Raw genomic sequence first — 107,989 nt, 5'->3', positions numbered from 1 at the left:
CCCCCCCCCCCCCCCCCCCCCCCGCCCCGCCACTGTGTCTGTTTCTGCTACATTGTGGCTGATACAGGCTTTGATGGCCGAATCCTGGAACCTAATCCTCATGGGGGGGGGGTGTGTGGGGGGGTGTGTGTGTGTGTGTGTTTGTGAGTTTCAAGAAACTTGCTGCCAAACAGACCTTTTGGAACACAGTTGCTTTTAAGTTGAGGACAGGATAGCATTCATTTTTCATTTTGCACTTTCAGAAGTGACCTTCTTTCATTGACTGCGCTAATACTTTTTTTTTCCTTCATAGTAACAAATGAATATAATGAATCGCTGCTCTACAGTCCAGAAGAACCAAAAATACTTTTCAGTATTCGAGAACCAATAGCAAACAGAGTTTTCTCCAGCAGCCGTCAGCGTTGCTTCACCTCAAAGTAAGCTTTCAAAGGCTGACTTCTGACTGTGCTTTCATTGCTTGTAATTATAAAGGAGTCTTGGTTTTAAAGTATTCAGTTTGATGAAATTCACTCATTCAAACTAATCTGGTAGGAAAAGTATAGAACTCGTGGAACTAATGAGGTGTCATGCTGTACCCTGGTGAGAATGGTATTTTCCTTCCTAACATACTGTACCATTTTAGAGAAACTGTAAGTGAATAGAAGGGGCATAATTATTTAATTGGGTGATGTGGATTTGTTGTTTTAACATATTAAGACACAATAAGATCAAACTATCACTTTTAAAAAAACTGGAAAGCAACTTTTTCATATGCTATGGGATAAAAGCAGGATAAACATTCTATAAAACCTCAGTTGTATAGCAATAAACTTTGAGAGTAGGACTCATTTCTGTCACCTTTTCCTTAAAAGTAACCCCCCCCTTCCCACATCTACCAGATTAGAGTTTTTTTGAAGGGTGGATATAAAAAAATATATAATTTATTTTGTAAAGGTTGTCCAATTTTCTGAACAAAAACACTGAAAAAATGTCGTCTGTCTCATGGCAGGCAAAGTATGGTTTAATTTTGAATTGCTGCTTATACAGTGTACATATTCTTTTTTTGAAAATACTGTTGATTTTTTTCTAGGAAAAACACTCAAGGAAACTCGTTTTACTCATTTGAGAGTTAATTTTGATTACTCAATAAATCTATACTCCGTTTAGGTGAGACTACAAAGACATTTAAATTTTTGCTCATATAAACAGAATAGGCTTCATGACTTTGGCAGTTGGACAGTATTTCTTAAACTTGTCATAAAAAGCACTTATCAACAAAAGATTGACAAATTGAACTATATTAGAATTAAGAACTTCTGTTAATTAAGACAACATTAAGGAAATAAAAGGCAAGCCTGTGAGATATTTGCAGTACCTATATCCAACAATGGACTTATATCCAGAATATTGTAAAAATTCCTACAACTCGATAAGAAAAGGCAGCTCAAAAATTGCCAAAGTTTTGGACCGTCATTTCACAGAAGAAGGTATCCAAATGGTTAAGTGTATGAAAAACATCCTTGACCTTATTATTCATGTGGGAAATGCAAATTAAAACTACATATTCTGATACCATATACTTACCAGAAGAGCTAAGATGCTAGTTGTTGTAAGGTGGGAGTAACTGCAACTTATATATTGTTAGGAATAGTTTGGAAAGTTGTTTGGCAGTTACCTACCAAAGCTGAATATAGCACATGCATTGACCCAGCAGTTCCACTCTTAGGTGTATATCCAACAGAAACGTATATACACAAATGTCTGCAACAAAAGATGCTCAAGAATATACATAGCAGCACTACTTCCAGTAGTAAAAACTCGGGTGTCAGTGAATAGAAGAGATCCATAAATTTTGGTATTTTTATACAATGGAAGTGTTTTCATACAGCAGTGAAAATGAACACACTACTACTAACGGTAATAACCATGGATAAATTTCAAAAGCATACTGTTAAGCAAAAGAAAGCTAGATACAAGCAAATCTATTCTTCCATTTATATAAAATTTAAGAACAAACAGAGCTATTATTACTATGGTGACTGACATTAGGATAGTGCATGTGTAGGAAGGAGCAGGGCCAGGGGCAGTGAAGGGGCTTCTGGGGAACATTTGATTCCTGATTTGGGTGAGGAATGACTACACAAATGTGTTTGCTGAGCTGTACACTACAAATTTGTGCCTCTTCATGTGTTATACTTAAGTAAAAACTATCCATGAAAATAGTTACATTCTTGTTCAATATTAGTACTTGTAATAATAATAACTCAACATTTTCTCATACGAAAAAAGCCTGTGAGTTCCATCAAGTCTGAACTTGTTCCCTCATAACTGTTTGGGTGAAGGGAGCTATCTTGAATACTAGATTTTGGTAATGTACCCATATATACATAGTTACTCTCTCAAACCAAAGAACTTGATTTTAAAAATCAAGGCCAAATGATCTGCCAATTTCAATAAAAATAAGGGTTTTAAAGAAACCATAATTCAAGGTTAAGAAAACTTAATATTTAATGAGATGTTTCTTTCTGCTCAGGGTGTGTGTTCGTTCTCGTTGTTGGGATGCCTGCATGGTTGTGGATGGAGGTACTTCTTTTGAGTTTAATGATGGAGCAATTGCTTCGATGATGATCAATAAAGAAGATGAGCTTCGAACTGTGCTTCTAGAACAATGAAAGATTTCCTCAGATGACAAATTTTGATTACTGGGAAATGCTTTCATTTCACTGCAGAAACAGACTACCACTCATAAAGCTACGTATTTTGGTTATTATTGAGACTGGTTGGCCCTGGGCTTCAAAGGTGACCAAGAAAGTGAGATTTGCATTATTCTTCTTTTGGATTTGGATAGAAAAGATTGTTCGCTGTGTTAGAAAATGGATGGACTAAACTGATTAGAATTGATACCAGTGAAAGTTCTATATTGCTTATAGTTGGTATCCAAGAGTACTGATATCTTTTTAGAGAGGTAGGCTCAAATAAAGGATTAAATGTTTAGGATTTGAAATTTCACTGTACAAGTTTTTTTTTTTTCTTCCCTTTCCTAACTGTGGAATTGGTCAGACCAAACACATATCATATGATTAGTGTATATTTTTTATAGTACCTAAAAAATCAAGATTTTTAAAAAATTTTGATGGAGAGTTTTGATAAATCCTGACATTGACCTAATTGAAGTAGGTAAATGTGTTTTTTATATGTGCTTATTAGAATTTTCTAATTTCAGAGTACAATATTGTTATGGCTCTTTATTAAGAAGTTCAATCATTTTTGAAATTATCGATGTTTTCATTTAATAATTGACTTTCAGGTTAATTTTGACAGTGCTGGGTGAAATGAAGTATATCTGAAAAAAATCATGATACTGTTACAAATGTATTAATTATCCAGTAGCTTTTTTTAGGTCATAGACCGTTTTTTTTTGAATGCTTTTGAGTCTTAATAGATTTCTTCCATATTTAAAACTCTAACATGGAATCAAAGACTAAAAGGATGAGCTGATTAGACATATTAGGAGTTTGGTGAAACCTTTAAAAAATATTTTCATCTAGTATTAGGAGTATTGTCAGAAAATGGATTCTTTAATAAATATGCAAAACATTAGTTTTGGAACTGCCTTACTTTTAGTATCATGGTAGTTTTCACCTAGCTCATATTCCATGTTTCACACATTAGCTTTGAAAGATAAAATGTTACAGCTTCCTTCACCTCACCCCACCCCCATGAGAGCTCCTTTAGTTTGAGAGGAAATTATCTAATTCTTGATCTACTTATAAGTAATCCTAGAATTTTTACAAAAAGCACCTATTGCTGCATCATGAGACAACTGGTATTCTCATGCCATTTATTCAGAGTTGTATCTTTTTTTCATTTGCTGTTAAAGAGTTATATTCAACATTCAGATATTTATTGAACACGTACCTTGTGCCATGTACTGTGTCAGATGCTGGGTATACATTGATGAATGAAAGACTCTATCCTAATAGAACTTGAGTCTTGTGAGCTCAGAAATTCTGTGAAAGCTAGGAGATGTATAATCAAATTGAGTGCTATTAGTTTTGCCAACGTTTAACATGTTCTTGTCAAATTTTTAAATAAATGTTATATAAAGGTAATCTAGGTTTTGATGTATATCCAGAACAAGAATCTATTTTTCTTTTCTAAGTATCTGCATAGACACTCGGAGCAGTGTTTATATGATGCATACAAAAAAAAAAAGTTTTCCCAGAGCTGGATCTAGTTTCTGGCTTGATTTAAGATTATTAACTGAAGATAACACTTTATGGTATGGGATTTCAGTTCTTTATAAAAACTCTAAGAGGTTTAACTACCTTCTTAGCAAAAATTCCAGCTCCATCTTTACATCAAGCAAATCTGATTGTCCAAAATGGTACCATAGATCTGTTAATATGTACCGTATTAATAGGTAACCTGCTCTGTAAAATTGTTCATAAGCTGTATTTTAAAGGTGAAAAAGTTAATCTGCTCCCTTTGCAGTATAACTTCTAACATTTCTGCTATGTGGTGGGGATTGATTTAGAAGAGAGAAGAGGCAAAGGATATTACAATAGAAGAAATGTTTTTATGAGTTAACCTTTTAATGGCAACTATATGTGAATAAACATAATTAAATTAATGTTTTGTTTTTTTTTTAAAAACTACACTTGTTTCCTTAACTCTTAACAGCAGCATTATTAGAAAACCAGATTGACCCAAAATGTTGTTTCAGGTCTTTTCCACTGCTGTGCCCCGCTGACTTCAGTCATTGCTAATATTTCACACAGAACGAGGACTTATTATATAAGCAAAGGGTAAAGTACTTACTATTTTTGATGCTTCACATGTGTTTGTTTATATTCATAGCCCCAGTAAATCAAATCATATTAAATGTTTTACTAGCCTTCAGTATAATTTCCATTCATTTTACTTTTAAGTATCAAAATAAACAATATGTATAAAATCATTAGAACCAGTTAACACAGTTTTGTATCAAAGAGTCACTTGATGCACATGGAACATTCTCAACAAATTCAAAAAGATCGAAATCCTACCATGCATCTTTTCTAACCACAATTCAGTGAAATTAGCAATCAATCAACCACAAGAAAAAAATCTGGAAAGACCATAAATAAATACATGGAGGTTAAATGACATGCTACTAAACAATGAATGGGTCAACCAAGAAATCTTTGGGATGCAGCAAAAGTAATTCTAAGGGAAGTTTATAGCAATACAGGCCTACTTCAAGAAGCAGGAAAAAGCTCAAACACCCTAACCTTACACTTAAAGGAGCTAGGAAAAGAACAAACAAAACCCAAAACCAGCAGAAGGAAGGAAATAATAAAAATCAGAGCAGAAATAAATGATACAGAAACTCTTAAAGAAGAAAAAAAATCAATGAAACCAGGAGCTAGTTCTTTGAAAAGATCAACAAAATTGATAAATCTCTAGCCAGACTCCTCAAAAAAACACAAATGAGAAAGGAGAAATAACCAACACCACAGAAATACAATTATAAGAGATTATGAAAAATTATATAACACATTGGAAAACCTAGAAGAAATGGATAAATTCCTAGAAACATATAACCTACCAAAACTGAAGCAGAATTGAATAGACCAATTACCAGAAATGAAATTGAATCAGGAATCAAAAACTCCCAACAAACAAAAGTCCAGGACCAGATGGCCTCATAGGTGAATTATACCAAACAAACATTTAAAGGAGTTAATACCTATTCTCAAACTATTCAAAAAATAGGAAGGAAAACTTATAAATTCATACTATGATACCAAAACTAGATACAGCACAAAAAACTACAGGACAGGGGCACCTGGGTGGCTCAGTCAGTTAAGCGTCTGCCTTCAGCTCAGGTCATGATCCCGGGGTCCTGGGATCGAGCCCCGCATCGGGCTCCCTGCTCAGCGGGAAGCCTGCGTCTCCCTCTCCCACTCCCCCTGCTTGTGTTCCTGCTCTCGCTGTGTGTCTCTGTCAAATAAATAAAATCTTTAAAAAAAAAAAAAAAAAACTACAGGACAATAGCTGATGAATATAGATGCAAAATCCTCAACAAAATAACAGTAAACTGACAATACATTAAAAAAAATCACAATCAAGTGGGAAATCCTAGCCATAGCCATCACGTAAGAAAAAGAAATAGAAGGCATTCATATCGACAAGGAAGAAGTAGAACTTTTACTATTTGCAGATGACAGGATACTATATATAGAAAATCCTAAAGACTCCACCAAAAAACTACTAGAACTGATAAATGAATTCAGTAAAGTCATGGGATATAAAATCAATATGCAGAAATCTGTTGCATTTCTGTACCAAATAAGTAGCAGAAAGAGAAATTAAGGCCATTCCAATTGCACCAAAAATAATAAAACACCTAGGAATAAACTTAACTAAGGAGGTAAAAGACCTGTGCTTTGAAAACTATAAAATGCTGATAACAGATGACATAAAGAAATGGAAATGCATTCCATGCTCATGGATTGGAAGCACAAATGTTGGTAAAATGTCTATACTATCCAAAGCAATCTGCAGATTTAATGCAATCTCTATCCAAATACAAACAGCATTTTTCATAGAAGTAGACAAACTGTCCTAAAATTTGTAATGGAGCCACAAAAGACCCTGAATAGCCAAGGCAATCTTGAAAAGGAGAAACAAAACTGGAAGTATCACAATTAGGGACTTCAAGTTATATTACAAAGCATAGTAATCAAAACAGTATAGTACTGGCACAAAAACAGACACCTAGATCAATGGAACAGAACAGAAAACCGAGAAACATAATTATTTATTGTATTGTATTGTATATTATATACAATTAATCTTTGACAAAGGACCTAGCTGGTCTAGTGGTGGTAGGCACCATTTCTGGCTCTACCTAGCTAGCTAGTACTGCTTGCCTTGTCCTCCCTGGCATTCCCCTGCAGACCTGATCCATCTAACCAGCCTGCTCCAGCATGTACCCCTCCAAAACAGCTCCTATGCCACTACACTCAGTAGGCCGCCTTGGTCTGATCCAATGCTCCTCTCACCCCAAAGTGGCTCCTCCTCTGGGGTAGCAGCCCAGCCTACCAGTGCATCTACAGCAACTGTACCTGGGTGCTGCAACCAGCTAAGCTGGGGGTCAGTTCTACCCAGCAGCATGTTCACAGCAGTTGTGCCCTAGCCACAACAGGAGAGTGCACACTCCCAACATGTGACAACCCTGGAGTGCCTGGTTCTGGTGATAAGCAGACTGGATTGTACTTCTGAGTCCCACAGGACACCTTCTACATAAGGCCACTCCAAGACTGGGAGACATTGCTGATCTACTGAATATGCAGAAACACAGAGAGGCAAAATGAGGAGACAGGAGTATATTTCAAACTAAAGAACAAGACAAAACCTCAAAAAGAATTAAATGAAACCGAGATAAGCAATCTACTGATAAAGAGTTCAAAGTAATGGTCATAAAGATACCAAACTTGGAAGAAACACAAAACTTCAACAAATATATAGAAAATATAAAAACCAATCAGACCCGAAGAATAACAAAAATACACTAGAGGGAATCAACAGCAGATTAGATTATGCACAAGTACTACCAGCATCTAGAAGACATGGTTGTGGAAATCACCCAAGCTGAACAAAAAGAAAAAAAAAAAAGGATAATTGCAGGGACCTCTTAGACGACATCAAGTGTACTAACATTAGTATTATAGGGGTCCCAGAGGAGAAGAGAGAGGGGGACAGAAAATTTATATGAAGAAACAATAATAACTGAAAATTTCCCAAACCTGGGGAAGGAAATAGACATCCAGGTCCAGGATGCAAAGAGAGCCCCAAACAAGATGAACCCAAAGAGGTCTATACCAAGATACAATAATTATAATGTTAAAAAACTAAAAGAGAATCTTAAGAGAAAAAAAAAAAACTAGTTATGTACCCCCATAAGATTATCAGCTGACTCTTTAGCAAAAATTTTGTAGGCCAGAAGGAAGTGGTAAGAAAACCTACAACCAAGGGCACTCTACCTGGCAAGATTATCATTCAGAATTGAAGAGAAAGTTTTTCAGACAGAAGTTAAAGGAATTCTTCATCCGTAAATCAGCCTTATGAGATATATTAAAGGAACTTATTTAAGTGGAAAAGAAAAGACCATAACTAGAAGAAAATTATGAAAGACTCACTGGTAAAAGCAAACATACAGTAAAGGTAATGGATCAACAACTTTAAAGCTAGTTGGAAGGTTAAAAGAAAAAAGTGTAAAATCAACTACAGCAATTAGGGATACATAAAATACGTCAAAAACAAAACATGGGGAGGTAAAAATGTGTTTCCAGAATGCTTTCAAATGTAAACAACTATCAACTTAAAACAGACTGCTATATACATAGGTTGTTATATATGAGCCTCATGGTAACCACAAACCAAAAACCTCTAACAGATACACCATAAATAGAGAGAGAAGAATCCAAACATAACACTAAAAATAGTTCTCAAACCACAAGGGAAGACAACAGAAGAGAAATGCAAATTAACCAGAAAACAACAAAATGGCAACAATTACCTATCAATAATTACTTTAAATGTAAATGGACTAAATACAATCAACAGAGAGTGGCTGAATATATAAAAATTAAAAAAAGAAAAGACCTGCTGCCTACAAGAGACTTCAGACCAAAAGACACACAAACTGAGAGTGAAGGGATGGAAAAAGATACTCCATGTAAATGGAAATGAAAAGAAAGCTGGGGGTGAGCAATACTGTCAGACAAAATAGACTTTAAAACAACTAACAAGAGACAAGGGCCTGACATAATGGTAAAGGAATCAACCTAACAGGACGATATAACACTTATAAATATGCATCTAACATAGGAGCACCTAAATATATAAAGCAAATATTAACAGACATAAAAGGAGAAATTGACAGTAATATGGTAATAGTAGGGGCCTTTTACACTGCACTTATATCAATGGATACATCATCCAGACAGAAAATCAATAAGGAAACAGTAGCTTTCAATGGCACATTAGATAAGATGGATTTAGGAGATATATACAGAACACTCCATCCCCAAACAGGACAATACACATTCTTTTCAAGTGCACATGGAACATTTTCCAGAACAGATCACATGTTAGGCTACAAAACAAGTTTCAATAAATTTAAGAGTGAAATCCCAGCAAGAACCGTCTTCTCTGACCACAACAGTATGAACATAGGTATTAATTACAGGGAAAAAAATGGAAAATATACAAGCATGTGGAGGCTAAACAACAGCAAATGGGCCAATGAAGAAATCAAAGAGGAAATCAGAAAATACCTAAAGATAAATGAAACTGGAAGCACAATACTCCAAAATCTGTGGGATGCAGCAAAAGCACTTCTAAGAAAAGTTTGTAGAGTGATAAGGCCTACCTCAAGAAACAAGAAGAATCTCAATCTACCCTTATAACTAAAGGAGCTAGAAAAAGAAGAATAAACAGAACCCAAAATTAGCAGAAGGAAGACAATAATAAAGATCAGAGCAGAAATAAATGAAATAAAGACAAAAAGAAAGAAAACACTGAATTAGTTCTTTGAAATGATAAACAAAATTGATAAACCTTTAGCTGACTCAAGAAAAAGGGCCCAAATAAATAAAATCAGAATTCAAAGAGAAGTTATAACTGATACCACGAATTATAAGGGACTACTATTAGTAGTTTTACACCAATAAACTGGACATCCTTGAAAAAATGATAAATTCCTACAAGAATATAATCTTCCAAAACTGAATCAGGAAGAAAGAGAAAACCTTAATGGACCAATTACTAGTAAAGAAATTGAATCCGTAATTTAAAAAACTGCCAGCAAATGAAAGTCCAGGACCAGATGGCTTCACGGGTAAATTTTAGCGAATATTTTTTTTTTTTTAAAGTTAATACCTATCCTTTTCAATAAATTGAAGTGGAGGGAACACTTACTTCCAAACTCATTCTACAAGGCCGGCATTAACCTGATAACAAAACTAGACAAAGACACTACCAAACAAACAAAAATTACAGGCTGATATCCCTGACAAACATAGATGCAAAAACCCTCAACAAAATATTAGCAAACAATATTTTAAAAAGATCATATAGTATGATGGGTTTATTCCAGAAATGCAAGGGTGCTTCAATATCCACAAATCAATCAACATGATACACCACATTAACAAAGATAAAAATAGGTGCACCTGGGTGGCTCAGTTGGTTAAATGTCTGCCTTCGGCTCAGGTCATGATCTCAGGGTCTTGGGATTGAGTCCCACATCAGGCTCCTTGCTCAGCAGGGAGCCTGCTTCTCCCTCTCCCTCCCGCTTCCCCTGCTTGTGTGTTCTCTCTCTTTCTGTCAAATAAATAAAATCTTTAAAAAAAAGATAAAAATCACATGATCACTTTAATAGATGACAAAATTCAATATCCATTTATGATAAAACCTCTCAACAGAGTTTGTATAGAGGAAAGAAACCTCAACATAATAAAGGCCATATATGACAAACCCACAACTAACATCATAATCAACAGTGAAAAACTGAAAGCTTTTCTTTTACGATCAGGAACAAGACAAGGATGCCCACTCTCACCACTTTTACTCAGTGTATATTGGAAATCCTAGTCATAGAATCAAATGAGAAAAAAAATAAAAGCACCCATACTGAAAAGGAAGAAGTAAAACAGTCACTATTTGCCTTTTACATGATACTATATATAGAAAACCCTAAAGACTCCACCAAAAAACTATTAGAATAAGTGAATTTGGGAAAGTTGCATAATACACAATATACAGAAATCTGTTGTGTTTTCTATACACTAATAAACTATGCAAAAGAGAAATTAAGAAAACAATCCCACTTAAAATTCTATCAAAAAGAATAAAACACCTAGAAATATATATAACCAAGGAGATGAAAGAAAAACTATGAAGACTATAAGACACCAATGAAAGAAATTAAAGATGACACAAACTGAAAGATATTCTGTGCTCCTGGATTAGAAGACTTAATATTGTTAAAAAGTACATACTTCCCAAAGCAGCCTACAGATTCAGTGCAATCCCTATACCAGTGACATTTTTCATGGAACTAGGATAAATAATCCTAAAATTTGTATGGAACCACGGAAGATCTGAACACAAGCTGAGAGAAGAACAAAGCTGGAGGGATCACTCTGATTTCAAGCTATACTACAAAGCTACCGTAATCAAAGCTATATGGTACCGGCACAGATAGACACACAGATCAGTGGGTAAGAGCCCAGAAATAAACCCATACTTGGAAGGTCAGTTACAGTTGACCCTTGAACAATGTGGGGGTTAGGGGCACTGGTGCCCCAACCAGCACAGTTAATCCTCCAAAGGATTCTGACTCCTCCAAAACTTAACTACTAATAGCCTACTGTTGACCGAAAGCCTCAGTGATAACATAAACGGTTGGTTAACACATTTTGTGTATGTATTATATATTGTATTCTCACAATAAAGTAAGCTACAGAAAAGAAAATATTAAGAAAATCATAAGGAAAATACATTTATAGTACTATACTTACTGTATTAATCAATCCCACAAATTTACGTCATCTGTTTATATGAGTAATCATGTGTCATTACTAATATCAATATTGTCTTATACAAAACACTATTAATGTTACACATATTAACACTAAACATCAAAAATGAAAAGACAGTGTGAAAAACAAATTCATATTTATTTACAGGTATAACGATTCATGCATCGATTACAAAGCAGCAGTAATATCATTGCTTTATAGTAGCCTAGTGTAAATAATATGATGGTTTCACAGTGCCCTAGCCTGTGCACCAGTGAATGAATCATTATAAAATACGGCATATGGGGCACCTGGGTGGCTCAGCTGGTTAAGCGTCTGCCTTCGGCTCAGGTCATATCCCAGGGTCCTGGGGATCGGGCCCCACGTTGGGCTCTCTGCTCGGCGGGGAGCCTGCTTCTCCCTCTGCCTCTGCCTGTCTCTCTCTGACTCTCATGAATAAATAAATAAAACCTTAAAAAAAATACTTATGGCATAGAGTATTACAGTCATTGATAACACAGTATTGGAAACACTGTTACGTTTTTTTTGAAAAACCATGTACCTTGATAATAGGCTGATACAGTTTCTCCAACTACAAGAAAGAGGCATACTGTAATTCTTCCAAAGCAGTTATAGAATAGTAAGAATGTTATTAGTTTTATATTAAATATCACTCACCTTATGCCTATGTAAGGATAGGCTATCTACTTCCATACATGTTTTGCACATGACGTTCTGCCCTATGAATACTTAGGTGATGATGATGATGACACAAAAACGTTATCAGATGGTTCTCGCCATACAGTTAGATTTTCACATGAAGACATACATATGTACAACAGCTAAGTTTATTAACTGTACAGCAGGATTATTTATTTTTCATTAAATGGATCATCATAAAGGTCTTCATCCTCATTGTCTTCATGTTGAGTAGGCTGAGGAGGAGGAAGAGGAGGGGCCGTTCTTGCACAGAGACACAGGGATGGCAGAAGCAGAGGTGGAGGAGGTGGAGGAGGTGGAGGGGAGGCAGGCACACTCAGGGTAACTTCACGGAAATACATCATAATTTCTGTCCTTTTTGCTTTTTCAGTGTTCTAAAAATGTTTCTATACAGTACCAGCTTTCTCCCACCATTTGCTTTAGTTTCAGTGCCCATATCATAGAAGGGTCCAGGTAGTAAAAGAAATCAAAAGCAGTCTTAAAGAATCAGAATCCTTTTGCCTGACTGTCTAATGTCAGTTTGTTTTCTGGCACTGCTTCTATGTCCTCTTCTTCATCACCTGGCATTGGTTCAGAAGCACTCACCTCCATCAAGTTATCTTTAGTTAATTCCTCTGGTGTGGTGTCTATTAGCTCTTGAATTTCTCCAAAAACCTTATCTTGAAAGTCTTCATCCCCCACGTTTTTTTTTTTTTGCCATATCCACAATCTCTTTCTTGATATCCTTGATTGGCTCTGTCGTAAATCCTGTGAAGTCATGAACAACATCTGGACATGATTCTCTCCAGCCAGAATTTGTTTAGGGCTTGATAGCTTTCATGGCTTTTTCTATAACCATGCCATCTTGAATGGTAAAATTCTACCAGACTTTCATAATGTTCTGTCAGGGTTCTCTTGCATGGCACTGACAATTCTTTCCATAGAGTACTGTGTGTAATAAGCCTGGAAAGTCATTATGACCTCCTGATCAAGAGGTTGAATTAGAGATACTGTGTTGGGCGGGGTGGGGGGGTGGGGGATGGGTGGGTGGCAAGTAGACCACTGTGATAAACTCACAAGGTTTTGGATGGCCAGGGGCCTTGTTCAATATCAAAAGAATGTTAAACAGCAGTCCCCCAATAGCAAGGTACTTCCTGACTTCAGGGACAATGCACTGATGGAACCAATTTAGAAAGAGTTCTTATTGTCTGGGCCTTCTCAATGAAAAAGACTGGCAGTTGGTGTTTATCTTTTCCCTTCAAGGCTTGGGGGTTTGCAATGGGCAGTGCTGGTCATAAACCCAGTTGCATTTGGACAAAAAAGTAGCCAGTCCTTTCCTGCCTTACATACTGGTACATGCTTCTCTTCCTTACTAATAAATGTCTTTTGTCGCATTTTTTTTTTTTTTTTTTCCTCCAGGATAGGCCACTTTCATCTGCATTAAAACCTGTTCAGGCAGATATTCTTTCTCCTCAATGATTTTCTTAATGGGGTCTGGGAACTTGTTTGCTGCTGCTTTGTTGGCAGAAGCTGCTTCTCCTGTTACCTTGGCATTTTTTAAGCCAAACCTCTTTATAAAATTATCAAACCATCCTTTGCTGGCATTAAATTCTCCAGCTTAAAATGCTTCACCTTCCTTTTCTTTAAGTTGTCATATAATGAACTTGCTTTTTCTCAAATCGTATTCATCTATAGGTATACCTTTCTTATAGCAATCCCAAACCCATATAAAAGCTGCATTTTCAATACAAGATTAAAAAAAAAATAGTATTTTGTAAAAAGTGCATGGTGTTCCTGCCTCCTAGTGTAGTGGCACCAACAGCTTCATAAATTTCCTTTTTTTTTTTTACAATAGTCCTTAGGCTGGATTCATTTACCTTGAAATGGTGGGCAACTGCAACCGCAGACCCCAAGCTACGATACATATCAAGCAATTCAAGTTTTCTTGTAACATCATGACTTTTCTCTGCTTCCTGGGACCACTTTCAGTATCACTAATGGCACTTCATATGGGTCCTAAGGTATTATTCAAGGTTTACATTATGGTAGTAAGCACGATGAAAAATATGTGAGAACTGTTGAGAAATTACTTTTTCAAAGCAATATGCAACTTACTGAAGATGAACTGCTCATGAGGACCTTATTAGCATCACACGGTCATTGAAGTGAATACTCACAATCCTTGAGTTCACTGCAATAGCAGCAGAAGGTGGCTATAAATTTACCACAATAGCACAGTATGTACTACAGTTAATTTTATACAATTACGGTTTAATACTGCATCTTTACATTGTTTACATTTCTCTCAACTGCAAATGGCGCCATGTACAGTCTGTGTGCTTATGTAAGCTTTGATAAATTTTAACATTTTGTAATAGGTTTGTGTTTATTTTATGGTAGTAACTGATGAAATAGACTGGTGTCTACATATTTTTATGCACTCATGACATACTTACCTTTTTAAAATTTTGTTCAATATTTCTAGGCTACATGGTTCGTCTGAGAATTTTTTCAAATTGTCACGTCTCCAAAAAATTTTCCAATATATTTTTTTTTTTTTTTTTTAAGATTTTTTTTATTTATTTGTGAGAGAGAGAATGAGAGACAGAGAGCATGAGAGGGAGGAGGGTGAGAGGGAGAAGCAGACTCCCTGCTGAGCAGGGAGCCTGATGCGGGACTTGATCCCGGGACTCCAGGATCATGACCTGAGCCGAAGGCAGTCGCTTAACCAACTGAGCCACCCAGGCGCCCCTCCAATATATTTATTAAAAAAAATATGCATATAAGAGGTCCCATAAAGTTCAAAGCCATTTTGTTCAAGGGTCAACTATAATCTATGACAAAGGCAGGAATATGCAATGGGGAAAAGACAGCCTCTTCAATAAGTGGTGCAGGAAAAGCTGGACAGCCACATGCAGAAGAATAAAACTACAGCACTTTCTTGCACCTGAGACGAAAATAAACTTGAAAACGGATTAAACACTAAAATGTAAGAAAGATCTGAAACCATAAAACTCCTAAAAGAAAACATAGGCAGTAAACTCTTTTGTCATCGGTTTTAGCAGTATTGGTTTGGATGTGTTTCCTCAGGCAACTGCAACAAAAGCAAAAATAAACAAATGGAACTACATCACAATGAAAAGCTTTTGTACAACAAAGGAAACTGTCAAAAAAAAAAAAATAGTAAATGGGAGGAGATAATTTGTAAATGACATATCCGATAAGGGGCTAATATCCAAAATATATAAAGAACTCACACAACTCAATACCAAAAATAATCTGATTAAAATGGGCAGAGGACCCAAACTGACATTTTTCCAAAGACGACATACAGATGGTCAAAAGACGCATGAAAAGATGCTCAACATCACTCATCATCAGGGAACTGCAAATTAAAATCACAATGATATATCACCTCACACCTGTCAGAGTGGCTATTTTCAAAAAGACAAGTGTTGGCAAGGATGTGGAGAAAAGGGAACCCTTGTACACTGTTGGTGGGAATGTAAATTGATGCAGCCACTATGGAAAAGAATGTGAAGGCTCATTAAAAATAAAACTGCCATATGATGCAGCAGTTCCACTTCTGAATATTTATTGAAGAAAACAAAAACACTAATTCAAAAATATATATGCAACCTTATGTTCACTGCGGCATTATTTACAATAGCCAAAATATGGAAGCAACCTAAGTGTCCATCAATAGATGAATGGGCAAAGATGTGGTATACAGTGAAATATTATTTACCTATAAAAATGAAATCTTGCCGTTTGTGACATGGACAGACCTAAAGGGTATTATGCCAAGTAAAAGAAGTCAGACAGAGAATGACAAGTACCATATGATTTCACTTAAATGTGTAATCTAAAAAAGAAAACGACCAAACAAAACAGAGACTCACAAATACAGAGAACAAACTGGTAGACTGCTACAGGGGAGGAGGGATAGGTGGTTGGGCGAAATAGGTGAAGGGGATTAAGAGGTATGAACTTTGTTATCAATTAAGTCATAGAGATGAAAAGTACGGCATAGGGATATTATTGACTATTCAATAATACTGTAATAATGTTCTATGGTGACCCATGGGGACTACACTTACCATGGTGATCACTTGTAATGTGTAATTGTTGAATCAGCCTGCTATACATCTGAAACTTATGTCAACTGTACTTCAATTTAAAAAAGGACTTAAAAACAAAAAGAGGTAATTCAGGATTTAAATCACTAAAAAATTCACTCCATTGTGCCAATGTACCGTAATACGTGCATCATTATACTTAGGGATAGTGTCTACCAAGACAATTGTGCAAAAAAAATCCAGGGATAACGTGACATATGATATAATGAAAAGAATTCTATGTATGAGAGGGAAGAGATAAGAGTAAATATACTGATGAATTGCTGAGCTACAAGGAGGAATTGTTTATTTCAAATGCAGTGCATTCTTTAACATTAAAAATAAGCATCAGGGGATTAGGGCATAAGTCAACAAGAAGGATTATTAAGTATTCTACATTAAGGAAAATAGAAGAGTATTTTTTTAAGTGTCATGGGTTTTAAGATACATTTTCAAGAAAATTACTGACTAAATAAGGAGGAACTAAAGAGAAAATTAGAGAAGAATATTTTAATTTGATTATTTTATAGGATAGTAAAGGCATGGGTTAGAATTTCATTCATTTCTCTTTTTCAAAAAAGATTTATTTATTTATGAGAGACAGAGAGAGAGAGAGAACGGCGGGGAAGGGCAGAGGGAGAGGGAGTCACAAGCAGACTCCACACTGAGCACAGAGCCCAATGCAGTGCTTGATCTCACCTCCGTGAGATCATGACCTGAGCCAAAACCAAGAGTTGGACGCTTAACCACCCAGGCGCCCCCATTTCTCCTTTTAAAAATCAAATATCAATAGCTAAAAAAATAAAATCAAAATTTGAGATCCTGAAAAAACTGTTGAAGAGATCTGAGTAAGCTTTTGACACCAGTTGATTGCGAGTTCCTCAGGAGTGGGGACAATGAGTTCTCATCTGTACCTTTGCACAATGAGTAAAGACTGACAGAGCTAGGGAAGAAACTGCTAATTACAATAATAAACAATAGTTTTAACATACTGAAATTTAACATTCTTTCCTTATGGTGTGTGTGTGGTGGGGGGGGATATGATAGATGGATATTTGAAATAAGTAGGAAAGTATCTGAGAACCAGGTTTTTACAAACTCTTCTTCTAAATAGACATTTCCCCCAACTACAAATGCTGTTTATTTCCCCACACTTACTTTCTTCGAATGGATGAAGAGGGCTTAAATGACACTGTCATACTAGGCTGGTTCTTCTTGGCTTTCACCAGAAAATAATCTATTTAAAATATCTTTGGTAATTACACTTTATTATATAGCTATTTCCTCCTGCCTCACATCTTCTCTTCACAACATCTTTTCTCTTCGTGGAATGATTCCTCCGAAAATCATTGTATTAATCTTTTAAATGATTCTGTGAGGATTTTAAATGGGTTATTGTAGATTATCCGCTTTAAATGCAGTGTCAGAGTAAAATATCGCCCATCTAGAGCTTCAACCCGTATCACAAAGAGTTGGCCTCATGATGAAGAGTCTTTTTTTGACTTCCTTGGATACTTGGCTAGTTTGGGAAAGGGAGAGGAGTGTTAACAAGAGGAGGCTGCCTTTTTGCTTGTTCCAGGCAGGGTTAGGGTATCCAGTGGAAAGGGGTTTCTTTCTAGTTTTCCTAGTCTCTGGGTTACTTCGTGCCCTTCCTCAGATGCTCTGCACTGTCCCAGGTGCTGCCGCTCAAACACAGTATCTTCCACATTGTAGATCTTCAGTAAACGTTGGACTGAAATCAAGTGCACCAGAACGGAAGGGATACAAGTTATTTTATCCAGAAATTCAGATCTCCGGAACTTGTGGGTGTAGGAGAGGGAGGAATCAAGGGCCACAGACAGGTGTTAGAAACATAAAAAGAATGACAACCAGATGTTATGTGCCTCCTGACGGAAGAACATGATACCACCTAGCAAGAATCGATTCGCTAAAAACAGAACTTGTAAGATCAGCCTTGGGATCAGGGTTTCATAACCCCGGCACTGCTGACGTTTTGAACTAGATACTACTTTGGGGTGGGGAGCTGTCCTATATATTGTAAGATGGTTAGTTAGTAGCACCCGTAGCCTCTGCCAGCTAGATGCCAACAGCACCTCTCTGCTTGTGACAACCAAAAATGTTTTCAGATATTACCAAATGTCTCCTGGGTGGCAAAAATCACCCTTGGTCTAGGGCTTTTTGCTGCTGAATCTGGAAGTAGGGGACAGATTAACCTGTTACATGTCACTCCAGGGATCACATCAACAAAAGTCAGAATGTAGAACACAGGACAACCTAGTTTTTTTCAATAAATAAACTGTAAGGCAAAAAGCCGGGGGGCGGGGGGGGGGGGTTGCAGAACTCAAAGATTAAGAGACTTATGAGAGTGCCAATCAAATGCAGGTGTGGATCACGCCGGACGTCTGGAGCCTCATCAAACAAAGCCGTGTAAGGAAAGCACTGGAGACCAACTAAGGAATTTCCAACAGCATCTTGATATTTATGCTTCAGAATTAATTCAGGAGAATCTCTTTCAGATGTATATACTAAAATACTTATAAATTCTGCTTCAAAGTAATTTGTGTGGGTGGGGGTGTGAGTGGGGGGTTGCGATGATGGATAAAATGAGATAGGGTCATAAGTTAATGACAAAAGTGAATGATGAGGTTCATGATAGTCTTTAATTTTTGCACGTATTTGACATTTTTCATAATTAAAGAAGGAAGCGTAGTAGTGATAAGGAGCATAACAAAAAGCAGCAAAAAGAAAAAAAAAAAGGGTGATGTTCAGCAAGAATCACTATTCTACCATTTGAATGGATGGTTCAAAGGGAATTGAATTCTCAAGACCTCTCAGGTCCAGAGTGATCTAGTCAAATAGCTTCCTAACGGGAGTAAAATTTACAGTGTAAGTTGGTCCAGTCTGTATTTAAAAAGTGCTACCAGCTGCCTTTTATTAGTATCACCCTCATTTCAAATGTTTTATAAATATTACTATTTTAGAAGCACTTTAAAGATAAGAGTAAGTCTGTACTCAGCACCTTCTCAGAAAGCATTACACACTATCATTTTAATTTGACTTTTTGTGTCAAATTAAATCCATATGAAGTGGATGGAACAAAGAAGACCATTTTAGGGCTAGTTTTGTAGGTCTTTAACTAGAGGGCTGGGACCAAGGGCACACCATACATACCAAAGGCACACCATACCAAGTGCTTTCTAATTTTAACCACAGTACTTAAGAAAAAAAGAACAAAGGAATACAACTTAGCGGAAGTACTCATTTTTATAAAAATGTGTTTTATTTTAAAACAGGTCTATAAAAGTAGAAATCACATACAAAAATACAGATTACTCTGACATGTTAGCAAAATAGCTTATGGCTAGACTTGAGTTTGGAAGTACTGTATGTTTGAGGGCATCTGGAAATCATAGTCCAAATGGATCCTACTGTCAGCCCCGTCACTAATCTGTAAACAATAATTTCATGTATTATATTTAGCACTTTTTAACTAGCACAAAATTGAAACATAATCATTTCCCGTATAGCGGCACTTTAAAATGTTCTTCCTTAGGTCTGAGCAGATCAGGGCACTTCATAGCGTTGTTTCTAACATTTGAAAAGTCTGATTTAAAAACAATGTTAATAGAAATAACAGGTTTTAGCTCTTTTTGTTCCATTTTGAACCTATGGGAAGGTCATCAATTTAAAGAAATTAGTGTTTTTTTTTTTTAAGTAGAATTTAATCCGTTTTCTTCTAGACACCATTAAAAAAAAAAAATCACTGTTGCTATCCAAAGACTCCACACCTGAGTCTTAACTTTTATGTAGTTTCAAGTTGTCTTTTACTGCTTTGGAACTCACACCTACTTCGAGGGTGTATTTCTGAGTGAACGAACACGTAGTTCTCAGGGAACTCTAGGTCCAGGAACTTTAGACAACAATGACTTTCAAACAATTATTGTGGGAGACAATTTTTTTTTTTTAAGAAGGCAATTTAAAATACTTGATTCCAGAGTAACATAAAAATAACTTGAAGAACCTTGGCAATAAAGGAAAATGGCAGGCACCTTCAGTTTGGCATTCCAGCCAACATTTCAAGAATAAAGACTGGCTACTACCACCTTTCTAAAACACAGCGAGTCATCTTAAAAGCTAAAGAACCCACGTTAACATCATTTGATCATAAAGTCAGAAGACCACAGTTCTATTTCCTCAGCTAATTCGGAATTCTGGGAGCACAGGACATGAAGGAAACTTCGATACTTCAGATTAACCCGTCATAGAAAATTGCCTCTTGAGCCTTCAAAAGCTGTACCAATTCTTTACCGCTGATTGGTTAGTTGTTTTTCATTTAGGTTTTTTGTTTCCATGAACCTAACTTCAAACCTAAAGGCAAAGTTGAAAGGCCTATTTTTCGCTCTCCAGAAGAGATTGCCAAAATGCTACTATCCTAGATTCTCCTTTTGTTCCGTTCACAATACAAATACTTCTACCAATCTACGTCTCATAAAGCAATACTGAGAAATTAAATAGAAGAAAGTTACCATATAGATCATGAAAATGATTTGCTGGTCGTGATTCTTACGCTTGATTCTAAATAGATTGAATAAGAAGGGCACTTGAAAGGTGGCTCAAATCTTGCTGTTTAAGGTATCCTGAAATTAATAGGCTCTCCTAAAATTCCAAAAGGCCTTAAACTTAGGCTCTTAAGTGCACTAGAAGCAGTGACCAGAGCTTTTCTGGTTATTTAGAAAAAGCAAAACTTCATAGTTTTCGCTCTCAAATGGTCATCTAATATACTTGCAGAAGGAAGGCAAAGGGAAAACCAAGAATAAAAATAGCCGAGTGCTCCAGCAGGCGGGCTTCCTGCCTATTTTCCCTGTTCCAAAGAAAAGAGGGGACACCATCCCGCAATAAATACTTCATAGACAACTGGGCTTCTGCAGCGTCAGCCGGCATCTGATGCCCCATATCTCCTGGTTCTTTTTGTTGCCCGTGGTTGGCCTGGCGATGCTGGTGAAATGGGAGCTATTAATCTGTAGATGAGGAAGGGCTTCTTTTAACAGTTGAAGGGTACCGTCTGGCACGATTCCAAAAACTTGTAGTGTTTTTAGTGTGGGAATTTCTCCAAGTTCACTGGAAAGGAGAGAGACCTTTCAGAGTAGCAGTATCTATGGTGACTGATCCACTAGAGTTATATGACCCAATTTTGACCATTTGTATCCTAGTCTATAGAATGCAAACTGAAAACAGAATTTACAATCACTGATCTGAGAAAATAGCAAAGGTGAGTCAAACCAGAAAGCACGGACCACAGCTTGGACAACATGGCCTTAGGACCCACGCAGGCGCATTTTGTTAAATGTTTTCTCACCACCTAAACACGCTGAGGTTTATTTAAAATCCAACCATAGTTGTTTCCCTTCTCCATTCTTGATTTAAATTGAGAGGAGTTACTGTGTGGTGAGAAGCTAGAAGCTAGTGATGGTAAAGAATCATCACAGGTTACATGTAATTTCAAAGCATGGACTTGACCTTTATTTGAACTAGTCTCCTCCTCTCAAAAGATGAGCAGCAGAAGTTAAGGTAACTTCTTAATAAGTCCATTACCTGTGATAAAACCTAACAGCAACTTTGCTAAGGTACTTTAGATAGGGCTATGTAGTTGGGTGCAGATGGAGAAAAGGAGTAATTGGTCACACCTTTTATACGAGAGGCAAAAGCCTTCTGACTTCTCTACATATTACTTTTTTTGGGGGGGGGGTCACGTATATGCCAATCCTCTTCTCAACTATTTCCCATTAAGTGAAATACGACTCTGTCAACAGTGACATTCTGGTCCACAGAAAAGGGAGCCTGTTTCCCCAAAGTAAATACTTTTGGTAATGATTCTTTCTTCTTTTACTCAGATCTATGTGCTTAGAAATTCATCTCTCTGATCTGTATTTGCTCCAGGTTGGGACACACAGTACAAAGTCTTAGGAAAGGGAATATTTAGTTTGGAATATCAACAAAATCCCACTGCAGATCAATGAACACATCAATGACCTAGCGTTAGAAGCATCCTTTATATTTTCATATTGCCAATAATTACTAAAAAAAACCCCCAAACTTTCCTCATAGTAACTGTTATCTGGCCTCCAATCTTTCTTCCTTCCAGCCTATTCTATATACCAATGTCCAAGGCATCTTCCTAAAGCCTAGCTCAGCTGATGTCACCCCTCCCCCCCTCCCCCCCAAGCCTTTGATGCTGCCCTCGTGTTTACGGAACTCAAACTGTTCTGTGGCCTTAGGACTTTCCACGTTCAACCCACTCTCCCAGTCACCCCACTACCCCCTAAATGTATTTATTCCACATTCAACAAGTGTATTAAACACCACAAATGTTTAATACATGTTAGCTGAATAAAGATGAAGGGTAATTTAAAAAATAAAAGTGCTATCTAAGTAAAATAAATATGCTTGGTGTTCATAAAAGGACAATAAGATCTGGAGGTTACAACAGACAAAAAAAGAAAATCAGGAAAAACAAAGTACTATTCTTCTTAAAGTAAACTAACCTCTGGAATACAGAAACAGGAGTGCAAAGAAAGGTCGCAGCACATAGATGTTTATATTCAACATCACTTAAGATGACAGCAATTCTGCCCCAACCTTAAATCCCTCTTATGTGAAATCTGAGTATTTGAGAGCTTTGTAATGACAATCTGGGTGCTGGGATATCTGAGTCAGCCAAACTGTAAGTCATTCTACGGTGGAGAGTACCAGACAGTAATAAAGCAGACACTGCAGGTGGGAGTGAGGAAAGGACATGTAGCAGATAGAGCAGAAGAAATGTTCTCACAACAGCGTTGGGAAGGAGCCTTGGTGGGCATAAGGAAATGACAGCAACACTCTCAGAAGACACTGAGGTGTCCCAGGTGAGAAAGGAGCGAGCTGCATGCCATGGGATGGTGGGCGATCTGAATCAAAAAGCCAGAAAGTCCTTTAAAAGTTTAAGGAGACAAAACAAAAAAACACTGAAAGCCCCTTAGTACATGTGTCATCTACAACACAACAGAACAAATTTATAAGCATCTCTTTAGACTGAAGAGCAACCAAAGGACAGTAAATAGCAATGAATAGTTGAAGAGCCACTATTTCCAATTTAAGCAGTATAAAAGGACACTAATAATGTCTTGTGTATCTTTGTTTCATCTGAGTAAACAAAAAATATTTATAGACCCTTTCACAGGTTCACACCTTACCTCAACTACACAATCCTGTTTTCCTTATAAAATCTTATAAATGCTTAACTACAAATTCTCCTACCACAGACTTTTTATTTAGTCTCTCCTAATCTCAGATCAGTTTATTATCTCCAGTGTGGCTTTCTTACTTGAACGAGAGATATGGAATAATCAGAAGAAAGTTTGGACATAGGGAATAAGATCAATTCAGGCTGAAGGAAACAGATACAATGCGGACATATTCTGTAGAAGAAAAACCTGGAGTTTCCCAAGTATTCTAAAGCACTAGTATTACAGAAGAAAGTCGCTCAAATTTTATTTTCCCACTTCTGAGAAATAAAAATTCTTTAGCATAAATGGCTTTCTCAAAATTACTACTGAGGATCTTAGAATTCTTACTATGAATTTCGAGTACATCAGCTGCCAGAATGGAATTAGAGAAAATAACACTTTATCTTACGAAACTTCTAAGGATAGGGTGTAGGCAAACTCATCTTCATGGATTCATGAGGGTAACTAGTGTACTACTTACATAATGCCTGAAGAAACATACTCTTTTACATTAAAGTACAAGGAGAGCATCTTTTTTCCCCTCTGTTTGCATTCTTTTTTGGTGGTTTGATTTGTAACTAAACTCCTGATGCCCGTTTCTCTTATTTCAAGATAAGGTTTAGACAAGTCTCAACAAGGCAGTAGGGGTTCAAACGCAGGTGACTTGAGGGCCACCACCAACTCACACTGCCTGCAGGTAGGACTCCACAGGTGTTATTATCCCACTGCATAAAGATATTAAACCTGTGAGAGCTCACAGCCTTCCCTAAGCCTCTGCTCAAGAAAAAACATTTGGGGATTACCCGCTTAGCTTCTTTATCTGGAGAGAAAGAAGTGAGACATGGGGACAGATTCTCTTGAGAAAAGCAACCAAAAAAGACTGAAAATGGCTGATCACTGTAGTCCCCAGGGGCTGCACAGGCAATGAAGCCCAGATGGCAAGGACAGGAAAGACGGATGACAGAGATGCCTTTCTTGGTGGACGCTAGAGGCTCCCAGGAGTTCTGGATACTAGAGGGCACGAGATTTTAATAAGGGTTCCATGTATATGCGTTCACACCCTACTGTCTAAGAGCCATGGAAGCAAAAACTGGCGTCCCTTTTAGGCAGTGCTTTTTCAAACGAGAGACTGGCTGAGCCCCTGAGCCCCAAGATTAATTAAAGTGATTCATTAAAAATGTTATTACTGGATTCTCTATCTCTAATTCTACTAGTTAACCCTGTATAGCTTAAGTATCTGATTTATTAGTTCTTGAAACTAACTTAGAAGATCCAAACCAATCATTCGAGGACTACATAAATTCTTTGTTCAAATTCACCACCCTTCTTTGGTAGGAACCAGAAGCTAAATCCCCTTCATTTGGGGAGTGGGCTACAAGAAGACAGCAGCCTCAGTCAGGGCATACTGGCTGGAATAAGAAGGGCACCTGGCCAAATTCAAGATACTGACTTCTTGTGGTTTTCAATAAAACTGCTATACATTTACATCCTACACGAGGAAGGATTTTCTAGCCCGTTGGGGATAAAAGAAAGGAAAATAAATAGACAACGTTATTCCTAGGATGACTTGGGAATAGCACCTTCTAAAAGAAAGACCAGACTCCTTTTTTGCACTCCCCTGATTTGGTGAAAGTTGCTGAGCAGGTACAAAATTAACCCTCATAAGAGCTACTGGATTAGCTACAGACTATTTTCATCTGTCCAGAAAACCTAGGATGCAGACCTAGCTCAGCCATTAACTTACTTTATAGCTTCAGATTAAGTCACTTCACTCTTTTGGACTTCAGTCTCCCCCATTCCAAGACAGCACTGGACTCATGACATTTACCATTTACATGATGCCATTCTTCCCATTTTTTGACCACCGTCCAGGATAGACATCTCTAGAAGATTACAGAACTTTCCTCTCAGCCCAGAGGGAGCCCTTCAGAATCAACTGGAGTTGATTTGAAAAATGTGGGGTGGGGGGGAAGCCCCCACTGGGTCTGCCTCCCCAGTTATACTCTGAGCTCCCTGGAGGTAAAAGTGGTCTTCTCCTTTTGCAAGTCTTCCAAATACTAGAGTATGGTATTCTAATATTTAAACCTGCTTCTAGCTAAATAATAAATGTTTAGTAAACTATCCCAGTCAACTTTCCAAGATATTTTTAAGCAAAGAATTTTTACCTTGGTTTTTCTGTTTTGCTGGACTTCCCTAACCTATTTGTGGTACACCAATATTGATGTTCAAGTTTTATTTATTTTTTAATTTAAATTCAATTAGCCAACATATAGTACATCATTAGTTTCAACGTGGAGTTCAGTGATTCATCAGTTGCATACAACGCCCAGCGCTCATCACAGCACGTGCCCCCCTTAATGCCCGTCACCCAGTGACCCCAGTCCCCCACCCACCTCCCCTCCAGATGTTCCAGTTTTAAGCATCTGCTATTAATAATAACAGATATTAACACCAACTGACATCTCTTTTGTTCCCTGTCTTCTCCTACTTTTAGAAAATGAAATACTTACAGTAAAGTTTCAGGTATTATATCATAGCACCGACTGAGTGAGAGATGTTGGAGGTAGTTGAGCTGGTAAAATTCTGGAAAGCAGTCGTTCTTCAGCATGACACTATCGCTGGAACAGAGCAGAAGAGAAGATTCAAAACCTATGCATCAGTTCAGATGGAGAAAACAGAAATAACCAACCGCTTGGTTCCTTCAATTCAACATGTTAAGATGCTTTCCTCCTTCAATGAGCAGTCATGATTTTTCAATTTTTGTTTTAAAATAAATAAATGAAAAAAAAAATACCTTAAGTCTAGGTGGACAAGATTGGGGCATCTTCCAACTAAAGTAGAGACATCTAGGGAAAAAAATGATGGTCACTATTAAATGAAGAACAAGACAAGGATATCTGCTATCAATGCCATCATTTAACTTTGTGCTAGAAGCTTGGAACAATGAATGCAATTAGAGTCACCCTATTAGAAATAAAATACAAAATCACCATCTTGGCATATAAAATTTTGAACCCAGAAAATCCAAGAGAATCAACCGGGAACCGTAAGAGAACTATGTAATATGGTAAGTTAATAACAATCCATAGTTTATCTGTGTATCTGCAATACCTAGCTGGGGAAAAAAGAAAAAAAAAATCCTACTCACACTAGCAAAATGCAAAACCAAACACCATCATCTATAAACAAATATTGTATTATAAAGGTAGCACTTAAAATCAATGGGGAAAATCATGGATTATTTTAAAAAATGACATTGCTACTACAAGCAGAAAGAAACTTGTTTCTCCAACTCAAATAATGTCTCCAAATAAATTCCACGTATATTATAAAGTCCTAAAATGCAAAAAATATAGGGTAATTATTCATTGGATCTTGGGATAAGTAAGGATTTTCTAAACACAAAGGAAAACACAAAAGAAACACTGATAATTGGGCGCCTGGGTGGCTCAGTTGGTTAAGCGACTGCCTTCGGCTCAGGTCATGATCCTGGAGTCCCGGGATCGAGTCCCGCATCGGGCTCCCTGCTCGGCAGGGAGTCTGCTTCTCCTTCTGACCCTCCTCCCTCTCATGCTCTCTGTCTCTCATTCTCTCTCTCTCAAATAAATAAATAAAATCTGTAAAAAAAAAAAAAAAAAAAAAAAAAAAGAAACACTGATAATTTACTACATAAAAATTTTAAGTCCTACCATGCTAAAGCAAAAACAAAACATAAAATTAAAGAAGTATCAGAAAACTGGGAATGTTTCCAACATACGTTAAACAGAGAGTTAATGGTCTTATATGAAGAGTAAAGAAAGATAAACATAGAAAATGGGCAAAGAATATGAAGCGATACTTGGCCAAACAGAAATATGGAGCAAGGAAGGCAAAATAAAATTAAAATATTGCTTTTCAGCTATCAAATGAAAAAAAATTCTATCATAATATCCAGAATTGATGAAATAAAATAAAGCATGTCCCACATATACTACAAATGCATATTTAATTTTATGTAGCCTTTCAGGGGAGCAAACTGATTTTTTGGGGGGGGTGAACTGATTTTTTGATGTGTTCTGAGCATTTTACACTTGACTCTTTGACTCAGTAATTCCACTTTTAGAAAAACAATGAGGTGTGCATGAAGATACTCATTTTAGCAATAGTTATAATAGCCCCTTCCCCAATTATTTCAATTCGTTAACCTCCATCCATTCTGTGGAACACAATACCAATGGCAGTTACTCTAAAGCTTTTAAATAACATTTCATGACATGAAAAAGTACTCAAGATATACTGTATAGTGAAAACAAAATATATACAACGCACTATAATCTCAATTTAATAAAAATACACTCAAAAACTCATATTTATATACAAACTCACAGAGAGAAAAAAGGTTCATAGGGTTGGGGGTAGGAGGAGAAGGCTGGACGGAAATACATCCAAGGGTGGTAGGATTACAAGGTAACTTTTCAGAATTTGAAGAGAGTCACATATGCTACTTTGTATTCAGAAAATGAATCAATAGGGGCGCCTGGGTGGCTCAGTTGGTTAAGTGTCCGACTCTTGATTTTGGCTCAGGTCATGACCTCAGGGTCGTGAGGTCAAGGACGCCCCCCCCTCCGCCCCCGCTCTCTCTTAAAAAAAAAAAAAGAAAATCAGTCAATAAATGTTATTTATTTTTAAAAATAAACAAGCTTCATTCACGGTTGGGGTTTTTTCTTCCCACAGTTCTGTCTTCAGCCCCATTCCCTCCCCTGGATCCTAGACTTGCATTTTAAACTGGCTCCTCAACACATCCACTGCGATGTGGGACAGGCATCTCAAATTCATGCCTAAAAACAAGTATTTCATTTCTCCTCTAAATCTGGTCCTTCCCTGTCTCTGAGAAAGTGCTAATGTCACCGATCCAGCTGCTCAGGCCGAAACCCTGGGAGGCACACTCAGCTGTTCTCTCACATCCCACATCCAGTCTGTTGGCTTGTAATGTCCGATCATTTCTTACCATGTCCCGTGTCACCCCCCCGAGTCTCTTACAGCCTTTTCTCAACACAGCACTCGAAGACGACTTTTAAAGGGGAGTCAGATCCTATCATTTCCTGCTCAAAATGCTACCGTGGCTTCTCATCTCACTCAGAGAAAATCCGACGAAAGCTTCTGCCTTGGCTTAGAGAATCCTGGGCTATCTTACCTCCTGTTACTGTGCTCCTTGTTCCCTCTCTCACTGGCTCCCATGTCAAGGCCTTTGCACTTGCTGGTCCCAGTTTCAGAACGTTCTTTCCTCACTTATCTACACAGCTCACACCTTCACTCAGTCAGGCCTCTGCTCAGGTGTCACTTCCGGGGAGAGGCCCTCTCTTTGGCCATTCCATCTGAAAACAGTCCCCCTCTGGCCAATACTCTGCCTGGTCTCTCTGCTCCATTTTTCCTCCCTGCATTTCACCTCCTTTCATCACATTTAGTTACTTGTGGGTTGCCTGGATCCCTGCCCGCTGTGTGTTACCCTGTGTGTAAGCTGCACAGCGGTGACTTCACTGGTTTTGTTCAAGGCCACAGCTCCCAAGTCGGGAACAGGGCTTTGTGCATCGTAGGTGCTCAATAAACATTGGTTTAATGAGTGACTAAAAAATGAAAAAGTGCACAGTACAATTTTGAGTGACCCATCACCTAGCCAGCCCACCAGCCATCTCCCAAATCCCCAATCAGATCCAATCTCATTCTGATGCCACCTAGGAAAGAACAAAACCTTGGGGGGTAGAACTGGTCAGTCTCCAGCCCTCATTTGAGCCCTGGCATCCCTCAGTGGAAAGGGTTAGTAAACAGTAGTCACTGCTAAGAGTCCCTCTACACACTGTCCCCTTCATTTTGCCACAAGCTGGAGATCTACCTGAGACACAAGGCATCTTACAAACCCCCAAATCTAACCTGTCATTTTAAGGAGGGAGGCGATGTCGAATCCAAGACCAAGAGCTGGTCCTCCAGGACCCCGACTGTGCTTCCCGACTGCCCCATGGGGCTGGCAAAAATAACAGGGACGATCCCTGCACACTCACTAGGGTTAACGCGCTCCATGGGATTCACCCACTTCCTCCTTACTACCACTCTAAGAGATGGCTTCCACTCCTATCTCCGTTTTACTGATGGGAAACTGAGGAACAGGGAAGTATAGCAACTTGCTCAAAACTACCGAGTAAACGGCAGAACAGGAACTTGAACTGGGTGGACTGGCACCAGTCTAAGAGCTAAAAGGACATTCGTATTATCTTCTAAATAGTGAAGAAGTGGGTGCCACTGTTAAAGACATTAAAAAAAATCTCCGATTTCCACTGTATAACTAAGAATACACACACTCCAACTTAACCTCCAGATCTTAGCCCTTGCCCTGAATGTGTCCAGCAAGCAGGATTTGATTACCTGTTATTCTTGCTAGAGCTTGGTAAACAGGCTCTCTATTCTTTTCTGGAGGAACAAAGAGAAGAGTTTTAAGCCAAACTTGGACAGATTAACAGCAGTCTGCCTACAGCAGAGTTTCTCAACCTTGCTCCTAGAGCCCTGTTTCATTCAGAAAAACTCTCAATAAAGAAATGGGAAATTCAGATATGGGAAGGAAATGTCCATGAGGCACTGCCTTTTCTCGGCTTGGGGATGAACAGGGAAGAACCAGTGGTGGGATTTGATGTGAAGAGGCTGCTCTGCTCGCTGGTGGGAGCTGAAAATCCTTGGAAGGCAATTTGGCAAGAACGACCCAAAGCTTAAGAACAGAGCCTAATCCTTGACTTGGCAATTCCACTTTTAAGAATCCACCCTGAGAAATGCACTCCAAGATTTGTCTCTGTCCGTGACAAGGTCGTTTACAAAAGGAAAAAAACTGGAAAGACTCTAAAAGTCCATTACAAGGAGATCAAGTGAAAAAAATTATTATTGAATCGATACAAATTATTCCATATCTATTTCATGGAATACCACATAGCCACTGAAAATGATGTGGTGTAACTACTAAAAATGGGATTATTGGGGCGGGGAGGGGGGGAAGCATACTACAAAGTATTTCATGCACTATGTCCCACTTTAAAAAACACTTTTATGCAGGAAAAAGACCAGCAAGAGGTTAGTGAGATTACTGATGTTTTGTTTTTCTTGGTATTTTTCCATATTTTATGTATTTTTGAGAATGACTATATAATACTGTCATCAGATTTCAAACAATGTTTAAAGGGGAAAAAAATGCAGAACACAAATATTGTGTGTATAGGAGAGCGGGAAGAGAGACACACTGCTGCTGTCACGGCTGTTGAAAAAAAAAATTCTCGCCTGAAGATGCAGGCATCCGGACTCGAGCACAGCCCAAGGCCCCAACCGCCTGGACGCCCCCAAGAACCCCGCTCCTCTTCTCAACAGCCTGATACACCTTACTTGTAAGGCAGGGAGAAGCAGTTTTCAACTACTACTTAAATTCTAATTAGACACACTCTGCAAATGTTTGATTCAAATCTTTTAAAGTATCATAAAAACTATAAAAACAAAGCACTTTCATGAGCCAACATCAAGTCGTGAAGATACGGCTGAGGTGTGCTAGCTCAGCAAGGCTCTGTGTAGCCCACGGCCTGGGATCGAGAGGGGAAGCCATCAAAAAGAATCCCTGCCATTTGCAAACACTTCTCTCTGCCGATCAGGATTCCGCCAATATTAGACAATTAAATCAAAGCATGAATGAACGTCGAGGCTCATAAAGACTGTTAACGTTCACACATTACTCCTCACTTCAAATGCCCGTGTTCAACTAGACAACCTCATCGTCCTCTTACGTTGAATTAAAAAGAGCTCTAAATATAAACCTATAAACAGAGTTTATAACAGGGTTTCAACCTGGGCACTACTGACATTTTGGATCAGATTATCTTTTTGTGTTATGCGGCTGTCCTGGGCACTCTGCTCACCAGCATTCCCGGCTTCTGCCCACTAGCTGCCAGGAACACCCCTGCGGCTACGGCAATCAGAAATGTCTCCAGACCTCCCCAGATGTCCCCTGGTGGGCAAATTGCCCCTCGTTGAGAACCACTGCTTAATACTGACCAACACGGCATTCATCTATTTTCTGTTGCAGGTCTTACCTACTAGTTTAGCGGATTAAAAGAAGTTCTGCTTAGAAATAAACTGGTTTCAAGTATAAAGGTTTCCACTTGGAGATTCTGGATCCCGATCTTGATGCTACCCCACCAGCTGTTTGCCTTACCTACCCTTTCCGATCAGCTGCGACCTCCCCTGAAAAATGGGACTAAGAACAGGTGCGCTGGATTACATGCGACAAATGATGCTCTTTAAGAGTTCTTAGGAGCTCTTCAAGAAATCAAACCTACTAATGCCATGGTTGCCGGGAAGGGTCCAGGGCCCGGAGGGGCTTACCGGATCTCTGCAGATTCTTTCGATAGCCGCTGAGATTGAGCTGGGTGATGGTCTCGGACACATGCGCGACAGCCACCTGCACGTGCTTTTCGGTGAAGTCGTAACACCAGGACAGGTTCAGCTCATCCAATCTGCACACCAGAGGAGAAATAAGGAAAGCATGAAACCAGGACACAGGAACGAGCTCTAGGAAGCACGGTCTCAAAGCTGCAAAGAAAACACAAAGCCACAGATTCCTTACCATTTCACGCGTAGAACCTCTGCTTCTCTAAGCAGCTACCTCTGCTCACCTGAAACTGCCTTCTCCCCTCCTGACACAAATCCCCTGCCCTGGTGTGCCCTAGAAAGTTGCCAGGGGATCCGAGCCCAAGTCTTAGTGAGTGATGCCCCCTTCTGGAAATGGAGGGAACACTCTCCTCTCCTCATGGCTCAAACCTCATTACGGGACTAGATGGAACAGTTCTAGCCTCTTGTTTTCTTTCTCAACCACCCAGGTTGTCAGCAAACAACCACAGAGACTGAACAATCACTCGAGAGGCTTTAGAAATTCAATGGGTTATACTGGGGATTCTCAATAAAGAGACGCTGACGTTGCAAAAGGCCACTTCATCTTATCTGGCTTCTGCTGACTGAGCAAATGAATTGAAAGACAATATCCAACGATTAAGCCACACACCCCATTCCTGACATTGCTGAATACATGTAGGGTTATACATTTTTACCTCACGGATAACACCCTTATCCAAAGGCAATCTACTTTGAGCAGATCATTAGCGACACAGGTAGAATGCTAGAGCAGAAAGATCAAGGGATATTAAAAAGGACGCACACACACACAGAGTATTCTGTGAGCCACGTCCTCTTACTTAGTAATATCTGTAACTGTAACCTTTATTTATATGCTGACATTATTACATGATATAAAGATGTTTTTCATGGAGTCACCCAAATTTATGGTATCTGCATAAGTTAGGTCTATAGATACTACAGGAAAAAAGCCTTATAGTCAGGTATAAACAGATGAATTTCGATAAACACATTACCAAATTTTTCTTACTTTCATAGTAAAAAAAAAAAAAGGGGGAGGATTACTACACAAGTCTTCTGCAAACCTAACTGATCTGGCTCCTCAGTTTGAACAGAAAGTTTAGAGGGTAAAGGATACCGCGTATCATCAAGAGCTCAGAGTTAGGAAGAGCTCAAGAAATAGATCCAATTCCTCGCTCGTGTGGGGGATAATTGTATATTTGCAAAAACAGTTCTATAATCAAGTCTCAAATCCTTCCTACCTGGAACAGCTGCTCAGCAAGGTCTTCAGGGCAGATTCGGAGAACCCAGAACACCCAGAAAGATTCAGTCGCACTAAATTTGAGTTTTGTGCAAGATTACTGGAAAAAGAGGAAAATGTCAGAGGAATACCAATAAGACACTGTTACTCAGTTAATAAGCATTCCGAGGAAAGCGGGCTAGAGAAGTCAGTAGATAAGCACGCAGGCCTTCGAGCCAGAAGTGAGTTTCAGTTCATGTCTCACTCTCTGTATGACACCAAGCAGGATGCTTTGCCTCAGTTTACTCATCTGTGAAATTGCAGAGTCAGTACCTTCTCGGTACGGGTGTCACGATTAAATTACATAATGTGATAAAGGGCTCAGCACAGTGCCTGGCCCAAAGTAAGCACACAAGAAACACCAAGAATGTAGGTTTTAAATTGAAAAGAGAGTGCCTGAATAAACATTATTTCTATTTCACCCATAATTAGAATTAGCTTGTGGGCCTACTTCTACTTGTTGAGTCTCCAGGTTCCTCCAATTAAACATCTCTCAAATTTGACCTCTCTACCTTCCCAAATGCCTGTGTTAGTGGAACTCCATGATTAAGAGCGAGAGTTCTGGAATCATATTCTATTGCCAAGTTCCTATCTTGGTTCTGCCACCTACGAGCTGTGTGACCTTGGACAAGTTATTCAGCCTCTCTGTGCCTCAGTTTCCATATCTGTAAAAAGGGGAACAATCAGAACTTATGTCATGGGTGACCTTTGAAGAACTGAGTATCTGGCACATAGGAAGTGCTCAATAAATGCTGGTACTTATTATAATTATGATGATGCTGGTTTTTTTTACATCAGGTTTTATCATTTCTCACCTGAATGAACACAACAGTATCTTAACTAGTCCAGTTTTTTCCACATCTGGTTAACAGTCCAAGGTGACCAGCAGATTTTATTTCTAAATTTCAACTCTGCACGTTCCCTCCATTCTCAGGACCACTCTCTTTAGCACGCTTCCCTCTTCCAAGCCCACTGTGGAGTCCGGACTTCCTACAGCGTGGCAGGGGCCCATTACGAGCCGCTCCTCCCCTCCTGGCATCTCAGCGCACCCTGTGCCCTAACAGTTCTCACCTGCTACGGCGTTTAGAACCACACAGGCAGCTTTACCTCGTCGGCTTCTTTACCTCACCACGTGGAGCTCTCCAACCTGAATACCTTCAATACTCCGCATGAGAGTCACTTCCTCTAAGAAGGCTGCCCTCCCTCAATTTAATTAGGTCTCTCTGGGTGACGCCACATATAACAAACACAGTGCACTGTAATTATCTGTCTCTCCCACGAATGAGGCAGGGCCCATGCCCTTCTTCATCATCCTTGTATGTCTAGAACCTGGCATATGCATATAGGCAGCATGCAAACGTGGGTTGCCTGAATGAGTCCTGCAAAGTACTGGAGAAGCTGGGGCACCCCATGGATATTTTCTGAGTCCATCTGGATATGGACAGAAGGGCACCCCAATTATATTCAGGAAACAAAGTTAACACACACAAAAACAACGGCGTTTGTCACATGCTCCTGACTGCCACTCACTTGACAATGGGATCCGACAGCTGCAGGCCTTCCAGGCTTAGGTTCTGCAACTTGGAGCACTGCGACAGAATGCCATGGAGGGTAGACACCTCGATAACAGAGTTGGACAGATCCATGTGCTGCACACGGAAAGGGCTGAACACAGAGGAGGGGAAAGAGGCGCCGTTAAGGTGGCTCACATGTGTACCTCCAGATCAAATCCAACCCCATCTCCTCCCCAGATGAGCAGCCAATCACAAACATGACCCTAAATATACATTTCAAGTAGTATAGTTTCCGTCTTAAAATAAATTGCTACTAGATAACTCCCTCCCCTCGTTCATTTTAAAATTTAGGATTTTAGGGGGCGCCCGGGTGGCTCAGTCGGTTGAGTCTGCCTTTGGCTCAGGTCATGATCCCAGAGTCCTGGGATTGCACTCCTCGGGCTCCCTGCTCAGTGGGGAGCCTGCTTCTTCCTCTCTCTCTGCCCCGCCCCCCCATGCTTTCTCACATGTGCGCACTCTCTCTCAAATAAATAAATTCTTTAAAAAAAAATAAAATAATTACATTCAGGAGGGTTTCTGCCAAGTCAAGATAGTGCTGCCGATATAGTCCCACTTAGGAAATTAATTCGTGGGCATCATGAGAATGAGCTGAATCTGGGTGACAAGAAGATTATGCCTATGAATCTTCCTGACAAAGGTGAGTGAGTAAATTACTAAAACAGAAAAGACAGTGGAACAGCAAGCTGTAAAGGGCTAATATTGAGCTACCTGGAAGATGGAAGTTTCTAAGTAACTGGGCCTAGGAGTTTGTTTGAAAGAGAGGGCTGAACCAGAGAAGAGAATCTGAAAGTTCCAGCACAACTGTGGGTGTCTAAGACAGTGTGTCCAAGGACAGTGTGTGGATCAAGAGAAGGCAGCCAGGGACCAGGGACAGAACCCAGAGTAGCAGAGGAAAACGCACACGTGAAGGGGACCCAGAAGGAACAGGCATGGGAGAAGGATAACCACCAGGGGAGGAGGGGTGCTGCCATATGGCTATGGAGGGAAGGGGAAAGTATCAGAGTGGGCATGTAGGTTTTGTCCTTAACTCTGCTGTTCTTAGCTTATTCTTCTGTTCAGTACCTAGTTATTCCACTCAAGTCTGAGGTGGCTCTAAACCATACTGCAAAAACTATCAGTAACAGAGAAGTAGTCTTTCAAAATCTTCCACAAAACGAACAAAAAGAGGGCATTCTTGCTCAGGTTGCAAACTTGTCCACCATAGGATCGGATACCCACAGCTTCAAGTGAGAAGACTCCTCACACTTTGTCTTCATCAGAAATGGGCAGCGTGGCAAGAGCGAGGCTGCCTTGTGTCTGGTAGTGAGTGCTCCACATGGCTTCTGCCCCTTGGGACCCAGGATGCCCATCCTCCGAGGACCCCACTTGAGAAGCAAAATGTGCATCCCTGACCCCCTGGAAGAGCCCAAGAGTAACCCTGACTTAAAGTGGGAATGCCATCACTGAAACCTGTGCCATGTTTCAACACAAAGACCGCACAGCAAAATGCAATTAGCATTCCGTTGCATAGACTTGTCACAGGCCGTAAGGCTGGTTATAGGAAAGGAAAGAAAAAAAAAGAGTTTCCATATGTTTCTACCTTAAGTCTTACAAACAGCCTTTTCTGGGGATTTTTCTTTTTTACCTGAAATGTTCAACCAATGGTTGATCCATAAATGATCGTGGGCAGCGGAAGGCAACCACCCCTCGAGACAGCAACCGACCAATCACATCTGGGTGCAGGTTTCTACCTGTGAGGTCTAATGTCTGCCACAGTGACTCGTCAAACCTGGAAAAGAGGGGTAGTTAGTAAGCTGGGGGCACTGGATACCGGAGGGCCCCACCACTGCTACTCAACAAGGAAGCTTTGGCCACTAAGTCACCTTGGAGCAGATTCTAAAGGAAGCTTTGGTTTTGAGCTGACTATACAACTAGCTATGGTATTTTTTTTAGGATACAATTGAATATTTCTTGCTCATATCATGGATAAACTTCCACCTTCAGCTGTACACACACACACACACACACACACACACACACACACACACCTGTAGGTATTTCCTTCAGATGGTTCAATGCTATCATTAGCAATATAATGATCTGGAACTAGAGAATAAAACTTTAGTGTTCAATACAAGTTGATAATTTTAAAAATGATTGCTCCAATCATTTAACTAATTAATGAATAGGTAGGTAGATTCAAAATGGCCTCAATGATCCCAGTTGCTGTTTTGGTAAAGCATACATGAGTTACCACAATTACCCTAAGTAACATGGAATTACAACTAAAAGGAGGAAAGTTAGTGCTACGGCTGATCTTTGCAGATGGGCTTGAACTGAGCAGGTTCACTTACATGCAGATTTTTTACAGTACCATAAATGTATTTTTTCTTCTTTATGATTTTCTTAATAACATTTTTTTCTCTCTAGCTTCCTTTATTGTAAGAATAAGAGTATATAATACATATAACTTAAAAGATATGTATTAATTGACTGTTTATACTATGGGTAACGCTTCAGGTCAACAGCAGTCTATTAGTAGTTAAGTGGGGAGTTAAAAGTCATATGTGGATTTTTGACTGGGCAGGGGGATCAGTCCCCCTTAACCCCATGTTGTTTAAGGGTCAACTACATTATTAAGAGATGACTATCAAATATCTACGAGAAATAAGGAACCCTACAAAGGAGTTCGGGTGTTTTACAATACCCTTTAAGCTTAAAAAAAAAAAGTGTATGCGTGGACAGAAATATATATATATATGTATGAACTAATGTGAAAGGAAAAACATTACTTAGATTTTGGATAGTGTTTCTAAAGCAAAAATGAAGTACGAAGTATCAAAATGTACTAAACAGTACAATAAGGGAGCTTTAACAGCCACAGATTAATTCAATTTAACAGAAAAAAAAGAAAGCATGAGATCCAGCACAGGAGGGAACATTTTAAATGCCTACTAGAATCGTATTTTTTAATACTGCTTGAAATAAGCAGACCACTGGCTGGGCTCTGGAATAATTCTGCGTAATGAAATTGTCAAGGCGTTACAGGACCTCTATTATTAAGAAGGCCGTGCTTCACAGATGCCGGCTAGTACTTGTATGACAGTGACGTGAGGATTCGTAGACTCTGCATGAAGAGGTCAGCTGGCTGACAAAGAAAATCACTATGGGGTCACCCGGGAGCGATCAGCGCACCTCCACCACCACTCGCTCCAGCATTCCGGGTGCACACTCCCGCCCCCTGGGGCTCTTCTAAGCCAGGAGCCCACTCCTGGAAATGCTTGCGGTGTCTTACTGCCCACACAGCCCTGAATGGAGGGGAAGGGGCTCTTGCCATCTCCCAGTGAGAGCCCTAGATACGTGGAGGGAGGGGAGACGCAGATGGCCTTCAAGCGCAAAGGATGGCTAGTGGTTGGCTGGAGATGACAAGTGGAATTGATGGAGAAAGTTCCAACTGAAAAACAAAGCCCCCCCCCCCCCGCCCCTCCAGGCCTGTGACTGCCTCCAGCGCACCAGCACTTTCCACGCGCAGCTCACTGTGCAAACCTGAAGGTGCCCCCGAACCAAGAAAGGCATCAACGACTACTGGTGGCCACGTGCCGCCCGCTTCCACGAGCCAGGCACCGCACCGGCACCTTCGGATTTCATCCTCATCACTGCCCTGTCTGGAACATACTAGGACCTCCACTGTATATGTGGCGGGGTGGACCGAGGCTCAGAAGTGTCAAGTATGTCCCCCGGTCACAGAGTGCTAAGTGGCAGAGATGGGGTTCACACTGAGGTTGAATACCGCTTTCCCTATTGCACTCAGCGCCCAGCCCCCAGCCCCGGTGTGGGGAGTGGCCAGGCCCTCATGCAGCCCCCTGCAGCCCCCTTCACTTCTAGTGCATCCGATGCAGAGTCAGAATCCAATAAGCGCGTGAATACAGAAAGAAGTTTTCTGAGGTGGGTAAGGTTACACCTCCAGGAGACTCCTCCCTTCCACTGTGAAATGAACACCCTAATATTCATAAAAATACGAAGATACCTAGTTTGCTTTCTGCTCCTACATTTTTCCTAGTTTTTAGTTTCACTAGGCCCAAATGAATAAATAAATAACTCTCCCCTTCTTCCACACATATACCAAGAGGGGTGAAAAATACTTACGCTAGGTGATACCACCTCTTACAAACACTGGAGACCTTTAGGAGTTCAGGGAGGCACAGACAGGAAAAGATCCCTAAGAGCAGCTCGTCTGGAAGTGAGTCCCATGAAACACCTTTAAGGGAAAAAAAAAAGTGTTTTCTCATCACCATTCTTTTACCCAATCAAGTCTACTCAGTCTTTTCATGCTCGTCAAGGGTACACAATATTGAACTTAAAAGGGGAATTTAACATGAATCGAATTACTCATCCCACAATTGTTTTTCTGTTCACTCATGGTCTCTGTACCCAGGGGTAAGCACCACACTTTCTCAGCAAAGGAGAAAAGACAAAACCAAGAATACTTTTTCATACCGTTTTTGTCTTCAGCACCTGCCAGCCAACCTTAGGCAAGGCCCATATTAACGGTGGTACACACCAAGTCCCCACCCCCTCAGAGAGCATTCAACGATGTCCAAGGTATGATGCCTCTGGTCACTAAGAAATGCCTTGTTTCTCTCAGAAGTGGATTTGGTGGTGGATTTATTGAGTAGTGACCTTATCTAAAAGGCAAATGAAGTTTCCTCCTCCTCCTTTCAGATTTACAGAAAGCACTCAGAAGTCAACTTGCCTACAAGTGCAATATCCAAAGGGTGCTTTCATGTACCTCTCCACTTACTATGGTGCCATGAAGCACTTTAGGTGTTGAGGAGAGAGCAGGAAATAAGACAGACAAAGCACTTTAGCTTCATAGAGCTTACATTCTGGTGGGAGGAAATAATCACACATAAAAAAATAAGTAAATTACATGATATGTAAAAACTGGATTATTGCTATGCAGAAAAATTAAGAGGGTAAAGGAGAGGATAGGAAGTACAGAGGCCAGTGTTCAGAAACTCAACAAAGAGGTCAAGGAAGGTCTTACCGAGACAGTGATCACCGAGCAAAGGCTCGAACAAAGTGAGGGAGCCAGCCCTATGAGTACCCAGGGTGTGTTCTAGATACAGGGAACAGCATGTCTGTTTTGAGGAACAGCAAGGCCAGTGCAGAAGAAGAGCGAGGAGAGGGGTGATAGAGGATGATGAGGTAGAGAAGTGAGAGGGGCCAGGTCATGCAGGACTTTCTACATCATGATGAGGACTCTGGCTGTGATGCTCAACATCATGAGGAACCACTAGAGGGTTCTGAGCATAGAAAGTTCTAAAAGCACTGCTTGGGCTCCTGTGTTAAAAATAAAAAACTGGAGGGGAAAAAAAGGTAGATACATTAAGGTCAGTTTTGTCTTATAAAAGCAATTTCTAAATAGAATTCTTACGTATGAGCATACAGAATAACCTACAAGAACAGGACAACAGGACAATGGCCAAGAAGGAAATGAGTACGAAGCAAAGCAGCTGAGTGCTTAGATTAGTTCAGTAACTCATCTTCCCAGTCTCCCTCTGCCCCCAATCGCTCTTGTACACCACGCCTAGTGCTATCCTCTCCCCTCTGTGATGGTTCACTTCACGTGTCAACCTGACTGGGTCAAGGGGTGCTCAGAGGTTTAGTCCAACAGTATTCTGGGTGTGTCTGTGCGGGGTTCCTGCATGAGATGAACATTTGAGTCCATCAACTGAGAAATGCAGATTCCCTTCCCCAATGCGAGTGGGTCTCATCCAATCCAAGGCTGATGAGAACAAAAGGCTGATGAAGGGAGAACATGTCTCATGGAAGTACAAAAGATTATTTAAAAATTTGAGCTGGGACATGGATCTCCTCCTGCCTTCAGAGCTGGACTGGAACTTAACCATCTGCTCTCCTGGTTCCCAGGCCTTTGGACTGCAGACGCTGGGGCTTTTCAGCTTCCATAACCGGATGAGCCAATTCCTTATAATAAATCTGCCTACGTCCCCTACTTGTTCAGTGTCTCTGGAGATCCCTGATTACTAACACACCGTCCCTCCCCATCTAAAAGGTGTCAGCATTTACTGCACAGGTACACCGTGCCAGGCTCTGCAGAGAACTTGATGGAGAAAAGCTGCCTTGGGTTAGTATTCTCGGGCAATCTTTCTAAAACAATCATGCCCTTCCATCAATTAGAACCTTTCAGTGGTGCCCCCAAATATGTAGCCTGAAGTCCAAACTGCTAGGCATGAAATTCAAAGCTTTCATGTCAGGGCCCCACTCATTTTTCTCGGGGCATTATGTAGAGATATGTTGCAGCCATTTGGACCTACTTGTAATTCTCAGAATGTTCTGTGCCACATCTCAGTAGCCCTGTACACACCCTGCCTGCCCCCAACTGCTACTGATTTAAAATCAAGTTGCTAGTAAAGCCCTGATGCCTATGGAAGGCTTCCCATGACATCACCAAGAACAAGTCACTTTTTTTTTTGACCACAATTTTATTATTTACTTACTTATCTGTTTAGCCCCTGCCCCTGCTGGGCCCTGAGTTCTGGAGAGCAAAAAAATGATTTTTTTTTTTTTTAAATAATCTTTGTACTCCCACGAACTAGCTCAATGTCTGATACATTCGTCCATGCATATATTTATTGAACATGTAGTATATCCAGGTGTCTGTTCTACGAAGACTCATAAGGGATGGCCAGCTCAGAGTCTGAGAAACAAACAGGAAATTTCAGTAAAGTATCATAATGGGCTGCAACAGGGTTCACGGTGCTGTGCTGGGTCTGGTGGTAGAGCAGTGATCAGGGAAGCCTTCCTGGAGGAAGTGGCCTCTAATGAAAAATGAGGAGATACGCAGCTGCTCAATGAATGCCAACCCACCCACCCTCTCTGGAAGACAAAATGAATCACTGTAGCCCTGAAACGAGGGGTAAACAGATAAAGGCAGATCATCCCTGCTGACCCTGGACCACGACCTGGGGAGGCAAGCTGGAGAGGACCCGGAAGCTTCTCCGTGTGGCAGCAACCCTCCGTCACCACCACAAGGTTCCTCCAAGCTCAGCATGGGCAGAGGACAGAGGCTCTCAAACAGGGCTCCTGCTCCGCCTCCCAAATTGGAAAAAAGCTGATAGTGTTTTCTAAGTTTTCCTTCCATTAATTCTTCTTAACTCCCTGACCTCTGTCACCTCTTGCCCTGTAGATCAGATTCTAGCAGTTCATTTGGCAAAAGATGACACACTTAGTTATTCTGAATCTAGTAGGCTGAGACTGCACTACGACCCGTCAGCTCATCGGGACACCAGGTGCTTGGCCTCCCAGAGTGTAAGAACTGCGGGAACGCACCTCTGGTGCCCAAGTTTACAAAGCTTGGGCATGGTACTTAATCCCTCGGGCTTGGTTTCCTCATCTGCAGGAACTCGAATAAAGGGATTTATTTTGCAAAGTAGTTCCCTATGAAGACTAAATAATGTAAGGGAAGAGATCACGCAGCAGAGTCAAACTTCCTTTCTCCTTCTTGACTCGTTTTTCTCCTCTCTCCATTAAATCCGTGCCTTTGCCTTTTGTGAGGACCTTTTCTTTTCAATGCTGTTTGGAATTTTCACCTGTTTGAAAACACACCAGGTTTTAATAGGGTTTGGACAAGGGCTACATGGTGTGATTTACCGAGAGCCCCAAACAGCGCTCTATCTAAGTTTGGGATCCCCAGAAGCAGAGCTGGAGGACCTGAATTCAAATAGTTTATTTGGTAAGTAATCCCAGGAAGAACTGGAAAGTGAAGAGATATGGAAGGGAAGGAAGCCAGCGCGGGGTATGTTAATAAGCAGGTTATGGCCATGGCCAAGTGGAGTTCAAGTCTGCTGGGGACTCCAGGAGACCCTACAGCTCCTGCCCTAGAGCTGTCCCAGCTGAGGGCACAGGGGCTGGGGTATTAATCCACCAACGCCTGTCAGTCACTGGGTGGGGGCTTCAGGGAGCGGGGCAGGCATGTTACCTCCCCACACGCCTGCCCAGAGAGGTGTCAAGCAGGCACATCTGCATGCAGGAGAAAGCCTTTGGCATATAAAGGAGCGCTGAGCTCCAAGGGGCTCTCGATGGGCCGCCACGCATCTACTAAAGACGGTGGGAAAGGAAATTAGGGAGACTTCTTGTGAAGGGCAGGGTGGGAGAAATAAATTAATGAACTTAGTGTTTATTTTATTGGGAACACATAAGAAATCAGAAACAACTGGAACAATATGAGCTAGGTAATGATAAGGCTTGAAGGAAAACTAGTCAGAGCAACGAAGGCAGAGGTTTGCAGAGGACGCCGAAGCCGGGCACTGAAGCCAGGCCAGTAATACTGCTAGAATGAGGAGGGCCTTGCACTGCAGCTTCTATCTTCACCTGTCCAACTCCTACTCATTCATCCTTCGGATCTCAGCTTAAACGTCACCCTCTGGGAGGAGCACTCCCAGGTCACCATCGCAGCCCCCAGACCCAGTACACAGCGCTATACCCGGCCCCCAGGCAATCAATAAATCTTTGCTGGATGCATTATACCTTTTACTTTCCCTTCATGCCGTTTGTGAATGTGCTAATTTTGTATTTGTGTGACTGGTTAACCTCTGCTAGCCAAGTAACTAGTACACACCCAGTGCCTAGGGGAGGGCCTGGCAATGAGTATCAGAAAATGCTCAGCTGGTATTTCACAAAGGAATGACTGACACCCAGAGGAAGCATGCTGGCTTTAACCCAGAGACAGGCAAGACTGCTGCTGCCTCTGAAGACCAGTTAGGCTCCTCATCTGTAAAATGAGAAGGCTGGCCTATGGCTCCGCTTCAATCAACATTCCTGGGTGCCGAATAAACACAGCAGTGCTGGGAGCTGCGTGTAAGCCACAGTCCCAGCCCCGCTTGGGAGACAAACTAATCAACAAACACATAACCTCGCGTTTAAAAACTGCCGTTTACTGAAAGCATTTATTCAAGCACACGGACTCGAAACGCAGCAACCCTGGGTATTCAGTATGTGTCATTTTACCCAGGAGGAAATTGGTCTCAGCAGAGTTAAGTAACCCCACCAAGGTGATATTAACTGTGGGGCGGCAGAGCCAGGAGGCAAAGTTGGGGCTGCCCTGTCTGAGCATGCCAAAAGCCCACGCCCTGAGGTGCAGGCGTAGACACAAGAGGTGGGTGTTTGGAGGCTGGTCAGGTAGCGGAGGGCGCTGTACCTGCAAAGGAATGACACGGCACTGCTGGGTGTCCAGGGAACGAGGCTGAGGCTGGAGACCAAAACCCAGCGCACAAAGGTAATGTCCCCAGGTCAGTATACGAGCTGTCTGTGAGATGGGGGAAGGGCTTCAGAAGAAGATGCAACCGTGACAAAAGAGACAAGGTCACACAACCAATAAGTGGCAGGGTGGGGATTCAACCCTACGTCTGACTCCAAATGATGCCCTTTCGACCACAGGCTGCTCTAACATTCTACGCTCTCCCCTGTCCTGAGTTCTTGATGTTCTACAAGGTTAGGGAAGGTTGAGAATTACACCTGACTTGCTATGGAAAAAGAACTCAATCAGGGCGAGGGAGGGAGGGCAGGCAGGAAGAGGGAGTAAAACAAAGATGCTGAGAGCTATCAAGTGGGCTTCCAAAGGGAATCAACAACGGCCGAGACAATGCATGGCCTCAGCTGGCAGCCAAGTGCCCAGGGCTCCCTCAGTCTGGCCCGAGGACACTGACTGCAGGGCCCCTGGCTGGAAGGCTGAAGCCTGAGACCGGCCGCTGTCCAAGCAGATGGAGCAGAAGTCTGTCCTCCAGCTCCAGTGGCTGGCATCCAGGCTGGTGATATGCTTAATCTAATTTTACTTGCCATATTGAATTCTCAAAACATCAACCATCTGTTTCCTGGATTCCTAACTACTCTGCCGTCTGGTCTGTTTGCCCGAGCGGATGCGAGAGTCCAGAGCAGGTCTTTCCTCCACTCGCCTCTTCTAAACCCCCCAAGGCTGCACACCAGCCCCGAGCAGTAAAGGACACAATTATTCAAGCCCGCAGTGGCTGCTCTTCAACTGCATGAAGGCAGTTAAACATACTTCAGAGCCACAAACAGGGCGAAAACTGGCCAGATTCACAAAGCTGCTGGTCGTCATCCTTGGCCACTGTCATTTCCACTTCTCCCTCACGTGCAACCCCAGCTGTCCACGTCTGTCACCTCACTGCTGCCCATGCCTCAAATCCTCTGGGGAGAGCAGCTTAGGGAAGAGTTTTCTATGCATGAGATCTTCGCAAGTCTAGGTTACTCATCTTACTTGGCTTATTTATTTCTTGGACTATCACCTACACTCAGATTCAAGTTAAAATTCCAAATCTTAATCATAAACAAAACTGACTCTTAAAACTGCTCCTCTCCTTAAACATGGATCAACAAATGATACTTGAAGAACGAGCGGGCACTGGTGCTCACACTTACGGTTTTTTAGTGTTTAAGGGTGGGGGCTCACTTTATGTTTGCTTGTGCTAGCTTGTTTGAAGTATTAACCACCTATGCTTCCTTTCTGGGAAACCGCAAACGTTCTGCCATGCTGGGATGAGTTTTCCTTCCTCTGCCCACAAATCATAAGAACACTAGACCATATGAACTTGGTGTTTTTGGTTTTTGTTTTGGCTAAGTGGGCAAAACTTAAAAAAGCAAAACACAGCAAAACAAAAACAGGGTCCTCAACGACCCTTCAGTCCAACCCTCTATTTCCGTAAGAGACTTGCTCAACCCTGAAATGTGGGAACAGCGGTGGAGAAACCATGGAAATTGCGATTTAGAGAACAAGGTATAATATACACGCTCTACGTGAGATCTGAGAGCCAGGCTTTTGTCTGTTATGGGCACTGCTGTATTCTTAATCTCTAGAATGCGCAATAAATACTTGTTGAATGATTAAATGAAAGGAAGCTATAGGGCAAAGAAAAAGATGCCTCAAAGGGCCCCATAAATATGGCTCTTACAGAGCTGAGCTTTGGGAGCTGTGGGCTAAGATTCATTGGTGAGTCATGAAATCAATTTAGTTTGAGCAGCACTGTTTGGAAAGAATGGAATGGAACAGAATAGGAAATTATCTTAGTAAGGGGAAATATAGTTTTGTGAAATTTCTGTTTCCGGCACACACCCAGGATTACAACGTAAAATACATTTATTACTGGCTTAAAGAAAAAAATTGGAGGAAAAATGTTGGCCTGGGGACATTAAAAAGCAGATTCCCAGGCTCAAGACATGACTTCTTGAGTCAGAATCTCAGGAATTTTGCACTTTGAACAAGTTCCTTCAGGGATATCAGCAGACATTAAACTTCAGAGTCTCCACTCTGAGAACCATTGCAGGGTCTGGGAATGTCAAGCAGTTTAACAGCCATGGAAAAGCTAATCAACAAATTAGTTCGACAGTGTTTTCATGGCCCTCTTGTTTGTGGGGGGTGGGGGGTGGGGAGAAAAGGGACCAAGACAGGCATTTAATGACCACAACGAATAAAATACAGTTGTCCTCTTCGTGCCTATTATTAACCTCACGACTAGGCCACTTACTGCCAACTCCTTCCATATACTCACCCCGAGGGCCACAAAGACCTGTCCTCATACGGGTTTGCCACACAGTTTTTAACTTCCAAAATAAAACGAGGACAAGGATTTAGTCACCAGACAGATGTGTGTGTCTGGCATGGGGCCTGCAGGGAGACTGCTGAGCGAAGAACCAGGAAAAACTCACAGCCCAGGGCCCCTGTCATCAGATCGCTACATAAAGCAGGTGTGGCCTCTTCTACCCTAATCCTGGCAGAGCTCTTAGCCACCTGTCTTGACAACTGCAGACAAACTCCCCGGAACGATGATCCAGATACACTGGAAGCCCAGGCTCCTGGAGGCCCCCTGGGAATCCTCTAGCCCAGCTGTCCCTCCTCCTGCAGCAGTGAATCTACTTCCCCACACCCCACACCAATTAACCAATCCATGTTGTGTGTAATATCACGCACATACAATGTATACAATTAGCTTCCTTCTCTGCCTCTCTCTTAGGTAGTAACAAACATAAAAACTTTTTTTTTTCCCTCTTCTCACTTCAGACATATGTATTTGAGGGCAATTTTAATCTAGATTCACTGACTGGACCATTTCCAGATCTTTCTTTCTGCAGAGCCTCCACTTGTGCTGAGAGGAGGAAGACTGTCCACGTCCACTGGGAATCACCTGGAAGTCCTTCTGCACCTGGGAAGCCGCACCTGCCTCCATTTGGCACAAGGGGTTCCCCTCCTCTGGCCTCCTAGAGCACTTACTACCTGAACTGCTCATCAGATGCTAGTGTTTTAGCTGCCATCTTCTGCTGTGAGCTCCTCCTAGTGTGTATTATCTCTTCTCCTCAACTTGACTAGCAATTTCCTACAAGCCAGGAACCATACCTTCATCTTCTGTAGTGCCTTGCTTAAAAAATGACTTTTTTATTTATACAGCTCTCTCTGGGTATGACTGTGGAAGGACACACAGGAATCACACTCAACGTTTAAAAGCACTGGACAAATTAATCAAAATCTGCTCATCGTAGCAGAAAGCGTCTTTCACCACATTTGGTTGGTCAAGCACCAAATTGCTAGGGCTGCACTCGAGACACTAAAAATAACATTAACATTAAATTTTGAGAAAAAAAAAATTCTACACTAACAAGGTCCGGCTAACAGGATTAAGGACAAAAGCAAAAGTGAAGTGGCTTCAAAATGAGTGTCAGAAATTTTGACCAAATTAACTGGGGTTACTTATCACATGTTACGTGCATGCAGCATGCTAAGTTTTATGTGCACTCTTTCACTTAATCTTCACGCCAACCTATGAAGTATTATTATTCCATTTCACAAAGAAACAAAGGCACAGAGAGCTCAAATAACTTCCCAAGGTTGGTAAACAGCAGAATTAGGATGTAAAGTCAGATCTGTCTGACTTCACAAACCCTTATTGCCTTTCTAATTAATTCACCCCTTCTTGATGTAGATTTCTAGACGATAATCTGTAGGTTCTCTTTCCTAATGAAAGTCAAAACCCCAAAACAACAGATTTTTTTTTTTTTTTAAGCAAAGCAACCAACCAACCCTTCTTCAAAGAAAGTCAGATGGGAGCACACTTATCACTACTCCCACACCTCTTAATAAATCTCTAAACTTCTAGGCCTGACCCCCCTACAGTTTAATCCCAACACATCAGAGTGTCCTTTTGCTTTTTTTAAATATTTTATTTATTCATTTGAGACACAGAGATAGAGAGAAAGAGAGAGCATGAGCAGGGGGAGAAGCATAGGGAGAGGGAGAAGCAGGCTCCCCTCCGAGCCAGGAGCCCGATATGGGGCTCGATCCCAGGACGCTGGGATCAAGACCCGAGCTGAAGGCAGATGCTTAACCATCTGAGCCACCCAGGCGCCCCTCGGTGTGTCCTTTTAAAAGGTCACATCACAAGTCTGTTCAACACCACCTCTAGCCCTATCTCCCACTACTCTCCCCTTTGCTCATTCCACATATGGCTTCCTTCTTCCTTAAGCAAACATGACATGCTTCTGCCCCAGGGTTTTTGCACTGACTTTGTCCTCTGCTTGGAGCCCTCTTCTTCAAGATATTTGCATGGCACATTCCTCACACTTCCTTTATGCCTTTGCTTAAAAAGCTCGTGTCTAAGTGAGGCCTTCCCTCAATACCCTATTTAAAGTTGCAATCCATCTTCCCACCCCAGGACTTCAATCCCTCATGCCTTGTTCTATATCTGATTTTGGCCACAACATTTATCACCTTCTAACATACTACATTTATTATGTAGTTGTTTATGTTTATTGCATCTACTCTCTCCAACAGAAATTTTACGAGGGCAGGAACGTTTATTACGTTCATTGCATCTACTCTCTCGAAATTTTACGAGGGCAGGAATGTTTAGGTTTTGTTTGCTGCCTCATCCCCAACACCTAAAACAATGCCCCCCACATAGCATGTGCTCAGCAAATATTTGCGGGATTGTTTTAAACGACTTACTGGCAAGAAAAACTGATAACCCAAGTCACTGCACTGTGTTTACCCTATGGCTTTTTGTACCCTTGGGGTTCTGCTCCACTCTGGGAGGCACTCATTGACCTGTTTGAGAAGCCTGGGGATGGGGAGCTATCAAAGAGGGAAATGATACGGTGAGTTCTACATTTCAGTCAGTCCGCTCTAGCTCTGGGGGTGGATCTGTGGAGGATAAGACTGGAATTATGAGTCCATTCCAATATTCAGGCAAGAGATAGTGAGAGTTTGAAAAACACCTAGGAGACAAAAGGGAAAGATTCAATGATTGGTTGGATGCTGGAGGATGGTGGGAAGGGACTGACCCTCAGGTTTCTGGTTGGGTGACTGACTGAACAGATAATGCTGCCAGTAATGGAGACAGAGCATACCAGAAAAATCCCACTTGGGAGGTCCCCGGGGATATAAGTCCCTACACTCAGTTTAACATTCACTTTATTAGTCCTTTGACAAATAACTAAAGCAATTATGGCAACAAACTCAATCAAGGTTATATATCAGCAGAATATAAACAACAACAACAACAAAATCCTACAAGATTATTGCTTATGTCCCCATTTATCAGTGGCACTGAGCTGGCCTTTGTACATGCAGATTCCCTTCATAGGAAGGAGGCAGGAATGTCTTCTGGGTTAAAATTTCACATGGGTTAAAAGTCAATTGTGCACCTGAAAATATATACCTACCAAGATTCCTGTAGATTTCAGTGACCAGTTGTCCCATTTCTTTGAAAAACGACTTCAGAAGTAGGCAATTTTAAAAGCGTGCCATCCTAAAGATCGCTAAACAAAGATTACCAATAAAATACTTCAATCCGCCTCTTATGTGACCGACAGTTTTACCCTCATACCTTACCTGGAAAGTTGTCTCGATTTAGCTTAGGTCTGCGGACTATCACAAAGTCCTTGTCATTCCCCTTGCTTTTCAGCCGTTTTCGGGGAGGGCTCTGAGGGTGGGCCAGGTTTGAGAGCAGTTCCTGGGGGATATTCTCACTGTCCACCTCCTCCTTCTCCAGGGCAGAGACCCCCATGCCCGACAGCAGTTCAGATGTCTTGCTAGAATCCCATCCCCACGTGAAGCTGGTGGTAACGTTGCTACTCTGGTCGGGAATCTCCTGGAGGTGTTTCCTGCAGAAATGCACAACAGCCCATGCTTCTTTCAAAAATACACCCGTGAATAATTCAGAGATAGGCCTAAATGAAACTGCAAGTTATGCAATGCAGAGAACTTTCACAGTGTCTCATAGAATTGCTTTTAAATGCCGGCGGCAAGTTTCTAAGAAGGAAAGAGAAAATAACAGAAAACCAAAAGGGCTTTTTGATTTACGATCACGGAGAAGGCCTGAAGAATGTCTTAAAGTGGAGGGAACAGACAAGCGGGAGAGCACAACGATGGAAAACAGTAGCAGGAAAGCTCAATAAGGGAAGGCAAATAAAACCGCACGCTGATCACCGCACTAAAGCATCCAGCCATCCACTCTTTCCCAAAGAGGGAGCTAAGCAAGTATTCACTTTACAGCATTTGTAACAATATTAGCAAGTAGCAATATTCGCGGCCTAAAAAAACTGAGACCGTTCATTCACTCTCTGCCCCCCTTTGCAATCGGGTTACCTGTGCATGGCGTCCACGAGTTCTGGAGTTTTAAATGCGTACATTAATTGCAGAACTGCCCGCCTCCGGGATTCCCGCTTTGGCGCGCGCGGCGGCTCAGGGCCTGCGGCGGCTCAGGGCCTGCAGCTCCGACCCCCAGCAGCAAGACCCGCGAACTCTAGCAACGTTCCATCCTGGCCGCGCGCGCAGGGCTCTTCTACTCGCTCTCCTCCGCCGCTGCCGTCTGCGGCCCCGCGGCCTGCTGGGAACTGTAGTTTCTGCTGTGCCTCGTAGTCCGGCCGGCTCTCCGATGCTTCCTTCCTTACTACTTTACCCGCCTTCGAGATACCCAGAACTCCCCGCGGCTGCGAGGCTGGGCTACCCACGGGGTAGGCGGGGAAGCGGAAGTGGGCGGTGCTCCGGCTGGCTGGGAAATGTCAGCCGCTTGACTGGGGACGGGTTTTCCTTACCCCAGAGCCTGCAGGCCCTTTAGTGATCGTCACCGCCGTCGCCTCGGACCGTAGGTCCCAGATTTGGACGGCTGTGGCGGACGCAGAGTTTCCCGGTCCTTCCAGACGCTGTCTGGCAAGATCGGACGGTGAGCCTGATGGGGAGAGCCTGAGGCACTTTGGGGTCTGGGGTCTGAGGCCGAGCGCAGGCGGAGATCGAGAGGACCTCGGAGACCCCGAGCAGCCGCCACCGCGGGCCTACGTTCCCGGCCACTGATAGGCGGTAGCCAGGTCCGCCGGCCAGGTGAGAGGTTGGGGGCCGCGGGCGTCACACTTGCTCTCCCTTCCGCCGGGAAGCTGCTTCCTCCATCGGGGGGAGAGTGACCCTTGGAACTGGGTCTATGCACAGGATCCTTTCCTCAACAGTAAAATAGGCACTACGGCTTCGAGGCTTATCTCGAGAACACGCTTGGCCGTGAGGGTCAAGTCAGATAACGCTCGTGAAAGCGTTTTGTAAACTAAAGCGCAGTTCGAACGAGAGGCGGTGGTTTAATTTTAGGGGAGCAGGAGAGCACAGTGGTTCCTGTGTGCGGTGGCAAAGCTGCGCATTCCCTTGCAGCCTTGACGAGTTTCAGAAATGCCAGCACGGGAACAAATAAGGGGACTATATGTTTGCAAAGGGCTTTTTAGCGCAACGCTAGGGGCCACCAGCGAAGCCATTCGGTTGCTCGCGTTCAACGGGCCACGTCTGGTTGCGTCGCCGTGTAAAACCGAGCTGCTTTCAGCCTATCTCCGCCAAGAAGAGTTTGGAGGCGGTTAGAGGAGGGAGTGTGCCATATTCTAAGGTAGGATGACCATGCGAAATCCATTGTGCACACTACACCATGACTGTGACCCCTGGAAAACAGTGGAAGAGAGAAGGGGAATAAATTCCAACCCTCATAAAAATGCAGAGGATTTATAAAGTTCAGAAGTAAGCAGACAAAAATATTAGAGTATTACTTCAGTATGCAGTATGACATACCTTAAAAAATAGTATGACATACCATTAAAAAAACGATTCGCTTTATGCTGGAATTAAACCTCTCTTGCCCGGGTATGTGCTGGTTTCAGGCTTGGTGCTTAGCCTGAAAAGTGACCACTTCTTGATTAAGGTATTCACGAATCTTTAGTTTTTTCTTGAAAATAAGTGAAATTGGTGTAAAGAAGGGATATGCTCACAAGTTGATTTAAACTAGGTGAAAATACTAGGCTGAATGTTCACAATTCATTAAACTGATGTTATGGAAAATGTTGTTAAATGCAAGTTACCTTTATGTTACTTTGGCTAAGGAGAAAGCAGTTGCCTTCCTTTGAAATCTACATCCTTTTCCTTAAAATTGCAACTCATTAGAGAACATAATTTTGTCTTTAAAAAAAGTTATAGTCTCTTTCAAGAAAGTAAAACAGAGGGAGTGTATACATTAATGGAGGAGAAAGAAACGAGGAAAAAATATTTTAAATGCCATGATGAGAATAAACAAAGTTTTGAGATATAAAGTAGGTCTTATAGATAGGAAGGTCTAATGGGATGATTTTAAATTTAAAGATGAGAAATATCCTGGTAGTAGGATTTAGTAAGTAGTTTCCTAGGAGCCAGGGAACATTTCTAGTTCTTAGAATACTTGAAATAGCTGAATTGGTGGACAGGAGGCCCTCTATAGAACTTCAAAGAAAGCCTGTCAACTTTGAAAATCAGTCTTCAAATTCTAGAATAGGTATTTTACTAACAGTTTGCCCTGGTAACAAAAATACTTTAGCTTGCTGAAATAATCAGTTTTTTTTCTTCATTATTCTAATCATGGGTGTTCGTTCTCTTTATATAGTAAATAAAAGTTTAAATTGGTACATGGGAGTCTGTTTGATGTAAGGAATCGTGTCTATTGAAGAGATGAGATTATCAGCTACATAGATATTGCAGTCTGGTTTCTTCAAGAATTACACTGTGATTGCTACTGATACGGATTATTTTTTTTTCCTGGTTAATTTTATTTATTTAATCTTGCTCAGCACACCCATGTCCCATTTTAGTGAGAGGTGTAACTAAATTTCTAAAACTAGAATTACTAGATCAGTATCTAGGACAGATGAATTACAATTTTTTTTTTTTTATCTCTGCAAATGACATTAGAGTGAGTAATTTTTAGTACTCTTTAGAAGCTTGAGGTAGAATACAAAGCGACTTTGTAAATTGGGAAAGTGTTTATTGTAAGAGACAAGATGGTCAATATTGTGAGGGCACAGGAGGGGCAAAAAAAGACTGGAAACTACATTTCACTGTAAGCTCTGTGTATATTCAGTAGTATATTAGCGTTCTTTTTGAAAATCACATATGACAAAAGAGATTGTATTTAAATAGAAGAGTGATGTGCTTTTTTTCTTAGTTCCATCAAAGCATGAAATAAATCTTAAAGATTTCTTTAGGTTTTTTTAATGTTATTTAGCTTGGGGGAACAAAAGACCAAGAACGATTATATAGCAAGAAGTTTCTACCTGCCAATCAAATTTCAGAAGGATCCTTTCCCTCCATTATTTTTAAAGTAGATCTTTAGATCTCTGTAGTTTAATGCTGTCTGTGATGGACAGATTGGAGCAAGAACAGAAGGGTTCTTTCCCTATTCTAATTTGCTCTATGTTTGCTTTTCTACCTTTCCCATGTAAATTAGAGTCATATATTACCCTTAAGTAATATAGTAGTCTTACCTGGAAGGTGAAAAGACTTTGCTAAATTCTGTATTAAACATGACTTTTCTAGCATTCTATCTTGATAGATCTAAAGGAATAATTAATAGAATGTTTCTAATTTGTTCACTGTAAAAACCAAACAAAAGAAATTATTTAAACAATTTAAATAGCATTAAGAAAGTATGTCTGGATTTGAAAAAAGACTGTGTAGTATCCCAATTATAGTTAGGATGAATAGGTTTGAATCCCAGCTTTGCCACTCACTGGCTGTGTGGGAATGTGGACAAACTTCTGGCTCTCTCTGTACCTTTTTCTCCTCTATTAAACAAGGATGCTAATAGTCCTTTCTTACTGGTTTGTGTGGTCTAATCTGATAAAGTATGTTAAGTGCTAGCATAATGCTTGGAATCTAGTAAACTCATACTAAATGTTAGCTATTCTTTTTTTAAAAATTATTTTATTAAGAAGGATTCTAAGGATTATTCTTTAATTACCAAAATAAGTCTTATAATCTCTTTACGTGAAATCTTTAAGAATCCATTACAATTCCATTTGTTTTCTTCTTACTTGCATACGTGGTTGCTCCCTTTTCTCTCTCATGTCTTACCAAAGGTTAAGCACTTTGTACATGTCTGTCTTCAGAAGGGCTTGTCACACTTTGGAATTCAGTTTACCTGGTTGGTTTAGCAACTCAGCTCATTTTTTGAAAATGGCTTCAAAAGATATTACAGCTATTTTGTATTTTTAGAGTAGGAGCCACACTGTCTTGGGGTATTCTGTGTATATCCTAAGCTGAATCCTCCCTATACCTGGAATCTTTAAACAGGGAATAATGGTGGTTATATTCGGAAGATTTAACTTTTTATTGGTAGTAGAGAATTGTTGACTTCCACAACACTCACGTGTAGTTCTGATACTTTCAATTTTTCATTATTAAGATCTTGAGTTGTCTCCTAGTTTTTATTATTTCACATATCTGAATAAAGATACGTACGTAAGTTAGCATAGCCCAAGTCTGATGCATCATTAGGTTCTGGCTAGAAATTTTTCATTCAGCTTCAGAATCTTAGGTTTGGACAAAATTTTTGTCTCTGTTCTCTTCAGTTGCTACCACAAATCTTTCCTTTCATCCTTCCTTCTTGTCTTTTCCTTCTCTTTCTCTTTCTTTTTGAAGATATTTGGCGGATGCTTCAAGTTCCAAAATTATCTTAACCTGTAAGTTTTCCACTTAAAGTGTGCTTAGCCTAAAAAACCCACTATAAACCATAAAGTACTTGGGAAACAGTACCCCAAGTCAGTAACATTAACAAGCTAATTATGAAAGGCATTTGAAAGACATTGTACGATATCTTAATAATTAGTATGGGACTAAATTGGATTTTAAGTGTTTAAAGACTTTCAGAACTGGTATTTTGAAAGGTAGACTATGTCTGGATATCAAGCACTAAAGTTAGAACGAATGAACTGGCATTTTGATTTTGAGTAAAATCTACTTTTGCTGCTGTGGCGTTAATGCCAACCTATGATAGCTTTGAATTTCTCTTTCAATTTCTAATCACACGGAACTGAATTTTGATTTGCCTCCAAATTTTTGCATGTTCTTCTTTCATTTTTGCCAGTTAGCCTAAACACATTATTTTAATATTTGAGGAATATTGCTAGAAGTACCACTTTTGTGGTCAGAGGCATATTTCCTCTTTTGCCCTTGAGTGTATTTTTGCACAGCTATACATGGTTGCAGGTCAGCAAATGATCCATTTTAATCCACCTCCATTTTGATCATGTGCCTAGAAGAATGGCATTGTCTTTCTATATGACACTGGTGTATCTAATACACCTTCTTGACATGGCTCTGAGATGTGTTCTCCCACTTTACAACAGAGTGTTGAAGGGGTGTTTGGGCTACCTTGTAGACCTAGAGAGGTAATCCCAATTTGTCGAGAGAGGCAAAGGGAGCAAGTTCTTGGAGCAAAGATCATTTTTTGTTTTATAAGAATCCGGGTGGTAACCACAGAGAATGAGAAGCAAAAAGCATTTGGTATCCATTCATATTTTGGGGGGATGGTGGGAGAGGAAGCTATTAGTGTAAAGCTTTGCTTTGAGACTATTGAAGCAACTAGTTATCTTCTAGAAGCACATGATGTGAAGCAGGTGGAGATGAGCAACTAGCATTTTGTGAGGACCTACTCTGTTTCTAGAACTCCTAGTTGGTGTTTCACTTTTGTATCTCATTTGATCTTCACAGCAACCTGTGTGAGGTGATTATTTATCCTCCCTTAACCTTTTAAATTGCATAAAATTACACAATTAAATAAAGTTGAGATTTGGAGCCCGGGTTTACCACAGTATAACAAAACATTTGTATTTTAAAATAGTTGTAACTTTAGGCACTTAACACCGCAGCAGAATTTCTCATTTCCTATTTGCCATGTGCTTTACTTTCATATTACTGCATTGATTTTTAAATAATTTTGAAATTACAAAATAATAAATGTTCATTATTTAAAATGAAAAACACACAAAAGCACAAAGAAGAAAATAGAAATCATCTGTTTACCATTTTATGACAACCACTGTTAGCATTTTGGTGTATATTTGTCCCATGCGTTTCTTATGTGTACTCCCTTAGACCCCACCCCTGTCCCTTTTGACATCTCTAAAGTGTCCCTGTGGATCTCACCTTTCCTGTAGACTGGGAGAATCTGGTGTCCTCCTTGAATCACTGCCTGCAATTTAGTTTTGCTGTTATGTAGTCCTTGACTTAGGTGCAGGGGACTTGGTGCAGATCCCTGCTCCCATGAGTCATGGACAGGTTAACAGGATTCGTGATTTATGAAACCCTTGGCTGCTTTTTTCAAAAAGGCAATGGACAGCGATGTGACTGGAGGGCATTTTTAAGACTTCCTGGACTATTTAGTACAAACATTTAAGTTGTTTCTATGTTTTCATGTTTAAATAATGCTGCCATGAAACATTATAGGTAAATCTCTGTTCACATTTTGGGTTTTCTTTAAGTTATTTGGAGAGGAATTGCTAGGACAAAAGATATGTACCTATTTTAAGGTCTTTGGTATATTTTGCCACATTGCTGTACTCCCTGGTGGTAAGTTTTTTTCAGTAAGCCAAACCTGAGTTGTCTAATCTTTATTTTTTTTAGATTTTAATTAACAGTGATTTTATGAATTTAAGAGATAAGTAACTAGATCAGATGGAGGAGAAGGTGTACCTAGCTTTGAACACAAAATTTTTCAGTTGAAAGAACCAAAACAAGCTATAGGATATAGGAGTTCATAAAGAACCTTGGAAAGTGCTGTCATTCTGGACTGTAAAAAAATAATTCCTCACTTGAATTTAGGTACAAGGTCAAAGATATAGACTTTAAAACTATTATTTTCTCATCTCAGATTAGGGAAACCCCAATTTTCTTCTCCAATTTAGTGGGACCCCTAGGCCTAACCTTGTGTCATAACAAGACAACAGGAGTTCAGCTTGAACAGAAATAGATGGTGTGTTAAACAGAATAATAGACCCCCAAGGATATCTATGCCTTCATCAAGTGAGGAATTATTTTTTTTACAGCTTTGGTTACTAATATGACTAGATTATCCAGATTTTCCCAATGAGATCAGATGAGCCCTTAAAAGCAGAGTTTCCTCCCAGCTGAGGGTGGAAGAGAAAAGTCTGAGATTCTGAGCCTGAGAAGGATTTGAAAAGCCATTGCTAACTCTGAGGTACACAGGGCCACATGCAAAGACTGGGAAGAGGCCTCTGGAGCTAAGGGCAAATGCTAGCTGACAGCCTGCAAGGAAATGGGGATCTCAGTCCTATAAACGTAAGAAACTGAATTTTGCCAATAGCCTGAATGAACTTAGAAGTACATTCTTCCTGAGAGTCTCCAGAGAGGAACACAAACCTGCTGACACCTTGATTTCCATCTTGAGAATTTAGTTGAACCAAGTTGTGCCTGGACACCTGACCCACAGAAACTATCATATAAGGGTGTTGTTTTAAGCCTGTAAGTTTATAGGAATTGTTTTTAGCAGGAATAGGTGACTAATACACTGAGAATGGGAAGAGATGTAACCAAATCATTTCTTTATTACTAGAATAAAGGATCCATAATTCTGTTTATTCATCTACAAGATTTTAAAGTACTATGAATCAGACTGAAAAATTGACAACCATTATAAAAAAATATTAGTAGCTAGTAGCAAATTTATAACTGATTTTATTGTTTGCTTATGCCCATAATCTTGCCACCTGTTATTAATGTCTTTATATATTTCCTTTTTGTCTTAGTTTTTTATGCATATTATAATAAATGTAAAAATGTGTGATTTGAGGGTTCTTTTCAATTAATATTATGGTAATTTTCTAATGTTATGAAACAATCTTAACAAACATCATTTCTTACACTTCAGTAATATTCCATCATTTGCTTCTGCCATACTTTAGCATTTCCTTGGTAATCTCTGATATTCAGTCTTTTTTCTATGATTACCATATTCCTGGACTGGACAATTTCAGGAAAATAAATATCTAGGTCAAACTGTGAAGGGATTTTCAAATAATAACTGTCTTACATTTAAATTCACATTGGAGGGGCGCCTGGGTGGCTCAGTTGGTTAAGCGACTGCCTTCGGCTCAGGTCATGATCCTGGAGTCCCGGGATCGAGTCCCGCATCGGGCTCCCTGCTCGGCAGGGAGTCTGCTTCTCCCTCTGACCCTCCCCCCCCATGTGCTTTCTCTCTCTCTCATTCTCACTCTCTCAAATAAATAAAATCTTAAAAAAAAAAAAAAATTTATATAAAAAAAATAAATTCACATTGGATTACTTTTTTTTAAAGCTGGATCTTGAAGGAGGTAATGGTTTTCATCAGCACACTATATTGAGCTATCCACTTAATCTTTTCTTGGGTTACAAATAAGATTTGACTTACTCTTATTGTGATGGTATAGGTTTTTTTCATAGAATATGAAATTTGAAATTTTGAGTAGTAGTAATGACAGTTTTAATAAGTCTTTGTGTTGTAATAAGTATTTGTTATATCAATTTTGGAGACCATAACAGGAATTTTATGTTGTCTTTATAGTCAGCATTAATAAAAATAGTGTATATACTGAAGTATAGAGTAAGTTTTTTATTCATTTATTCATTCAACAAATACTTTTTGAGTATCTACTGTATGCTAGACACTATATTAGAGACTTGGGATGTAGTACTGAATAGTCAAGTCTCTGCTTTCATGAAGTCTGGGGGGTAGAGGTGGGGAGGAAGGGGTTACAGGGAGACAATAAATGTAAATATACATTATATTAAGTGGATAAGTGCTTTGAAGAAAAACATAGCAGGATGTGGTGATAGTGATGAAAGGGGGTCAATTTTAGATATTTAAGAAATATGAAAATACTGGTTGAAATGCACAGAGGAATAGAAAGTACTTCTATAGTGAAGAAATAGTGAAGAAAATAGTTTATTATATGTGATTTTTGTTTGTGATATTCCATGTAAGGATATTTCTTATATGAATTTAAATTTAGCCTGATAATACCCAAACTTTCTTTATTTGTTTTATAACTAGTTTTGGTTGGAGATGTTGGTGCATTTTATTGATTCTGCCTTATTTTATTCTGCATCACAATCTTGATTCTCTGTTAAGATATTAATTCCTTAGAATATTGTAGTCTATGGACAAACAAAAATGCCTAAAATTGATTTTACAAAAGTGAAAAAAACATATTGCATTCAGTTAGTAAAGGTAAATTATTTTAGGGATGCCTGGGTGGCTCAGTTGGTTAGGTGTCTGCCATCGGCTCAGGTCATGATCCCAGGGTCCTGGAATCGAGTTCTGCATTGGGCTCCCTGCTCAGCGGGGAGCCTGCTTCTCCCTCTGCATGCTGCTCCCCCCGCTTGTGCTCTCTGACAAACAAATAAATAAAATCTTAAAAAAAAAAGGTAAATTATTTTATAAGAGTAAAGAGATAACAAACCATTGCTGATGTCTCTATTATCAGCATTTATAATTAAAAATATTCTCAAGTGTATGACTTTATTCAATAATCATTGATTAATTTTTCTGCACTTAATAGTAAGTTTCTTTAAAGAAAATAAGATTTATATAGCTAACGGAAAGTGATAAGTATGCAGTTGACCCTTGAACAATGCAGGAATTAGAGGTGCCAATCCCCTGTCCACTCGAAAATCTGTGTATAACTTTTGACTCCCTGGAAACTTAACTATTAATAGCCTGCAGTTGACCAGAAGCCTTACCATAACATAAACAGCTGGTTAACAGTGTGTGTGTGTGTGTGTGTGTGTGTGTGTGTGTGTGTGTTTGTGTGTGTGTGTGTGTTTTACTGGATGAACTTGATATTTATTTTGTAGTATGAGTATTTTTTTGTTGAAATATAATTAATATTCAACACTATATTAGTTTCAGGTGTACAACATCATGATTCAACATATATTGTATGTAAACTATATACTCACAATAAAGTAAGCTACAGAAAAGAAAATGTTACTAAGAAAATCATAAAAAAGAAAATAAATTTATGTACTCTATTTATCAAAAAAATCTGTGTGGAACTGGACCCACACAGTTCAAACTTATGTTGTTCAAGGGTCAACTGTCTTTTGTGAAGCAGTAAATAAATAAGAATTTCAAGTTGTTAAATTTGTTAGACAAGATTATCACAAGAAAATAAAACTGTTTTAAACAAAGGAAATGTTACTTTCAAATGCTCTTTTTCATGTTCTCTCTCCCTCTTTTGGAACATTTTAAGTAATGGGTTATGGATGACTTAGAAAACTTTATTTTAGAAAATATCTCATTTCCTAGGATCTAGTCAGTAGTGTATTTGTATTAAATTTCTATCGGGACTTATAACCTTAAGGAACAAACTCCAAATGACACTATTAAAACTGTTCACATTTAGTATTCTTATATTGTAATATTTTTAGAACTAGTGTAATTTTTATTAAGATAACTTTTTTCCTGAAGATATAATTTATGTGAAATTTTTAAGATCTGCTTTAAAAAATAAGATGTATATTTGAGAATAAGAATTATCCTTTTCCTTTTATTTGTAGTTCAATGTAAAGACTGACGATTTTCCAAAGAATTTATTAGTAAACGAATATTTAGGAAATTTTCAAGTGGTTATTTCCTTTGTTAATGCTGCTTTTTTTTTTCTTTTCCAGTTTACAGATATGACCCAGACCTGTACATGAGTGACTTTGGTTAGTCAGAGTGAACATTCAATAATGAGCGGTGCAGCTTTGGGACTCGAGATTGTTTTTGTCTTTTTTCTGGCATTATTTCTACTTCATCGATATGGAGATTTCAAGAAACAGCATAGACTTGTAATTGTCGGAACACTGCTAGCTTGGTATCTCTGCTTTCTTATCGTCTTCATACTGCCTCTGGACGTTAGTACGGTAAGAGGTGAAACCGAGTTTTGGAATTCAGAAGGCAATTGTAATCATACAGCATGTTTGAGATATGTTAGTTCTTAAGACAGCTAAATTGTATAAGGTTATACTGAATATTTTGTATTTAAGTCTTACTATAGGAATTTGATCATTAAAAAGCGTAGCCAGGAAGGTAATTGGTGGATAGGTTGATATCCTCCAGTATCCCTTAAGTACTTGGTAACCTTTTGGTTTTCATTTTTAAACCTTGTGTTCACTGATTTAGACTATATACAACCGGTGCAAGCATGCTGCTGCAAACTCAAGCCCTCCTGAGAACAGCAACATCACAGGATTATATGCAGCTGCTACCCCAGTTCCCAGGTATTTGCTTCCTGTTTGTTTGTTTATTTTTAAAAATAGGGTAGAGAGAAAAAATTGCTTTAAAATTGTCAGTTCTTACCATTTGGATTTTATAAAAGTTGATCCTTACTCATACCCCCCACCTCACTTCTTTCCTTTGCTAGTAGACTTTTAATTACTTTGTATTCTATTTAAATTTAAATCTTAAATAAATTTTAAATATTTATTGGTGCACAAGGCCTTTTATTAGACGCTAAGGAGAAACTTGGAGAAGACCTGATTTTTTTAGCCCTGGTTCTATCTCTTACTAAGAATGTGACTTCCAATGGCTATTTTTTTTCTCAGCCTTTCTCTGGTCTAAATAAATGAGACATTCATTTTCTCTTTTACCCGATTTACAAGGTTGTATAAAGGGTAAGGAGATTATTCTGTATGTAGGGTGTTCCTTTCATATTGTGCATTCTTTGAAATCACTATAGTTTTATTTTTTATTTTTACTCTTAAAGATTTTATTTTTAAGTAATCTCCATACCCAAAATGGTACTCGAACTCACAGCCCAAAGATCAAGAGTTGCACACTCTTGACTGAGCCAGCCAGGTGCTCCAAAATCATTTATAGTTTTAAACTGAGAATAAATAAAGTTCATATTATCGAAAGGTTATGTTAAATTCATATCAAACTTCCAAGTAAAAAACTTTAATAAATGTTGACTATAGCTTTTACTAAGGCTTTAAGTAGTGTTCGCATGCTTCTTTATGCAGCTTTTATTTTTTTTTTTAATCTAACCTGAATAAGGGTAAATTTGAAATGTAGATGTTACTCTCCTTTGAAGCACATTAAAAATCAGATATAGATCAGCAGCCGTTGTGAATTGCTAGAAGCTCCTGAACTAAATGATATCCTTACAGTCTAGGAAGACTATTAATGGAGGAATCTATGGTCAGATATACATATCTGCAGAAAATTCAAACTATGGTCAGATATACATATCTGCAGAAAATTCAAACAATTATATACAAATGCTGACATCTCTCTCCATGGGAGCTATCCTACAGTGACTGAGTTTTAAGGCTCCAGTTTCAGGAGTTAATCACCTAATGTCTTTTGCCTCCCTATTCCCCCCTCCCTGAAAAATAACCAACCCAACAAATGGGGTATGTATTTTATTTATTTTCTTTCTTTTTTTCTTTATCTTATTTAATTTTTCTTTTTTTTAGGGGGTGTGTATTTTAAAGGTAATCAAATCAGATTTAGTTTCATGATGCTGTCACATTATCAGTCTATTAGGTGAACATTATGCCCTCTTTTTACTCAAGAACTAAAAATACACTGAAAGTTGAAAATTTAAATGGCATTCCTTTGTTTCCCTTCTGTATGTTTTTTTAGTTCGATAGTCTGCTTTGAATTACTAGTTTTCTGTGAAATTTTAGAAGTTAGAATCAGTAACTTAATATCTGAATGTAAATGAACTTTGCATGCATAAATTAATTATATAATTTAAGTAGTCATCATTTATTAATTGGCTATAAATTGTTATTAAACAGCCAACATCCATGTTTCATGCCATGGAGTTACATTCCTGATGGAATCATGCCAATTTTCTGGAGGGTAGTATATTGGACATCACAATTTTTAACATGGTAAGTGGCAGTGGAGGATAAAAAGTTCTTTAAATTTTGGCTAAAGTAAAAAGAAAAAAAAAGTATGCTTTCTTCACGAACCTTCATCTTTCAGAATTCAAGTGTTACTTATTTTTTTCTTTAATCTGTATATTCTATTTTCTGCTCATTCAGTTCTCTCCCATCTTAAAAGAAATGAAAAGAAGAAAACCAGGCAAACGAGAAATAGAAAAGAGAAACAAAAAATTTTTCCTGTCACCATTCCCCTCCAGTTAGTGCCTTCTCTCTTGACCTTCTTCAATTCAGTCTTCTTCTAGTCCCAGTTTTACATGAAACTGCTCTTGCTAAGGTCATCATTGTCTCCTGGTTTTCTTTCTTTTGTCTTAGCCCAACGTGCTGAATTTCCTTCATGGGTTCTATTTCTGTGGCCCATTTCCTAAATGTTGGTGTTCCCTAGGGTCCGATCTTTGGTCATCTTGTTACCTGACCCTCCCTGTATAGCTCTAATTATAGCTGTAGCCCCGATGTATTCCAAATGTTTCTACCCACTATAGCTTTGTCTTCTTGTTTGTTTGTTTGTTTGTTTGTTTGTTTAAGAGAGGGGATGGTGGGGGAGGCAGAGGGAGAGGGAGAGAGAATCTTAAGAAAGCTCCATTCCCAGCATGGAGCCTATCGTGGGGCTCGATCTCACTACCCCGAGATCATGACGAGCCAAAATCAAGAGTCAGAGGCTTAACTGACTGAGCCACCCAGGCGCCCTGAAGCTTTGTCTTTCTGCTGTGCTCCAAACACATTATTCACTACGTACTGAGCATTTTAGATACTCTGCAGGCAACTAAGCTCTAAAACTGAAGCTAGTGAACATCGCATGAGAAAAATCACACAGCAGAGTAGAGTAGCACCCCTGTAAATTCATGTTCATTGAACTCATCTGGGCCCTCAGCATTGCCAGACTTTCCTCCTTTGTGTCTCTAGTCTGCTTGCTCTTCATTCTCCACAGCAAGACTTCAAACCTCAAACCTCTACTGTTCTCTTTGTGGCTCTTTCTCTCTCTTTTACGGCCTAGAATCAGTCACCTTCTCCCCTTGCAGAGGACTTTACTTTCTACTTCACAGTGAAAATAGAAGTCATCAGATGGCAGCTCTTCAGCCTCTCACCAGCACACCTACCAACCCATCCTTTTCCCTTCCTCTCAAAGAATGAGTCACTCTCAAAGTGACTTCAGAGTGAAATCCCTCTTCCTGAAATCTGGACCCATCTCCTTCAGCTCTTGTTACCTATGCCTGCAGCTTCCAGTTTCAACAAAGCATACACAATTCTCTCATCCTTTTAAAAAAAAGAAAGAAAAAAACCAAAAAAAATCTCTCAAATGCAACCCTTTCCGGCTTCCTGGCTTCTAACCTTATTGATCTACTCATCACAGCTTAATTTTTGGAGGGAGACTTTTTTCTTGAAGTATAAATTGGTACAGAAAAGTGACAAATTGTGTTTAGTTTTACTTTTTTCAAAGTGAATACACCTGGATAACCAGCACTCAGATGGTATTATAGAACATTAACAATGTTTATGCTATATCTAGAAGCTTCCCTCATACCCCTCTCCCAGTCATACCCTCCCAAAGGTAGCCGTGATTCTGACATCCATCCCTATAGATTAGTTTTGCCATTTTTGAGCTTTGTAAACATGGAGTTATATGGTATATATTTTTCTGCATCCCTTTTTTGGCTCACAAATTGGAAGATTCATCTATGTTGTATTGTGTGTATCAGTATTCTTTTCTTTTTCATTTCTGGAAAATATTCCATGATATGAATATGCCACAGTTTATCCTACCCAGCCAAACTTCTCAAGTGAATTGTCTACATGTACTGTCTTCATTTACTCATTGCTCACTCTTTCCTCAACCCATGGAATCCTGTTTTCTAGCCCCACTTCTCCACTCACATACAAGTCTTCATTGACTTGACTTCTTGGCAGCATTTGTTTATTGTTTTCTCTCTCCACTTTGAAACACTTCCTTCTCCTGTTTTCTCCTCCATATGCTCCTTGGTTTTCTCCCATCCCTCTCTGCTGTTCTGTCTCTGTGTCCTTTGCAGGCTCCTCCTCCTCCTGTTTCTCTCCCTCTCCTTTAAAAGATACTCTTTCTCAGGGCTTAGCCTCGGCTCTTTCCTTCTCCTTCTAAATCTCATCTACCGGTGTCAGGTCAGTACCACTGATGTGGTGAGGACTCCTGAATCTATCTGTGTTTCCACCCCTCTCTCCTGAATTCTGAAGCTGTCCTGTGTGGCTCCTTTGAGATGTGTCCTAAGTACTTCAATTCAGTGGATTCACAGCCAGTCTTCTCCCCTCCTGCTTCTTACCACATCGCCACCCCTTACCCTCTCCCACGTAGTCCCAGTTTTGTTCCCTTTCAGTCCATTCTTCCTGCTGAAGCCTTATCAGTCTTTAGAAGACTTCAATTTGATCATGTCTCCTGTAAAGAAAAAGGTTCCTCATTGTCTGAATGCAGTCCAAAGGCTTCACAAAGACTTTAAAGGCTTTTTTTTTTTTAAGATTCATCATAAGTCCCTCATACTGTTGTACTCTCTGCTGGTTGTTGTGACCAGAAATGTGCTTTGCTCTCTCCAAAATTTAGTATTACAAAAATACTCAGTCATCTATTAGAGTTTGTTCAGTATTAATAATTACTCAAGATCCTATTTATTTGTGAAAAGAACTACACATTAAAATTGAGATTCATATAATTCTGGTATTTTGAGATTAAACAGACATATCAATTGGTTCTTTAATCATATTTTTTCCAACCATCTAGGATTCTGTTACCTTTTATGCAGTCATATGCAAGATCAGGAGGGTTTTCCATCACTGGAAAGATCAAAACTGCACTGATTGAGAATGCAATCTACTATGGCACCTATTTGCTGATTTTTGGAGCATTTTTAATTTATGTAGCTGTGAACCCACATTTGCACTTAGAATGGTAAGAAAAGTTGCCTTCTTAACATTGTTTCTGTGTGTATTTGCATTTTTAAAATTTGTTTTTATCTCACATGCGTAGATAAACACATTTCATTGAGAAACGTATTGTTATGTGTTTTCTAGATTCCTCAAAAAGAAATCTAAATAATCCCTATTACTAAGAAGAAAAAATGGAATAATATATTTAAATATAGCTATTAGATGGACTAATGCTTTGTCTAATAGCTCTATGTTAGAAGTATTAACCCTTATGCTTTTTTTTAAGTTTTTATTTAAATTCCAGTTAGTTAACATGCAGTGTAATGTTAGTTTCAGGTGTACAATTTTGTATATGACAAAATAACTAGTTTCCTTTTTTCATTGGAACTTGTGAATATTTTTTTAAAGATTTATTTTAGAGAGAGAGAGCGGGTGCGCACACACACTTGAGAGGGGGTGGGCAGAGGGAGAGGGAGAGACAGAAACTCAAGCCGACTCCACGCTGAGCTGGAGCCCAGTGCGGGGCTCAGTCTCACAACCCTGAGGTCATGACCTGAGCAGAAACCAAGAGTTGGATGCTAACTGCCTGAGCCGCCCAGGTGCTCCAGAACTTGGGAAAATTTTTTCTTTTGTTCTGACTGTAGTTTGAGGGCATATTTCTCTCTGATGTTAGATTCAGACATTATAATAAAATTGAAATCTGTATTACACTTGTGATCTATGTAATATATGTAAAGAGATAGAGCTCAGAAATTTAGGAATAGAGCAGTAATGATAATTCTCACTATTGCATTCCTCAGATTTGTGTCGGTGTGCCTCAACATAAGTTAAACATTTTTTAGGCTTTAAAATTTTTTCAGGCTTCTCTTGTTAATACTGAGTAAGACCCTAATGAAAAAATCTGGACAAAATACATACTCTTTTTTGCCAGGAATTATCCTAGATTCTAATTATAACTGTAGTGGAAGCAGTGTTAACGTCTGTTTCTGCAATCACGCTCTAACTTCCTCTTAAAACACGCAGATTAGCTGCTGTTGCTGAAAGAGTAGCTGAGGCTTGGAAGATACAATTTTTTTCATATAAAATCCTAACCATCCTTTAGGACTGTTTTCTGAAAAGCTATTTAATACTAGTTAGTTCTATTTTACATTTTTGTTAGAAAAATGTATCTGTCACAGTTCTCTGCTTGTGTTTTCCCTTTCTCAGGAACCAGCTTCAGACAATTGGGATAGCTGCCGCAAATACATGGGGCCTGTTTCTTCTCGTGTTGTTGCTGGGGTACGGTTTGGTAGAAATTCCTCGGTCGTACTGGAACGGAGCAAAAAGAGGTTATCTACTTATGAAGACGTATTTTAAGGCAGCCAAACTGATGACAGAGAAAGCAGATGCAGAAGAGACTTTAGAAGATGTCATGGAGGTAAGCAAGTTCCAACCTTACAGTCAGTCATGGTTGTTTTTTTGCTGCTGTGTTAGCACATCGATGGGCTTTACCCTGGATGTTTGGTGATGTGCGGTCCTTCAGAATGTCCCGTCCGTTAGCATGACTTCTTACTGGCCATTCAGCTTCATGAGATGTCCCCTCCACCTTCCAGCCACCAAAGATTCAGCGCGAATATGTTCAACAGTGCAGGGTTATGCTTGTCATCTTGGGATAACTTTGAATAGCGCCCCTCTTTTACTCTTAAAAGTCTCCCAGATTAGATGATCAATTAATGGTTATGCTGACATGCCTTCCCTGGTCCTCTAGACTCTTAGACATTCAGCACCCATTTTTTTAAGTGAATGAATAAATGAACAAAAGAATATATGTTAGGATTAAAAAAATCTGATGTTGGCTTTTTTGCATTCATTCCCTACAAAATGTAAGAATGGTAGCAGAAGACATTGATTCAAAATGTAGGAGTAAATCTACAAATAGTAGTCTGTTACATTTCCTCAGGAATCTGATGGCTATTATAACATTTTTCAAAAGAAATAATTTATGTTTGATAATTTTTGTATTTGTATCTATGTTTATTTTTGAAAATTGGAATTTTTTTAAAAAACATGAAAATTTATATTTGGTAATATATAATTATAATATATAATACATAAATGTAATAAATATATAAATAAATATATAATAATTTTAAAAAGATAATTTCTTTTTTTAAAGATTTTATTTGCTTATTTGACAGAGAGAGAGAGAGACAGTGAGAGCAGGAACACAAGCCGGGGGGAGTGGGAGAGGGAGAAGCAGACTTCCCACTGAGCAGGGAACCCGATGTGGGGCTCGATCCCAGGACTTTGGGGTCATGACCTGAGCCAAAGGCAGACGCTTAACGACTGAGCCACCCAGGCGCCCCTTAAAAAGATAATTTAAATTTGATAGTGTCCGCCTTAAAAGTTGGTACTAAATTCAGTTGTTTCAGATTTGAGGAATATTGGTTACACTAGTTACTCAATATTCCTTTAAGAAACATAAATCCAGCTAATTATGGCAAGACCTGGATTTGGCTAGGAGAAATCCTCAATCGCTGAAGAAAGATGGATTTTGTTGTTGTCGTTTGTTAAGTAAGAACCCTCTTCTGAAGAATAGGATGTGGAAAATTAGGACTGGCATTGGTGCTTTCTTTGTTATTTTAACACAGGTATAAGGTGTAAGGGATTTAAAAATTTTTAGATTTAGAGAAAATTTTCTGTGTAAATTAGATACCACTCTCTTTATTGAATATATTTGGCATATTATGTTGTATAAATTTAAAGTGTACAAAATGTTAATTTGACGCATTTATGCATTGCGAGAAACCCCTCTTTCCGTAATGAATGTTTTGAAAATAGCAGCAAGTCTACATAGATAGCAGAACTCCCGCCCTTTCTCCCCCCATCAAACATCGTGATTTGTCAGGTATGAATTTCTTTGGCTATATATTTCAAGGGAATTTGGGATCTTTTATGTTTTTCTGAATATCTAAAAATTTGTAAACTTGAGAAAATGTTTTCATCACTTAATAAATACTTGTCTTCTTGATGTGTTAAGTGCTGTGCAGAACTGGCCATTAGGATACTAACTGTCTGGAGTGGAAAATTAGACACTATGTGGCCAATGTGACATGATTGGTGAATGATACGAAGGCAATGCTGTAGTGTAGAGAGGTTTCACTTCTGAACAGTGATCAGAGGAGGAAGTGAAATATGATCTGGGTCTTGAAGGATGGAGAGAATTTTCATAGCTGACAGCATCCTGGTCAGGTATCAGGTTTTAAAACCAAATTAATTGAGCATAAGGTTGATGTGGGAAAGATAAAAGCTTGTAAGGTTTGAAAGACAGGTTGTAGCCAAAAGAGCAGGGCCATGAATGTCAGACTGAAAAGTCCAGACTATCTTTTGAAAGCAGTGAGGAATCATTAACACCTTGCAGTGGAAGAGACCTGATCCTATATGTGGTTTCGGATGATCTGTCTGATGGAGGTGTGCAAAATAAGGCATGGAACAAGAATATGCATAGTTTGAGGAAAAAAAAACAACGTTCCAAATACACCTTTTAACATCACAAAGTTTAGTCACCTTTTTTGGTAATTATTAATTATATTTTTCAGCAATCCATAAATTCTCCCAAATGCAGTTTTGTAAAAACCAGTTTAGCATTTTATATGTTTTTCTCTGAAGTGAATATATACAATTGTGTGTCTGTTATTTTTCTTTGAAGCGTTAATAAACTTCTAAGCCATGTCAAACCATTCAAAAGGTATTTGCTAGAGGCCTTCAAGAGATCGCCTCTACCTTTAGTCATTTTTTGAGGTGGAGAATTTGGAGGAGGGGGAAACAGCTACTTATTCCCACTGAAAATTGCCTATTAGCCTGACTTCATAGATGTTGTGTGCCCTGCCTAGTGATTAGGCACAGTAATATCAGTGCTCGAAGTTTTGTTATTTTATTTATGAAGAAAATAAGCAATATTTCAAATACTTTAAACACTTCATAAAAGTTATGAACTTTTAAAGGAACCTTAAATTTATAACAGCTATAGTAAATATCAATAATTAACTATTTCAGTACTTATTTTTGTATAATATGGCTCAAGAATTTAAAGGAAAAATACAGTATTTTTATGTATAATGTATAACCAGACTGTATGGTTCATATTCAGAGTTGTGCTAACAAGTCAACAAAACTTGAAGGCAATTTAGTAATAGAAAACTGTAATGCAGTGATGATTCAAGCGTCTTTTAAAAACCCAAGTCTTACCCTGTTACTCCCATATTTAGGCCTCACTCACTGACCTCAGATAAACTTACTCTAAGGCCTTCTGGAGTGCTTTGCTTTTCTTCAGCCTGATCAAGTGCTGCTCAGGCGCTTACCCTCCTTTTCCCCCTGGTCACACTGTACTTCTTTCAGTTCCTTGAAGCTCCTTGTGTACTTCTGCTTGGAGCCTTCGGACAGGCTGCCCCTCTGTTTGGAATATTCTTGCCCCCTCCTTTGGTTAGCTGACCTTACTCCTACTCATGCTTTTTATCTCAGCTTAAATGATCAGTTTATCAGAAGGCCTCCCACACTAGATTACACAGCACTTTCCATACCATTTCTTCTTGAGTAGTGTCTGTTTTTCTCATGAAGCTAAGCTCCTGACAGGAGCAATGTCTGCTGGTACAAATTATTCATAAGGTCTACGTATTTTCAATTTTGATGGGTATTGCTAATTTACCTTTCAAAGAGGTTATATAATTTTGTCAGAAAATTGTTCTTATTTTTAAAATTTGTAATTGTTTTTAGTGAGCTTGACTCTCTTTCCAGACATTTATTGACCAATAGTATTTCTTATGTGTCTTCCCAATTTTCGCTTGATTTGTAAGCACTCTCCATATATTAAGGGAAGTGGATTTTTTTTGTCATATAAGTTTTTTTTTCATCATTTTGTCTATATGCCAGATGGTTTCCCTGACTCCAGTTTTGTATCCCTTAGGGCCATTCTCTCGTCTACAATCAGAATGTTCTTTTTAATACCCTGGTCAGTTCTCTTGCTTCCCAGCCCTTGGATATGCCATTGCTTTTGCCTAGAATAGTGGTTCCAACTTTTAAAAAATTTCATTAGTATTATAGAATATTGTTCTCTGGGAACTACTTCCCAAACCCCTTTATACCTTTCATACTCACTAAATTGCTTCTTACCTCACCACCAGCCCGCAGTCTTTAAAGTCCTGTAACATCCTGTCTTCCTACCACACCCTCCAGCATGGATTGTGGTGACTTTCCACCTAGCACAGTGCTGGCATCTAGTGTGCTCTTAATAAACAAATGTGGAATGAGTCCCTAGTTGGGACTGCTATAGAGGATTCTCCCATTGGAAAGGAGCAGGTGCTTTGTGATGCTTGCTGCCTGTTGCTTCCTCCAGTTTCTTCACCATATTTTAGATGATGAGATAATTGAGCTTCCTGAGCAGGGTGGAGGACCACAGCATCACAGTTTGTCTGATCCTTCATGACTTTTTTATAATGCTTACTCATCTTTGTGTACCAAGTAAGCAAATTATAAGGGAATAAATCTTAGAAAGTAGTAAAAAACCTGAGGGTATAGGCATTGCTATTCTAGCACTATGTATTTTTTACTTATGTTCTTAAGAACTTTTATTCAGCGAATGGAGCTTCATGTATATGCTGAGTAGTTTGGGTTGAAATTAAACTTGTGAGAACATATATAGTACCTAGAACGGTCTCATTTGAAATGTATGATGTACAGAAATGGAAATATTTTTATTCCTCTTACTGTTTTTATAGGAGGTTCGTAAAGTGAATGAAAGCATCAAGTATAACCACCCATTGAGAAAATGTGTTGATACTATACTTAAAAAGGTAATTAATCATATCCTCATCTTTTTTCTTCCGACATACACATTTTTAGAACAGAATATTGTAATAAAAATATGAGAACAGCCTGTGACTGAGGTCTTCCCATCTCCTTTCCATTTTCATGGAAATATTAACCATAAACCAGTAGTAATCTGCACATAGAATTTGTTCAGTTGTTATTACAAGTTTGACATTTAATTATTGGCAGTATTTTTCATTGAAATGTGGATGTAGAGGTTATGTTAAATAATGTATAATCATTGCTATGACGCAGTGATGGAGATGGACCTTCACAGTTTCTAAGCGTCATTGAATGTGGTCCGTACAGACCTGTCTCCTTAATAAACTAGGGCCTCAATAATCTCTTTTACTCACTTCCTACATGTCAGTTTACGGTATATGAAGTACATCGTAAAATGAATGACCCTATGAGATATTTAACACAGACAAGAAACCATACAATTAAGGTTTTGCTGCATTGAGATTGAATTAGGGGTATTCATATACTTCTAAAATGATTATTCCTAAAATGAGCTGCTCGGTCGTTGTCTTTGCAACCATAGAACCACTGAACTTTTTCTTTTCCTCTATTTTAAATCTATTATTCTGATTATTAGCTAGTGTTCCCTTCAGCTAAGATGATGGTCATGAGAATCAGTTCTCTAATCATTTCTCTTACATTGCTATCTTTTGAGACCTATTTGGGGAGGTTAAGTAACTTGCCCAAGTTCAGGTAAGTAAGGAATAACTAACAGGGCAGATGACTCCAAATCATGTATGTGTTTGTTTTTCTGTACCATGCCTTTTAAAAATTCAACATCTTGGATTTGTTGTGATTCTTCTTCATTTTTAGCTAGGAAAATAATTGACAGTTTTATCAGGTGCCTGCATAGCCTAATCCTCTCAAATACTAGTTGCTTCATGTAGGTTAGCTCCCTTCCCTACCACAGCTAGTGTATCTGATCATAAAGGTTAATATTAATAGGGGTACGAAGGCACTCGGTACATCTAAAACATTTTGAAGAAAATGTCAGCAACTAAAAATCCAACTGTTTAGAGATGCCAATAAAGGAAGAAGATGTTTTTGAGAGAATTAGATACGCCCCAGAATGGAAGATTTTATAATAAAAATAAAATTTTAATTTTTTTGCAAATGAGATTTTTAAAAAAATTTACTTGTCCCTTTTAGTGCCCTACAGAGTATCAGGAAAAAATGGGTAGAAACATGGATGATTATGAAGATTTTGATGAAAAGCATAATACCTACCCAAGTGAAAAGAGTCTGGTAAAACTACATAAGCAGGTAACTTTATTAATAATAGCTTTTTTACTTACTGATGATTTTAGTTAGATTTATAATTACTGCCCACAAAAAGGGAATTTGGAGTGAATGTGTATTTGAAACTTTCTTTGATCCTGTGCATTATTCTTTGAAGTGTTTTAACTGTGTGTTTCTCAACGGGGTACTCTTGGTATTTGGGGAGGGAGAATTACTCACTGAGCCAAGTTGTTACATATATCATAGAATATTAACATCCTTGGCCCAACCCAGCAAATGCCACTAACACTTCCCCACTGTTTGATAACCAAAGCATACTATCTAGCAGGAAGATGAAACACTATTGGATCAGAACACTGACGGATATAACCCCCATTCTCTTTTTTAGGTGATTTATTCAGTTCAGAGGCACCGGCGAACTCAAGTGCAGTGGCGGATTCTTTTGGAGCAAGCGTTTTATCTAGAAGATGTAGCAAAAAATGAAACTAGTGCCACTCGTCAGTTTGTTCACACCTTTCAGTCACCAGAGCCAGAAAATAAATTTATCCAATATTTTTATAATCCTACAGTTGGTATGTAATTTGACATAAATTTCAAAATTTAGTGATAGTTTTTCTAAAGGAAAAAAGTATATAATTTCACCAGTGCAGAGTTGAATTGTATTTGTACCATTTGATGTATATCATGTGGTAATATTATATATATGATAAACTTCCCCCTCCAAAACTATTTTACTGATCGTATAACAGATAATCTATCAGTTTCCACTGTTACTTCACAGTTAATCAAAATCCTATGCAAAAATATATGCAATACATCAGGCATATTATGTATTCATAATAATCTACTTAAAATAATGAGAATTTTAAGCAGTTTTACATCACAAGCTTGGGTCCCTTCTTCAGTCTTGACATACTACTAAAATATTCCCCTAAAAAATCGTCTTTGATTATTTACATCTGTTGGTCTATTTACAAGACCGACACTAAGTAGTCATGATTATTTCATTCTCTTTAATGATTATTTATGACACTCTCGTCAAACGTTATCAGATTTAGTATGAAGAACTTAATGAAAACATGCCAAAGTGTCATCATATTAAAACTTCCATTTACCTTATTTATCTAAATAAACAATTATGTTCACTTGATTCTCTTTCTCATGTTTGGTCTTGAGTACGAAGACATATGGCCATAAAATATCTCGTAAAACTTCTTCAGCAGAGATCTTTTCTAATTTAATAAAAGAAATACTTGTTTTCATTCATTCAACAAATATTTGAGAATGTATTGCTATCTATTGTTGGGTGCTTGGTATATATCAATAAATGTAAAGACAAGTGCCTCTTTATGGAGTGAGAAAAATAGGCAATGTACGCGTAAAGGTTTGAAGAAGGTGCTGAGTACGTAGAAGTGGGAGTTCAGGGGAGAAGTCTGGTCTACAAGTATAAATCAGGGCATCATCAGTGTATGTGTGGGCCCTGGGTCAGAACAAAATCAACAAAGAAGTGATTGGGAGAGAGGAGACAAAGTCTGAGGACCAAGCCCGAGGCACTTCAGAAGGCGGACTTCAGCTTGATGGGGAGGTACCAGGAAAAGGCTAAAAGGGGAGTGGCCAGTGAAGTAGGAAGAAAAGCAGGATGGTAAGGTGTTTTGAGGAAAGGGATATGTAAAGTACCTTTCCAGATGTTGTAGATGGGTCTAGTGTCATGCACATGAAGCCTTGACCACTGGATTTCAGAGAAGTAAGGTGGAGGTTGAGGGGATAGGAAAGCCCAGTTGGAGTTTAAAAAGCATTAGAAGCAGGGAGAATAGAAAACTCTCAAAATGTTATCCTTATAAAAGAGAGTAGAGAAAAGATGTAGTAGCTGAAGGAGGATGGCAGAGTCAAGACCAATTATAGCATGTAATTTGGGAATGATACCTTAGAGGAGATGTAATGAGAGAAGAAAATGGCTGGGATGATGTTCATGAGGAGGAGCGATGCAATGGGAAATAGTGAACAGTGCAGAGAGAATGCCCTTAGATTAGGAAGTAAGGCACAAATGTGCCTGAGCAAGTAAGAAGAGGTGGTGGTGGGAACTTGGGGAGGTTCCCTTCTGCCCGCTTCTCAGTGAAATGTTGAGAGTAAGTGTAGGGGAAGAAATTTTGGAGATTTGAAGAAAGAAAAAAAGGTACAAAATAGTTGCTAAGGAGAGAAGGCATGGGAGAAGATTGGTGAATAGTAGTAGGCTAGCCAGGCAGTGCTCAGGGTCCACCTGAAGCTGGGGATTAAAAATTTAGAGTGAGACCAGTCAGCAAAGGTGTGTGTCTCACTTCTGCAGCATATGGGTGGGTGCTCCGTGGGTGCAGGTTCAGAGCAGCTGGAGAGTAGGATCTAGCCAGGCTGTGGTTTCTCTTAGCAAGGGCAGAGAAGCAAGAGAGGGCAAAGAAATTGGGATGTTGGAGAGTAAAGACCATGGAATCGGAGCTGGTGAAGAAAACAATAGGATACCAGGGTGTTAAGTGGCAATACAAAGGTGGTAGAATGAATGGATCATTGGGTTCAGGTAAGGTCAGTCAGTGGAAATGGAATATTAGGTGAAGATATTGCTTGGAAACAGGGCCACTGTAATGAGATTAAAAGGAGTTATTGGTAGTAAGAGGTTTAGGGATGGTGGTGGGAATGAGTTGTGAAGGTGGGGTGGAGGATGAGATCACAGGAGGAAAAGAGGGCCAGGAAGTGAAAGGCCCTAGGGTACTGAAAAAAGGATCACCAGTGTGGACCTTGAATTCACCAGGAATTGTGCTGAGAGTAAGGTTGAAAGATTTAGAGTGTGAGCCAAGAGCTCAACACCTCAGTGAATGAAGTGAAAATACAGCCTTTTCAATTTGGGCAGCTTTTTTTTTTTTTAACTTTTATTTTTTACCTAAAGTCAGACTTAACTGAAAGTTGCCAGAATAGTAGAAAGAATTCTTATATATCCTTCACCCAGATTCTTCACATGTTAATGGTTTACCATACTCATTTGCTTTATCTTTCTCTCTGTATACGTATTTTTCCTTAATCTTTTCAGGATTGAATCCCGACATGATGACTTTTTGCTCCTAAATGTTTCAGCGTACATTTTCTAAAAATAAAGACATTTTCCCATATAACCAAATGCAATGACCAAAATCAGGAAATGAACTTTGAAACAGAGCTGTTATCTATAGACCTTAATCAGATTTTGTAAATTGTCCCAAAATATTCTTTGTTAAAGATCCCAGATCATGCATTGCATTCGGGGTCATGTCCCCTTAGTTTCCTTTCATCTGGACCAATTTCTCAGCCTCTCTCTCTGTTTTATGACATTGATGTTTTCAGAGATTCTAGGCCTGTTTTTTATTGGGTGTCCCCGAATTTGAGTGTGACATTTTCTCATGTTGGATGCAGGTTTTGCATTTTTGGTGGGAATACTGCCACAGTGATCCTGTGTTCTCGGTGCTCTGTGGCAGGAGGCACAGGATGTCAGTTTGTCCCGTTCCTGGTGATTATTTGGTGAGGAGGAGATCTGCCTGGTTCCTGCACTGCGAACTTACTCTTTTCCTCTTTGCAGTTATGTATCTTGTACAGAGAGATTTTGGAACAATGTAAATACCCTGTTACTCCTGTATGGTTTTCCTAATCACCTTTTTCTTTTATCTTCCAGAATGGTACTGGGAATGTCTCTTGCGACCATGGTTTTATAGGATACTTGCCGTGGTTTTGTCTGTCTTCTCTGTGATTGTTGTGTGGTCAGAATGCACATTCTTTAGTACTACACCTGTCTTATCCCTCTTTGCAGTCTTCATACAGCTGGCTGAAAAAACTTACAATTACATTTATATTGAGGTCAGTTTATTTTGTATCTGTCATAAACGTTTGTCAGTTCATAGAATAGCTGTCAACTGTTGTTTTTTTCTTTATATATTCTAGTAATGAGGAGAGCATTGAAGTGCCCCGCAGTGTTACTATTCAGATTTTCAAAAATGAGCTTCATCCATTTGCCCAGACTATAAAAACTAAGAGCTGTGTTTGAGGAGAGATGACAAGGTGCCAAATAGTACAGAATTCTTTTACAAGAATACGTTGAGCCTGTTTATGCCAGTGAAACCACAGAACTTAAAGAGTCTTCATGTGGAGAGTTGCCAAGGGAGTGGGAGAATGGGCTCACTTCAGGAGGTAGATTTGAAACCCACGGACAGGATGTTGAACTGGTTAAGATGTAGACTTTTTTCCCATAAATTCATTTGCGTAGATGGTTAAGAAAAACTGTTCCCATGTTTAAATTTTAGAACGTCAGTAAATGTTAGCCGGAAATAAAGGATGATGCTCACGAACGTATGCAAAGTGCTCAGGTCCGTTCTTCTTCAACTGGTTTTGCTTGTTTTTCAGATTGCTTGCTTCCTTTCCATCTTCTTTCTCAGCATCTGCGTTTACTCTACTGTGTTCAGGATCCGTGTGTTCAACTACTATTACTTGGCCTCACATCACCAGACTGATGCTTACAGCCTTCTATTCAGCGGCATGTGAGTAGAAGGGTGTTTACAAACACGGGACTGCCTCCACTGTGTGCATTCTATGGATCTCTCATTTACTGCTTGTCCTTTATGGGTGTTCCACTCACCCCCATATTTATGTGAGCTCATTGATCAGGTTTAAGCATGAGTTAGATGTTTGATTGCTAGCTGAATCCTGCTTGAAGTTTAAGGTTACAGTAGGTTTACTAGGTTAGGGAGGCAAAGAAAGACAGCCTGGATTTACAGTTCAGAGATTCAATAAATAGGTGAGTAAATACTAGGGCCATTTGAGAGTTTAGAGGCTAAGTCAGACCTAGAGAGTTCTGAGATTCCATGGCATCAGACTGCATCGTGAAGGGCTTAAGAAAACAAACAAGAAGAATCTTTGCTAAGAGATTTAGCAAGAGTTTAGAGCGACAGCTCTAGCTTGGGCTATTATTTGTCCCTATTGTTAAATCGTCATATTGGGTATTTAGAAGGGGTGGACTTAGGGAAGTTCACAGAGGAATCCATATCTGAAGCATCTTTAAGACTTTTTTCTTTTGCCAGTTTTCCTCCAAATAATTGTAGAGTCATAGGAAGTTGTGAGTGTAGTACAAAGAGTCCTATTAACCTTCACCCAGCTTCCCCGAATGGAGACGTTTTATATAGCTGTTGTATAGTATCAAAACCAGGAATTATACATTGATATATTACTGTTAATTAGATGATAGACTTATTTAGTTCTCACCATTTTTATCCTTAATTTGTGCGTGCGTGTGTGTGTGTGTGTGTGTGTGTATGTGTGTGTGTAGATTCATGTAACCACCACTACAATCAAGATACGGAATTGTTCGATCACACAAAATAACTCTTCATATTTCCTCTTTGTATTCACATCCTCCCTTCATTTCCCTCTCCCCGTATCCTCCAACTCTAGTTCTGTGAGGGTCTCTTTTGAGCTGGACAGAACTGAGCTTAGGCAGTTCTTTATACGTGAACTTGTCAGAGTGACATACTTCGATACAACTTCAGGTTTTATGTAGTGAGTACAGCTCCCCTTGAGGATATTGCCATCCTTGCCATACTGAGACAGATTACACGGATGGTAGACTTGGAAAAAGTGCAGACACAGGCACTCCACAAATTCTTAGGCTAAAGCAGTGGCAAACACCACCAAAGCAGGTAGCCTGAGGCTGGAGTTTTGCCCTGTAGGTGTTGATGTTTTAGGGAGATGCAATTAATAGGATTTTCAGAATGTCTCTCAAGTAAGGACAGTTCACATTAAGAATTCAAGATAAATGTAATACAAATAGATGAAAATAATAAAATGCATTTGCTACCATATTTTTTACATATTCTGTTTATAAATGTTTATTACAGGTTATTTTGCCGTTTGACTCCTCCTTTGTGTCTTAATTTCCTGGGTTTGACACATATGGATTCATCCATCTCTCACCAGAATACACAGCCGACTGCTTATACATCTGTAAGTATGGTTGGAGCACAGTTCTTTTAGATTCATTGTCTCTATGAGATGTATTATTGTGGGATTTCTTTTAATGCCGGCAGAAAAGTTCTGTGGTGTTATTAGGATCTTTTTTTTTTTTTAAATATCAAACTTTCTTTTAAAGGTTGTGTATGTAGGGGCGCCTGGGTGGCTCAGTCGTTAAGCGTCTGCCTTCGGCTCAGGTCATGATCCCGGGGTCCTGGGATCGAGTCCCACATCGGGCTCCCTGCTCGGCGGGAGGCCTGCTTCTCCCTCTCCCACTCCCCCTGCTTGCGTTCCTGCTCTCGCTATCTCTCTGTCAAATAAATAAATAAAATCTTTAAGGTTGTGTATGTAATTTGTAATTACTAATGACTGGATAAGAATTACTTCGCTCTCTTTTACTGTAAAAAAAGTTTTTTGGTTCACATAGGTTGTGCAGCTGAGCAATATCAATAGACCTCATTATTAGCTTTTATATTTATAATCTTCATGGACACGATAATTTTCAGTAATATTTATAAAATATTAATTTTCTTGAAAGCCTTAATAAATAAGCAAATTCAGACATAATTGACATATAACATTGTATTAGTTTAAGGTGTACAACACAATGATTTGATGTATGTATATATCTTGAAATGACTGCCACAGTATCTTTAGTTAACATCCATCACCTCACATACTTACAAGTTTTTTTTCCTTGTGATGAAAACTTAAAAATGAATCCATTTAGTGCTTTATTTCTACTTTTCAAAAAGTCCAAATTTGTTAATATGGTTGGTTATGAGTGAATTTTCCAATGGTGGAAAGGAATATAGAAAATATAGAACTGTACTAATTTAACTTTTTTTTTTTTTTTGCTCTTTAGATTATGGGTTCCATGAAAGTTTTATCCTTTATTGCAGATGGATTCTATATATATTATCCTATGTTGGTGGTAATTCTCTGCATTGCTACTTACTTTAGGTAAGAATCGTAGCATCGATTATTTTTCCTCTAACTCTTGTCCAATCTGCTCTTTTAAATATTTACTGGTTAGGTTTTGGTTGTTTGTTTTATTGTGGCTTTGGGGGAACTGGGGGTAGTTTAAAGGATTTGCTTAAGTGATGAGGTTAGGCTCTCCCTCTGAAGGTAGATTTCAGAAAAGAGAAGTACAATCATTCTTTTACAAGTATTTAGGCTACAAAGTGATAGGATTGATTACAGAATGTTAACTCTAAGTCCCAGCCTTCAACAATGACAGGCAGTGTAGCTTATAAAATACCCCCATGCCCATCTTTTATCCAGTAACATAAATAAGCCTTAGAGCTTTCCCCACAATCATTCCCAGGTTTCTAGAGGCCTCAGACCTTCGCCAGCACAAAACATCAGATGAGGAGCAATTGTAATTAGGCAGTACATTTAAGGCTGGAAAGGACACAGGCTACTGTTTTTTATAGGATTAGAAAAAAGTGATTGAATCTTTGCTAGGATACCACTCGAAAGGAGGTAAAGAGAGATGTGCTTGGCTTCTAGCACCTTGTCTTCCCTACTTGCACATGTCAGGTGCCCTCCTCCTGTACTAGGTCTGCGGTCTTCGCTAACTGCGTAAGTGCTCCGTGACACACCAAAAAGACCGCTCTTAAAAAAATATTTATTTATTTTTAAAGATTTATTTACTTATTTATTTGCAAGAGAGAGCATGCAAGCATGTGTGAGTAGGGGAGGGGCAGAGGGAGAGGAGAGAGAGAATCCCAAGCAGACTCCACGCAGTGTGGAGCCTGAGGCAGGACTCGATCCCACGACCCATGAGATCACAACCTGAACTGAATGAAACCAAGAGTCAGACACTTAACCAACTGAGCCACCCAGGTGCCCTTAAAAATATATTTATTGATGTTAATCAGTTTGTTTTTCTGGTGAAAATGTTTCACCCAACCACTTTTCATTTAAATCTTCCAGTACCATTATTATAGTTATTACAAATAATATGTGTGTACTTATTAAGAAGGTATTGAATAAACACACAAGTATCGTTTGAAATAAATTCTCTCGAATGTTTTAAATCATTTCTTTTTACCGTCTCATAGGTAAAATAAAAGATTGTATTTTAAAATAAAACTGTAAATGTGAACTGATAGTAAATCTAACTTTCAAGTGTTTTTCTGAAGGTAGAAACAGTAGTAGGTTTGTGAAAATGTGTCATCGTTGTGAAAATGATGTAGTAAAGGAAGAGACCATACTTCGCATGTCCAAAACTTAGTTTTGGTTATATGCTTATTTATTTTAAAAGTTTATAAAACTATTAATGAAACATTAAGAGCTTGTAATGTGTGACTTAGGTCTTCACATGTTAGTAGTTATGTTTGCAAGATTAGCATCTCTTGCTACCGATTGTTATATGGATCAAGGAATAGATGGGTGGGATAGTGCTTTACCAACTATAAAATCTTAAATATAAAGAATTACTATGTCTAAAAGGAAAATTATTCATTAAAGGTTTTGTTTTAGAGTTAAATGGGATAAACTTTGAGTGCCAGTTTGTCTTTTAGGAAAAGGCAGGCCAGATTCTTTAATTTTCAAATTATCTCTCAAAATAGATATTCTATTTATAGAGATGTATGAAGCAATGCCTTAGTGACATTTTAATGGTATATTGCTTCATAGGTCCATTTTCTTTTGAAATGCTGCCGTAATTAGTCAATTCCTGTGTTTTAGTTTTGTTTTTTTGATTTATTTATTCATTTTTTAGAGAGAGAGAGAGAGAGACAGAGCACTCACAGAGGGGGGTAGGGTGGAGAGAGAGGAGAGAGAATCTCAAGCAGACTCCCCGCTGAGTGTGGAGCCCAACAAAGGGCTCCATCCCACCACCCTGTGATCATGACCTGAGCTGAAATCAAGAGTCAGTTGGATGCTTAACCTACTGAGCCACCCAGGCGCCCTACTAATTCCCATGTTACTAACAACGCAGCCATCCCCAGAGTTAATATTCAGACTTAACTGCCTAGAGAGTGTAAGGCTATTTCCTGACACTTTAGAGAAAGCTATGACCTTCCCAGAAACAAGGATCTAGTTTGGGGCTTCTCGTCCTAGGGTATTGTATTCCCATAAGGACATGAAAATAGTAAGGGAATTATTTAAAGTCACTGAATTAACATGACCATCTACCCAAAACCCCAGTTTTGCTCAATGGTAAATGGTATATTAAAGCAAGGAAATATATTATGATTTTTTACACATCATCAGATTTACACAGTCAGATTTTTTGCATATCGGTCATGTAAAATGGAAGACCTTCACTTTCTTGTAGCTGTTCTACTGTTTTTCTTTCCTCCCAGCGCACATACGTCTGAATCCCCCCCCCCCCACACACACACACATTCATTCCCCGCTTTCTCCTCCTTCCTCTCTCCCCCTCTTGCTCCATGTATGTGTTCAGGTTTATGCCCTTAGAAGTACATCAGTGAAAAAGTCTGAAAACTAAGGCAATAAAAAGAGCTTGGTCTTTGTTTTGTCTTGGATTTAAATCTCAGCTCTAAAACTTCTAAATGATGATTAGCAAAGTATTTAACTCCTTGAGCCTCTGTTTCCTTATCTGTAAAGTGATTATTTCTTAGGATTACAGTAAGAATAAAATGAGAGTATCTGTAAATTGGCTGATGTATATAGTAGGATCTTAACAAATATTAATCCTGCCTATCCATCCATTGCTTCTTTCCTTGTGTATCATATTTTCAGAGTATTCTTGTCCTATACAGTAGGTTTAAAGTAAATACCAAATAAGATAAAATAATAGCCCTCAGATAAGATATCATAATAAATTCAGAGTGTATAATTAAAGCTATTTAAGTGGATTGACTAGCTCTCAGGTTATTAAAAAAATTGAACATGAAAATCAATTTGCATAATTAAGATTTTCTAAACCAGGTTATCTTACACTTGGGAATACTGGTTGTGTATGTATTTTCAGCATTAGAATTGTTTAACTATAAGAAAAGAATAAATTGCATTTGTATTGCAGCCACTATTTTGTATTATGTAATAATTTTCTGAAGGAATACCTTCAGAAAACCTAATGGCCCAACTCAATTTATTTTTGTAAGAAATCTGGGTATAATGAATACCGTGTCAGTGGAGTACTGGCTATATAAACTTCTTAGGAAGAGAAATACGTCCTTCTTAAAGACAAGTATAACTACATAACTTGCTGTGATAACTAATAATAAAACATAGGCTTCTTTGGGGTGACAATACTAAAGAACAGTTTATCTAAACATTTACAATGAGAAATAATGCTTGTCTTTTTTAAAATCTACTTTTATTAGTTTGGGAACTCGTTGTTTGAATCTACTTGGTTTCCAGCAGTTCATGGGAGATAATGATATGACATCAGACTTGGTTGATGAAGGAAAAGAGTTAATCAGACGAGGTAAGATTTGTCTTTTAAAATAAATGAAAGGAAAGTACTAAGACTCAAAATAGAAAATTAGTGTTTGTATAATTTGTAATTTTTAGTCTATCTTCAGAAATGAATGTTTTTGGGGCACCTGGGTGGCTCAGTTGATTAAACGTCTGTCTTCAGCTCAGGTCATGATCCTTGGGTCCTGGGATTGAGCCCCATATTGGGCTCCCTGTTCAACGGAAAGCCTGCTTCTCCCTCTCCCTCTGTTGCTCCCCCTGCTTGTGTGCGCTCTCTCTCTCTCTCTCTCTGTGTCAAATAAATAAATAAAATCTTGAAAAAAAAGAAATTAATGTTTTTTAGCTAAAAATCTACATACAACCTTCATAGCAAAAATAATTTGAAAACAAATGATAGTTTCATCCATCTTTAAGAAATACTGCAGCAGAAATTTAGTATGTCCTCAACTAAATAATGCTCTTGGATGGCGTTGGAGTCATTTTCGTGTTTTTCTGGAAACAGATTTGCCAAGCTCAGTACAACTACCAAATTCATGCGTTGAAAGAATCATCAGTTTAATACCGCACAGGAAATCATTCAAGCCAAGGCTGGTTTTGAGAATGCCATGATCATTAACAACCTGTTAGAATACATGGCACTCTACTAGAATCTAATCCCAACACTGAATACAGCAAATTTCCTGCTGTTCAAGTGATGGTAGGGAAAAAAGAAAACAAAACTTGAGTGTGGGGACATTGATTCCTAGACATTCTCCCTACGTGGGTCTGGAGCTTTTGTGTGATCATTAGTTAAATATAAGCCAAAATATTTTGTGGCTCCAATAGAAGCTATTGTAGCCTTTCAATTCTCTTCTAGGAAGGTGGGGTCTAGTTGATACAATGGTTCTACTGCTTTTTACATTAATTAGATCTCATCTGGAGTATCATATTCAGTCCTGGGTAAGATTTCAACAGTAGAACTGATAAGTTAGAGGTATTTAGAGAAGGACAGTCAGAAGTATGAGACTGTAGAGTGTATCTTATGCAAAAAAAATACTGAGTATATAGCCTGAAAAGAATAAGGGAAAGGACTTTTATGCAGGAAGAAGTATCAACTTAATTTAGAAGATAAGGCAAAGAAAAAGAAGTTACCAACAAATTTGAGATCACCATGAGGAAGAACTTATTCCTCTAAAACTATTTAGGCAAGGCCTAAAGGTCATCTCCAAAAAAATACAGAAGGTATTTTCTTTGGACTTAGGTGACCTCTTAGGTTCTTTCCAACAATAACCTATTACTTTTGACTTTGTAGTAATTTAAAGGAAATTGGTCATAGCCTGATACCTTTACTTCAGTTACTCTACGTCTAATTAAACCATGTTATACCAAATTTGAGACCACTTTTCTGTCTCTAGAGAAGAGAAAAAGGCAAAGGCAAGAAGAAGGTGAAAATCGAAGAAGAGTAAGTATAGTACTTATTAATTTGCTTAACCTAAAGACTAATATGAAATAATCATAAGAATTTTACTGATTTAGAATTGGCTAAAGACCAAAGCACAGTGGGAAAATGACATAGGACACATTTTTTAAAAAAGGTAATTTTAATACTTTCAGATGTACATGCTAAGTGTTTTGTCAGACCTGTTCTAAAAAGTCATTAGTATTAAATTACTTGTGTCCAGCGTCTAGCAGTTTCTTGCCTAAGGTCAGTGCTCTGTGAATACTTAATGAAAGAATTAATAAATTCATGCAATCTTGTTATTAAAGTCATTTTGATTGCTTTAAAATTGTTATGCTTTTTGGTAATATGACATTAATTGTATTCCTCTTCAATTTTCTTCAGTCCTCTGTTTGCTGAGGCAAACTAAACTTCACCTAGAGAGTGAAAAAGCAGAAAATTAGAAAAATTTAGTCACGGTTACCACAAGTTTACAACACCTAGGTGTATCTATACTGGAGAAATGAAGACTCAGAGGAGACATGATAGCTGTCTTCATATATGTTAGTGTGTGTCATGTAAAAGGAGACTTGTTCTTTACTTCAGAAGACATAACTGGAACCACAGAGTGGAAGTTACTGGAGATAGATTTCACCTCTCGGTGAAAACTTCTAATTTCCACAGTTTATCAAAATTGTGATGGGCTGCTCACAATAGAAACTTCCATGTCATCTAATAAGAGAGCCAATAACATGGCTATTTTAGAATGAAACCCTACACTGCAGGGGAGGTCGAATAAGGTGACCTCAAAGGTTCCTTTCAGTTCTAAGAATTGATTGAGTAGCATCCCACTTCATATGGTTTGACTACAGCTATCTAATCATGTTTGTATACAACTCTAATTTTGCTTTCGAAAGTGACTTTTCAGGTCTCTGATATTTGTAGTTTATTTATATAGGAGAAAATTTTGTTAACATCTCATGAATTATTAGGAGTTCCCATAACTTTTATGTGGTCAAGCTAAGCCTGTTGTAGCTATCATGTTGTTTTGACATTTTAGACAGAAGAATTGAAAAGGTTAATTATAGCTAGCAAAGATGTCTATAAATGTTCATTTGGAAGAAAGTTTGGAGACTGTATTAAAATCGGGTAGAGACAAGAAAAATTATTTTTGAAAATTTTCATGGTACTATGCTAATCATACTGATTATCTGGTGAATTTCTGATGAAAATAACTAAATTCTCTTACTCTATACATACAGTCTGTTGACACTGATGAATACTTTCTGCCTATGAGTTCCTTTGTTACATATTTATTTGTGTTTCTGACTTAGGAATGGAAAGAACGGTATGGACACAGTAGAGAAGATTCCACTAGAAACAGAAATATTCATGTTGACTCGAAAGAGTCAAGCCTCTCAGATCTTAGTACCACCCGATGTAAGTCGTTTATTTTCTAGTTCCCTTAGAAGTTGTTTTCTTATGCTTGCTTGCATAGAGACTGAGAATTAAGACAGCCATTCAAAAATGCTTTTAGAGAACTGTAGAGGTGGTTCTGCAGTGTCTTTCCTTTTTCACCCCTCAGTGTATAGAAGGAAAGGGAAACTCAAGTGTGCATTCTGATAGGAGATGGAGAATGGGACAACGCATGAAGAGTTGTAATCATACTACCCTAAATAATATCAGTACTTATCCCAGGCGTGTTGTAGGCAGATGTTGATTTCTACTATTTACCTAGATGTTGTTCTTTACTTTTCTGTTAGTAGATGTAGGCAATTCACTCATTTTTATAACCGTTGCCTGACTGACCCATATGTCAGATACTTTCCCAGGTATACAGGGATATAGAGAAGTTAATTTCCTGTCCTTGGGATGCCAATTAATTTTGTGAGGGACTGATACCAAGTAGAAAACATTTGCCAGTGGGTTGAGTTAGGATACCTCCCCACATCCTTGACCCTGCCATCTGCCCCTGGGAAGGTGGCAAGAAACCTGTTTTTGCCCAGGACTCTGACCAGAGTAGATGGCAGAGGAGGTTTGTCTTTGGGGGAGATGCAGGAATGCTGAGAGAGTAGAAGGGGACACTCCTGATGCTGAGGGAGCTCAGCTCACGGGATAGAAAAAGAGTTCTTTATTGGGAAAGGATTTCTGTGATAAAATAATAGTAACTGAGCATTTGGGAATGAATGGTACTTAGCCAGGTGAAGGTGTTTTAGGCAGAAAGATGAATGAGTGACTGAAGAGTATCTTTGGGAGAATGCAAGTTTGTTTCTGTGACAAGATCCTAAAGTATGAGGAGCCTGATAAGAGGTAAGGCTGCAGAGACAGTTGGGAGGCAGGTATTACCATGCTCAGAAGTGAAGACTTTCTCTCAAGTGAAGATTTCAGTCAGGAAAGGAGCATGCTCAGATTTTTGGTTTCAAAAGATAAATTTGAATGTAAAGCATGATTTCCGGGGAAGTGGGACACAGAAACCAATTTAACGTCTGTGTTGGTAATGCGATCAAGAAATGAGGGCCTAAAATAAGCAGTGATCCTGGGGATGAGGAGGAAAGGATGTGTTTGAATGAGATTTAGGGTAGAAGATATGGGAGAGAGCTAAAGGTTTAGTTAAAGCTAGGAAAGAGGGGCGCCTGGGTGGCTCAGCCGGTTAAGCATCTGTCTTCGGGCTCAGGTCATGATCCCAGGGTCGGGCTCTCTGTTCAGCGGGGAGCCTGCTTCTCCCTCTCCCTCTCTGCCTCTCTCTCTCTCAAATAAATAAAATCAAAAAAAAAAAAAAAAGAGCTAGGAAAAAGAGAGGGGATTCTACAAAGATTTGGAAGCTTGCTTACCGCGGAGTAGGAGTTGACACGGTAGAAAGATGTGGGAGCGTGGGAGAATGTTCAAGAGAAGAGGAAATACAACGCCTTAGGATGATGACTTGAGGAGAACCTGGAATGTGGGAGGCAACCAATATTTGCTGAATGAATGAGAGAAAAGATGAAGGGCAGAGTCCAAGATGACAAAAGCGTAAGATACGATCGAATTAGCTTACCTTAAGTTTTCAAAAAGAGCTATATCATAAAGTTCTTTTGAAGCTATTGGACTGCTCAGAAGAACATTGTGAAAATTTAGGTTGTTTATGAAGAAAACCCACCCCATCCACATAGAGAGAAGGGAGAGTTAGTGCAGTAGATCTGTACTGACCAGGATGGTCTGCATTACCCACTTGTGGCCACTGAGCATTGGCAATGTGGCTGGTGCCCCATGTTTAAATGATAATATATCGGATATATTGAACTAGATTAAGTCTGTTAAAATTAATTTCACCTGTTCCTTTTTACTTTTTTCATGTAGCTACTAGAAAATTTAAAAGTAAATACCAGGCTTGCATTTTGTTTCTGTTGGACTTAGCTACCCTAAACTCTTGTCTCCTGGGAAAAAGACTCAGGCCTTTCTTGAAGACCTGGAGTTGAGCATGCCTTAAAGAAAATTCTAGCCAAGAACTGAGATATAGCAGCCCCTGGATTCACTGTGAAACCAGTTGAAACTTGATAATGAACAATTTCATAGTTCATATGTTAAATGTTAATTCTGATTCATATTAATTGAATCTTTGCATTGTACCTGCTTCTGAGCTTAGGCTAGCTGCAAGGGAGAAACTTTTCCTTGTTATTTTCTATCATACCATTTCTCATTTTAATCTGATTTTTAAGAAATCAAGTAGTTATCTTTTCTTACTATTGTCTTCACAATCAAAATTCAGATCCTTTATAATCTTGACTTTTTTTCGTGAGTCTAGAGACGGTAACCCATAAAGACAACAGAAAAGTAGACACATTTTTTTTTCCTTCCTTTACAGCAGCATCCAAATATACCAGGGCCAATAACAGGACTGAAAGGGACCGAATAGAACTCCTCCAAGATGTAGAACCTTTGGATTTTAATGCAGAAACATTCACTGATGATCCTCTTGAATCTAAATCAGAAAGGTAAGCTCTGGCTGGGTCATTTTGGCTTCAGCATTCTGAAATTTTGATAACATAACGACTTGATGAGATAAACATAAGGAAAATGTTCATCTTTACTGCTAATAATAACCATATTAATCAACCTTTGGTAACTTTTTATACCTGCTAATGCTTTTATATTTTAAAAATTATAGCATCCAGTGGTGCTGGATAGCTGAAATTGCTATCTCCATAAACTACTAGTGGTATTCTAAATAAGAAAGAAAAATTGAAATTGATAGTAAGGATCTTAACAATGTTTATATGCCTATTTCTAATGATCCCATTTATGAAATCAATCATATTTAGCAACGGCGACATAGCCGTGACCGGGTGTCAGACACTCTTCTAAGCACATCACCGACAGTACTGTATTTTATGGTTGTCAGTCCAGTTGGATTTGAGTCCAGAGAGGCTTAGTAACTTACCCAGAGTAACACAGCTTGCAAATGGCAAAGTCAGGCATTCAAAACCCAGGACTCTGGCAGTCGAGTCTGTGCTGTTAGCCGCTGTGCTCTGGGACGATAGTTAAACAGAAGCCAAATACATCTGCGTGACGGTATTTGCTACAGGATTGCCTGTGGGCAGCAGACACCCTGGGGTGTTCTACTTCTGTGGAACAATCGAGTGGTTATTAAATCGTCAGTCCCATGATGTGTTCACATCTCCCTCTCCCTTTCTTTTTATATCTCTCACCCTGTCATACGTGTATTCTAGGCTCTAAAAAAGCTGTTGATTAATTTATAATTAAGTAAACCCCCTTGGGATATCATCTTTGTCAGTTTCTGCTTTCAGCTACTGAATAGATTTTACAAATGATGCTTACAAATTATGTAGCCGCTTCCTTTTAATGTGTCCTTGTTTTTCTCTCCTCCTTTGTTATTTTTGATGCCTCAGATCATTTCTTTATCCACCTTTCAGGTATCAGCCTGGTGGACGATACCTCTCGATGTCTCAAACCGGAATATTTGATGATGTGTAAAGTCTGAAAGAATTTATGGAACAACTAACCAAGATCAACATATCAGTCCAGTCTTTATGAACATACGTGTGCCCTAGAATTTATACTGTACTCGTAGTGAAAAGTGTCAGGACAAAAAAGGGCGCTGAAAGTTACTCACATCTTAGTAATAATAGTTTATTGCCCATTGAATAGAGTGTCATCTTTTTTATTACACACCATTCCTGAAGTGTCTGCCTTAAAAGTACCGGTGTAGTGGAAGGATTCAGTTCATGAGAAAGATCAGTATATGTTGAGAACAGGTAGTTCGGTTTGTTTCAGATTCTTTTTTTTCAGGAAAGTTGTTTTAAAGATCCAAGAAAGCCATACGTCATAACTAAATAACATCATACGGTTTTATTATTGTGATTTACGTTTTTGCTGTTTTTAAAGAATATGTTAATCCTGAATTTCTCAACGAGATGGAGACCTCAAATAATAATGGTATTTACAGAACCCACGTCTTAAAACAAGGCTTACTTACCAGACATAACTGAATGTAGAAAGCTCTTTTTCAACTCTATATGCAAATTAGTGAAGTTTTTGCATGTATAATTAAGATTATACTTCAACTGATAGTGTTAGTATCTTTGGCATGTGTACTATAATTGGGTGATGTATTATTCTTTCAGTCTTTGCTAGTAACTGGAAATTACGTTATGCTTTTGGTATTACTTTGTAAAAGATTTTCATTTCAGGGAGAAATGTTCACCTTTATCATTCAGCATATTGATTTAAGTATTGATCGTTCCACTCAAAGAGAATCTGAAGCATTAATGGGAAATAGTGGGTGGTTGTTGTTTTGTTTTGTTCTGTTTTTTTTTTTAATAACCAAAGAGTCCCACAAAATTCTCTAATTTTTAAAGGTGCGTACTGATGCTTTGTGGAAAATAACATTTGGTTATTTAAAGGTAAAATGTGAATCCACTTACTATTATTATTAACACTTAAATTGTGGTTTATGTGTAATAATTTTGTTAAACATGCTTATTATTTTAAAAAAGCATTTTTAAACTTTTGTGTTTAAGCCAAAGTTGGGTATATTTGCAATCATCCATGTTTTATTGCACAGTGAATATTGCACAGTCGAACACAACATGCTTGCAGAGAGTTTTTCATGTCCCTGAAATGTTTACAACTCAGAGAATCCCTGCTGTGGATTCATCCAGTGGTGACTCTTTGTGAGCTTGCCACAACAGTCTTAGTTTAACACCTGCTATTCCGTGTAATTTTTAATAGTGTTCGCTTTCACTCTGAAGTATCCCAGGTTGAAAATGAATTATATGATCACCCTAACGATATGATTGTATGTTTCTTGAAGGTAATCTTCCCTTGACTCATAATTTTAAATTTTTTATTTTGCTTTTTACTTAGTATTATCATGTAAATTTTAAGAGGCAGATCCGTGCAGATACTGAAAGGAATAGTGTATCATCCTAATTATCTGATTTTGTTCAATTTTATGATATTTGAGGTTAGGTCCCCTTTAAAATAATTATAAACGGATAGAATTTATTCTCAGTCAAAGGTTATGCAGGCTGCCCATTTGAGAATACACACACAGCCTTTCACTCTAAAGTGTGGTTAGGGAGCTATAGGCCAGAAGCAGAGATCATTTGGTACTGTTTGTAATTTCATGATTGACCATTGAATATCTCGGGCAAATTATGTAACCTTTCAGTGCCTCAATTTCTTCATTCGTGAAATGAAGATGATACTTGCTCTTTACCTACTGATCTACCTCACAAAACTATTGTGAGGGTATGTTGAGTTGATGTTGATATGCTGGAGTTTAAAAAACAAAACAAAATAAATTGTTTCCTGTGCTACTTTTCCTAGTGGTACTTGAAGGTGTTAAATGGAGAAACGATCAGCCCAGTTTCTTACAATTACAGAGAGGCTTTTAAGTCCCCAAAGCAAAAACTGCTTTTGGACTAATTTATCTAAAGTGCTTTGAAAATAGTATTGTTGTATATTTGGTCTTTGGGTTTACCTTGGAATATTTTCCTGAAGTATAATGTTGTTTCTCATCAGGTTTTGTCATGAAACCCAGATGCTGTAGAAGAAATAGAAGCAGAAAAAGAGATTATCCAGTCACTTTTGTAACTTATAATGCCCTAAAATAAATTGATAGGAATATGTAGGGGAATGTACTACTTTCCTTTATAATAATTGAAGTGTATGTAATACTTACTTCACAAATAACCTAGCTCCCTTTGTGACTTCTGAGTTATTTCCAAAATAACTTTTGGTTGTTTAAGTCTAGAGTGTTCAACGTTTTAAGCAGAATTTATCTTACAGGATTTTATATATGATCATATAGGAAGGTTACCTGGCTGGAAAATTTGAGTTCATAAGGTAATGATTTAACCCCTGAAGAATAAAGAGTTTATTGGTGGGGGGAACTAAGTTAATATTTGTTAAGCCACCTTGTGTAAAAAAAGGTGGAGTAAGAACAGAAGTTTTCTGTTTGGGGATGCTTATTAAAATGTAATGACCTCTACTGCAAAACATTACTACTAAATTCATACACTATAAATGCAAAGTAATTTCCTGAAGAATTACTTCTGATAATTAGCTTTTGATGTCTTTCTTATGTAATAATAGATACCTGGTTAAATTTTCTAAATTATTTTTCTAAATAATCATTAGGTAAGGATATTCAGTAAGCCAGTAATTCAAAACAACCACTGCAGAAAATAATCACCTGTAAGTTGCCAATTAACTTTTGTTACTACATCAGTAGCTTGTTCTTATCAGTGGAGCTTTTTTATAAAAATCATTATTAAAATAAGAAATAAGGTATAAGCCTAATTATTAAAATTTGCTCTCTTACCAAATGAATCAAGGGCTTTCGAGTACTTTCAACACACAAGAGGTCCTCATTTCACAAGAGTGGTAAGAGCTAAATCAAAACATTCAAAGGTTTTCCATTTATAAAAAATAGATCAGAAAATTGGACAATCCACGCCATCAAAAATAAATACTGCGAATTGATTTGTTTTTGGACTCTACTGTTTATTAGAATATCCGTTCTTAAATTTACACTGGTTGTGTACCCCAATGAAATTAAAAGTGGATAGGAAGTCAATTTGTGGGATTTTTTTTAAGTACACTTCAGTGTATGGATGAAAGAATTTCATTTATGTACAGTAACAAACCTCATTTTTTTATCTTGTAATAGAGTCAGGGAACATTCTTGATGGTGTGTTGATTACCATCTTAAAGGAAAGTAAACTCTCCATATAATTCACACTGTTCAGTAATGTGAGTTTTGTACTTGTGATTTGAGTGGACCATGCCTGAAAATCACAAGGATAAGTATGTTTGCACTAGAGGCAAAACATGTCCCTGAAAAATCTTAACATACTTGAATCTCCAAAATGTAATGGATCATATTACATTAAATTCTAAATGTTAAGGAGTAAATGGATTTCGAGTTTTATCTTTCCTTTCTTTTCTTCCTTCCTCATTGCTTTTATATCCTCCTTCCTTTCTGAAGCCTGTCTTTACAGTATGACTTTTAACGTGCTGACAGACTTTTTTGTTTTGTGTACACAGCTGTTTCTGATGATCAGTACACTCAAAATGAACTAGTTCTGATTTCACATCCCACTACTTGAATAGCAGTATTGCACCTAAAGTAGTGAAACAGATTTTTCTAGACAACTAAGCAACATCTGAATGTAAATGTGATGTATGCTGGCTTGCTGTCTTGTCTTTAGGTCACTAAAGAGGGCACTTCATTAAAATGAATTACTCTCAGTGTAATGTTTTGGCATAAAAATGGATTTCCAAAAACAGTGATTGTTAAAAACAAAACAGAAAAGCAGAAAGATTAAGAAACTTGAGATACCTTTTTATGAAAAGGAATTCATAAATACCCTACATTGTTGTCAAAGTTTTCATTAGGAGAGGTTAGAACAATACAAGAAAGAGGGTTACAGGAGGCCTTCTAAAATATGAATTCCCTCCATGTAGGGTTCTTTTTCCCAATGGACTTTTTCCTGCTCAGAGAGCTAGAAGACCAAGCCATGTCATCCCCTATCCCAACTCCTGCAGACTAGGATCTATGAATCATCTTGCCCAGCGGAGCAGGCCCTAGCCCTACCCCATCCTTAATCCCATCAATGGGGACATCACCTCTAATTCCTTTCACACTCAGCCTGGTCCTCCTAAAATTTCATTATCATTGTCAAAAGATTTGTCCATTGAGGTTGATTGAAGCCTTGCTATAATTTTTAATTTGTTAATGAAGCAAGAATATTGGCACGTTCCTCTTCTCATTGATATCCTAAAAGACATTTGTTTTTAACATACTCCCTGGAGAGAATTAACTTTTTTCTCCTGAAAATCTTTTTAGTGGGTATCTTGATCTCAAATCATTTTATAAAAGGAGTTTTTTTTTTTCTTCTGTATTTAGTGCAAAAGAGTAGAAAGAGTGGTTTACTATGGCAGACATGTAGGGTAAAGTCATAATTTATTAATCTGACTGCACAACACCATTTTGAGTCAATATTACTGATATAAATCGTATCAACCTAGTCACTTAGAGCTGAATTTCTCAAAAGAATGCTGGCTAGCATCTTCCCTACTTAGTACACCAAGTTGTAGGGGAGAGACTTGTATTTATTTTATTAAAAGCAATCCAATGGATTTGTTTTTGTCCATACTTTGAAAACAGCTTGAAGGATTTTTCTCATTTTAGAAGGTAGAAAACATGTGGACATGTCTTTTAAATTACTGTAATCTAATAAATATTTATAAATTATAGTATTGAAAAAAGAGCTCTAATATTGATGTTGTTATTTTCTGGTATTTAATTTCTGTAAAATGTTTTTGTAACTAATTGTAGTGCTTTTAAGCAGTTTAAAAATCATTCTCAAATAAGTTCTGCCCACATCGTATTCCATAGGGCAATATTCCAAAGTTCAGTAGGCCAGTGTGAATTTGAAATATTCCTTCCCCCTTTCAGTGTCTTTTTATATATACTACTACCCAAGCAAAGTATACCAAAAGCCTAATTTCTCTGTTGCATTAGTAAAGTACTTGTTATTTATCTAATTCAGTGGATTAGGTGAAATAGAAGATAAGTCTTTCAAATGTGCATCTGATCATAATTTTTCTAAATGTTCATTATGTTCATCTTTGGTGCATGATGCCAAATTTATCTTTAATCAGCCATTACTACCTGATATGTAATGACAGATGTTTTCGTATCTGACCAATGGGTTGTAGATTTAACTATTTTTCTCTGCAGATTCTCACTACATTTTCAAATATGTATTTGGAAAAAGCTGCAAAGTGCTACCTATAAGTAAGTTAGCATCTTTGGCCTTATCTATGCATAATGTTCTCTCGGTTTGGTTTTGACAAACTCGTGGATTTGCAATTGCTTTGTAGTATTTTAACTTATTGTGATGTAATGAATTTTTTGAAATGTTTATTTGACTAGCTATTAAAATATAGGAAATTATGTGGCTTTGCATGAAATAAAGTACATTTCTACAAGTTCCTAAGAATTTTGCTGATTATTTATGTGTTTCATTTCATACCATCTTTGAGATTAAACTCCTAAGGAGCCTGAAGCTTTCTTTGTTCCTTACAAATATATTACCACTAATATTATATTACATTAGTAACATTACATTACAAACAAAATATTTTAAGATAATTAAATACGTGTACTTTAGGTTCTACATTACTTTATCCAGTGTTTATAATTAAAACAAGTAATTGTTACAAAAATTAGAAATCAATGAAATTTAAAGCAGGAAAACAATAAAATCAGCAAAACCAAAAGCTGGGTGCTTAAAAATATCAATAAAATTGATTAAATCCTAGCCAGGCTAAGAAAACAGAGTTGCTTTCCTTTATACCAAAAACAACAATTGAAGTTTGAAATTAAAAACACAATACCATTTATATTAGTCCTAGCTAATGCAATTTAAGGCAAGAAAAGGAAATAAAAGATACACAAATTTGGAAGGAAGAATTAAAACTGTCTTTGTCAGCAGATGACGTGATTGTCTCTGTAGGAAATCTAAAGGAATTGACCAAAAAACCTCTTGGAATACATGATTATACTAAGGTTGCAGGATACAAGATTAATATACAAAAGTCAATCACTTTCCCATATAACCAATGGACAAGTGAAATTTGAAATTAAAAACACAATACCATTTATATTAGCACCTCCAACAGTGAAATACTTAGGTATAAACTTTATATATGATCTATCGATCTATCTATACATATATATGTATAAAATGTATTACAAAACTGATGAAAGAAATTAAAGAACCGAATAAATGGAGAGATTCTATGTTCACAGAAAGACTCAACACTGTCAAGATATCAGTTCTTCCCAACTTGATCTATAGAGTCAATGCAATCCCAATCAAAATTCCAATAAGTTATTTTGTGGATATTGACAAACATTCCAACGTTTATATGGCAAAGCCAAAGACCCAGAAGAGCTAACACAATATTGAGGGAGAAGAACAAAGAGAATTGACACTTCAAATCTTACTATACAACTGCAGTAATCAAAACATTGTGAGATTGACAAGAGTAGACAGATCACTGAAACAGAATAGAAAGCCCAGAAATAGACCCACACATAGTCAATTGATCTTTGACAAAGGAACAAAGGCAATTCAATGGAGAAAGGATAGTCTTTTCAACAAATGATGCTTGAACAACTGAACAGCCACATGCCAAAAGGGGGAAAAAAAAAAAAGGAATCTAGACACTGCTCACTACACCTTTCATAAAAATTAACTTAAAATGAATCATAAACCTGAAACTATAACACAAAACTATAAAACTTCTAGACAATAACAGAAAAATAGGTGACTTTGGGCTTGGCAATGAGTATATATCACACAAAAATGTGTTTATGTGGACAAGAAGACATATAAGAAGAATGTTCATAACAGCATTATTCATAATAGCCTCAACCATAAACAGTTCAATAAACAATAGATTTATTTATCCAACATGATGGATATATACATGAAAAACTAAATGAAAATGAATTAATTGCAGCTATGCAACAACATAGATGAAGCAGTCAATAAAAACAGTCTTTGAGGAAGCCCAGACAGTGGCTTTACTAGACAAAGACTTTTGTTGCTGTTGTTTTTTATTTTATTTTATTATTATTTTTAATTATTAACATATAATATATTACTTGTTTCAGGTACAGGTCTGTGATTCATTAGTCTTACACAACACACAGTGCTCACCACAACACATACCCTCAACAATGTCCATCACCCAGTCTCCCAAGCCCCCAGCCCCCCTCCCCTACAGCAACCCTCAGTTTGTTTCCTGAGATTAAGAGTCTTATGGTTTGAGGAGGGGGAAAGATGGCGGAGTAGGGGACCCTATTTCAACTGGTCCCTGGAATTGAGCTGGATATCTACCAGACCACTCTGAGCACCCACGAAACCAGCCTGAGATGTAAGAAGATCTGGATCTCTACAAACAGAATATCGCAGGCAGTTGGTTTTGAGGTAGGAAGCGGAGAGCCGTGATTCTGCGGGCAGATATCGGAGGATAAATGGCAGCGGGAGGGTGCCCGGCCGTGGGGATCCTACACCGCCGGTGAGCGACAGCCTCACGCGCTGAGGATGGGGCACAGACTCGCAGACCGGTAGCTGCAGGGAAAGGACTTTAGGGCAGCCCCCAGGGCGGAAACCCTGAGCGGTGGGGTCGTGCCTGCAAACTGCAGCCTCGGGATGGAAACCTGGAGTGGCGGGGTCGTGCGCGCACGAACTGGGAGCAGCTGGCGTTTAGAAGCACAAAGGGCAGAGACGTGCCCTGGCCTGGAGGCAGGTCTGGGAGCGCTGTGGAGGGGCGCACAACCCAGGCCGCTGCAGTTTATAGCAGCACGGACAGAAACAGAGACAGTGTGGCCTGGAGAGCTCACTGAAGAACAGACTGAGGTCTCTCTGCTCTGAGGCAGAGGGTTGGAAACGGTCTCTTCTGCTCTGACTCGCAGAAGAGAGGCAGAAAGCCGCCAGGGAAAGGCGCCAGAGAACAAAAGCCCCGAAGACTGATTCCCACTGAGCCCATCCCCTGCCACAGGGGGGCAGGGCAACTCCACCCAAACAGGGTTGCCTGAGTAACAGCGCAGCAGGCCCCTCCCACAGAAGACAGGCTGGGAAAACAAGAGGCCAGCAACCCTAAGGTCCCAAGAAAACAGGTGCATCTTGCTTGGGTTCTGGTCAATAATTTGGACCCTATACATTCCCTCAAACACCCATCAACAGAATGACTAGGAGGAGGAGCCCTCAAAATAGAAAAGACTCAGAGATTATGACTTATGCTGCAGATTTACAAATGGATTCAGATATAACCAAGATGTCGGAGATGGAATTCAGGCTAGCAATTGTGAAGACAATGGCTAGAATGGAGAAATCAATTAATGGCAACATAGAGTCTCTAAGGGCAGAAATAAAAGGTGAATTGGCAGAACTTAAAAATGCTATAAATGAGATCCAATCCAATCTAGATAATCTAACAGCTAGGGTAACTGAGGCAGAAGAGAGAATAAGCGACCTGGAAGACAATATAATAGATAAAAAGGGAAAAGAGGAGGCCAGGGAAAAACAACTCAGAATCCATGAAAATAGAATCAGAGAAATAAGTGACACCATGAAGCGTTCCAATGTCAGAATAATTGGAATCCCGGAGGGAGTGGAGAGAAAGAGAGGACTAGAAGATGTATTTGAGCAAATCGTAGCTGAGAACTTCCCTAATCTGGGGAATAAAACAAACATTCGAGTCCTAGAGGCAGAGAGGACCCCTCCTAAGATCAAGGAAAACAGGCCAACACCCTGGCATGTAATAGTAAAACTTGCAAATCTTAGAACCAAGGAAACCATCTTAAGGGCAGTTAGGGGGAAGAGATTCCTTACGTACAGAGGGAGGAACATCAGAATAACGTCAGACCTATCCACAGAGACCTGGCAAGCCAGAAAGGCCTGGCAAGACATATTCAGGGTACTAAATGAGAAGAACATGCAGCCAAGAATACTTTATCCGGCAAGGCTTTCATTTAGAATGGATGGAGAGATGCAGAGCTTCCACGACCGGCAGAAACTGAAAGAATATGTGACCACTAAGCCAGCCCTGCAAGAAATATTAAGGGGGGTTCTATAAAAGGAGAAAGACCTCAAGAGTGATCTACAACAGAAATTTACAGGGACAATCTATAAAAACAACGTCTTCACAGGCAACATGATGACAATTAATTCATATCTTTCAATAATCATTCTCAATGTGAATGGCCTAAACGCTTCCATAAAACGGCACAGGGTTGCAGATTGGATAAAAAGACAGGACCCATCCATATGCTGTCTATAAGAGACTCATTTAGAACCTAAAGATACATCCAGACTGAAAGTGAAGGGATGGAGATCCATCTTCCATGCCAGCAGACCTCAAAAGAAAGCTGGGGTAGCAATTCTTATATCAGACAAATTAGATTTTAAACTAAAGTCTGTAATTAGGGACCCAGAAGGACACTATATCATTCTTAAAGGGTCTATCCAACAAGAAGATCTAACAATTGTAAATATCTATGCCCCCAACATGGGAGCAGCCATCTACATAAGCCAACTGTTAACCAAAATAAAGAGTCATATTGATAACAATATGTTAATTGTAGGAGACCTCAATACTCCACTCTCAGCAATGGACAGATTATCTAAGCAGAAAATCAACAAGGAAACAAGAGCTTTGAATGATACATTGGACCAGATGGACCTCATAGATATTTACAGAACATTCCACCCTAAAACAACAGAATACTCATTCTTCTAGAGTGCACATGGAACTTCCTCCAGAATAGACCACATACTGGGTCACAAATCAGGTCTCAACCGATACCAAAAGATTGAGATTATTCCCTGCATATTCTCAGACCACAATGCTCTAAAACTGGAACTCAATCACAAGAAAAAATTTGGCAGAAATTCAAACACTTGGAAGCTAAAGACCACTCTGCTCAAGAATGTTTGGGTCAACCAGGAAATCAAAGAAGAACTAAACAATTCATGGAAATCAATGAGAACGAAAACACATCAGTCCAAAACCTATGGGATACTGCAAAGGCGGTCCTAAGGGGAAAATACATAGCCATCCAAGCCTCACTCAAAAAAATAGAAAAATCCCGAATTCATCAACTAACTCTACACCTTAAAGAACTAGAGAAAAAGCAACAAACGATGCCTAAGCCACGCATTAGAAGAGAAATAATTAAAATTAGAGCAGAAATCAATGAATTAGAAATCAGAAACACAGTAGATCAGATCAACGAAACTAGAAGTTGGTTCTTTGAAAGAATTAATAAGATCAATAAACCACTGGCCACACTTATCCAAAAGAAAAGAGAAAGGACCCAAATTAATAAAAGTATGAATGAAAGGGGAGAGATCATGACTAACACCAAGGAAATAGAAACAATTATTAGAAATTATTATCAACAACTATATGCCAATAAACTGAGCAATCTGGATGAAATGGAGGCCTTCCTGGAAACCTACAAGCTGCCAAGACTGAAACAGGAAGAAATTGACAACCTGAATAGGCCAATAACCAGTAACGAGATTGAAGCAGTGATCAAAAACCTCCCAAAAAACAAGAGTCCAGGGTCTGATGGATTCCCTGGGGAATTCTACCAAACATTCAAAGAAGAAATAATACCTATTCTACTGAAGCTGTTTCAAAAAATAGAAACAGAAGGAAAACTTCCAAACTCATTCTATGAGGCCAGCATTACCTTAATCCCCAAGCCAGGCAAAGACCCCATCAAAAAGGAGAATTTCAGACCGATATCCCTGATGAATATGGATTCCAAAATCCTCAACAAAGTCCTAGCTAATAGGATCCAACAATACATTAAAAGGATCATCCACCACGACCAAGTGGGATTTATGCCCGGGATGCAAGGGTGGTTCAACATTCGCAAATCAATCGATGTGATAGAACACATTAATAAGAGGAGGGAGAAGAACCATATGGTCCTCTCAATTGATGCAGAAAAAGCATTTGACAAAATACAACATCCTTTCCTGATTAAAACTCTCCAGAGTATAGGGATAGAGGGAACATTCCTCAAGTTCATAAAATCCATCTATGAAAAACCCACAGCAAATATCATCCTCAATGGGGAAAAGCTGAGAACCTTTCCCTTAAGATCAGGAACACGTCAAGGGTGCCCACTCTCACCACTGTTGTTCAACATAGTACTAGAAGTCCTAGCAACAGCAATCAGACAACAAAAAGAAATAAAAGGTATTCAAATTGGCAAAGAAGAAGTCAAACTCTCTCTTTTCACAGACGACATGATACTTTATGTGGAAAACCCACAAGACTCCAGCCCCAAATTACTAGAACTCATCCAGCAATTCAGTAATGTGGCAGGATACAAAATCAATGCACAGAAATCAGTTGCTTTCTTATACACTAACAATGCAACTGTAGAAAGAGAAATTAGAGAAATGATTCCATTTACAATAGCACCAAAAACCATAAGATACCTCAGAATAAACCTAACCAAAGAGGTAAAGGATCTATACTCTAGGAACTACAAAACACTCATGAAAGAAATTGAAGAAGACACAAAAAATGGAAAAATATTCCATGCTCATGGATCGGAAGAATAAACATTGTTAAAATGTCTATGCTACCCAGAGCAATCTATACCTTCAATGTCAACCAGATCAAAATTCCAATGACATTTTTCAAAGTGCTGGAACAAACAATCCTAAAATTTGTATGGAATCAGAAAAGACCCCGAATCGCCAAGGAAACGTTGAACAAGAAAAACAAAGCTGGGGTCATCACGTTGCCTGATTCCAAGTTATATTACAAAGCCGTGATCACCAAGACAGCATGGTACTGGCACAAAAACAGACATATAGACCAATGGAACAGAATAGAGAACCCAGATATGGACCCTCAACCCTATGGTCAAATAATATTCGACAAAGCAGGAAAAAATATGCAATGGAAAAAAGACAGTCTCTTCAATAAATGGTGCTGGGAAAATTGGACAGCCACATGCAGAAGAATGAAACTCAACCATTCTCTAACACCATTCACAAAGATAAACTCAAAGTGGATGAAAGACCTCAATGTGAGACAGGAATCCATCAAAATCCTAGAGGAGAACATAGGCAGTAACCTCTTTGACATCACCCACAGCAACTTCTTTCAAGATACATCTCCAAAAGCTAGTGAAACAAAAGCAAAAATGAACTTTTGGGACTTCATCAAGATAAAAAGCTTCTGCACAGCAAAGGAAACAGTCAACAAAACAAAGAGGCAACCCACAGAATGGGAGAAGATATTTGCAAATGACACTACAGATAAAGGGCTGGTACCCAAGATCTATAAAGAACTTCTCAAACTCAACACCCACAAAACAAATAAGTCAAAAAGTGGGCAGAAGATATGAAAAGACACTTCTCTGAAGAAGACATACAAATGGCTAACAGACACCTGAAAAAATGTTCATCATCATTAGCCATCAGGGAAATCCAAATCAAAACCACATTGAGATACCACCTTACACCAGTTAGAATGGCAAAAATGGACAGGGAAAGAAACAACAAATGTTGGAGAGGTTGTGGAGAAAGGGGAACCCTCTTACACTGTTGGTGGGAATGCAAGTTGGTACAGCCACTTTGGAAAACAGTGTGGAGGTGCCTCAAAAATTTAAAAATAGAGCTACCCTATGACCCAGCAATTGCACTCCTGGGTATTTACCCCAAAGACACAGATGTAGTGAAAAGAAGGGCCATATGCACCCCAATGTTCATAGCAGCAATGTCCGCAATAGACAAACTGTGGAAAGAGCTGAGATGCCCTTCAACAGATGAATGGATAAAGAAGATGTGGTCCATATATACAATAGAATATTACTCAGCCATCAGAAAGGATGAATACCCAACTTTTACATCCACATGGATGGGGCTGGAGGAGATTATGCTAAGTGAAATAAGTCAAGCAGAGGAAGTCAATTATCATATGGTTTCACTAATTTGTGGAACATAAGGAATAGCATGGAGGACATTAGGAGAAGGAAGGGAAAAATGGTGGGGGGAATTGGAGGGAGAGATGAACCATGAGAGACTATGGACTCTGAGAAACAAACAGGGTTTTAGAGGGGAGGTGGGAGGGGGGGATTGGTTAGCCTGGTGATGGGTTTTAAGGAGGGCACATACTACATGGAGCACTGGGTGATATACGAAAACAATGGATCGTGGATCACCACATCAAAAACCAATGATGTATTGTATGGTGACTAACATAACATAATAAAATTAAAAAAAAAACATTTAATACAACTCAACACCAAAAAATAAATAAATAAATAAATAAATAAATAAATAACAAGACTAAAAAAAATCCTCAATAATTGTCAAATTAATAGAATAATAAATAACATTTATTGAGTGTTTAAAAAAAAAGAGTCTTATGGTTTGCCTCCCTCTCTGGTTTCATCTTGTTTCATTTTTTCCTCTCTTCCTCTATGATCCTCTGCATTGTTTCTTAAATTCTGCATATCAGTGAGGTCATATGATAATTGTCTTTCTCTGATTGACTTATTTCGCTTAGCATAATACCCTCTAGTTCCATCCATGTCATTGCAAATGGCAAGATTTCATTTTTTGATGGCTGCGTAATATTCCTGTGTGTGTGTGTGTGTGTGTGTACCACATCTTCTTTATCCATTCATCTGTCAATGGACATCTTGGCTCTTTGCATAGTTTGGCTATTGTGGACATTGCTGCTATAAACATTGGGGTACAGGTACCTCTTCAGATCACTATGTTTGTATCTTTGGGGTAAATACCCAGTAGTGCAATCGCTGGGTCGTAGGATAGCTCTATTTTCAACTTTCTGAGGAACCTCCATACTGTTTTCCAGAGTGGCTACACCAGCTTGCATTCCCACCAACAGTGTAGGAGGGTTCCCCTTTCTCCGCATCCTCACTAACATCTGTCCTTTCCTGATTTGTTAATTTTAGCCATTCTGACGTGTGAGGTGGTATCTCATTGAAGTTTTGATTTGGATTTCCCTGATGCCGAGCGATGTTGAGCACTTTTTCATGTGTCTGTTGGCCATTTGGATGTCTTCTTTGGAAAAATGTCTGTTCATGTCTTCTGCCCATTTCTTGATTGGATTATTTGTTCTTTGCATGTTGAGTTTGATAAGTTCTTTATAGATTTTGTATACTAGCCCTTGATCTGATATGTCATTTGCAAATATCTTCTCCCATTCTGTCAGTTGTCTTTTGGTTTTGTCGAATGTTTCCTTTGCTGTGCAAAAGCTTTTTATCTTGATTAAGTCCCAATAGTTCATTTTTGCCCTTGCTTCCCTTGCCTTTGGAGATGTGTCTAGCAAGAAGTTGCTGCAGCCGAGGTTGAAGAGGTTGCTGCCTGTGTTCTCCTCAAGGATTTTGATGGATTCCTATCTCACATTTAGGTCTTTTAACCATTTTGAGTCTATTTTTGTGTATGGTGTAAGGAAATGGTCCAGTTTCCTTCTTCTGCATGTGGCTGTCCAATTTTCTCAACACCATTTGTTGAAGAGACTGTCTTTTTTCCATTGGACATTCTTTCCTGCTTTGTCGAAGATTAGTTGACCATAAAGTTGAGGGTCCATTTCTGGGCTCTCTATTCTGTTCCATTGATCTATGTGTCTGTTTTTATGCCAGTACCATACTGTCTTGATGATGACAGCTTTGTAATAGAGCTTGAAGTCCAAAATTGTGATGCCACCAGCTTTCGTTTTCTTTTTCAACATTCCTTTGGCTATTTGGGGTCTTTTCCAGTTCCATACAAATTTTAGGATTATTTGTTCCAGTTCTGTGAAAAAAAAATTAATGGTATTTTTTTTTTTGTAAAGATTTTATTTATTTATTCATGAGAGATAGAGAGAGAGAGAGGCAGAGGCAGAGGGAGAAGCAGGCTCCCCACGGAGCAGGGAGCCCGATGCGGGACTCGATCCCAGGACCCTGGGATCATGACCTGAGCTGAAGGCAGACGCTTAACCGACTGAGCCACCCAGGCGTCCCAAATTGATGGTATTTTGATAGGGATTGCATTGAATGTGTAGATTGCTCTACGTAGCATAAACATTTTAACAATATTTGTTCTTCCAGTCTATGAGCATGGAATGTTTTTCCATTTCTTTGTGTCTTCCTCAATTTCTTTCATGAGTATTCTATAGTTTTCTGATTACAGATCCTTTGCCTCTTTGGTTAGATTTATTCCTAGGTTACTTATGGTTTTGGGTGCAATTGTAAATGGGATTGACTCCTTAATTTCTCTTCCTTCTCTCTCATTGTTGGTGTATAGAAATGCAACTGATTTCTGTGCATTGATTTTATATCCTGCCACTTTAAGCCAGTGATTACAAATGTATTCAAAGAACTAATGGCAGTCGTGTCTAAAGAACTAAATGAAAGTATGAGAACAATGAGAGTGACTACTAATTGTCTTTTGAGGGTGAGGAAATGTTCTAAAATTGGTTGTGGTGTTGGCTGCACAACTCTGCAGATATCCTAAAACCCACTAAATTGTATACTTTTAAAGAATAAATTTAGGTTATGTGAATTATAACTCAATAGAGATGTTATTAAAGAAAAGAAAATGAAAAAAATCTGAGTTATAAATAAGGGAAAGAACTAAAATTGGGTCTCTTAATATTTTTTTTTAATCTAGGTGTGTGACATATTTGATTTAATATTTTTTTTTAATCTAGGTGTGTGACATATTTGATTAGTTTTTCTCTTCTGTCTCTTTGATTTTAAAAAGAAGGAGAAAAAAATACCAAATTGTCAGTTGGTCTCCTCCTGAAGAATATAAACAGGAATTCAAGAAAAATTTTGATTCCCTTTTAAAGGAAGCTTTGCTTGGGAGGTAGTAGTTGTTTTGTTTTTTTTTTTTTAAACAAAAATAAAGCAATTATTATTTGAGAAATATGAATGAGTGAATGAATGAATGAATGAATTGAACAATTTAAATAATCTCTGAACCGATCACTTCAGACAGTCCTGGAGACATTCCCAGCTTGTTCAGCTTCCAAGGCTGAATGAATAGATATTACCCTTAGAAATTGGGGTGAATCTCACCTTATGAAATTCTCCTACTTCTCTCCTTGCCTTCAATCTCTTCAGCTTAGGGACAGTGATGGACAGCTCACCATTTCATTGTTGGATAAAGTCACAGTCACTCAATTTCACTTCTTTCTCTTCCTTTCTCTTTTCATAAATTTTTTGTTGATGGGGGTCACTTACAAAGATTGATTTTTGCAGAACTTGAAGACGGCCATTAAGATTCATTCATTGTAGAACTGGAACTTGGCTATTTAAGACTCACTTTTAGCCTTGCAGACGGTAAGTCATGAGACTGACTCTTGGAAATTCCACTCATCTGAATCTCAAAATGACAAGGAAGTACTCATCTGAAGTATGAAAGCATAGAGAGGAAAATCATGCTGTCTGTGTTAAGTAGATGCCCTTGCTCCTCCCTTATTTCTGAGAAAAGATGTGACTCACTAGTCAAGGCATTTCTTAAATAATGCCTCCTCCATAAAATCTGTTTTATTTACCTCATTTCTTCCTCTAAGCTTCCCTGTATGACTGACTTAACATTTACTTTTGTGCTTTCTCTTTTTCATTAAAAAAGATTTATTGGGGACTTAATATGTGCCAGGCAACGAAGGGGTTAGAGACAGAGCAGCAAATGAAAGCTATTGGAAAAACAAACAAAAAATCCCCAAGTCTTCCCTCCGTTCTCCCATCCTCCAACTAGATTTAACACTTTCAGAGTGTGACCTCTAGGGCCTGGCACTGTGTTTCTGCAAGTCTTTTCTCTCTCGTATTAAGTTAATGTTTATATTTTCATGTGATAATTTCCAAAAATTTATACCAGATGTCTTGAATTTTTCAAAACTATTCCATATGTTACCTTAATTTTTTTTTTTTTTTTAAATAGTCTCCACACCCAACATGGGGCTTGAACTCATGACACTGAGATCAAGAGTCACATGCTCTACCAACTGAGCCAGCCAGGTGCCCCTTTAAACATTTTTTTAAATGCTTAATTTTAAAAATGTATCCCTACTGATGTATGTGGAATTGGTAGTAGCACACAGAGAGAATCACGGTACTAATTGCTAAGCTAACTAGGTTGTTTGTACACTTTCATAATGCCTAGCTCTTTCTTTTGAAACACTTAACACACTGATAATTTTTTACTTGTAATGATTTGCTAGACATCTGCTTCCGCTGTCAAACTGTAAGCTCCATCAGGGGAAAGGCCATGTTTTCCTTGCATAGTACTAGATCCACAGAATCTATCATAGTGTATAGCACAGAGTAGGCAGAAGGTAAACATTTATTACTGAAAGGTCAAGATTTATAAAAAGACTAGGTCAGATTGTAAGTTACATCTTATCTGACTAGCTTTTTACAGTTATTGAAACCTTTGATATTGCCCCAGATATAATTAGGAAAATTATCCTGATTTGATCATTGAATTCAAGAAGCCTCCTTGGCTTCCTCTCTGGCTTAAAGTAGTGGTCTGTCTGCCACCCCCACTCCCCGATCCAATCAGAACACCCTCGTTAAACTTACTAAACTGACTGCCGTTTGGTCCCATTTATTTTCTCCTCATAATCTTGTGTCCTTTTGGAAGAAGCCTGCCCTGCCCATCGCACTCTGCTGAAATGACAAAACATCTTCCTCTCTCTTGCCCCCAATAATTATCAGAAATTATCCTCAGAGAAAGAATTTTCTTCATTGAAACATAACTTTTAACAACTTTTGTCCCAACATTAGTTCATTCTATCTTCTTCTTTCTCCTGAACAAATTTTTAAAAAAAATAGTTGAACCAGGGGCACCTGGGTGGCTCAGTTGGTTAAGAGTCTGACTTTTGGTTTCAGCTCAAGCCATGATCTCAGAGTTGTGAAATTGAGTCCCACATCAGGC

At 38.8% G+C, this 107,989-nt stretch overlaps 3 protein-coding genes across 11 annotated transcripts in view; 2 read left to right on the top strand and 1 right to left on the bottom strand.

Annotated features, from left to right (window-relative positions):
* Positions 1 to 5,040, top strand: part of NADK2 (NAD kinase 2, mitochondrial) — a 42,643-nt gene extending 37,603 nt beyond the window's left edge. For 3 of the 6 annotated variants that reach the window (XM_032415236.1, XM_032415235.1, XM_032415234.1), the window contains exons 12-13: positions 293 to 416; positions 2,513 to 5,038. In XM_032415236.1, the coding sequence (XP_032271127.1) occupies positions 293 to 416; positions 2,513 to 2,651 (263 nt within the window). In that variant the 3' untranslated portion in view covers positions 2,652 to 5,038. Of the gene's footprint in view, positions 1 to 292; positions 417 to 2,512 lie in introns of all 6 variants that reach the window. The other 3 variants (XM_032415231.1, XM_032415232.1, XM_032415233.1) reach the window with 2 other exon arrangements.
* A 13,973-nt stretch (positions 5,041 to 19,013) lies between these two features.
* Positions 19,014 to 50,810, bottom strand: SKP2 (S-phase kinase associated protein 2). The gene is made up of 10 exons (XM_032415161.1): positions 50,570 to 50,810; positions 49,814 to 50,085; positions 39,043 to 39,154; positions 36,542 to 36,685; positions 34,874 to 35,008; positions 33,306 to 33,404; positions 32,017 to 32,147; positions 26,426 to 26,477; positions 26,142 to 26,249; positions 19,014 to 21,487 (listed from the first exon to the last, which is right to left on the bottom strand). The coding sequence occupies exons 1-10, from the start codon at positions 50,611 to 50,613 to the stop codon at positions 21,274 to 21,276; spliced, it is 1,311 nt and encodes a 436-aa protein (XP_032271052.1). The 5' UTR covers positions 50,614 to 50,810; the 3' UTR covers positions 19,014 to 21,273.
* Positions 50,811 to 50,924: 114 nt separating this feature from the next.
* On the top strand, positions 50,925 to 95,491 carry LMBRD2 (LMBR1 domain containing 2). Of its 4 annotated transcripts, none has more exons than XM_032415160.1 (18): positions 50,925 to 51,301; positions 60,923 to 61,159; positions 61,419 to 61,516; positions 63,041 to 63,136; positions 65,928 to 66,095; positions 67,280 to 67,490; positions 71,827 to 71,901; positions 73,088 to 73,201; positions 73,566 to 73,749; positions 76,848 to 77,029; positions 77,573 to 77,706; positions 79,060 to 79,165; positions 80,037 to 80,134; positions 83,473 to 83,576; positions 84,961 to 85,007; positions 86,318 to 86,423; positions 88,828 to 88,954; positions 89,894 to 95,491. In XM_032415160.1, the coding sequence occupies exons 2-18, from the start codon at positions 60,986 to 60,988 to the stop codon at positions 89,952 to 89,954; spliced, it is 2,085 nt and encodes a 694-aa protein (XP_032271051.1). In that variant the 5' UTR covers positions 50,925 to 51,301; positions 60,923 to 60,985; the 3' UTR covers positions 89,955 to 95,491. The 4 variants fall into 4 exon arrangements, with proteins under 4 accessions (XP_032271051.1, XP_032271049.1, XP_032271050.1 ...); XM_032415158.1 differs by having other exon boundaries at positions 89,870 to 95,491; XM_032415159.1 differs by having other exon boundaries at positions 88,825 to 88,954.
* The last annotated feature ends 12,498 nt before the right edge of the window (positions 95,492 to 107,989 follow it).

Source organism: Phoca vitulina, unplaced genomic scaffold (assembly GCF_004348235.1).
Source record: "Phoca vitulina isolate PV1807 unplaced genomic scaffold, GSC_HSeal_1.0 scaffold17, whole genome shotgun sequence".
NCBI classification, from domain to species: Eukaryota; Metazoa; Chordata; class Mammalia; order Carnivora; family Phocidae; genus Phoca; species Phoca vitulina.
This window is presented reverse-complemented; position numbering and strand designations above follow the sequence as displayed.

Coding starts and splice junctions, on each gene's coding strand:
- SKP2 (XM_032415161.1), bottom strand. CDS start 50,613: ATGTACGCATTTAAAACTCCAGAACTCGTGGACGCCATGCACAG. Junction 50,086..50,569: donor CTCGTGGACGCCATGCACAG/GTAACCCGATTG, acceptor GCATTTCTGCAG/GAAACACCTCCAGGAGATTC. Junction 21,488..26,141: donor ATAATACCTGAAACTTTACT/GTAAGTATTTCA, acceptor TCTCCTTTCCAG/TGAACTTGGAGAAATTCCCA.
- LMBRD2 (XM_032415157.1), top strand. CDS start 60,986: ATGAGCGGTGCAGCTTTGGGACTCGAGATTGTTTTTGTCTTTTTTCTG. Junction 67,491..71,826: donor CTTTAGAAGATGTCATGGAG/GTAAGCAAGTTC, acceptor CTGTTTTTATAG/GAGGTTCGTAAAGTGAATGA. Junction 83,577..84,960: donor AAAAGAGTTAATCAGACGAG/GTAAGATTTGTC, acceptor TTCTGTCTCTAG/AGAAGAGAAAAAGGCAAAGG.